The 144,179-nt window shown below is 39.6% G+C and overlaps 1 protein-coding gene and 1 pseudogene across 12 annotated transcripts; one reads left to right on the forward strand and one right to left on the reverse strand.

The window, feature by feature from the left end:
- Positions 1 to 12,478: 12,478 nt before the first annotated feature.
- PUM2 (pumilio RNA binding family member 2) lies at positions 12,479 to 115,512 on the reverse strand. Of its 12 annotated transcripts, XM_066237886.1 has the most exons (22): positions 115,380 to 115,493; positions 91,119 to 91,187; positions 90,101 to 90,223; positions 83,436 to 83,544; positions 78,642 to 78,829; positions 77,918 to 78,087; positions 73,496 to 73,766; positions 73,161 to 73,254; positions 66,694 to 66,819; positions 63,500 to 63,642; positions 61,562 to 61,688; positions 51,574 to 51,717; positions 51,168 to 51,461; positions 46,668 to 46,904; positions 28,475 to 28,742; positions 26,154 to 26,283; positions 24,273 to 24,407; positions 20,294 to 20,431; positions 17,884 to 18,009; positions 17,533 to 17,654; positions 16,601 to 16,793; positions 12,479 to 14,401 (listed from the first exon to the last, which is right to left on the reverse strand). In XM_066237886.1, the coding sequence occupies exons 5-22, from the start codon at positions 78,804 to 78,806 to the stop codon at positions 14,270 to 14,272; spliced, it is 3,015 nt and encodes a 1,004-aa protein (XP_066093983.1). In that variant the 5' UTR covers positions 78,807 to 78,829; positions 83,436 to 83,544; positions 90,101 to 90,223; positions 91,119 to 91,187; positions 115,380 to 115,493; the 3' UTR covers positions 12,479 to 14,269. The 12 variants fall into 12 exon arrangements, with proteins under 12 accessions (XP_066093983.1, XP_066093982.1, XP_066093980.1 ...); XM_066237885.1 differs by lacking the exon at positions 90,101 to 90,223 and having other exon boundaries at positions 24,279 to 24,407; positions 51,168 to 51,455; positions 115,380 to 115,512; XM_066237883.1 differs by lacking the exon at positions 90,101 to 90,223 and having other exon boundaries at positions 51,168 to 51,455; positions 115,380 to 115,512.
- LOC136308369 (charged multivesicular body protein 2b pseudogene) lies at positions 53,500 to 57,230 on the forward strand (annotated as a pseudogene).
- Positions 115,513 to 144,179: the final 28,667 nt, after the last annotated feature.

Raw genomic sequence — 144,179 nt, forward strand, 5'->3', positions numbered from 1 at the left:
GCTGCGGGAGGGGAAGAGAGAGACAGAGAGGAAAGCGCGGCGGAGGGGTGGAGAAGCAAATGGGCGCTTCTCCTGTGTGCCCTGGCCGGGAATCGAACCCGGGTCCTCCACACGCTAGGCCCACGCTCTACCGCTGAGCCAACCGGCCAGGGCTCCATAGGCTTCTTGAAAGTGCTTTAGAAGACAACTTAAGGGGGTCTTTTGTGTACTGGGCTCTCCTCCCATATTTAATGTCCAGGGCACTGATCTACAAAATTGAAACTGTCTGGGAGAATACAGGAATCAGCACACCAATAAAAAGGCAGGAAAGATAAGACAGATAGTAACTAGCACTCAGAATAAAGGATGTTTGACTATAGAGGTGTCAATCATCACAGAAGAGCAGAGGCAGGAGTCAGCAGAAGAGGACAATTTCTTCAGGAGAGAAGTCAGACAGAGTGCCCTAAAGCCAGAGGTCTTGGATCCAAGAAAAGAGATTTAGTGGGTCTGGGGAAAGAGGCCCATACCACGAAATGTGACAAGAAATTTCTCAGACAAACAAAAAAATCTACAGTACAGACAATTCACTATTGAAGAATTTTTAGTACTTCTATGAATTTTTGCTAGTTTTATAATTTGCGGTCTTCGGTGGACAGCTGCTAAACCATATGAAGTTTATGAATTTTCCTTCACTTTTGCCCTCTGGTTTGAAGCCAGAAATTTCCAATAGAAATTACACCAGAGTTTTTCCTGACAAACAAAAAGAACTTACAAAACAGACAATTTACTACTTACATTTACACTTGACTTTTAGGTACACAGTTCCACAGACAAAGGAAGGGGTTTCCCGTCAGGGGCCTCATAGGTGCTCGCCTGGCCATGTCCCTCACTGGAGCTTAGGCTCAGGCACCAGAGATCCCCACTCACACACCAATCACTTTTATTGTTTTAGACAGAAACAATAAAAGCAAAGAATGAGATCTCAACATGGACAGAGAGCACAAAGGTGTCCCTGGAAGTCCGAGGCAGGACTGATTAACTCAGTCCCCACTAATGTCTTCCTAGAGCACAAACAAATGTCCCTACTAATGTCTTTTCCTGAGAGCACAAATAAATGTGTCCCAGGAAAGCCTGAGGCAGGACTCAAACCAGGCATCGCCAAACTACAGCCTGCAGGCCGCATGCGGCCCCCTGAGGCCATTTATCCAGACCCCACCACACTTTCGGAAGGGGCACCTCTTTCATTGGTGGTCAGTGAGAGGAGCACAGTATGTGGCGGCCCTCTAATGGTCTGAGGGACAGTGAACTGGCCCCCTGTGTAAAAAGTGTGGGGACCCGACTCAAACTCTCCACTGACATCTCGGTCTTGGAGAGCCTATTGCATGAGTTAGATTGCGTCTGATCCTTGCTTAATAGTTCCAAATTGACTAGTCACAAACAGAAAAGCTAGAATTCAGTAAAGCAAAATATTTGCTTCACTTACCTCCAGAGCTCAGAATTTTACACTCCTTGATTTCTCTGCTGAAATGTCAAATTTAGGGACCGGGGATGTCTGCCAAGGAGTTGTCCAAACCCCATAGGAAAACAGGAGCCCTGGAACATCTCAGAGGGCGCCCCTCCTAGAGATCCAGTGGGGTCAGGCAACCCTCTGGAGAGGCTGGCTGGTCTGAGTGTCTGTACCCGGTGATGCGGAACACCGGCATCCCAAACAAGCCCCCAAATGTTGTAAAGTAGCGTACCTTAATTCCGTGGGTTATGTAGAAACACCAAGGCAGGATACAGAAGAATTTTTAGGAGATTTATTAATAAGCCGGCCATTTATGACTTACATGGGGTATAGCTGACCCAAATTGTATGTGTGCAAAATAGCTCTGAAGCTAGTTATATAGACTTGATCACATAAAAGTTGGGGGAAAAGGAGGAGGAGCATGACATAATAATCAATCATTAACAAGCTTACAACAATCATTTATAGCAGGTGTCGGGAACTTATGGCTCACGGGCCAGATGTGTCTCTTTTGATGGCTGCATCTGGCTCACAGACAAATCTTTAATAAAAAAATAATGACGTTAAAAATATAAAACATTCTCGGCCTGACCTGTGGTGGCACAGTGGATAAAGCGTTGACCTGGAAATGCTGAGGTTGCTGGTTTGAAACCCTGGGCTTGCCTGGTCAAGGCACATATGGAGTTGATGCTTCCAGCTCCTCCCCCCTTCTCTCTCTCTGTCTCTCCTCTCTCTGTCTCTCCCTCTCCTCTCTAAAAAAAAAAAACTACTAAAAAAATATAACTATTATGTGGCATCCATACAACTTCTAAAATAAAAATGTAGTCTTCTTTATTAAAAAAAAAAAAAAAATATATATATATATATATATATATATATATATATATATATATATATATATAACATTCTCATCTGACCAGGCGGTGGCACAGTGGATAAAGCGTCGGACTGGGATGCGGAAGACCCAGGTTCAAGACCCAGCGGTCGCTAGCTTGAACGTGGGCTCATCTGGTTTGAGCAAAAGCTCACCAACTTGAGCCCAAGGTTGCTGGCTCAAGCAAGGAGTTACTCGGTCTGCTGATGCCCCACGGTCAAGGCACGTATGAGAAAGCAATCAATGAACAACTAAGGTGTTGCAACGCACAAAGAAAAACTAATGATTGATGCTTCTCATCTCTCCACTCCTGTCTATCTATCTGTCCCTGTCTATCCCTCTCTCTGACTTTCTCTCTCTGTCTCTAAAAAAAAAAAAAAATATATATATATATATATATATATATATATATATATATATATATATAAAACATTCTCATGTATTACAATCTATTCATTTCCTACTGCTCAGGTTCATGGTTGCTGGTGGCTGGAGCCAATCACAGCTGTCCTCCGGGACAACACCAAATTTTTATTGAATAATGCATAACGTACATGGGTCGTTGTGAGGTCAGGAAGTAAACTTTCCTCCTTTTAATCAAGTAGTCAGCTAGCTAATTGCAGAAACCCTTTTGACGAAGAAGATGGCTAAAAGAAAGAAAGATGAGAAGTATTGTACTTTTCAGCACGAATGGACAGAGGAATTCACCTTTGTGGAGAGAGCAGGTTCTGCAGTGTGTCTAATATGCAATGATAAAATTGCATCGATGAAACGGTCAACTATAAAGTGGTACTTCGACACACACCATACTACATTTGCATAGAAATATCCAGCGGGGGACAGCAGGAAGAAAGCATGTCAAGAGCTACTGTGCAGACTGCAAGCTAGTCAGCAACAACTCCGTGTTTGGACCCAACAAAGTGACTGGAATTCGGCTAGCTTTGCTGGTGCTTTAGCAATTGTGAGAAACGAAAAGGCATTCACAGATGGGGAGTATGCCAAAACATTCATGCTTGATGTTGCCAATGAACTTTTTTACGATTTTTCGGATAAAGAGAAGATAATCAAACAAATAAAAGACATGCCTCTGTGGGCAAGAACTGTTCACGATCGTACCATCATGATGGCAAATCAAATTGAGGCAACACAAGTGAAGGACATAAATGCAGCACCATTCTTTTCTCTTGCTTTGGATGAGTCAACAGACATAAGCCATTTATCCCAGTTCAGCGTGATTGCAAGGTATGCTGTCGGTGACACACTATGTGAGGAGGGTCTTGCTGTTTCGCTTATGAAAGAGACAACAAGAGGGGAGGATTTATTCAAGTCTTTCACTGAATTCACTAAAGAAAAAAATTAATGATGGATAAACTTATTTTGGTGTGTACTGATGGTGGTCCATGCATGGTGGGGAAAAACAGAGGATTCATAGCCTTCTTCATGAACATGAAAAGAGACCCATCCTAAGTTTTCACTGCATCCTACATCAAGAGGCGCTTTGTGCTCAGATGTATGGTGAGCAGCTTGGTGAGGTGATGTTGCTGGTCATTTGGGTGGTCAACTTTATTGTTGCCTGACCTTTAAATGATCACCAGTTTAAAACACTGCTGGATGAAGTTGGGAATAATTATCTTGGTCTGCTTCTGCACAGCAATGTGCGTTGGTGGTCAAAAGGGAAGGTCCTCAGCTGTTTTCGCGGCTTGTCTCAGCGAAATCCGGACTTTTCTTGAAATGAAAAACGTCGAGCATCCTGAGTTAGCTAACACTGTGTGGCTCCTGAAGTTCTACTATCTGATGGACATGACTGAACATCTGAACCAGCTCAATGTGAAAATGCAAGGCATTGGAAATACAGTCTTATCCCTTGAACAAGCAGTGTTTGCATTTGAAAACAAGCTGGAACTCTTTATCAAGGACATTGAAATAGGTCGTTTACTACACTTTGAAAAATTGGGAGAGTTTAAAGATGCATGCACAGCAAGTGACCCTGCTCAACACCTTGACTTCCAGCAGTTAGCAGGCTTCACATCTAATCTCCTGCAGTCATTCATAGCGCGCTTTGGAGAATTTCGTGAGTGCACTCATCTTTTTAAGTTTATGACCCATCCACACGAGTGTGCAGTGAACAGCGCCAACCTGAGTTACATCCCCGGTGTCTCGTCAGAGATTTTGAGCTACAAGCTGTTGACCTGAAGGCCTCAGACATGTGGGTGAATAAGTTCAAGTCACTGAATGAAGATTTGGAAAGACTTGCACAACAGCAAACGGAGTTGGCGAGCAAACACAAGTGGGGAGAAATGCAAAAACTTCAACCCATAGACCAGCTGATTGTCAAAACTTGGAACGTGCTTCCTGTTATCTACCACACACTGCAGCCTGTGAGTATTACTGACAATGTTTGGCTCTATGTATACATGTGAGCAGTCTTTCTCAAATCTAAAGAATGTTAAGACCAACCTATGATCATGTATAACAGATGAAAGTCTCAACCCCTGCATGAAGCTTAACCTCACCATGTATCAACCAGACTACAAAGCCATCAGCAAAACCACGCAGCACCAGAAGTCACATTAATGGTAAGAAGTACTTCATTCATCATTGGTTAGTAACGGCATAACAACGTTATTAAAAATAATTCAGAGACTTGTACTTTAAAATTGTTGGTCTTACATAAAATGCACACATTTACTTATATTTAGTGTTAAACACATTGTATGGCTCTCATGGAATTACATTTTAAAATATGTGGCGTTCATGGCTCTCTCAGCCAAAAAGGTTCCCAACCCCTGGTCTATAGGATCTATAAAAAACATTCTATATATTAAAACTTACAAGGTAACACAATAGTGATGTCGTTTTACATATCAAAGATATTAACAGATCTTTTAGTGTTGACCATCCATTGCTTTGTCTAGAGGTACGTGTTACTCTCAGGACTCCAGGAAGGGAGGAAGAGTTAAAATCAGTGTAGGATATGTAAATATTGTCTCTTTTTTTTTTTTTAATTTTGAAGAGTTTTATTAAAGGAGATTTATTAATATGCCAGCCACATATGGCTGACACGTGGCATCAGGCTCAATTTGTGCAGTCTATTGTCTCTTATTGAAAGGAAGAGGAGGCCTGGCCGGTTGGCTCAGTGGTAGAGTGTCGGCCGGGCGTGCAGGACTCTCAGGTTTGATTCCAGCTCAGGGCACACAGGAGAGGCGCCCATCTGCTTCTCCACCCCTCCCCCTCTCCTTCCTCTCTGTCTCTCTCTTCCCCTCCCACAGCCGAGGCTCCATTGGAGCAAAGTTGGCCTGGGCGCTGAGGATGGTTCTATGGCCTCTGCCTCAGGCACTAGAATGGCTCTGGTTACAACAAAGCAACGCCCCAGATGGGCAGAGCATCACCCCCTGGTGGGCATGCCGGGTGGATCCCGGTCGGGCGCATGTGGGAGTCTGTCTGACTGCCTCCCCGTTTCCAACTTCAGAAAAAAAAAAAAAAAGGGAAAGGAAGTTATTCAGATAACTTTTATTCTTTCAAAGAACTAGAGTTAAACTAGATCAGTGGTCCCCAACCCCTGGGCCACAGACCAGTACCGGTCCATGAGCCATTTGGTACCAGTCTGCAGAGAAAGAATAAATAACTTACATTATTTCTGTTTTATTTGTATTTAAGTCTGAACGATGTTTTATTTTTAAAAAATGACCAGATTCCCTCTGTTACATCCGTCTAAGACTCACTCTTGATGCTTGTCTCGGTCATGAGATACATTTATCCGTCCCCCCCTACAGACCGGTCTGTGAAAATATTTTGTGACTAAACCGGTCCGTGGCCCAAAAAAGGTTGGAGACCACTGAACTAGATGACCCAGTCATCCTTGTAAGCTAGGAAGTTCCCACATCCTTCTCCCTCCATTCTCTAAAGAAATGAGGGGACAAGAAGCCTGACTTTTCTTCTTTAAAATGGTGTTGCCAATACTAAGTTTTACAGTTCCTTGGTACCTTATCACAGAATCACAGGACCTAATAACCCTGGACCCACATCCCTTCATGAGAAGAGCAGCTGAGCCACTGGTCATAAAATTCGTGCATTTCCGGCTCAAACATCACCTCTTGGGCCCCAAGGGGGTCTTAGTTCAAAAGACTGAGACCTGACACAGCCCTTTAGTGTGTTGACTCTGTCATCAGACTAGATTTGAACTCTGGCCCTGCCTCCCTGGACAAGTCATAACCTCTCTAAGCCTCAGTTTCTTCATCTGTAAAATGGGTATAGTAATAGTACCTTCCTCACACAGCTGTTAAGAGGGTGAGATAATATAAGTTAAGTATTCAGTGTCTGCAGACACAATGAAGTCTGATCCAGGAAAGAAGAGGATGGATGCCCATTTTGAACTCCTGTCTACTAAGAGCCCTGAGCCAGGCCCTGTGTGAGGAGAGGGTTTCTTTCCTTCTCTCCCTTCCTTCCCCCTCTCTTTCCCCCTTGTTGGTCAAATAAGTTTGTAAAATATGATTTTTATGTTTGCTTGCTTATAGTTTACATTGGGGGCTGGGCAGCACCAGGTATATGTGGTCTGTGAAATTGCAAATCACTTTTCTGCTTGGGAAGGGACATTCTTTTGCTAATGTTTGCAGAGAGGAGGCAGAAAGAAGCCAAGTTTGCAGAGTGAGAGAGAGAATGCAGAATGCTGAGTGCCTTTGAGAGCTCCACTGAGACTGGTGGGGCTTTTGGTTCTAAGAGGAACCGGAGAAGATTCTCCTGGTTGTGGAACTGGAGAATGTGTCAGGGCTTTGAGAGCCACTGAAAGAGGGGGAAGACATCTTCTCTGCCTGTTTGCATTGGTCGTTGCAAGACTTTAATAAAGGAATGGCCTGCCATTTTTTGACTCCACTATTTCTTACCGTCTGTCCGAATTCAGTGAGAACCTGTGTGTGCATGGCCATGACGCCATGATGATGGTGGTTCCTGGCCATACTCCTCCTAATAAACTTTTTTTTTTTTTTTAAAGATTTTCATTTTAGAGAGAGAGAAAAAGTGGGGTGGAGTAGAGTGTCAACTCCCATATATGCCTTGACCAGGGAAGCCAGGGTTTCTAACCAGTGACCTCAGCGTTCCAGGCTGACGCTTTATCCACTGTGCCACTATGGGCCAGGTGGACTTTTTTTTTTTAAGAGAACCTTGAGTTTATAGAAAAATTGAGGAGGAAGTAGAGAGCTCCCAGGTACTCCCCCTTCTCCTGCCCCATTTCTTCTATTATTAATATCTTGCATGGATATGTTATATCTGTTACAATTGATGACCCAATATTGACAATTATTATTTTTAATTTTTATTTATTTATTTATTTTAGAGAGGAGAGAAAGAGAAAGGGGGGAAGAGCAGGATGCATCAACTCCCATATGTGCCTTGACCAGACAAGTGCAGGGTTTTGAACTGGTGACCTCAGCGTTCTAGGTCAATGCTTTACCCACTGCGCCACCACAGGTCAGGCCAACACATTATTATTAACTGAAGCCTAGCACTTATATTTGGGTTGACTCTTTGTGCTGCACATTCTATGGGCTGGGATAAGTGTATGTCATGTAACCACCTTTGTAGTATCACACAGAATAGTTTCACTGCTCTAAACAAGCGGTGGTAATGTATAGCTTATAACTATAGTTAATAATACTATACTGTATATTTGAAAGGTAAGAGTATGTATATTTTGCCTGACTGGTGATGGCACAGTGAATAGAATAAAATGTCGACCTGGGACACTGAGGTCCCAGGTTCGAAACCCTGAGGTTGCTGGTTTGAATGCAGGCTCGCCAGTTTGGGCGAAGGGTCACTGGTTTGAGTCCAAAGGTTGCTAGTTTGATGCCCAAGATTGCTGGCTTGAACAAGAGGTCACTGGCTCGGGGCTGGAGCCCCCAGTCAAGGCAAACATGAGAAAGCAATCAATGAACTAAAAGTGATGCAACTATGAGTTGATGCTTCTCATCTCTCCCCTTCCTCCCTCTCCCTCTTGCTAGAGGGAGTATATCTTAAAAGTTCTCATCACAAGAAAAAATTTTGTAATTCTCTGTGGTGATGGATAACTATAGACATATTGTAGCGACCGTTTTGCAAAAGAGGGGTAGGCAAAAGTAGGTTTATAGTTTGAGTGTGCAAGTTTATTCTTGCAGTATTTACTGTGAACCTTCTTTTGCTTACCTGTGTATCAAATCATTTTGTAGAGCTAGAATGTCAATTACATCTCCATGAAAAAATTCCTTTAAATTCCCCCTGTTCCACCTACATTACCATTTGTTCCAAAAGCTCTGTCTGGTCATGACCTGGGTTTTGGGTACAGAGTAGTTATGGTCCCGAACTGGAAGGAAACCTCCTAATCAACTGCATGGGCACCAAGGCTCTAAAATGTTTTTTTTCTGTGGTGAAAAATCACATGACTTTCTCAAGCAGCCCTTAATTTGTCTGGGAAGTCAGAGATGGCCACATCCAGGAGTTACTGGTCAGTGTTTTGTATCTTCAGACTGACGGTGGACTCCTGTGATTGTTGTGAAGCGTTGGGTGAGACCTTCTGGTTTCTGATCTCTAAAAACCCACTGCTTTGGGGAGGCTTCTGTTGCCTTAACTTTGTTGTCCAGACAGATGCTGAGAGGAGATAGTTCAAAGGCCAATAGGCAAATTTTTCTGAACACTTTCCCTGCGGTAAGCCAAATTGGCAATTAGAGGAATGTTAACGATGGCTTCCTTTAGTGAACCTCACATTGTGCATCCGTGGGATAAACCCACAGAGAATGTTTCCCCCCACACAATGGCTCAACTTCAGAGCAGACACCTCTCAGTGATCCAAGGTGGCTCTAACTTAATTCAGGCACTCAGCAAAAACACTGATTTGTTGGCAGGCCTCTCCTTTTACTGAAGCATAATCACAGAAAAAAAAAGGGTCTCAAGAACAAGTATTATTAAACATATTTATAAAAGTTGGGCAAAGTTGTGGGGGAAAAAAAAGGACTCTCGTACTCTTCAGTGAAAACGATGCAAGGGCCAGCCGGGTGTGAGGAAGGGCAGAAATCAACCGATGGTCCGCAACCAGTCGGGACTTTCACAAAATTTCAGCAGCTTGAGTCTCATCTGCTTTCCTAGTGTGTGCGCGTGCACGTAGCTCTTGACCACATTGCCTTTGATCTCCCTATCATCTCCAGCTGGCAGCTGCGCACCTCAAAGCAATTATATTAGTACCAAGAAAAAATACTACAATGTTGTCAGGTTAATCACATCTTCAATCGTTTTCTTACTCATTCAGGGATTTATCTGCAACTTGAATCAAAGAGCACATGTGCAGAAACGTAAATGAGCTCCAAACCAGCCAATTTATGAATATGTAGCAGATTTAAAACAAACTTTTTAGTTAACGCACTATAGCAGGAGTCACCGAGTACCCACTGCCCCTGCATGTCGCATATATTCTCATTTCATCCCCACAGTTTTAGGAGGTGGGTCTCATTTCCCTCACACCATGAAGAAACTAAGACTTAAAAGATAAAACTGCATAATGATGTAAAAGCTAAAAGGTTTGGAACCTGGCCAGTCCAATTCCATAGTCCAAACTATTGCATTACGCTCTGATGTCCAAGAACATTTGAACTAATGTTAACTAGGCAATTTCTACAACAACCAAGTCGATTAAGGGCAACTTCATTTGGTTTAAGAACTTGTTAAAAAAGTTAGAAAATAATATTCTATGGCTGGAACATAAATGTGAGAAATTGTCTATAGAATTTGTAGGCAATGAAGTTCAACACAAATTTTAAGCTTGTATGATCAATACTGTAATTAGATTCAGTGTCGACTATCCCTCAGGTCAATGTTCTGTGGGCAGTAAGAAATTCTTCCTACCTTACAGATAGGTAACTTCGAGGTCTAGAGGCTTACGTTTGCCCAAGACCACAAAGCCCACATTCCTCAGGTCCCAACGTTGGCCTGCGTGCCTCCCTTTCAAAGAGAGCTCTGGATGCCATAGAGCTCCACCCCATCTCTCCTGCCTTCACAGGTGAGTATTACTGAGTCTGGTCCTTTCCAGTTAGGTAGGGAAGGTGGACAGTGACTATTGCTCCCTAGAAGTTTGTCCTCTTCCCCTGAACCTTTCTGAGAAACCAGTCATGAGGGCAAACTGAATACCACCCAGGTCACTTCTCTTTAGTTTGGTAAGCAAGTGGGAGGATGTGGTATTTCCTTTTAACAATATTTTAAGCCCATCACTACAAAGTGGAGGTCAAACAATTCCAGAAGGGTCGATTTCAGTTCAGAATGGGACCAAACTAGTCCCAACCTGGTAGCTCAGTTGTTTAGAGCATTGTCCTGATATGCCAAGGTTGTGGGTTCGAGCCCCGGTCTGGGCACATACAAAAACCAACCAATGAAGCAGATTCTTTCCTCCTCCCTAAAATTAATAAAAATTAAAAAAGGATAAAATTATTAAAGATAAACAATGTATGATGAAAATTCCTTTTCCCATTTATGTAATTTCCATTTTGGATGTTATCACATGATCTGTGTGGCTTTTATTCTAAACAGCTATAAGAGGAACAAGAAAATGAAAATATATTAGTAGTTATAAATAAGGTTCTAGGCATCTTTATTTTCAACTTTTAAGATCACTGAGGATTTAAAAATAGTACTTTCCCATGGTAAAGCTGAAGACATTGAACTTAGAGGAGTTACCATATCCAAGTTCACAAGGTTTTGTAAGGAAGGAGGTAAACTTGACATCCACGCCTGAACCCAACTGTACTTTTCTTTGGACAACACTGTCTCCTGACGGGCATGTGGAAAGGAAACAAACACCTATGGGGAAAGAGAAGTGATCTGGCTTCATCCTCAAAATAACCTTGAAGAAATCATTTTCACAATAAGGAAATGGGACGAAAAGTTTCATCCCATGAAGTGTGTAATCACTCTATGTAATTAGGATTAATACCACCAGAGTAATCAGTGGCCCTAGACTAGTGTCCATGTGAGAGCATAAAATGTTTTCCTTAAGCCAGAGTAAACTTGAATGGGCAACCTGAATTATAATTGAGGTACAAAGGGGTATTTATCTAGAGAAAAACACAAGACCAGGTTTATTTCATACAATGTTATTCACACATTTTTCATTTTCTAATTTATACATAATATACAAAGAAGTGAAGATAACATTATTTCATATGAACCAATAAGAGCCAGGACGTAGACAAACTGGTCCAGAAACAATCCATGTCAGAAAAAGACATTCAAGAGCAAAGCCGAAGTGGTTCTGCCCAGTTGAGTTTCTTTATTCTGAACTGCCCTTTTCAGATTTATCAAAACTCCACGCCAACTTATCAAAAGGTGAAATCAGAGGTGGGCACCAAAACTGGCAGTCCACAGAATCCCTACAATACCACTTCTTTTTCTAGAATGGGCCGTGAAGCGTGGGGATGACTGGGTTGTCAGTATTAGGACACACGGGACCATCAGGATCCCAGGAGGAGGGTTCAGTTTCCCAGTGTGCTATCCTCTAGGACTTCCTAAGTTTGCAGAGGTAATTGCCTGTGCCATCAGAGGGTAAGGATAAAGGAAAACCAGGTAGTATTCTACTGTGCAAATCTAGGAAAGTCACTACCAATCTCCAACAAGGACAACTTTGAGTCTAAAACCATGAGCTGAGTGATGTGGGAACAAGAGTTCGCCACGGGCCGAGACAGTCCGAGGCCGGCAGAACAGAGCCGAGGAGGGGGGAGGGGAAGAAAGCAGCTTCGCACTGGGGTGGGCACTGCCACTGCGACCTGGACATGATGAGGAACCAACCAGTGTGACCATGAGAAGTGACAGTGATGATCGTGGGATTTAATGGCCTCACTGTGGAATGCTGGGTTAAAAAACTAGAGTAACTCAACATTAAATATAAAAAAGTATGCCTGGCACCCCAAACTCGATGCCATTATTTTTAGGTTCATGACGTGAACAGCTAAGTGATAAAACCTTTATGTTCAATATTGTGCTCAGAAGACTGCTAATAAAAAATCCCTTACATGTTCACTCTAAAGAGAGAGCACGACTCATTAGTTTTCAGCACTAAGCATAAGTGGGTCAACATAAATGCTTTATACAAAATACTGACTTCAACAAAATACAAAGCACTTTCTTTATCTTTCAGAAACTGAATATACAAAGCAAGGTATTTTCCAAAATATTTTCATAGGCAAAGGATTAAAAATGATTTTAATTATACACATATGATCACAATTTTGCCTTAAAAAGATTGTTGGGAAATGTACATAAGGCCGCTTGTAAATGTACATCATGTTACTGTTATGTCTTATGTCCAGAGAAAAAATGTTATCATACAGATTTGCTCTTACTTGGGAGTAGGCTATCCAAAAATACAGTACTCTTCTGTACAAAGAAAAAAGTCACAGCACATTTAATAAGATGGAAAAAGCATTGGCCTCCATGGTAACCAAGTATCTGTCCAATACTTTCTATTATGCACAATTACCCTGACTTCTTGAAAGTGATCCAAACCCTAGCATGTCCATATTAACAGTCAACTATGTTATAAAAGAAAATAATTCTCACAATAATAAAAAGAAAGCTGGTTCATACTTCTGAAACCATATAAAGATAAAAAATTTTTAAAAAATCACTCTTGATTTGGAGAAATAAATTTACATTATACAACACTATATGCCAGGTCAAAGAGGGCAGGGACAGAAATGTACACTAAAACGCAAATATGTTTCCCAAAGAGATCAAACAAATTCCATTTACAGCATGAAGGTTTACAAATGTACACCTGTACAACCAAGGAAAGCAGTACTACTAAATTAGCAAGGCTTTTATAACAGACATTGAAACAAGATTTGCTTTCAAAGTATAAACTTACCATCTATTACTACACACACAATGCATATATTTATAGGAAGCAAAAAAAGCTATCTGAATATGTAATCATGCTTAAATGTTGAGCTATCAAATTCTCTGTTCAGTGGCTCCCTTTTCACCTCTGATTCCTACTTTCTGAATCTACTATAAAAAAGCAAAATAAAGCTCAACACTTTCTCAAAATGTCCTTGTAATTCTATAAGCAAAACAATATACAAATTTCCACTCTTCCTCATTGCAAACCAAACCAAAAAGTTACGACGAGACTTAACTTTCCGTTTAGTGCACTGGATGGAAGTGTCACCATGATTTTGATTTTTTTTCTACCTCTTACAACAATTACATATGTAAGTATATACAATACTTCTGTACATTGCCAGAGACGTTTTAGGGCAGTTTTTGTATTAAAACCACATCCACCATAAATAATGTAAGTTCTTTTCATCTCAAATCATTTAATTCTTGTCTTACTCGCTGACTTTTCTTGCATGATAGTTTGTGAATTACCAAAATACAACTTAACTTTCTTTTTAAAATATTAATAATATTTATGTAGTTGATTGTTAATCTGTTATAAAAGGCTTCACACAAAGGACAAAAAAATGACTATATTTCTATATACATCTCTATAAACCCGTTGTGCTATGGGGTCCATAGACCTACCAGATTGCAAGCCAGTTTACTAAAAGAATACTGTACTTTTTCCTTTAAAAACTATTTTTGTGACTTTACAAGGTAAAAATTTACAAAATATGTGACAGCTTTTTTTTTTTTGGTACAGTTACATCATATACAGGCATTCTGTGCTTTGCCAGCAATCAAATCTGATAGGTCTCCACTCAGGGCGAAATACAATTTATAATTCAGCACTCCCACCCCCCAAATATACACAAAAACCTTAAAAAATTTACAAATGGATGAATAAAGTCAATAAATAGTTTGCTTTAAAAAAAATTTTGAAGATTCATAGTTGAGTTGTGTTTTGATAATTCACAAGAAACGCTCTCTTCACATGATTACATTATCTTCTCTTCCCTTTACAGCATTCCATTTGGTGGTCCTCCAATAGGCCCTAGATCTGGGCTATTTTTCAAATAATACTTTTCCAACTTGGCCAGTATATGCTTCCCATATGTGTATTTGCGCAAAGTAGTAATGTGAGGTCGAATCTGAAAAACAAATAATCTGCTTAGGAAATAGTTACTTTAGTTTCTGATTTCTTAAAAAAGGGCCCCCTGTTTACCCGAAACCTATATACTCATGGATTAATGTCATCCTGTTAAATTTAATTTCCTGAACAAAACAAAACAAAAAAAGCACCCCAAATATAAGTAATTTAGAAGAACTGGAATTTCCAAATTAAAATCCCAAGTTGTCTGCAAAAGCAGCTCTGTTCCATGCAATCTCTCCAAAGCCCTCCTCTGGACACTGTCCAGCAACCAAGCCAACCACTGCTCGTGAACTGCCACATGCAAGTGGGAGGGAGGGGCTCCGAGCACAGCAGGAAAGGGTCACTAGTGAGCGACCAGTCTATGAAGGCACAACTTCACAACTTGAGACAGCTGGACAAAAATTTAATACAAAATAAAGCAAAAAACAGAAATAAGCAATCAGATGTGTAGTCAATATCTCACTAATAGGTTTTAACATATAAATGAAAGAAATTCTATCATTACCTTCACATTCAGAGTGGCAAAGATTTTTATAACTAATAACTGGTAGTTATGAGATCATGTAAAGCAGGCACCCTTTTCATACACTGAACAGATTTGCAACCTTGTACCGTTTGAGAGCAACTTGGCAGGATCTGCTAAAATGTAAGTGTATGCATACTTTGCACCAGCACTTCCACAACTAAACATTTACCCTACAAAAACAATCATGCAAAGACATTCATATAAAGCACTGATGATTATAGTGAAAAAATCAGAAATATACATGACACTGGTTGAGTAAGTGTGTAGTTGTTAAAAATGAGACTGAAAGTCTTTTAGGTATATATTTTTAAGCAGAAATACTAAAATTATTTTTTTATGACAGAGAGAGAGACAGGAGGGACAGGCAGATAGGAAGGGAGAGATGAGAAGCATCAATTCTTTGTTGTGGCACCTTAGTTGTTCATCGACTGCTTCCTCATATGCGCCTTGACGGGGGGGGGGGGGGGGATGCTACAGCAGATCAAGTGACCCCTTGCTCAAGCCAGCGACCTTTGGGCTCAAGCCAGCCATCATGGGTGGCTATGATCCCACGCTCATGCCAGCAACCCCGTGCTCGAGTCAGGGACCTCAGGGCCTCAACCCTGGGTCCTCCGCATCCCAGTCTGATGCTTTATCAACAATGCCGCCGCCTGGCCAGGCAGAAATACTAAATTTTTAAAATTAATACATCAAGTTGAAGAATTTTAGAAATCAGAAGGCCAAAAATACATGATTTTATTTTAAAAAAAATTATTTATTCATTTTAGAGAGGGGAGAGAAAGAGAGGAGGAGAGAAAGAGAGAGAGAAAGGGGGGAGGAGCAGGAAGCATCAACTCCCATATGAGCAACTCTGGCAAGCCCAGGGTTTCGAACCAGCAACCTCAGTGTTCCAGGTCAATGCTTTATCCATTGAGCCACCAGAATAAAGTCAGGCAGGCACTTTTATGATTTTACAAGATCACTTTCTCTCTATATAAGGAGAGGTGCAAATACGTGATATACTTTGTCCCATTTCTTAAATGAATAAATTTGAAAAAGATTAAGAGTATTTAAATATTCTTTCCTCTGGTGTTCTTTTTAACAGTAGGTTTTCCTATAGAACTTAATGATATCTTAAAAAAAATCATTCTAGGAGAAAGATAGAAAAACAGCTTAACTGATTTAAAACAAGCCAATTGCCTGACCTGTGGTGGCTTGCGCAGTGGCTAACGTACTGACCTGGAACGCTGAGGTCGCCGGGACCCTGGACGTGCGTGGTGAGGGCCACAGACAAGAAACAGCTGCTATGGGTTATACTTCCCACTCCCCCTACCCCTCCCTCTAAGAAAATCAATAAATACAATATTAAAAAACAAAAACCAATCAAGTTAACATAAATTCTATCTTTGGAAAATTTATTATGTTAGTGAGAAAATCTAGTTAGATTTTAAAATCAATGTTTGACCCGTGTAATAGTCAAATCAAGTATACCTAAATAAGCAGGAAAGCAAAGGGCAATGCTAAAGGTAGACAGATGAACAGATGAAAAGTGTGATTTTACTGAGCAGATCACCTTAAGAATTTAATGCCCACAGCTGCTCAAGGCTACCGCTGATTTTAGTCTTTTCCCAGTCGTAACAGGAAGAAGTGAAGGCCTAGGCAAATCAGATGCATGGCTGTGAAATGTACTACCTTGTGCATGATGATCTTCCTCTGAGCGGGTTCAGCCATGTCGATCATCTTCTGAATCACGTAGTTGGCGTACTGGTCCTTCATCATGGTGTATAAGGCACTGTGAGGACCATCATTCTGGCAGCAAACTTCATCAATCAGCAGAGCTCTCTCGGCACGGGACGCATGAGTAACACACTTCTCTACTACATTGCTGAGAATTAAAGTACACACAAAAAATGGTATTGCTGCTTTTTTCTTTATAGCCAATTTCCTTGACTTTTGAAGGAAATTGCTCAATACATTGAAAGTCACAAGAATCAAGACAGGAATCTCTTACAATTACTTTAAAAATTAATACCATAGGAGAACCTGTATTGGACTTCTGCAAGTTTAATTTTGGCCTCTTAAAATTGTAACTAAATTATAATTATAATTACAATTTTTAAAAGGGGAACTAGGTCATTAACAAGGTCTAAGACTCACCAACATGCACTAAAAAAATTAAATCTGCATTTACTAACAGATCTTGGGGACAAATAATTTTCTAACTACAGATTTCAAAAACAGAATATGTGGGCAAACTAATTTGTCATACAGATTCTTTTTTAAAAAAACTTTTTTTTAAATTTATTCGTTTTAGAGAAGAGAGACAGAGAGAGAGAAGGGGGGAGGAGCAGGAAGCATCAACTCCCATATGTGCCTTGACCAGGCAAGCCCAGGGTTTTGAACCGGCAACCTCAGCATTCCAGGTCGACGATTCATCCACTGCGCCACCACAGGTCAGGCTTGTCATATAGATTCTTTAAGAACAAAATCAACATTCTGTACGTGCTTTGAGTCTACTAAAGAAAAAATTATAGTCCAACATTACATTCTATATGCATTTCTGTGCTAATAAAAGCCAAAGAGTTGAAAGAACAGACCTTTGGAATTAGAAAATATTGCAATACCTGGCAAATTTGTGTTGACTCAGGGCTAAGACCTTTCCTCTGATTTCAGAAACAATTTTGCTCTTGTCTTCAGGTCGACCATGTTCCAATACATGCTGAATGACATAATTGCCATATTGATCCTAAGTATAGATATTTAAAAGTTATTTTCCTTAAGAATAATGATTATTCTTTAAGATGTTAATAATTTTTCTACAAATTCAGTAGTATATAATCAGGAGACAACACTATGCTTTTGCCTGTGTGTCTCTACAGTGCGTTAAGGAAATTATTATTTACAAAAAATAGAAATAAAAAACTGGAACCACTTTCAAAACGATACAAACCCTTCCAGCCCTGAGGAGAGTGTACCTGTACCAGCTGCTCCGTGTGCTGATGGAGCTCCTCCAGGACTGGCAGGGTCTGCTCCGCCGTGCAGTGCTCCAGGATGCGCTGGATCACTCTGCAGCCGTAAGGGTGCGTTGAAAGGACAAACACCTTAAAACAATTGGAAGAATTGAATGTCCATTCTCTGACATTTTTTAAAAGATCTATAAAAAAGACAGGTTTTTAAAAAAACAACTATTTATTGATTTTTGGAGAGGAGAGGAGAGGAGAGGAGAGGAGAGGAGAGGAGAGGAGAGGAGAGGAGAGGAGAGGAGAGGAGAGAAGAGGAAAGGGGAGGAGGGGAGGAGGGGAGGAGGGGAGAGAAGGGGGAAGAGGGGAGAGGAGGGGAGAGTAAAGAAGGAGAGAAAAGGAAAGGAGGGGCGAGAAGGGGAGGGAGAGGAGAAGAAAGTGAAGGAGAGGGGAGGGGAGGGTGGGAGGGAGAGTTCTGTTGCACTGATGCAGGATGGAACCCACAACCTTGGCATGGTGGGACGACGCTCTAACCAATTGAGCTACCTAGCCAGGCATAGACAGGTTTTTGTTTTTGGAGTTTTTTTGGGTATTTTTCTGAAGTGAGAAGTGGAGAGGCAGACAGACTCCCTCATGCACCCTATCGGAATCCACCCAGCATGCTCACCAGGGAGCGATGCTCTGCCCATCTGGGCTGTTGCTTTGTTGCAACCAGAGCCATTCTAGCACCTGAGGCAGAGGCCATAGAGCAGGGGTCCCCAAACTACGGCTCACAGGCCACATGCGGCCCCCTGAGGCCATTTATCCGGCCCCCGCCGCACTTCCGGAAGGGGCACCTCTTTCATTGGTGGTCAGTGAGAGGAGCACATTGACCATCTCATTAGCCAAAATAAGGTCCATAGTTCCCATTGAAATACTGGTCAGTTTGTTGATTTAAATTTACTTGTTCTTTATTTTAAATATTGTATTTGTTCCTGTTTTTTTTTTTTACTTTAAAATAAGATATGTGCAGTGTGCATAGGGATTTGTTCATAGTTTTTTGTATAGTCCGGCCCTCCAACAGTCTTGAGGGACAGTGAACTGGCCCCCTTGTAAAAAGTTTGGGGACCCCTGCCATAGAGCCATCCTTAGCGCTCGGGCCAACTTTGCTCCAATGGAGCCTTGGCTGCAGGAGAGGAAGAGAGAGATAAAGAAGAGGGGGGAGGGTGGAGAAGCAGATTCTCCTGTGTGCCCTGGCCAGGAATCTAACCCGGGACTTCCACAAGCTGGGCCGATGCTCTACCACTGAACCAACCGGCCAGGGCCCGTAGACGGGTTTTTGATGACATGCAGAACTAATTTAAAATAGAAGAGCAGGGAATTCACATTTAATATGACCATACCATGGGGTGCTCAATTTAGGGGTTAACAAATATTTTGATTAAAAGGAACCTAAATAGAAGATGGAGGGCATGTAATAATAAGAAAAAACATAGTGTGGGGTGAGGATATTGCACAGCACAATTAGAAACTATTAATTACTATGTATGTTACTAATTAGTATTTATTATCTTTTATTATATAATTTTAAGTTTTCTTCCCTCCTTTCCCAAGAAATTTGGATAACGTTGAGTTTACAACTGTAATAGAGGTTTATCTTTACTTCTTTCTTTCTTTTTTATGACAGAGACAGAGAAAAAGTCAGAGAGAGGGACAGACAGACAGAAAGGGAGAGAGATGAGAAGAATCAATTCTTCATTGTGGCTGCTTAGTTGTTCTTTGATTGCTTTCCCATATGTGCCTTGACCGGTGGCTACAGCAGAGTGAGTGACCTCTTGCTCAAGCCAGTGACCTTGGGCTCAAGCCAGGGACCTTTGCGCTCAAGCTAGAGATCATGGGGTCGTGTCTATAATCCCATGCTCAAGCCAGCGACCTTGGGGTTTCGACCCTGGGTCCCCTGGGTCCCAGTCTGACATTCTATCCACAGCACCACTGCCTGGTCAGGTAAGGTTATCTTTACTTTTTATTTAAAATTATTTTTATTTTATTTATTCATTTCAGAGAAGAGAGAAAGAGAGAGAAAGAGAGAGAGACAGACAGACAGTGGGAAGGAGCAGGAAGCATCAACTCCCGTATGTGCCTTGACCAGGCAAGCCCAGGGTTTCAAACCAGCAACCTCAGCATTCCAGGTCAAGGCTTATCCACTGCGCCACTACGGTCAGGCACTTTACTTCTTAAAGTAACATAATTCAACTCAGTTCTACTTCTCAGCTTCAAAAAAAATGAAGCTATTGACTGATTCTATAAAAGAGGCAGAAGTTAGTATCATTCACTATTTTGTAAATTTGTATATAAGTACTAGGTATTATCGTGTGAATTACGAAAAATGTGTTAACACTAAACATCTAAAATGCCCTGCTAACTAGATAGAAGCCAAAACTCTTACTTGTCCTTTGAAAGCATCAATGATGAATTGTAGTGACTGTGGCTGAACACATTCAATACATTTTTGTACAACATGGTTCCCATTCTGATCTTTCACACACTTGAGTACATGACCATCTAGCTCCTTTACCATTTCACTCTGCAAAAAAAATGACATTTAAATAACTGCCACATCAAACAATGTAACAGGATAAAAAAATACTGAGATGAGAACACAAGATATACTCAAAATTTTGTTTGCAATTTTTTTACATATACAAGTTTAAAATCCTCTCCCAAAGCATGATTAGACAAAACCAATGAAGTTGAAAATTATTTAAACATTTTGTAAGATTGTAATGAGAATTATACTTGCTGAAATATCACCTAGTGATTAACTGGCCATATTTAAACTACTGTGTTCACTGTGTGCATCTTCCACTCATCTTTCTCAGCTGGTAACAGAACTCACTCAGAATTTTTTCTCTATTAGCACTACCTGAGCCCATAATTATTTTAAGTGACTGCATGAGTCTATCAAGTGCGTGGAAAATGGTAAGAAATTGAACTCTTGTAGAATATGTGATTTAAAATTTTTCTTATTGAATTTATTGGGGTGAGAACTGGTTAATAAAATTATATAAGTTTCAGGTGCATGACTCTACAATAGGGATATGTGATTTTCACATCTCAATTATGGAAAGAAATTACTGTTGGACATTTTTCTTCTTTTTAATGATCTTATAATAATTTATTTTAATATAGCTTTTTTTTAATTTTAAAAATGATTATCTTTATTTATGTATTTTTTTTTTTTTGTGGCAGAGACAGAGAGAGTCAGAGAGAGAAACAGGGACAGACAGGAAGGGAGAGAGATGAGAAGCATCAATTCTTCGTTGCGGTTCCTTAGTTGTCCATTGATTGATTTCTCATATGTGCCTTGACCCGGGGGGGGGGGGGGGTGTCCTACAGCAGACAGAGTGATCCCTTGCTCAAACCCAATGAGCCCACGCTTAAGCTGGCGACCTCGGGGTCTCGAACCCAGGTCCTCCACGTCCCAGTCTAATGCTCTATCCACTGTGCCACTGCCTATACTGGGCAACAGCTGCCGCCGCCACCGCACTGTGGGTGAATCCAAAATAGTTGCTGGTTGCCATTTTGGCATCTTCCCCCAGCTGGCTGGGCACATAGGTAAAAGAAACTACAGGGCCTATGGGGGTCATGGGCTCAGCTGCTGAACTCTGAACTCTCACCCGCTGCCTCCCTCCTCAATATAGCTTACTTAGTAAATTAATAACTTTTACAGGAACAGATTTTCAGGAGATTTTAGATTTGTGCTCATAAAATGAACAAAAAGGACCCTTTTCAATATATATTTCTCTAATTACTAATAAGGTTAAACCTATTTATTGTAAACTTTTCTTACTAACTGCATTTTTTTTTTAAGAAATGATTTTTATTGATTTTAGAGAGAGGAGAGAGAGAGAAGAGAGGAGAGAGAGAGGAAAAAAGAGAGAAAAAAAGAGAGAAGGGAGGAGTGGGAAGCATCAACTTGTAGTACCTGCTTCTCCTATGTGCCTGACCCGGCAAGCCCGAGGCTCTGACCAGTGACCTCAGCATTCCAGGTCAACACTTAATCCACTGCGCCACTGCAGGTTAGGCATAACTGCATTTTTTTAAGCTAAGGTTAACATTTCTTCTTATAGGTAGCCACACAATAATTTCTGTGCCTTATCAGTGCAATAGTAAATAGTATTGTGAAGAAACTAAATACACAGTAGTGTAAAGGTATTCATATTTAAAATCTCTCACATGAAGAACTCAACTATATTCATATATAATTGTAAAGAAATCCTGTTAAGTCGAGATACAAAAGACGTTTGCTTAGAAACTAAACTACAAAATAAAATGTACCTTAAGAACTCAAATAGATAATATTATTCATTAAATGGTTCAGCTTACTCCAATTGCTTTGTATTTTCTTTCTTTCTTAAAAAAAATTGTTTTTAAGCGAGAGGAGAGGAGATAGAGACAGATTCCCTGCATGTGCCCCAACGGGGATCCACCTGGCCACCCCCACCTGGGAGGATGCTCGAATCAACAGAGCTCTCCTCAGTGTCCAGGCCTGCGCTGGAACCAATCAAGCCACAGGCCGTGAAAGGTGAAGAGAGAGATGGGGGAGCAGGAGGGGAAGAGAAGTAGATGGTCACTTCTCATGTGTGTGCTGACTGGGGATCGAATATATTTTCAAATATTAAAAAAATTTAAAATATATTTAAAGTATCTATGGCAGTTTAAGACAGCAGAGAAGGTCTAAGCTTGTATATAATCAAATTTGTTGATTTTTCTCCATTGTAACATACCTTCAATTACTTTTTTTTTTGAGAGAGATAGGAAGAGAGAGAGATGAGAAGCATCAACTCACAGTTGCGGCACCTTAGTTGTTCATTGATTGATTCTCATGTGTCTTGACCGGGGGTGCTCCAGCCAAGCCAGTGACCCCTCACTCAAGTCAGCGACTTTGGGCTCAAGCCACTGACCATGAGGTCATGTCTATGATTCCAAATTCAAGCTGGTGACCCTGCGCTCAAGCCAGATGGGCCTGTGCTCAAGCTGGTGACCACAAGGTTCAAACCTGGGTCCTCAGTGTCCCAGGCCATACTCTGTCCACTGTGCCACCATCTGGTCAGGCTCAATTACTCTCTAAAACTCAGAATTTCCACCAGAGAAATGTTATTTTCTCACACATTGTCAATACTGTAACTCAGGGGTCAGGAACCTTTTTGGCTGAGAGAGCCATGAATGCCACATATTTTAAAATGTAATTCCATGAGAGCCATACAACGATCTGTGTATGTTACGCATTATCCAATAAAAATTTGGTGGTGTCCTGGAGGACAGCTGTGATTAGCTCCAGCCACCCGCAACCATGAACATGAGCGGTAGGAAATGAATGGATTGTAATACATGAGAATGTTTTATATTTTTAACATTATTATTTTTTTATTAAAGATTTGTCTGTGAGCCAGATGCAACCATCAAAAGAGCCACAGGTTCCCGACCCCTGCTGTAACTAATGCTTAAATATCCACATCCACCACATATTATTGTTTTGAATTCCAGAATTTATTTATGTGGGTTGAGAGTCAAAGCTCATTTTTTCAAGCTTACTAAGAATATGGCTCAATAAAATAATTACTTCATTACTCTTATTATGTTTCATTGTAGTACTTAAACCAGTCATATACAAAATGGTATCTGGTGTTATGAATTTCATTTTAACAGTCTGTTTAAACTCATAAGAGAATCATACTAATTAGCGGTTTCAGTTTATTTAAAAAATCTAGTAGATCATTTTATCCTCATCCCCTACTCTCCTTAATACCCCTATTTTAAATAATTTAAAAAATTATTTTGATCAGTGACAAGATAAATTCCCACAGGTATATAATTCAAATTGCATTAATCCTTTTAACTTAAAATAGACTTTTCTATCCCACAACATGGTATATTTCCCATTTAATTTGTATGTATTTTCTCTCTTTTAGAGAACTGTAAAGAACAGGTTATTTTCCTGTTGAGTGAGATTTTTAAAAACTTTATATATATAAATTTGTACTTGACTTAAAAATTTTTATTCTTATGATGAAATATAAATACAATCCAAATAAACATTAGAAATAGTAAAATGTATTCCCAGGATGATGGAAAATCGAGTAAGAAGTGACAGCAAGAACACCCTGCAGCACTCTGCCTGCCCACAGCAGGCACTCAGACACCTGCATCTAGAGATGACAAGGTGAAGAGACGAATAAAGGGCAGAGCTAAGGTCTGCTATGTAACTTTTAATTAATAATTTACTATTTGAGACAGATTTTAAACAATCTTTTAGCCTAACTATAGAAACATTTAATATTTTACTCCAAGACCATTATGAGATAAAAAGAATAAAGTAATTTAGAAACTGAATAAAGTAATACAGAAATTTTGTCTTAACTTACAATTACCTGCTGGTCAGATGAAATAGACTCTAATGCTTTCTGAATAACACGGCAGCCATACATCTGCAAAGCCAAGGGTAGAACATGACCACGAACACGAGTAGCCAGGGCTAATTTTTGATCCAAACTCCCAAACTGACAGAGAAGAAAATAAATAATATTACTAAAAAGTGAAAGTAATATTACTAAAAAGTTACTTTGTTAAACTTAACCTACTGTTTACAGACTATTGAATTGATTTTTAAAATAGCACACTGGAGCGGAGCTATTTAGGTAAAAGCTAATTAATTAAGATAGGCCCAGAGATGCTTGAAATGATAACTGTATTGCTTTCTTTGGGGTTAAGTCATATTATCAACAATTTCCTTGATACTAACATATATCTTCACTTTTCATTTCAAACAAACCCTCATCTTTAATATAAATGAATCTAAGCTATACATTCAGACTAGTTCATTCTCAATTATATTCTGACATAAACTACAACACAGATGTTTAATTATAAGCTAATAATCAGGTAACACAAAATAAATGACACCTAAAAATCCAAATAAAGATTGTATATACAATTCACTGCTTCACCTAAGACTTCCTCTCAATGCTTTATAGTTTCAAATATTGATCAGGATTATATTAACCTTCCCTTTTAAAGTAGGCCCACATAATTTTAAAAATATTTCTGTAATTCATAAGGTATATAAAAATCAAATTACTGTTGTACACCTGAAACTAATATTGTATGTCAATACTTTTATCAAAACTTTTTTTGTGATGAACTATATACTATAAAATGTCATTTTAACCATTTTTAAGTGTATCCTTGAGTGGCATTATTTATATTCACACTGTTGTACAACCACCAACCACAATCTGTTCTAAATCTTTGCACTGCCCCAAAGAGAAATGCTGTATGCATTAAGCAGTAACTCCCTACCCTGCCTCCTCACCTCCGGTAAACCCTAATCTACTTTATGTCCTCATGAATTTGCCTAGCTTAGATGTTTCATATAAAAGGAACCCTACAATGTCTTTTGTATCTGGCGTATTTCACTTAAGCTTCATTCATGTTGTTGCACATATCAGACCTCATTCCTTCTTATGGCTAATATTGTACACATATACCACATGTTGTTTATTCATTTATCTGTTGGACATACGGGTTATTTCTGCTTTCTGGCTATTCTGCATAATGCTGAAATAAACACTTAGTATCTGAGTTCCTCTTTTCAAATCTTTTGGGTACATACAGGGTGGGGTAAAAGTAGGTTTATAGTTGTTCATATGGAAAATAATAAAATAGTAAGGAATAATACAAGAATAAACTCTGTTTCACATACTTACCAGTATAAACCTACTTTGCCCCATCTTGTATATACCTCGAAGCAAAACTGCTGGGTTGTGTGGTAATTTTATGTTTAGGATTTTGAGGAACTGCCAAAATGTCTTCCATAGCAGCTGAACCATTTTATGTTCCCACAAGCAATGTACAAGGGATCCAACTTCTTCACATCACATGCTGGTTACTTCCATTTTTTTTATTACAATCATCCTAACAGGCTGTAATCTCATTATGGTTTGATTTGTGTTTCCCTAATAACTAAGGATGTTGAGCTTCTTTTCATATGCTTACTAGCCATTTATATATCTTCTATGGCAAAATGTCTATTCAAGTCCTTTGTCCACTTTTTAATTGGGTTGTCTTTTTTGAGTTTTAGTTGTTCTTTAAATATTGTAGATACAAAATCTTTATCTTATATGATTTGTAATATTTCCTGCCAAGCTCATATATTTTTATGTGAAAATGACTCTTACCCAACTTCTAGAGCTTTCCTAAGCATTAAGCATATACTTGGACAGATATACAAATGTATGGGTGCTTACCTCAAAAAACTTTTGTATAACATAGTTGCCAAAAACATCTGTCATTAACTGATATGCTGCCTGTAGAATTTCATTAAACACCATCTGGCGCTCAGATGGAGTAGCTCTCTCTAGCTTCTGCTGGATGAACCTGTGTGGAAGAAATTTTCAATGCCACGAGAGCACACTGGAAAGAAGCCCTGCGAAATCTGTATCTGACTTCAGTACTGCACACTCCAATCCACACAATAATCATTCCCAGAAATAGGACTAACACATTTTCTACTGTTGACAGCCAAAGTAACACAAAAGAATAAAAGAGACCTAGTGTTTCTTTCTAACACCTTAATTTAAAATAACTACCCGTTAGACTGGCAAAAAGTATGGATATAAAGATGCTTAATCCTTCTTTGTTCCAGCTGCATTATAATCAATGAAAAAGACAATTACAAACATTTTACCGGTTATTCATGTATTTTTCATAATATACATACAATATTACTAAATATCTTTTTAGAACATAATAAAAGAAACTTAGAAATAAAGTTCATTAAATGCAACTGAATTCCTTATAAGCTACCCTTTGTGAGTGATAGAGGTTCATTTGCTACTCTTAAGGAACTTTCAACTACAGAGAGACAAAATTTATATGCAACTATTTAATCAATAACTTTTTTTTTTGTATTTTTCTGAAGCTGGAAACGGGGAGACAGTCAGACAGACTCCTGCATGCGCCAGACCGGGATCCACCTGGCACGCCCACCAGGAGCGACGCTCTGCCTACCAGGGGGCGATGCTCTGCCCATCCGGGGCGTCGCTCTGCCGTGACCAGAGCCACTCTAGCGCCTGGGGCAGAGGCCAAGGAGCCATCCCCAGCACCCAGGCCATCTTTGCTCCAGTGGAGCCTTGACTGCGGGAGGGGAAGAGAGAGACAGAGAGGAAGGAGGGGGGGGTTGTGGAGAAGCAAATGGGCACTTCTCCTATGTGCCCTGGCCGGGAATCGAACCCGAGTACCCCCGCACGCCAGGCCGACGCTCTACCGCTGAGCCAACCGGCCAGGGCAATAACTTTTTTTTTTTTTCAGTTTTACCCTGGCTAGGTGACTCAGTGGATTGAGCACTGTCCCAGCACACCAAGACTGCAAGTTCAATCCCCAGTCAGAGCATATACAAGAAGCAGCCAATGCATATACAACTAAATGGAACAATGAGTTGATGCTTCTCTTTCTCCCTCCACTGCTCTCTCTCAAATCAATGGGAAAATTAAAAACTTTTTTTTCCCCAGGTTTAGTGCTTGCTTTGGCAGCACACAGACTAAAAATTTCAGGTTTACTTTAAAACTATAAAAAGAAAAACATCTCAAAATTCATAAATGTGTTAGAATTCTACTACTATTTTCCTTTCCGTGCTGTATCTTCAGACCACTAATTCACATCTACCTCAAGCACCAAGCTTTTTAATAAAAAAAGTTTCAATTTGATTGTCACACTGAATATAAATCTATAAAGGAACACGAAAGTATTTAACTGGTTTTAAACTTTTTTTTATACTTGGTCTTAGCCCAAAAGCTATGAAATGATTTTAACTTATTTTTTTTAGACAATGTATATATACATCAGGGATGCTTCAAGTCCACAAATGCAATTCAGAATATTTTAAGAAAAATTTAAAGACAGTAAATGTATTCAGAGTCAATGCAATAAAAAGAATCCAATAAAAAGGCACTGCTATATTATAAAAAAGACTCATTATAGAAAACTGGAAAATCTAAAAAAATAAATTTAAATCTGTATTTTATCATTTATCTTACTAGGAAAGATATAAAACATATTGGGTATTTATTCTTTAAAAGCTTCCAACTTTTATGCAGATCAAATGATTCTTTTTTGTATTTTTCTGAAGCTGGAAACGGGGAGAGACAGTCAGATAGACTCCCGCATGCGCCGGACCGGGATTCACCCGGCACGCCCACCAGGGGCGATGCTCTGCCCCTCCGGGGCATCGCTCTGCAGTGACCAGAGCCACTCTAGCGCCTGGGGCAGAGGTCAAGGAGCCATCCCCAGCGCCCGGGCCATCTTTGCTCCAATGGAGCCTTGGCTGCAGGAGGGGAAGAGAGAGACAGAGAGGAAGGGGGGGGGGTGGAGAAGCAAATGGGCGCTTTTCCTATGTGCCCTGGCCGGGAATCGAACCCGGGTCCCCCGCACGCCAGGCCGATGCTCTACCGCTGAGCCAACCGGCCAGGGCCCATCAAATGATTCTTATCAAGAAAAATTTTGGCTTTTACAAGGTAACAATTTCTAAAACAAAAATGCCATGGAAAGTATTAAAATCATAATCACTTACCTAGAACCATGCTGGTCTTGAGAAAACTCAACTATGTGTCCAATCAAGTCTCTAAGCTGAAGGTTTGGGAAGCGGTTGTTTCTGAAATCTTCCAGTAATCTACTGCGGCCGGAAGGCATAATATCAGACCTGTTGTACCGAAGCCGAGAGGGAGGAAAGAGCTGGCTGCTGGAGCTGAACAGACTGGAAGTGCCCGAGGCACTCCGGTACTTCGCTTCCGCTCCAGGCGCTGCGGAGACATAGCGACCACTACCATTGGTCAGTCCTCCTACAACAAAGCAGCTGTGGTCAGCAAACAGCTTTGACAGTCACTCCTCAAATAAAATTTCCACTAAAACTTCAGTTAGTAAAGCAATATTCACTCTACTACTTCCTATATGTTATAAAAGGAAATTAAAACTACAGAGGAGAAATCTCACTCATTTACTTAATGTGTGTGTCTAGGAGATCCAGGGATAAAAAGACTAGAAAACGAGAGAAAAATCTGTATTTGTTCTTAGCAATTTAGTTTACAGCATAATTATAACATCGGATAACATCATACACAATACCTGTCTTTATTCTTGGAAGCTGGGTTTAAAATGTAATTATAACTAGTATCTTACATACTAATATCAATACCTAACTACCAAAACCACCAACAAAACTCCTGGTTACATTAGTAAGCAAGTTACAAATAACTAGTCAACTCAGGTTCTAAGCCATGAAATAGAGTTTGACTAAAATTTACTCCTAGTGTTAATGGAATTCTGAAGGCTCTCTGTACTTTTTAGGACTATATTTAAAAATGCATCAAGTTGTATATACTTATACGTAAAAAAATTATCATTTCTTAGCTAACACACTGATTAGTTAATAAAGTTAAACACCTCCCACAATTTAAGACAATAAATTCAAATTACACACTACTTAAAAATATTTTATTTAAAAGTATCCATAAAATACTATTTTACAGATAAAAAATCATAGTAATTAGTAGCATTTATTATTCCTAGAGGTCTAATACTGATCATTTAAGACAATAAGTAAAAATCCTCTTTAATTTACATCCATTTCAAACAAGAATAAAGGGTAATCAATTGAAACAAAAGTAAATATAAGAAGAAAACTGTTATTATATATAACCATTTAAAAGTACTTGACAGTGTCCTTTTAAAAAAGAAAACTGCACACTGCAGATTTAATGGTTCGGGTAAACAGAACCCACCACCAGCTTTATGCTACTGCATATCACCTCTGTGCAGAACAGTGCTGCATGCACAAGCCAGGCCACAGGGCAAGGACGTCAAGGACACACTGTCGGTGCAAGTTATACAGAGGCGTCAAGGCCAAAAAGAGTTGAAGGGACAAGGAGCAGTAAAGGTTATGATCCTGGAATGAACTGGGTCAGAACGCTCCATTTTATTTTCAGTCTCCACTGCCCTAGTTTTATTCTTCATTGAATTGCCCATCATCTGCGTGTGTGTGTGTGTGTGTGTGTGTATAATTTATTTGAATCCTCAGCCCCCACTCCAATTTAAGTGCCATAAAATTCTGTTCACCTACATGTCAGAAACCTGGTGCCTAACACAGTATCTGACAGTTACCATAAGTATACAATAAATATTCATAAATATTTTATGTAGCATCAATTGCCTAAGAGCCAGTTCTATCTTTCCCTAGAAGTGTGTCATTTAGCAAGCCATTTTATACACCAAAATCTCAAGTTCTCATGCTCATTCCAGTTCTACACAACTATCTCAGTGCTCCTATGTGAAATCTCAAAAAAGTGAAAGAATTCAGTGTCTTAGTACTGCCTCAAGTTCCTCACTATTAACCTTTCTAGTTTGCTATTACTATTTCTATTTACTATATACAGTTGCATTAACTGTTCACAACAATAAATGATCACTAGCCCATTCAAGTCTTTAACAACTCTTTAACCTTTTTGCAGGATAGGGGTGCTATAGTTATCATTTCAACCTGTTTTTACAATGATATTTTTCCACTCAAAGGGCCACTTTGATGATGTCCCTTTACACATCCTGCTAGAGTATATCCTCTACAGTATTCAGGGCAAGTTTTTTTTTTTTTTAACATCAATTTGAGAGAGAGAAAAGGGGGGCAGGGGAGGAAGAAAGGGAAGAAGGTAGAGTGTCAAACATGGATTTGTTATTCTACTTATTTATGCATTCATTGATTGATTCTTGTATATGTGCCATGATAGGGGAATGGATCTGTAACCTTATGAGAATGACACTTTACCCCAACTGAACTACCCAACCAGGGCCAGCCTAGTTTCCATGTCATTATTCCAAACCTGTTTCTTACACAAATGTCCTAGTAGTACTCTAATAGTTCATGTTTCGCCTTCTTATGATTATCTCTGTACTGTTGCTTATAATTACTTCAAACATAAAGCCTAATTTTATCTCTGTATTTTTAATGCACTAAAGATTTTCAACACCAAATTCAAAACACATACTTACCACAGGAAATGGCCAATTTCATTTGGTACCTTCCAAGTTTTCCTAGCCATATCCAACAGAAATTTCTCACTTCTACATATTCTTATAATTACTGTATTTTTAAGTCCATAAGACGCACCCCCCCCCCCAAATGGAGGGGGAAATGCCCATGCATCTTATGGAGCGAAAAATACGGTACATTCTATCAGCTCTTAACAGCAAACTCCGAATACACAGTGACAACTTAAAACATATAATACTGTAAAACTGCCTTGAGTTTTAAGAAAAATCTCAAAATTTCACTTCTAGAAGACTATTAGCATTTTCATTTACTAAAAAAATTTCACTCAGGACAGGATATCTTCCTTCCTTACAAATTAAGAAGCAGTTAAAACTCAATTTATAATATACATTAAACATTTTAAATTTGGTCTTCTAAACACTGAAAGTATGTCATCCAAAATCTATTTGGGGATTGAGGGGCATTCTACAAAGTAACCAGTCTATAATCTTCAAATATGTTGAGGTCACTTGATAGTATTATGGAATATCATTGTTAATTTCCTTGGCCCCCTTTGATAAACGTGGTTCTATTTTTAAAAATGTCCTTATTTTCAAGAAACATATACTGATTTGTAAGAAACATTATGCAACTCCCTGTCGAAAATATAAGTAAAAACTGGGTGTGAGGGGTGAGGAAGATGCAGAGAGGGGAGAGAAAAATGGCAATACAAATGTGGGAAATAACATTTGGAGTATCTAGGTCAAGAGTCTGATGGAATTTTTTTCATATTAGTGTGATAACTTTCTCATAAGTCTGAAATTATTCCAAAATTTGTTAAAAACAAACATAAAAACTGGCCCCCTATATTCATACCACTGCTGCTGGTAGTTGAAATGCTGACATGTTCTTCATAGTGTGTGTTAAAGGGGTAAGAGCCCTTCAGTTCATCACTGACACCCCGTATCAGTCACCACATCTTAACCACTATCTGATTAAGTGTACGGGACATGAAAATCTGTACTATTATTTCACAGATGAAGTGACTATGATCCATAGTGATGTGACTTTCAGCTAGTCAGCCAGGACTCTTAGGCCAGAGCTTATCAGACAATAGTACACTGTCCCTTATATGCTATTTATGTAGTTACCTTTCAAGCTCATTTATAAAACTGAAGGAAAGTAAATACCCTACAATTATCCTAGTACAAATAATATTATTTTACCAGTTTTCATTTACTTCCCTTGGCAAGTTTTAGAATCCTTTTCTACTAAATATCAGGATTTAAAAGATTTAAAAATACTAGGAAAACAGGGGAGAAAAACAATGCAACAACTGAAACAAACACAAAATAAATTAACTTGACCAATCTTTTTACTTTTCATTATATTCCACCTCTCTAGGATATGAAATGATAACTTCTCAACCTGCCAGATCTGTGTATTCTTTGAAAAATATAGATTCCTCAATCTTATTTAAGACCTACTAAATTTATTATTGGTGAATATTAAAAAAATATATACCCAAGGGTTATTCTGATAGAGGAGTTGGGAGGTTAATGAATTAGAATCAAGATACTTTAAGGTTTCATGTTATAGCAAGTTGTCAACTACTAATTACAAATAAAAATTATAATCTGAGTAGATCTTGGATTCTGAAAAGAGTACAACAACATACAGGCTTAAGCAGAGCCTGTTTCAGAAGGCAAGGCTTTTCTGGAAAGGTCAAGAAATGGAAATATGCTAATGAAAGATGACCAGTTAGGTGGAGCAGGCAAAGAATCAATGGTATAAAATGAACTTGGCAGCTGAAAAAAGTTGAAAAAAGAAGACAGTCTATTTTAATTTATGGCATTAAGTTTAGTCACCTCTAACCCATAAACAGATCCATTTAGTACTTTTAGTTTAGTATTTCTTCTCTGATAAGTTTCCAAAAAGAAGTCTATAGAACTGAATTCAGCCTAGGCTAATCTGCGTTGTTAGTACATATATCTATATGTTGCTAGACTTCAATGGGGAATTTTTTTTTTCATAGCAGTGCTTCTCAACAGGCACACAAATCACTTTGGAATACTGAGTATACATTTCTAATATTAAAAACTGTAAGTTTTCACCCTTGCCAGGTGCTCGGTTGCTTAAGCATCCTTATGAAGCACAGAGGTTGCCAGTTCAATCCCCGTTTAGAGCACATACAGGAACAGATTGATGTTCCTGTCTCTCACTCTCTCCCGTTCTCTCTCTAAAAATCAATAAAATCAATCAATCAATAAAAACTGTAATTTTCAAAGGACAACACTGGTCAAACCTCTGTCCAGAGTCATGGCATCTCATTTTAAATAGGTTTTATGTGTTCAACATAATCAGTTTCTTAACATAGTTTACAAAGCCCATTTAAAAAATATTCAAAATTGATACTATGTGCTAGATTCTGAGGATCCATGGTTATGTACTATTTTGAGAAACAAAAAGCAACAATCTGATCTGTGAGCCTAACTCAACCTAAGTATCTGCACATTAATATGGTCCTGCTATCCTCCTTCAGACAAGAACTGTTTTTAAAAAAGGCAGTTACCACCAGACCAGGCGGTGGCGCAGTGGATAGAGCGTTGGACTGGGATGCAGAGGACCCAGGTTCAAGACCCCGAGGTCGCCAGCTTGAGCGTGGGCTCAACTGGTTTGAGCAAAGCTCACGAGCTAGGATCCAAGGTTGCTGGCTTGAGCAAGGGGTTACTTGGTCTGCTGTAGCCCACGGTCAAGGCACATATGAAAAAGCAATCAATGAACAACTAAGGTGTCACAGTGAAAACTGATGATTGATGCTTCTCATCTCTCTCCGTTCCTGTCTGTCTGTCCCTATCTATCTATCCCTCTGACTCTTGCTCTGTCTCTGTTAAAAAAAAAAAAAGGCAGTTACCATTTCTTGAGCATTTATTTTTTTTAGTGAGTGAGCAAGACTGACAAGAAGGCAGAGAGATAAGAAGCATCAACTCATAGCTGTGATACTTTAGTTGTTCATTGATTGCTTTCTCCTATGTGCCTTGACCATGGGGTTCCAGGTGAGCCAGTGACCCCTTGCTCACACCAGCGACCATGGGGTCATGTATATGATCCCACGCTCAAGCATGCTCAAGCTGGTCAGTCCGTGTACCGAGCATTCTTTACTGGGCACTGAGATAGTAAACTGCATAAAATGCTGTGCTGTGGTGAACTATGTCCCCCCGAAAGTCTGTCTTTTGTTTAAGCCACTCAGCTGTGGTCATGTGCCTCAATAGCCTCAGGAAACTAATACAGATTTTGGTGTTAAGAGTGGAATGCTATGTTAACAAATAACCTAAAGCCTGACCTGTGGTGGCGCAGTGGATAAAGCATCAACCTGGAAATGCTGAGGTCGCCGGTTCAAAAACCCTGGGTTTGCCTGGTCAAGGCACATATGGGAGTTGATACTTACAGCTCCTCCCCCCCTTCTCTCTCTCTGTTTCTCTCTCTCCCCTCTAAAAATGAATAAATAAAATTAAAAAAACAAAAACAAAAAACAAATAACCTAAAAATGCAGGAGTGCCTCTGGAATTGGGTAATGGGTGGAGATAAGCAGGATTCTGGGGTTCATAACAGAAAAAGTCTAGACTGTCTTGAAGACATGTATGGTAGAAGCATGGATATTGAAGAAAATTCTGGAGAGGGCTCAGATAGATAGAAGAAACATAATAAAGAAAGATTCTATTATCTTGGAGAATACACATATCATCATGAATAATGTTGGTAAAACCACAAATGCATACTAACGCTTCTCCAAGTGAGACCTCAGAAGGAAATGAGAACATGCTATTGGAAACTGGAGGAAAGGCCATCTTTGTTATAAAGTGCAACAACTCCGCTGAAATATGTTATGCTGGGTTGTAAGCAGAACTTGTATGGGATAAACTTGGACATTCAGCTGAGGTTTCTAAGCAAAGTGTTAAAGGTATGGCCAAGGTTTCTCCTATTTACTTATTGTAAAAATAAGAAAAAAGAATTTGAAGAATTGTTTAGCAAAAGGAAACCAGCACTTGAAGATCTGACAAAGTTTTAGCTTATCCAGAGACGAGGAAGCAGAAACAATGAAGATGGTCAGAAATCCCCCAGACATTAACGGAAAACCAACCATGGTTTTGAGAATCTTCTATCAGCAGAAACACTGTCAGCCGGCACTGAGAGGGACAGAGATGAGACAGTGAAGAATGACTCTGACAGCAGAGTCATGCACACAAGAGGCCACAAGTGATTATTCTCAAGCTCGAAACCAAACAGATTCTGCCCTGCTGTGTTTCAGACTGGTCTGGGACTGGTAATCCTTTATTGCTTCTATTTTCTTCCTTTTGGAATGGGAATGTCTATCCTATGTCTGCTCCATTACAGTATTTTGGGAGCAAAGAACTTATTTCCTAGGTTTCACAGGTCCATAGGTATAGAGGAATTTTGACCCAGGCCAAATCATACCCAGTCTCACCTGATTTAGAAAATGAAATCTGGAACTTCAAGTTGATGCTAGAATGTGCTAAGACTCTTGGGGGTGCTGGGATGGAGTGATGTATTTTGTATATGGGCCAAAATATAAATTTTGGGGGATCAAAGGTAAACAGTAATGGGTTGAATTGTGTCTCCACAAAAGATGTTTAAGTCTTAATTTTTGGTACCTGTGAGTTTTACTTTATTTGGAAACAGAGTCTTTGCAGATGTAATCGTTTAAAATGAAGTCATACTGAATTAGGTTGGTTTCTCATCCAAAGACTGGTATCCTTTTAAGAGTCGGAAAATCAAGATAGACAGACACAGGGAGAATGCCACATCCTAATGGAGGCAGAGAATGGAGTGATATATCTACAAGCCAAGGAATGCCAAGGACTGCCAGCCAGCACAAGAAGCTGCAAGAACTATGCTGTACCGTGTCACAGGAACACGGGCCTGGCCAATACCTTCATGTCTTCTGGCCTTCAGAATTGTGAGACAATAAATTTGTTTTAAACCAATTATAAACCAATACACAGGCTATCTATCTTCTTAACAACCCTGTGAGACAAAGATATTATCTCCCTTTTACTTATGATACAATTGGCTTACACAAGCTAAAATACCTTATTTAAGGATGCATAGCTAATAATTAGACTGAGGGTTTTTTCTTTTCTTTTTACTATTATGTCTGAATAATTCCCTTAGAGCGTTGTTATATTCTACTATGAAGAACATTTAAAGCCATGTAATTTTAAAAATCTAGGATATGCTTGAGGTTACATGGGAAGTAAACCACATAAAATATATACTTCTAATTATCATTAACTATATATGTGTCATATAGAAACAATTTAATTGAGGGAAAGAATGAGGCTTCATTCAATGAATTTAAAAACCAACGTGATTTTAGTTAAAATTATAATCTTCTGTATGACGTTAATAGGATAATATAAAAATCAAAACGCATAACCATGTTAAGTGTTCTATCTTGAATGTGACATTTTGCAATATATGACCAAACAACATTAAGTTGCAAACTACATTAAGATGAAAGAATCTGTGTTTCCATTTCTATTGCTTGTAATTTTTTCCTAAAAGCAATGAAATAATCTTACCTTTTAGCCTCTACGGCCTAAACTAAAAAAAAAAGAAAAAGAAAAAAGGACAAAAACAAACACTTTATGGACACAAACAGTGTGGTGACAGAGGGGTGGGGAGGCAAATGGATGAGGGTGTGGGAGAGATAAATGGTGATGGATGAAGACTTGATTTGGCAGTGCCTGTAACACATGCAGGGGTCCCCAAACTTTTTACACAGGGGGCCAGTTCACTGTCCCACAGACTGTTGGAGGGCCACCACATACAGTACTCCTCTCACTGACCACCAATGAAAGAGGTGCCCCTTCCAGAAGTGCAGCAGAGGGCCAGATAAATGGCCTCAGGGGGCCGCATGCGGCCCGTGGGCCGCAGTTTGGGGACGCCTGCAGTATGGTGTACAGAGATGTGTGATGTCTTGTAGGATTGGGCACCTGAAACCAGTGTGATTATGTTAACTAGTGTCCCCCTAATACTTAAGATATAAAAGGAAGAAGGCACCATCTGCACAGAAGACATTTACTACAATACTCTCCCCTCATTCATCAAAGAACATTTAAACAGACCAAGTTTTTAACATGTAAACTACTGTCTTCAGACTAATATTTCTATGACTAACTTTACCAATTTCCATTATTCCTTTAAGAAAGGCTACTTTATGTATGGTTAGAAAATTGTCTGAATCTTTTATCTTTGGTGAAAACTATCTCTATGGCTGTAGAATATGAAGACAACTTAAAAAAAACCCAAAAGAAAAAGCAGTGGGCTGAACTTGACTGGCTGCCTAATATGAACAAATGAGCAAAAGTATTTCCCTGTATGTATCAAATCACCCTCTCAGATTTTACCTGAATGCCTTTCTCTGGTTACTACTTTTGGTGACAGTGAGCAAATCAGGCTGTATCTGCACTGCCTTCTGAATATTCCTGTTGAGATTTCATGCCCAGCTGCCCTTTCTGATTGGAGGAAAGGAAAACTGTAGGTGCTGGAATTGTTCTCTTAAGTCAGGGGTCCGGAACCTTTTTGGCTGAAAGCCATGAACGCCACATATTTTAAAATGTAATTCCACAAGAGCCATACAATGACCCATGTACTTTATGCATTATCCAATAAAAATCTGGTGTTGTCCCGGAGGATAGCTATGATTGGCTCCAGCCACCGGCAACCATGAACATAGCTGTAGGAAATGAATGGATTGTAATACATGAGAATGTTTGTTTATATATATATATATATAATATATATATATATATTATATATATATATATATATATATTTTTTTTTTTTGCATTTTTCTGAAGCTGGAAACAGGGAGAGACAGTCAGACAGACTCCCGCATGCGCCCGACTGGGATCCACCCGGCACGCCCACCAGGGGGCGACGCTCTGCCCACCAGGGGGCGATGCTCTGCCCATCCTGGGCGTCGCCATGTTGCGACCAGAGCCACTCTAGCGCCTGGGGCAGAGGCCACAGAGCCATCCCCAGCGCCCGGGCCATCTTTGCTCCAATGGAGCCTTGGCTGCAGGAGGGGAAGAGAGAGACAGAGAGGAAGGCGCGGCGGAGGGGTGGAGAAGCAAATGGGCGCTTCTCCTATGTGCCCTGGCCGGGAATCGAACCCGGGTCCTCCGCATGCTAGGCCAATGCTCTACCGCTGAGCCAACCGGCCAGGGTGAGAATGTTTTATATTTTTAACATTATTGTTTTTTTATTAAAGATTTGTCTGCGAGCCAGATGCAGCCATCAAAAGAGCCACATCTGGCTTGCGAGCCATAGGTTCCCGACCCGTCTTAAGTCATGATTACTAAGGATTTATGCAATCATAAGTTTTGCTTCACAAATTATAAATACTGAGAATAATTTTGATCCTAGGCACATTATAAACACTCATTTTCTCTCTTGATGGGGTTGCTATGATGGTGGTAAGAGGGCTGAACTGGGAAGGTGATGTGAAAGAAGCATTTAACACAGAAGAACATATCCCCCTCCAAAAATATCCCCAAATGAAACATACACATGCAAAAATAAAAACTCCACAAACAACTGTCATAAAACTTCTCAAAGTACAGTACTCTAAAGGGTATGATCTCAATACATTGATCAAGAGCACACTGAGTGCAGGCAGTCAAATAGGGTTTTAATGTAGAAATCTATGCAGGGTATAAAATAATTTTTTAAACAAGAAAGTAGCAGACTCATCAATAAAATATAAGGGAAAAACCACTAAAATTAATTTACAAAAATGTTTGTTGAGATCTGAATACTCTTACAGCTGTGGAAGAAGTCTAGACTTTCACTGTTTTAATCCTTTTTTTTCAAACTCACTTTTCTCACCAACTCATAATAGGCTGAATTCTATTTTACCACAATTTTATTAAAAGTTCACAAAAATTCTACACTTAAAGACAGGAAAAGATATTTTATATATCTAGATAGGTATACATTCTTTGGATGAATGCCATTTCAGAATGAGCCACACAGAACTGGCCTCAAAATTTTGCTCCTTCTTAACTTCATGACTATAAGCACATTACTTAATTTCTTTGGGAATGAAATGTGTGTGTGTGTGTGTATTGTAAAAGAACAGTCAGAAGTTCATATCTCCCATTTGGATCTTCAATTGCTCCAGTCTAACTTACTGAAAATACTATCATTTCCAAATATATAAGAGTGGCGCCTTGGCCACCAATCGGGTAACTAAATGAGTAGGTCTATTTCTGGATTCTCCTACTCAACTGGTCTATTTATTTATCTTTGTGCCTGGACCACAATCTTAGTTACTGTAGCTTTATGTTAAGTTTTGATATGTAGCAAAGTTACTAAGTTCTCGATGTTCTTCAAGATTCTTACTAGTCAGTGTGTCATCTTGCCCTTGCTCCACTGGACTTATTCCCAAGTACCTTCTCACATTCTGCTGAAAATATTCTTAGCTTGCCACACACTTCTAAACTGTCCACCTCCTCTTATTAGATATTTTAAACAAGTGCTCCAGGTGATTCTGATGCTAAACCACTGAATCAGATCAAGTATTTTCTATTCCTAACTCTGTGATTATCTTGACTGAAATAACTGGTGAAAACACTGTTATTAGAACCACAAAATCATAGCTAACATTATTAAAGAACAGGAAGTAAAACATAAGGGTGAAAATTAATCAGTGACCCCGAATTAGGTATAAGATCAATGAATTTGTATACAGAAGCGAAACATAAAATACCTCCATACAAGAAATAATTTTAAAATTTCTTCACAACATGTTTCACACTCAATAATCAAATAAACAAACCAAAGGGTTGAGGCAGTGCTTAAATTTATACTACCATGAGAACCTGTAAATAATATCTTGTTGAGGGCTAGATATGCTGTTCTATAGTCAGTCCCTGTATCACCTGCTTGAGCAAACATTCTTATTTCATGGAGTAGATAATATATTTGCACTTTAAATGTCTAGACAAGAACTTTTCTAGAAATCTCAAGAGTAATTAAAATAAAAAAGGTATCGAGAAGTCTAGTAGAGAGAACTTAAAAAAAACATGACCTGCCATTGTGAGATAAACAGTTTCTGAGAGTCTGATTAGAATATTATTATTTACAAACTTTGTGAAGTTGTTCATTATAGAACAGCATAACAGAAAAAGCAAGACTCGTAACAGGAGTCAGCACTATGTTTTAGCCTCAATTCTGCCATTTAGTGTCTCTTGGGCTCATATGACCTATAATTTTCTCACCTATAATGGGCATATTACTCAGCGACTCTGTGTTAACAATCAGGATGAAATGAAATAATGAACATGAAGGTGCTTAAGAAAACTATCAAATGCTATTCAGTTAAAGGGAACTTACTACTTAAATGGTAACAGCACTTCCAACAAAAGCTTCAAAAATCAGTTTTCTGCTTCAAGGACCATCTATGAAACTTGAGAAAAACTGGGCACGGCCTTACAACAAATCTGACCTGTTTTTTTTTTTGTTGTTGTTGTTGTTTTATAGGGACAGAGAGAGAGAGTCAAAGAGAGGGATAGATAGGGACAGACAGGAACGAAGAGAGACAAGAAGCATCAATCATCAGTTTTTCATTGTGACACCTTAGTTCAGGGGTCAGGAACCTATGGCTTGCGAGCCAGATGTGGCTCTTTCAATGGCTGCATCTGGCTCGCAGACAAATCTTTAATAAAAAAATAATAACATTAAAAATATAAAACATTCTCATGTATTACAATCCATTCATTTCCTACTGCTCATGTTCATGGTTGCGGGTGGCTGGAGCCAGTCACAGTTGTCCTCTGGGACAACACCAAATTTTTATTGGATAATGTGTAACGTACACGGGTCATTGTATGGCTCTCATGGAATTACATTTTAAAATATGTGGCGTTCGTGGCTCTCTCAGCCAAAAGGGTTCCCGACCCCTGAAGTAACCCTTTGCTCAAGCCAGTGACTTTGGGTCCAAGCTGGTTTGCATTTTGCTCAAGCCAGATGAGCCTGTGCTCAAACTGGTGACCTCGGGGTCTCGAACCTGGGTCCTCCGCATCCCAGTCCGACGCTCTATCCACTGCGCCACCGCCTGGTCAGGCGACCTGTTTTTTTTTTTTCTTCCTGAAGCTGGAAACAGGGAGAGACAGTCAGACAGACTCCCGCATGCGCCCGACTGGGATCCACCCGGCACGCCCACCAGGGGGCAATGCTCTGCCCATCCTGGGCGTCGCCATGTTGCAACCAGAGCCACTCTAGCGCCTGAGGCAGAGGCCACAGAGCCATCCCCAGCGCCCGGGCCATCTTTTGCTCCAATGGAGCCTTGGCTGCGGGAGAGGAGGAGAGAGACAGAGAGGAAAGCTTGGCGGAGGGGTGGAGAAGCAAATGGGCGCTTCTCCTGTGTGCCCTGGCCGGGAATCGAACCCGGGTCCTCCGCATGCTAGGCCGACGCTCTACCGCTGAGCCAACCGGCCAGGGCAGGCGACCTGTTTTAATTCTTAAACATTTCATGCTAGAGAAGCGGCAGACTATATCTGGCAAAGATCAGCAATTTTATTTTTTTTAAGATCAGCAATTTTAATACATGTACTATTTAACAGGAAAAATGATCCTAAAAATTAGTATTATCCTGATGACATTTAATAAATATAAAATCTGCTGTTATTAGGAAAACAGGTTATACAATTTTCTAGTCCATAGCAAGCTAATGTACTGTTTGATTACTAAATCCATCATGTAAACAAATCTTCAGAACCGATAGTCACCTTTCAATAGCAAATTTCACTAAGTACAAAGTCTGAGTTCGACGTTTTAATGCCCTCTTCTGAAGAAACAAGTCAATTCAAAAATGAAAAGGTACAAGGGAAAAATCCATTAGTTTGTCATACCCTAAATTAAATAAAAATACAGAATAATGCTTTATACCCAGTATCAATCTAATTACTATGAGCATAACGATCAGAGTAAATAAGAAATCACTAACTTATTTTAAAGGTTTCCTGAAATAAGAAAAATAAAGGCAGGAACAATAAGGAAGGAACAAACTAGTTAGCTAGCCCCAGGCAGATTAAAATAATATTGCAAATATTTAATGTTCTATTACAAGAAGTTAAATATCTTTTGTTTTTCTTAAATATTTATTGATTTGAGAGAGAGAGAGAGAGAGAGAGAGAGAGGGGATGGGGGAGGAACAAGAAGCATCAATTCATAGTAGTTCTTCTTATATGTGCCTTGACCTGGCAAACCCAGGGTTTTGAATCTGTGACCTCAACATTCCACGTTAACGCTTTTATCTACTACAGATCAGGCAGGATTGAAATATCTTGAAATAAGATGCTGACTTTTTCTTTTTTTTTACAGAGACAGAGAGTGTCAGAGAGAAGGATAGACAGGGATAGACAGGAACGGAGAGATGAGAAGCATCAATCATTAGTTTTTAGTTGCGCATTGCAACACCTTAGTTGTTCATTGACTGCTTTCTCTTATGTGCCTTGACTGTGGGCCTTCAGCAGACGGAGTAACCCCTTGCTCGAGCCAGTGACCTTGGGTACAAGCTGGTGAGCTTTTGCTCAAACCAGTTGAGCCCGCGCTCAAGCTGGCGACCTCGGGGTCTCGAACTTGGGTCCTCGGCATCCCAGTCTGACGCTCTATCCACTGCACCACCTCCTAGTCAGGCTCAAGATGCTTTTATCAGAGAGAATGAGTAATACAACATGAGAATCTAATTCACTTACTATCCAACGCTGCCCAAAATTTGACATCACTCTTTGCATTTCAAGATAAAAATCATTAAGCTTAAAATTCTCTTTTCTTGGTCCCTTCACACTTACTTCTCTGAACCCCCAGTAATTTAACTGCTGCTTTTAAAGAATTAATGTCGGCCCTGACGGGTGGCTCAGCGGTAGAGCGTCAGCTCGGCGTACAGGAGTCCCGGGTTCGATTCCCGGCCAGGGCACACAGGAGAGGCGCCCATTTGCTTCTCCACCCCTCCCCCTCTCCTTCCTCTCTGTCTCTCTCTTCCCCTCCCACAGCGAGGCTCCACTGGAGCAAAGATGGCCCAGGCGCTGGGGATGGCTCTGTGGCCTCTGCCTCAGGCGCTAGAATGGCTCTGGACGCAACAGAGCAACGCCCCAGAGGGGCAAAGCATCGCCCCCTGGTGGGCATGCCAGGTGGATCCCGGTCGGTTGGGTGCATGCAGGAGAGTGTCTGACTGCCTCCCCGTTTCCAGCTTCAGAAAAATGGAAAAAAAAAAAATGAATGTCAACATTAGAGTCAATCTGAAGGAACTCCAAATGGCCAAAAATGGTAAATTTTTACGGCAATAAAAAGGTGTAAAATTGATGTCTGAGACTGCAATGAAATGATAAAATCATAAAATCCATCAATTTGCAGGTACAATGATGACTTAAAAAAAAAAGAAGTTGCTAGGAAATCAGCTCACTCTGAAAGTTAGAAAATAAAAAGAAATCAAGCATTAGCCTAACATATAGAAACTATATATTTTAAAGTAACCTCTCAATTGATGAGGAAAATTTATTTTTTACAGAAAAGTTTCAGCTAATAAATGCAGAAGAAATGAAAAAATCAAGAGCATTTTATAACTGCTGGAGAAATATTCAAGCAATGAGCAGACTGACAGCCTCACAACGGGGATGCCAGACATGGTGGTGCAGCAGCAAGTCCAGAACCTCCTCCTGTGCAAAATCACACACCAAGCAACAAACAACCAGGCTGAGCCTCTGGGTTAATTCCATTCTACAGAAAATATGAAGAGAAATTAATATAGGGACGTATTACACACTACCATGGGAAAGCAGTAAGCAAAGTCAAGAATATGGGAAAGTCAACAGGACAGTTTCTTCAACAAATACATGGAAGGCAAAAAAGAAGACGAAGGAGAAATGGTTCCCTATTAAAAGATATATCAAACAAATGCAATGTATGAACCTTATCTGGCCCCTGAATTTAAACAATACAACTGCAAAAAGACATTTAAGACATTAGAGTAATAAAAATTAATTTTAAAAGGTATGATAATGATATTGTGGTTATATTGCTTTTTTTAAAAAAAGGGGTTTCTCTTAGAAATTTTGTAAAAGAAAATGGAAAAATGAAACATTTTTTTTCCTGTTCCTAACTTCAATATATTAAAAATAGAAAATCCTAACAAAATATTTTAGTTTACAAAAACTGAACAATCAAAACCTATCAACTGAAATACTCCTTCTTTAATTAAAAGGTGAATTACTAGTCATTCTGCTAAAACTATTTATGTTACTCAAATAACAATTATTTTTAAGGTGAATTATCCTTTTTTGGAAAGCCAGAAGCACAAAATGTTGCCAATAGGCCTTTCTGTGAATTAAATAGCATGAACAAAGGAAGAGCTAGTAAAAAAAAAAAAAAAGAAACAAACAAACAAACAACCCCTCCCCCTCCAAATTAACATGTTTTATCCAGTACTTGAAGAGTGCAGCATCAAAGCCTATCATTAATGATAATGATTACATGTTTAAAATATCACAAGAAAATAACTTGGAACTAATCCCAACCAATTCTAATGAAACTGAGAACTTATATCTATCTCATGATATTATAATCTTAATGTGTGAGTTCAGTAAAATTATTTTTTAAATGAATATGCAAATTCATTTCCATATGTATCTAAATCATCAGCCTTGATAACTTGATTCATGAAGAAATCTACTTCAAGGACATACAATTAAAATATTTTTTAGATCAAGGATTAAAATATTTTTTAGAGCATATAAGTCTTACATTGTGAGTGAGTCACAGGAAAGCAAAGATTCAATTATTTCCATGAATACTATATCAAGAGCAAATTTATAAAACTTATTATCTTCAACCCAGCAGAGTCTATTTCTTGTTAACAACACAACCTGTCATATTACAACTAAAGCTTAAAAAGGAAAGAATATAAAAAAACATCTACAGATAATTCCAATCAGAGGTGCACTAAAATATCAGATTCTAAACTAAAGTTTAACTACGGGTATGAAGTATCAGGGTGATGGAGAATTGCTGGCCCAAGTTCTGATTATTTCTCATAACCGACTATAATTCCTTCCTTATGCATCTACATGGATTCTTTATAATCTAAAAAAAAAAATCTAGATTGCTCTTTAATCTTAGAGCCATCTAAAAAAGTCATCTATAATCAAATTCGAAGCAATCTGTGTAAAATAATTAATGCCATTTATACAAGCTTTAAAGCACAACATAGTAACAGTTGACAGAAATCTGACCTGAAACTTACCTATAAAAAAAATGACAGGACAGAACAAATATAACCATAACGAAGAAAACACAAAACTACTATGAAATGTTTATTCTTAGGTTTGTTATGTTCCATATTTGTGTGTCCATTTCAAAGTTTCAAAAGCATGTCTTATATAAAGGTGTGAAGTAGGTCTAAACAGAAGTCATAGAATTCAGGAACTGAGCAACTCCAGTGACTAAGATGATAAATGAAGAAACATGTTAGACTAAACACTGATACCTTTACACAAATAGTGCTGGCAAAACAGGCCATAGGAACCCCCTGGATAAATTAATTGTTTATGTATATATATATTCAATATCCCCCAAAGAGCAGAGGTCAAGAATTTGAGGTGTACGACCAGTTTTTAAAAAAGGAATCTGGCTCACTTTGCAAAGACAAAATTCTAAATGATAATTACTACAAAAGATACCTTTGTTTCATGGACAATGAGCTTTAAAAAAAGAGAGCTATAACCTTATGATGGGGGAAGGATCAAAAGTACCTGCTTACAATGAAAACATTACTTCTTAAATTGAAAGCTAATTTAAATCTTTCCAAGCACATAAGAGTCAGCAATAGAATCTCTCCCTTTTAGTTGAGGTAACTAGGATTACAAAAATACAAAATCTAATTTTAATGAAAATATTTTTTAAGAGGAGACAGAGATTTATACAAAGCCTCTCATTTCTAAAAACCCTTCAAAATATACTGTTAATTACATGGATAAATATTTCCCAGAAAGGGAAAAAGGTAACCAATTCAGTAATCTTAGGGTGGGGGCAGTTTTAATATCCAGAGATAAACAAAAGTTCTGAATACTCCAACTTCAAGGGTACAACAAGCCTAAACCATTTTTTATCTTAAACTAACAACATATTTAAAAGTAAGAGAAATATATGGATCAAACCCTTAAGATTCTTTAACTCACAAACATATTAAATTCATATACCCTGACATAACTCTTTGGTAAAATGGCCAGGCATTCAAAGGCCAAAGTAAAACCCACTGTACTAAATGAAATTATTTAAAGTTAAAAAATTATGTGACTAATGTTTTTCTTTTGGTGTGCAAATTTTTACTAGTGAAAATTTCTTTCACTATCATTCATAAATAGTTGACTTTTCAGATGATCTTTAACACACACAAATCAAAAGCACAGACAAGAAAAAACACCACTGTATTTCATAAAAGAAAACAAGATACAATAGGGGTCTTTACCTTACTGTACATTAGACCCTCATTTAAAATTTTCATGACAATAGAACTTTTTCAAAAGGCTAATAACTAAAAGCAAAAGCAATTTGGCATGTTTTACCCAACATTAAATATTTTACATATATTAAAAACATACACACAAACACACTTACATGTATACATACAAATAAAAAGGGTTTTGGGTTGTTTTTTTACCTAAATGCAAACTGGATGAGGATCCATGTGATGATAGTGATGGCGGTGGCGTAAGTGAATGTCCTGGAGTTTGGCTTGGCAGAGGCATGCCTATTGGACTTGGAGAGGAGGAAAATCCCAGACTATGGTAAAATGGTTGCCCTATGGGTGCTAGGCTGCTACTAGATCTTTTGTACAAGTCAGAGCTAGTAGATAGAGACTCTCTCCTTGTGGCACTACTACTTGCAGAACTGCCAACTGAAGAAGAAATAAAAAAAACCCTAATTACATACAGTGTTAACTGAATAAAACCTATCCCCAACTCTTGCTGGGAAATAACAGAAGTGATCACAATAATTATTTTTAAAAATATAATGGAGAAGATAATTACTGTGATAACTACATATACTAACTTATTAATCATAAAAGGGTATAAATGCACCCCAATAAAGTAACCAAATACTTAACATAGCAGTCATATGTTCATTATTTCACACATATTTACCATTGACACATATGATTTCTGTGCTTTAATACCCTGGTATGATTTATAAACCCTGGCATTGTAAGTTGTCTGCTTTATGATAAGCTAGAGAGTAAATTCCAATCGGTTAAATTTTGGTAGTGTCCTAACCAGTTCTTAAGACTTCAATTCAATGCCAAGAAAAGACTATATTGATAAAGAGATTATTATAATATATTTTCCTCACCATTTACTTAATTTGGTTTCTACCTGTGTTCAAACCATAATACTTTACGTCCATATTGGCCCAAATACTAGTCAACTGTGAAATATGCATGGCAGCTTATTCCTCGGTACTTTTCACACTACAAATTTTCCTTATCCTTCAACAACTAAATTACAAAATGTTTATGAAAAAACTAAACCTTCTTTTAGAAAACAGCTCTTGTAACTATTATCACACCAAAAACATGCTTTCACTTACCCCTTAGGATCTTCCAGTCCTAAGATTTTACCCCGTTAGCCCCTTGCTCAATTGAAAACTGATCAGCCTTTTTTTTCTTAGATAATATATAATTATTTAATATTACAATCCTTATTGTCCTACATACTCTGAATTCTCTTTTTAAAAACAAAAATTTCATTTATTGATTTTATGCGGTGGGGGGGATGATGAGAAGCAGTTGCTTCGCTCTAGCTGTTCACTGCTTGTTATATGTGCCTTCACCAGGCAAGCCCAGGGATTCAAACCGGCGACCTCAGCATTCCAGGTTGACGCTGTATCCTCTGCGCCACCACAGGCCAGGCTACATACTGAATTATTACTTAATTCCAAATTCAACTATTAACCTCCTAGTCCTTTTTCCCTTTTGTGCTCCACAAAAGTCATAAAAGAACAGGAGAATCAAATTACCATGTAGCTGTGCAACCAATGCTCAGAAAGCAACCCAAGACTTTAGCTGTTAATGTATATCTGGATAATTAAATCCTTTACCAAGTGTTTGAAGGGGCTGTCCAAAACTCCCAATTCTTGTCTCAGTACCCATATTTTCAAGTATGCATCTTTCTTACTTCTAAGACTGTTCTTTTTAAACCAAATGCCTTTTCGCCTATGGGAATTTCTTAAGCTGTCAAGTTTTTTAAGGACACATTCTATATTCGGACCAATGTGGTAATTTGTTTCAAGAGAATTTTCAAAGTTTCTATTTGGACTTGGTTTTCTAACCTCAAGTCAATTATAAGTAGGTCATATAGGTATAGATTAAAGAGAAAAATTAAGCAGAGCACCTGATGGGTAGACCAAGTTAAGCTTACAATACAGGTAAGAAACTTTAATTACATTGGCTCTTGCCAAATTCAAAATTCTGTAAAGGAAAAATACCAGGCTCCCGCTGCTATATTAGGCAAAATAGTGTAACAATATTCAATCTTTTATTAACTGTCAGTGCAGTTCCTGAAAGACTGACAATGTGTTTTACTGAAAAATTTGTATCTTAAGATAGCATTATAATAAAGAAATACTAGGTAACTATATGCATTTTAATAGCAAAAAAAAAAAAAAAGTAAACACTAATATAGTAAATAGCTCTTCTTGAATTGGTTTTGGCAAAAATTGTCAATGTATGCTACATTAATTATGTTAATTTAAAAGGACACTGTCAAAGTGATTTTTATAAGACACTGCTACATTTTAAAGTCCTATTTATTTCAGAAACAATTTAACTGACAAAGACAATAAATAGCTCTCTAGTATCAGAGAGCAGTAACACTATCACTCCCTGGCAAATAAATAAACCATAATTCTGACACATGCAATATATTTTCCTCCAAAAAGGAAAAGCCAAACCAAACATTTAAAAGTAATTCAAAATAGCTTAAGCAAAACAAACTGGCTCCTTAAGTTTTACTATATGCCTAAATTATCTGCAAAAGTATGACTATGAAATATGAAAGTTTATTTAAAATATCTAAAAAGCTAGACAGACAATAGTTGCTATTTATCAACTGTGTGTAGAATGTTAAACTATAAACTTTCTATTATAATAGCACTTTCTAAATAACGGTATCAAAAGGATGATTTAATCACTATATCATAATAATCTTAGCCAGCTGTTTTATAAATTAGGGCATTTAACACTCTTAAGCAGGAATAATTTCATCATATAAGTAAGAGAATGACTGTGTATATGTTACTGCGTGTGGAAATGTACACATAACCACAATACACTTTAGATTTCATATAGGCATGGAACTGCCATAATGAGAAACAGCCATAGGTTTGTTCTAAGTGTACATATTGTAGCACTTGAGTGAATTCTCACCAAAATGTCCAAGAGGAGAGAGAAGATGTAAGACTATTTACTGGATTTGGGGTGGTAATCGTTAATACCCTCTGAAGCAAGATAAAACAGAGGTACCCAGACTGATCAGAATTGAGTAGGCAATGCTTATAAAGGAGGCATGAAGAAGATAAGTTTTTGGGAAAAAGGCATCTGTAGGGAACATTTGTAGGAAACAAAATATTCATGCCAACCAATTCCTGAATGCAGGGGGAGAGCTGTTCAAAACTACAAGACAAATGGGAGTTTGGAAGACTTGGGTAAGGAGGCCTACAATACCAGATCATTAATGACATATTTTACTAGAAAAGGGTACACGAGGTTTATCAAAGCTCTTCTCTATTTTCCCTGGCTTATTTAGGATCTATACCCTACAGTTCAGAAGCTAGTTATTTCCACAAAGTTTTTTTTTTTAAAGTTATATGTTCTTTGATTTTCTTCAGCCTATTTAGTTATTTGGGGAAAATGCTTGTCAATTGTGTTAGAAGCAAAAAATGAGTCCTATGAGAGTGCTTGGCTGGAGATAAAATACTAAACTCCAAAAGCAATGAAAAAAACAATATCCAAAACAACAATTAAAAAAACCCCACCCAAACTACAAGTAGAAAATTAAATTAAAAGACTGAACAGTCTGCATGTTCACTAGATTTTCCCTTAGAAGTTCTTGTGTCCATTCTTTAGGTAATTTTGTTAGGCAACTATAATAATACCCCATTGTATTTCATTATAACAAAAAAAGCATTTTGCATCTAAAAGTTTATGGCTGTTCAAGACCATTCCTCTAGCTACAAATATTAAAAGTTTAGAAGACACTTCCTTGGAAAACTGGCAAGTATGACTGACACGTTAGTTTTGCCATTTTCCACACCAGAAAAGAATATAACTTAATGTTATACAGTCCTGACCCTCATGAAGAGAAGGCTGTCAACTGTACCAAATGAGGGGAAGCGATCCCCCCCATTGCTTCCTGAATACCCTGGGAACCTCAGAGAACGATTACTGTAAGGCGTCAACAGTGCACCTCTTCTCAATTCACTTAGTTCTTCCTCAGTTACAAAATCACTTTGTGTGGGTCAATAACTTATTTTGTGAAGCTACTTAACATTTGGATTTCTCAAGTATTATATATAAAACTAGAATGGGAAAAACATCCTTTTAAATGAATTAGTGGTAAAGGCTAAACTATTTAATCTAAAATAAATATAAGTGTACTGGTAGTTTCTTATGGGCTTGCTTCTGTTTAGAACATTTATGTTTTACTTTTATATATAATATAAAATAAAGTCTTAATCAGTAGCATGTAATAAAACTAAATCATCTGATAAGCACACAAAGACAGTTATCTTAAAACACCAGAAATTTAAGATGGCAAAAGTATTTCTTCCTCCAACATGATATAGAGTAAGGAAGAGCTAGTAATTAGCATAAAATACATTGTGTAAACCTTCCTAAGAAAAATTACAACAGCATGGTTCTTAAAGCCAGGGGAAGAGTATTATATTTGAGAAAAGAATGGGCTGTTTGAAATGAGTTAAACATTCATAGACATTTAAAAATTTATAGGAAGTAGGTTTCCTTCCACAAAAACCAATAAACCATCAGTATTATAACTCTGTCCTTTCTATACTACCAGCTATTTATTACTGCCTATTTTAATATCAGAAAAATACATATACCTCATATCCACTTAAAGCACACTCATCTTAAAAAGAAACTTACCTGATGAACCAAACCCACTGAGGGCTGAGCCTATAGCAGCGCCCAGAGAGCTGCTGCTTCCAAAGCCAAGAGATGTACTTCCAGGCTGGCCAGGTCCATGAGAAAACAAAGAGCTGCTCTGGGAGCTATTAGTCAAAGAAGTGCTCCCGTAAAATGAATTCGACTGGAGATTAGTGCTGGGCTGCTGCTGCTGCTGCTGCTGCGGTGGCTGCGTGCCAAGTGGCCGAAACAGCCCGTTTGTGCTGCCTGTGAGACTATTTGCAGTTCCTCCAGCTGCTGCTGCTGCTGCTGCTGTGAAATAAATTTCAGACCTTTCTTAAAACTACCAAGAAAAATGATTCTGTTTTTAAAACATCTCAGACACCACCAGAAAAACATTATCCCTGAAAACATCAATTCCACTTACCAGCCTGTGCTGCTGCTGAACTAATTAAAACAGGTGTTGGAGCCATTAATCGAACTGGAGCTCCAAGGCCAGTTCTTGCTCCAGGGCCAACCACCAAGGCACCAGTCTGATCATAATAGGCAGCTGGAGCTAATACTTGATAGCCTAGATAATATAAAAATAAATGTTACTAATGAAAAGACCCAGTGTAAAAAACACATTTATTTTCCCCTGCATTTGTGTTTTTATCAACCAGAAAACACAGCTATTATATATTAATAGCTATTAATATAAAACCCTTAGTTACCATATAACAAGCAAACACATTTGAGAAGGTATTACTAAATATATGAAATGTAACAAAGTATAGGTAAATTTTAACAAAGATGCCTCTGATTTATGGACCACAAAATTAAAAACATTCCTATATTTAGTCAGTTCTGAAAAGAGGATGAATAAAGACTATGGAAAAACATGATTATTAAACAATTTTAGTTAAATTCTATATTAAATGCCTCATAACCAACATTCCCTTAGATTTTCATAAGCATTCCTTTGAAAATTTAAATCATGATATAAACAGATACCTTAAAATCATAAGGTAATAAGGTAACAGTCTATCTGTAAAGGCTGTCCCGCTAAAATCTGAACAAAAATCATGTAGACATTAAGTTTTCATAGCCTTGAACACAAGGCAGGTGACAATTTGCATTATTCCGAATTAGAGGAGAATGAGGTTTACCTCCTAACAACCTTTCTCACAGTGGGGCTTCCTCATTGGAACCACAGAACAGAAAATGACTATTTTGCCAATTCCCCCAAGGATGATACATAGTAAGTATCACTGCAGATGCATAGGAGAGAATAGTCAACAGGGCTTAGTATTTTCCCAGAACTCAGAGAAAGGCTGCCTTATACAGTAATAAGAACTATAGATCAACAGTCTGACAACCTCAGATAAAGTTGAAACACTAAGACCACCAAGACCAGCATTTTCACATGCAAAGGTTGTTTTTAATTAAACACAATAATTCTGACTGTTTTATAATTAGTATTATGATAAATATAAAGTAGGAGAACCAATCAAATGAAGAGATAGATACACACAGCAAAATATAAGCAGAAATGCAAAGTTTCCAAGCCCCTTCCTCAATTAATGAATTCCTCATGGAGCAATAAATTTGAGATGATAAGATTTCCAACTAGAGATGCCAAATAGAATATACAACTCTAAAGTTTAGAAGAGAGGTCAACACTGGAATTATAAATCTGGGAGTTGTCAACATAAAGATAATATTTAAAGCTATAAGACAGAATGAAATCCCCAAGAAAATAAAAAGGGGATCTACAGACTGAGGGTGCTTCACATTAAGAGGTTGGAGAGGGGAGGAAGAAGGAAAGAGACCTAGAAGGAACAGCCAGTATGAAACAAATTAATGTGATCTTTTGAAGGCCAAATAAAAAAGAATTTCAACGAAGGCTGAGTGATCAACAATGTCAAATGCTGTTAAAAGCCATTAAGAATTGAGAACTGGGCCCTGGCCGGTTGGCTCAGTGGTGGAGCGTCGGCCTGGCGTGTGGAGGTCCCAGGTTCGATTCCCGGCCAGGGCACACAGGAGAGGCGCCCATCTGCTTCTCCACCCCTCCCCCTCTCCTTCCTCTCTGTCTCTCTCTTCCCCTCCCACAGCCGAGGCTCCATTGGAGCAAAAGATGGCCCGGGCGCTGGGGATGGCTCCTTGGCCTCTGCCCCAGGCGCTAGAGTGGCTCTGGTCGTGACAGAGCGATGCCCCGGATGGGCGGAGCATCGCCCCCTGGTGGGCGTGAAGGGTGGATCCCAGTCGGGTGCATGCGGAAGTCTGTCTGACTGCCTCCCCGTTTCCAACTTAAAAAAAAAAAAGAGAGAGAGAAAAAAAAAAGAATTGAGAACTGAGCAATGGAGTTAGCAACATGGAAGTCATTCTGGTATCGGACAAAGGCCAAACTGGCAAGTTTAGTGAAGAATAAAGTGAAAGAACACAAACAAGTACAGTCAATGTTTTTGAGGATCTTTACTGTAAAAAGGCCAGGGGGGGTAGGAAAAGGGGGGATTGAGAATAATTTTAAAAAATTATTATTTATTGATGTTAGAGAGACAGAGAGGAAGGGCGTAGAGAGAGAGAAGCATCCATTTGCTGTTCAGTTAGTTGGGCATTCATCAGTTGCTTCCTGTATGTGCCCTAACAGGGAACTGAACCTGCAATCTTGTCACTTAGGGATGACGGTCTAACCAACTGAGCTAATCGCCCAGGGCAAAAGTAATGTTTTTCTGAATTAGAGAATGTATTTTATTAGCAGAACACAATAACTTTTGTTTAAAACTTTGTTATTGTGAAATAAAACACAGTAAAAAAAAATAGTACAGTATTAATGACTATGACACAAAAAATTATAACCAGCCTGACCTGTGGTGGCGCAGTGGATAAAGCGTCGACCTGGAAATGCTGAGGTCGCTGGTTCGAAACCCTGGGCTTGCCTGGTCAAGGCACATATGGGAGTTGATGCTTCCAGCTCCTCTCCCTTCTCTCTCTCTGTCTCTCCTCTTTCTCTCTCTCCCTCCTTCTCTCTCTCTCTCTCTCTCCCTCTCCTTTCTAAAATGCATAAATAAAAAAAAAAATTTAAAAAAAATAAAATTAAAAAAAAAAAAAATTATAACCACCATCCAAGTCAAGAAATAGAGAAGACCTACCTCTCCTATGTCCCTGGCTCTACCACAACCTTCTCTTTCCCTTAGTTACACACTATTTTATTATCTACAACAAAAGCAATCAGTTAGTTTATTTAAAATTTTTTATGTATGATTCATTTAAGTGGTTGTCTATAAATTTTCCTAGTTTCCATTTCCATTATTGTATAGCACCTCATTGGATAAACACCAAAATGCATTTATTCATTCAACATTTACACTGTTCTTAATGTGTGGCTACTGTCAACAATGCTGCTATAAATATTTTTGTATGTGTATCCTGGAGTGTTTGTGTGCATTATTTCTCTAATCTAACATATACATCTATAATAGTTGACCCTGAGTCATAGAGTATGCATATAATTTCAACTACGGTCAATAAGGCTAAGCTACTTTCAAAGTGGTTTTGCAAATTTATACAGTTACCACCTTGGCATAGGGGGTCCTAGGGTTACAACACAGTTTGTTCCTAGGACAGTTAGGTAACCTGACTTTTGGTGTAAGTCAAAAAACAACCCAGTCTAGCCTGACCTGTGGTGGCGCAGTGGATAAAAGCGTCGACCTGGAATACTGAGGTCGCCGGTTCAAAACTCTGGGCTTGCCCAGTCAAGGCACATATGGGAGTTGAAGCTTCCTGCTCCCCCCCTCCCCCCCCCTCTCTCCCACCCCTAAAATGAATAAATAAAAATAATTTTAAAAAAAAGTTAAAAAAAAAAACACCAACAACCCAGTCTAACATAAATGCAACAGTTGTGCTTTTAACAGTTCAAAATGGCATAGGTAAGCCAACTCCCTCACTCATACGCTCGCTGTGTTACTGTGTATTTTTTGGCCACGTGCAACCAATCTAGTTAGCCCACGTAGTCCATAAATACGATGCTAACCGTGTAAGCAAAACACGTCTCAAATTTTTAAAAGTTTTTGTGGAAGTGTCGTAAACTTGAAACACTGTATGACGACTATCATAACCCGAGGATCCTGTATTAGAGTTCCCACTGCTTCATGATGTTAATAGTACTTGATGTACTTTATTACATCAAGTTGTTGTCAGACTTGTTAAATTTGGCCAATCTGGGCAACTAGGCTCCAGCAGGTTTTGCATATACTGCTCTCTGCAGGTCCTGCCTGGAGACCCTGCCCTTTTCTCTCATCCATTGGCTTCACCACCCCAAACCCTCCAAGGCCTGTCCTTTCCTAGTTGTGTGACCCGGACTGAGCTGGGCAGATCCCTGGGCATCTCTCTTCAAGAAGAAAACTATAAATGATATAATAAAGGAAGAGAATTGAGAGATTCCATGTACACAAAGGACTATACACAGAGATGCAGTACCTTTAAAGAAACAAGAAAAAAAGCTGAAATCAGAAATTAAGAAAATGGCCAAAGTTGGTGATAAAGAAGTTTGCAGAGTTTTAGCCAAACAGCTTGTACAATTACAGAAACAGAAAACAGGAACTGCTGCTCTCAGTTCAAAAGTCACTTCTCTGTCCACACCAACAGAAGTGATGAACTCCCAGACGAACATGGCTGGCAAAACGTCTACTACAGCACACAACACAGGTGGTTCAGACCCATCCACAGAAGATATTATAAACACTGCACAATTTCCAGAAGGAAAACATGAAATGGAAATGACTGAAGAAATGACCAATGACACACTTGATGACATCTTTGATGGCTCTGCTGATGAAGAAAGCCAAGGTACTGTGACTCAAGTTCCTGATGAAACTGGAATTGAAATCTCTGGCAATCTGGCCAAAGCTCCATCAGCCATCTGAAGCTTACCATCTGACCACTTCAAAGGCTGCACTCTCCGATGAAGAGACTGAACAACTCAAAGCTTTAGGAATAGATAGTAAAAAAAGCCATAATATTTTGTTTATTTATAATTATTTAGTAATACGTATAAACCAGGCATGTTGGCAAATTCTTTTACAAACACATTTATTTTGCAAAAAGAAAGACCATGAGTGAATAAGTGTTTCCTAATCCATGGCTGTTTTGAATCTCTTGCCAAAAAATGAAAACGATGCAAAATGGGAACAGTTTGGATTTTAGTTACAACTATTTAGGAGTGATGATGTATTGCAAATATTTTCTTCTATCCCTATCCTGACCTTCAATCACCCTTAATGAGGGCTTCTGAGGAAATGGGGTCAAATCTATTATTTCCTTTATAATTTTTTCTCTATATTATCTCTAACAGCTTTAGAATTCCACATTTCACATATAGGTCTAAAATCCAAAAGGAACTATTAAACACAGTTTAGGGCAAGGGTTCAACTTCATTTTATTTCCCAATCAACTAAAGTGAGTAGGAATCAGTGTGTGCTGAAGGACACTCAAGTTCTATGTGGATTTTTGACTGGGAAGGTGGTCGGCTCCTAACCTCTGCATTGTTCAGTCAACTAGTCGTGTTTCATCTTATAAAACAAGTCACTCTTCTCCTTCGTATTATTTTCTTTACTGTTAGGTGCCCATTTCTTTAGAGGCTTCTATTCTGTTGCATTGCTCTGTTTATGTCTCTATATAGAAATTTAACTCTAGCTTTAGAGTAAACCTACTTTCGATCCTTTGCATTTTCATTACATTTTAGCACAAGCTGTTAAAATACTATAGAAAGAAACTGTTAAAAGTTTTTATTTGGGAATGCATTGAAACTACAAGTTAATATGGGAAGAACTGACATGCTCAAAATACTGAGTTGTCCAACGGTATCTGTTTATTTAGGTGAACTAAGTTGTTTCCCATAGAAGTCAAGCACCTTTTTTTGTTAGATTTATTCTTAGTGTTTGCTACTGCTGTAAATAATTATTTTTAAAATCTTTAATGTTCAAACTTATGCTTTTTGTTAACAAAAGAGTTTGCAATTGATTTTTTGTATCCAAAAACATTAATTCTAGTTTCTAATATTTATCTGCAGATTCATTGGTAAAAAGCAAGGAGAAACGTGACTAAACCAAGAGTCAAGTATCACACAAGTGACAGTGGAGATGAGTTGCAGAGTGTTGGACATAGTCAATACGGTAAAATACCACAAAAACTGAGAAAAATAAGGATAGAGGAGAGGTCATACTTTGCAGTTGTAACTGAGTCAACAGTAAAGCTACTGTGAAGGAATCACGGAGGCAAGGCTTAAAAGAACTGTGGGGTAGAATGTAAATTTTGACAATGAACCCAAGAGGAACATAGAAAGCTTTCTGGATGAAGAGGCAGATTAATCAGCACAGTGGTTGTAGGAAAGAAGATGGCAGAGAGAAAAGACGAAGATATAAGACTGACAACAGATGGCACATCGATCAAGCAGAACGATTAGCAGGGGTCCCTAAACTGCGGCTCAAGGCCATTTATCCGGGCCCCACGGCACTTCTGGAAGGGGCACCTCTTTCATTGGTGGTCAGTGAAGCATCCTGTGCTCCTGGAGTACTGTATGTGGCAGCGTCGCTCACATACAGTACTACTTCCGGTGATGCGGGACGCACGCATCACGGCTCCAGAAGCGCGTCATATCACTTGTTACGGCTAGCAGTGACAAATATGGAACCGGAAATTGACCATCTCATTAGCCAAAAGCAGGCCCATAGTTCCCATTGAAATACTGGTCAGTTTGTTGATTTAAATTTACTTGTTTTTTATTTTAAATATTGTATTTGTTCCTGTTTTGTTTTTTTACTTTAAAATAAGATATGTGCAGTATGCATAGGGATTTGTTCATAGTTTTTTTTATAGTCCGGCCCTCCAATGGTCTGAGGGACAGTGAACTGACCTGACCCCCTGTGTAAAAAGTTTGGGGACCCCTGGATTAAAGTCTATAATCAATACAGTAGGAAGACCAGGGAGAAGGCATATGAAAGCTAAAGAAAGATAAAATGTAGAAAAGTTAAGGACTGTCTGAGACAAAAAAACCTTAATTTTCTCAAGTTAGCTCTTTTATCAGCACATTAAGCTTTATATCAATGTTACAATTTAAATACAGAAAGTGAGAATTACTGTATTCCCCATGTATAAGACGCATTATTTATTTATTTACTTATTTATTTATTTTTTTAATTTGGGGTCTAAGAACCAGGTGCGTCTTATACAGTGGTTGTGGCATTAAAAAAATGCCATAGATGGAACTGAGGATGAGGCAACACATAAAGACAGTGATTCGTCATCAGACATAGATAAGGACAAGCTTATGGATGGGAACTGTATTAATTTTATGAATAAAATTTGAGTTCAGTAACTTTATGTAATACATTTTTCCCCAAAATTTTGGGCCCCTAAATTAAGGTATGTCTTATACATGGGGCATCTTATACATGGGGGAAATACAGTAGTTCATCATAGTCCTGGGCAGAATGAAGTAAAGAAGGCATCAGGTCAAGTTTTAGAGTGAGGAAATCACATTAACAGCCATCAAGTCACTCGAGCATACAAAGACTAGTTCTAGCAAGGCCCCTTTTATGAGAATAGATTTTACATTTATACTTATAAAGGGACTAAATGTTGTGGCTCAGAAGGTTAGGTAAAATAATGGTTTTTTTCCCCTAACATTATACCTGTTTTTAATTTTATCATCACTCTAAAAATATAGTCAACTGTTTTCAGACAAATATTGCATCAAAGGTGGTTTTCTTTTAGGATTATCAACAGAGTTCACTGTTGAACAAAATAAAAAAGCAATAAAAGGTTCTCTCATAGAATGGGAAGAATATAAGAATTTTGAGGAGACCGAAGTTAATTAAGAACAAAATATTTTGATGTTTTTGATAAATAAAAAAATGAGCTGAATATGAGGAAATGGAGCAAAAGCATTTATAAGAAATGCATAATAAATCCAACAACAAGAGCCTAAAAGATTAGCAATAGTTACAGGCAGCAGCAAATAGGCCAGAAGCACTCTCTTCAATTAAGGTCCTATTTAGAATCTATTAAGGCAGGACTGTTGTACTCCATGGCTCTTCCCCCTTTTCTACCAGTAGCACAATCCCAAAAGAAACCCAGGAGTTTTAGCAATGGCTCGCACTAACTCCTAGCTCATTTCTTTTTAGCTCCATCTCCATGTCCCTCAATGTGCCTACAACTTAAGTTTCATAGTCCACTTCTCAAAGGGCTGTTTTGTCAGGGTCTCTAACCATAATGGTTTCAGGACAGTAGCTCCTCTGAAGCTGGGGTAAAAAAGAGAAAATGAGAATGCCCCCATTCGATTATCATTTGTACTTCAGGGACAGCAGTATTAACATCTTTTCTTTATCCACAGGCCTAGAAAAGATGGTAAAGGCAAACCTTAGTATTTCAGAGAGAACGGGAGTGGGGGCCAGGTAGAGGGGGGGTAAAGAGGGGTGAAATGGGAACAGAAAGAGACTTTGCTTAAGGCAAGAGTACATGATGCAGTGAGCAGATGATGTTTTACTGAGCTGTACACTTGAAACTCCTAAGGTTTTGTGAACCAATGTCATCCCAATAAACTCAATTAAAAAAATAAAAGAGCCTGACCAGGCGGTGGTGCAGTGGATAGAGTGTCAGACTGGGGTGCAGATGACCCAGGTTCAAGACCCTGAGGTCGTCACCTTGAGTGCGGGCTCATCTGGTTTGAGCAAAGCTCACCAGCTTGGACCCAAGGTCACTGGCTCAAGCAAGGGGTTACTCGGTCTGCTGAAGGCCCCCGGTCAGGGCACATATGAGAAAGCAATCAATGAACAACTAAGGTGTCGCAATGAAAAACTGATGATTGATGCTTCTCATCTCTCTCTGTTCCTGTCTGTCTGTCCCTATCTATCCCTCTATCCCTCTCTCTGACTCTCTGTCTCAAAAAAAAAACCAAAACAAAAAAACCCAGGGAAAATAAAAACGCATGTTAACCATATTTAAAAAAAAAAAGATTTCAGAGAGAACAGAATGAATGCAATTGGTACAAAAATCCTCACAACACAAGTATTCAGCAGCACTTAACACATAAAGGAAACCCTCAATCAAAGGCAGGATGTTTTCCAACACAATAAACATATTTCATAAATGATTTGAATAGAAAATTTAACTACATTACAATTCAATGGTAACTGATTATCTGTATAGTTGGAGTAACTACTCATATACTAAAAATAAAGAAAAATAGAACACTTAAAAGATGAGTCTTCAGAAAGAGAGTGAATGAAGGAGTAAAACAGAAAATGATGCATTATCTACAGATGTTCAAATGTAGCCTCTACATTTCACTTTAAAAACATAACCAGTGCTGCTTTTACTGACTTAAGAAAAATAATTTCCTCTATTATTAAAGTAGTAATTTGGTATTTAGTTTTACAAAAATATGCTTAACAAAACTGTATCTTTTGGCCCCTTCTAAAAGTTGTACTGTGGCAATGAGCAGAAATTTAAAAGTTTCTTCTATATTAGCTTTTCATAAGTATATTGGACACTGTTGCTATTAGATTATAAGCATAATAGTTTAAAATATTATGAATGGGCTAAATAAGAATGAAAAAGGTTCAAAGTAAAAACTACTACATTCAAGCTTTTCAATATTAATTAACTAAGTAACTATTCTTGCCTGACCAGGCAGTGGCACAGTGGATAGAGCGTCAGACTGGGATGCAGAGAACCCAGGTTTGAAAACCCAAGGTTGCCAGCCTGAGAATGGGCTCGTAGACATGACCCCATGGTCGCTGGCTTGAAGCCTGAGGTTGCTAGGTTGCTGTATTGAGCAAGGGGTCACTCCCTCTATTGTAGCCCCCCCCCCCCCGCACATATGAGAAAGCAATCAATGAACTAAGGTGCTGCAATGAAGAATTGATGCTTATCTCTCTTCTTTCCTGTCTGTCCCTCTCTATCTCAAAAAAAAAAATTCTTATAAGGCACAAATGGTACAGGTTTTTATCTCATATGTCAACTCTATAATCAACTACCATATTTTTCACTCCATAAGACACATCTAAGGTTTTAAGGAGGAAAATAAGAAAAAAAAATTTCTGAACCAAATGGTATGTTAAAATATTTAATAAAATACCGTATTTTTGTTTCTTGAAGGGCTGCTTTGAGAATTCTGCATTGAGCTGAAAAGATGCTAGTTTACTCCATAAAGAAAGAAAAATGGCTGTGTTGAGAATTTTAATACATATTTTCCATCTCTGTCATTAAGTCTCATAAACAATATTAATTTCAACTTTCAACTATTAATTTTAAATAATTTAATGCTAGACAAGATTTTAAAAAAATTTCTCTTGATTTTTTTCACTCTTCAGTGTGACAGTCTACATTTAATATTTTAAATCTATTCAAATTTCTACAATTAACCAACTATATACCTGGCATGCCAGTAGCAAGACCCTGACCAAAAGCCAAAGCTGGATTTGCTGCAAGTGATTCTGCTTGTTGCCCTTGCTGGCCCTGATTGGGAGTAAGAGGGCGCTGACCTGTTCCAGCACGGAGAACCTACAAAGGACAAATGATTTCCTTAAAAATGAAATTATAAAATAAGAGATAAATAAATTTATCTTGGACAAGTCTGTATATACCACAAATAGCCTTTGATTATTCTTTGAACACATTTACATGCAATGAAATGTTGATTCACAACAAAAAAATACAAAATACTTAATATCAAACACATAATCACGGACTTGCCAACTAGAGCAATCTATTAAGCATCATGGAGGCTCTAGGTCTTTTGAAAAAGTTATTTCTAGTATTTATGCTCTTTAAGTTACCAAAAGAAGATAGATTTTTATGGGGGGGGGGATATGGCAAAATCTTAGATGAAAACAAAAAATTTAATTTTAGTTTTACTAATCTTTAATGCTGAAAACAAACAGTCTGTTATGAGTTTGTAGTAGAGTGAAAATTTCAAATTGAACCAACTTTTCAGAATTCAGAAGCTTTAATAAAAGTGAGTAAAACCTTCTTTTTTGGGGAAAACCTTGGGGTGAATAAAAGAATACAAGATTATATCAAAACAAGGTGAAAACTCTTAAGGTTGGTCAAGTATGCAACATGTAGTTCTTTTAGTAATTATATAAAAGCATAATACACATTAATTTCACAAAAATAAATATTTAAGTAATTCAGGATATGGGGAATTTACTGTAAGACCATCCTATAAGTAAGTATCACACGTAGGTGTATTATTCAGGTAGTGTGATATTTTTATGATTGCCTAAAGATAAAAAAAAATTAGGTTAAAAAATACTTTATTAACTGATGTATCTATAAGGACTGAATCAGAAAATAGCTTCAAATAAACATGAATGTAGTATTAAACTATATTAAAGGCAATATAGAATAAAATTTAACTTACAAATAAGTAACACTATACTTGTCATTAAGTTGCTTCTTCGGTATAAGAAATATGTTGAATTTGATATATAGAAATATTATACTTATCAATAGTTTCTACATTTACCAAAAACAGTACTAGAAAGGTAGTGAAATAAAAAAAAAATCTTTGAGATAAAATGTTTTGTTTGGCCTGACAAACGGTGGCAGAGTGGATAGAGCGTCGACCTGGGACCCTGAGGTTGTCCACTTGAGCACAGGCTCATCCAACCTCAGCATGGGATCATCGACATAAACCCACGGTTGTTGGTTTGAGCAAGAGGTCACTGGTTTGTCTGGAGCCCCTCGGCCAAGCCACATATGAGAAGCAAATGATGAACAACTAAAGTGCTGCAACTACAAGTTGATGCTTCTCATGTCTGCTCTTTCCTGTTTCTGTCTCCTGCCTAAAAAAAAATTTGTTTGAAGAATAAATCTAACCTTTAGTGAAAATATTTCATATTTTTGTGCTTAAAAATATAAAGTACCCAGAAATCTTCTGGTCAAAACTGTATTAATATTGAAAATAGTAATTGATTATAAGTAACCAAATGAAAACTGGAAAAAACTAAAGCGACACTTATTGCTAGAGATTTCAACAGAAATGTGGAAATGGAATACATTTAAATCTTTAAATTTATATAATATGAATTAGATAAAAACAATCACATAATCAAAACTTGTGTTACCAACTATACAGGAGCAGGCAAAAGCAGGTCTGTATGGAAGACATGCAGATTATGATTATTACAACAGCTCTTTTAACTCAAAAGAATGACAATGGCATAGTAAACCGACTGTTGCCTCCCCCACATATGCTATAGATTACATATTGAAGAAAATAAAAAGAAGAGACACAGATCATGAACACAAGGAGCTCACAGAATCTCAAAGAGACTTCCAGTATTAACTGAATGAAGGCAGGCCTCTACCTGTTGCTGTCCAGGCTGAGCTTGAGATGCAGCTTGCTGATTTGCTGTGTTGTTTGCAGCAGCTGCAGCTTGTTGCTGAAATAAATTGGCTGGATACACCCCCCACGGAACACCGTAATACTGAGGTGGAACCACTGCTGGACCTAAACCCCACATTCCATGCAAAAAAAAAAAAAAAAAAGTCACTACATTTTATAGATAAATGAGGTCAGTTATTACCAGATCATAAAAATGGACAGTGCATAAAACTTAAGAGATGTCCTCATAATCCTCTATCCACTTGTATCTGCTATACCCTTTTAATTTTTCCTATTCTATAGGCAGAAAGTCTCATTAAGGCATTGATTATTAAAAAAGATAATAACTATTCAGGAATGACAAAAGGAGAGATGTGAAACTAAACTTAAGAGGACCAATGACAAGATACTTAACTATCAAACATTTACTGAATGCCAGTTTATGGGTTTGATACTGGCAAACACAAGATAACATATTAGAAAACACTGAATGCCACAGAACCTTGAGATTCTCTTTACTCAACTCATCACTCCACTTAAAAAATACCTTCTATTGAAAAGAATTACAAAAATAAAACTAAACACTCTCATCTTTTGATTTGTAACCTATAACGAAGTTAGGGAACATTTTAGTACCAAGCTTGCCACAACTATATTTGAATTGCAAACCTTGAGTTTTAAAATACTTTTCATATTTAAAATAGACTTAGTCACAATTCTCACAAGGCAATGGAAAAAATCACAGAAACAAATGAAACATCAGTGTTTATGTGGTTAGGAAAATGGGACTAGTGAGTCAAGACAAGAAGAACTATTTAATATAAGCACAAAGAAATAAGAAAGCAACCAGGAAAAATAGAATCATTCTTCCCCTATTTTACTTAATTCAAGACAATGCCTGATTCCTGGAGAGTAAACAGCATCATGTACAATAAGTCACTCATTAAATGAATAAACAAAATGTGATGATTCCTGACTGATTAACAAACATGTCCTAAAATTCCACCAATATAGAAAGTAAGTATATCTAATTTGTAGATTTTTAAAAGTCAAATTCTTAGTTTTATTTTGTTTTAGAAGAAAATAAAGCCCAGTTTAACCTACTGAATCACAAAAATGAAAAGCTTTAAAAAAGTTTAAAGGTAAAATATATTTCTAAATATAGTTTAAGCACAATCTACAATGAGGACTGTTTGAACAGTGAAAAAGATTTATAAAGGAAGGGTAGAACAGGAGTCAGACATCTACCAAGAACCTCTTTGTCCAAAACAGTAGCCAAAAACCATTTAATAGCTATTAATAATTTGTGGTTATTTAATAATTAAAAGGTAGATAGCCTGAATTGAGATGTGTTGTAAATATATAATAGACACAGGATTCTGAAGATTTGGTGTGAAAAAAGGTATAAAATATCTATTAATAATTTTAAACTACATATTGATTATATAATGAAATGATAACACTTTAGGTATGTTGTGCTAAATCAGACATATCACAAATAAATTTCATCTTTTTTTTAGTTTTGTAATGTGGCTACAAAAAAAATGTTCATTACATTATCTGGCTCAGACTACAGTTGCACTAGATAGCACTGGTCTTACAAAGCCAAAGTCCAGAATGCCTGGCATGCACATCTCAACACTAATGACCTCTTAAAAGTTGCTTCTATCAGTTCCATAGGTTAATGATTTCCTGTGTGATTTATCAGCACTTTACAAACTAACATCTAGTGAAAGGCCACCAAACAAGTTCACATGCTTATGAGATTACATGCAGATATGTACCAAAAACTACTGAATGTGACAGATTAGTTTCAGTCTGCAAACTAAGATATTAAACAATATAAAATTAACATTTCACTTCTTAAACTTCTGAGTATTAAAAAGAAAGTTCCTAAACTCCTAGGCAAACACTATTAGTTATGATAAAAAAACTATGAGAAGCGAACTTCAATTGTCTAATTGATCAGTTAAAATTCACTTCAGTGAACCCATCTCTGAAAATCTTAAAAAACAACAAAACCAGTGACAGGTTAGAATTATGAAAGTCAGCCCATCAACAGACTCACTCTAGTGAACTCCTATCTGTGGCTAACATCAGCCAGTTCCTGGTCTGGTAACCAACATAACCCATGCCTAAGATGAACTCATTTCTGTCTTTGTAACCATCTCAATCAACATCCTCCCTCAAAACCCTGTAATAAATCAGCAAGTTGCTTTCCTCAGTAAGACTGTGCCTAACCAGCACAACTCTCACTTAAATAAGCAATAAAACAGCTTCCTTTAAAAAAAAAATTCCTTTCAGCTCAACTGCAATACAATTGCCATGTAACACTGTATATATAGTTCTGGTGCTCACTTCAGTTGTTGAGTGACGGTTTCAGGGTTTGACAACTTTAATAAGTTCTAACTTCACCCCATCCCTTGACCCTCAGCTTGCTTACACATTTTAACATTGCTAAATGAACTTTACTTTTACATACTCATATTCCCAAGATTACAGAAGCACTTTACCTTACACTCTTCTTGACCTGGGTATTTACACTTATCCAGTTTATTTTTTTTATTTGTTTTTTTATTTTAACCTAGTTTATTTTTTTTTTGAAGTAATCTTATTTTGCATTGTCTCTGTGGGTAATGGGATTGGTAACAATGAGGATTTATTTGACAATGTAAGATTTCTAAAACTAAAAAACTAAAACGTAAACCAATTTTGTGCAGGCGTCAAATTTTATTGGGTTTGTGTTTTTCTAGTAGCATTACAGTTGAAAAATAAACTAACTCTGGAAATTTCAGCTCATTCTTTATATTTTAGTTGTTTCTAGGAACTTCCAATAGCCCAAGTGGATTAAAATAAAGCTTACGCCCTTGGCTGGGCAGCCCAGTGAATAGAGTACTGTCCCAGTGTGCTGAGGTCGCTGGTTTGACCTCCAGTCAGGGCACATGCGAGAAACAACCAATGACTGCACAACTAAAAGAAACAACTAAGGAAAGCATCAAGTTGATGCTTTCTCTCTTGCTTCTCTTTCTCTCTCTCTCTCTCTCTCTCTCTCTCTATCCTTCCCTACCTCCCTCCCTCTCAGATTATGGAAAAAAAATTTAAATAAAGGGAAAAAAAAGCTTACACCGAGATTAAAACTAAATCCATAATAAGCAACAGGGATGAACAATAAATTACCTGCTAATGTTGCTGCTGCAGCCAGCCCTGCTGCAGTGTACGGGTCGGTCCCTGGAGGAGCAGCACTGATAATATACGGATTTGGCACAAATGCAGCTGGAGCAAGGCCTGCTGAGAATACACTCGCTGTATTTAAAAAGGGGGAAAATAATGAATGGAAATGTAAAGTATTATTTTCTTCATTTAGGTAAAAAATTTCTGCTCTAAACTTGGGGTGAGGGAGGACAGTGTGTATAATGGTTTAAATTCTTACTAAGTGATCTTGGGCATATAACAACCTGCCTATAAGGTTCTTCATTTATGAAACAGGTACACCTTATAGGATACTGAATGTGTACCAAATATAAAATGACTATCAGCACACAATAAATGTTTAGAGCTAGCAATTACTACTGTTCAATAGCAGTTTTTCATTCAATCTTTATTTAGCCATGCTATGAACTAGGGATTCAATAGCGACAGATACATATGATCTATCTGAACACTACCTAGTGAGAAAAACAAGAAATTGGCAATTGAAACATGGTATCAGTGCTATGGGCATAAGGAAGGGCATCTAACAAGCTTTGAAAGGGGCAGTAGTGTATAAATAAAACTGGGGCTATAGTGTATAAAATAAAACTGGAGCTATTGCCCTGGCCAGTTGGCTCAGTGGTAGAGTGTCGGTCTGGCATGCAGGAGCCCCGGTTTCGATTCCCAGCCAGGGCACACAGGAGAAGCGCCCATCTGCTTCTCCACCCCTCCCCCTCTCCTTCCTCTCTGTCTCTCTCTTCCCCTCCTGCAGCCAAGGCTCCATTGGAGCAAAGTTGGCCCGGGCGCTGAGGATGGCTCCATGGCCTCTGCCTCAGGCACTAGAACGGCTCTGGTTGCAACAGAGCGATGCCCCAGATGGGCAGAGCATCGCCCCCTGGTGGGCATGCTGGGTGGATCCCGGTCGGGCACATGCAGGAGTCTGTCTGACTGCCTCCCTGTTTCCAACTTCAGGAAAATACAAAAAAAAACAAAAAACAAACAAAAAAACTGGAGCTATTATAAGAACAAGGATCCATAAGGAAGTTCCTGGACTTGACTCTGAAAGCAGTAGGAGAACAATAACATTTTAAGCAGAAGAATAAATTTAAGCCAGTTCTGAGTCTAATACATGCCAGTAAGAATTCAGTAAAGGCTAAGATTTTAAAAATATTCATATACAGTACTTATTAGAGAGAATTGCTGATATTGGCGAATCACCGTGTAGATCTTTTACCATAAACTACAAAAATATTGCTTTGAAAATGTGCTGTTAGGGTTGCCTCTTCTGGAAATTAACTCAGAGAGGTAGAGGTAAAATAAATAAATAAATAAATAAAGAACATGTTTGAAGTCAAAAGAATGCAAAATGGTTCAAGTTTAAAAGATACTTAAGAGGGAGGAAATGGATATAAAAACATGAACATAAAGTAATTTTTAAAAAAGCATTCAAAAGAAGCATTTACCTTAAAGTCAAGATTCAGAAACTTAATTCTAACTGTATTATAGTGACTATCAAATATTTTGACAGTGACCAATAACATGACATATATTTCACACTGACATAGTCTCCTATCCAAATACACATATATACACCACAAAAATCTCAAAGATATTTATCCTCACACACTCTATTTTGTTTAACTTTTCTCTCTATTAATGTCTGAAATCTAATTAATTTTATAAACTACTGGCCACAACCTACACTACTCATTTCATGCTCAGGCACAACATGGTCATTTCAAAAACCTGTTTTTAACAAAGGAAATAAGAACTAAACAGAGGGTTCACTAAGATCATTGTATTATTCAATATATCATTTGCTCAGGGTTAAATTCTTAAACTATGTCCGAGGTCAAGGGTTTCAAGATGTTTCTCCAGTTCCTTTCTCATGAATTATCTTTATCACAAGAACAGCAAATGACGTATTGGTACTCATGGTTTATTCATAACACTACAATAATCTAAAAGCCAGGACATAATTTTTTTTTATAAACTATGTTTTTATGATTAAAAAAGTGCGTACAAAACAAGATTGTTTTAAAAACCTCAATAGTATTTAAGTGCATAAAGTGAAAAGCCCTCATATAACCTTTACTGACAGCTGGTTTATATACTTTAAATTATTTTTCAATTTTAGAAATGATTTTTCAATACAGCTCTCTCCATACTTACATTATAAAGCAGATATGAAGTAAGGTTTCAAATATTTGAAAAACAAGGAATTAGTTTGACCTAATGGATATATTTTGAAACTTCTGCCAAAAAAATGGAGAAACACGTATTTTAAGCTCACAGATTCACTTAGAAATATTTATAACATATCAGACACCAAATAATATTCCTGTGTGTATAATCACATACAGACAAGTGTGTGTTTGCAGAGATATATACATATGTTTGCATCTAAGTTTATATATGCAAGTATGTAGAAACATACACATCCTTCTAAAATTTTAAATGCATATATACACACACTCATACATTTTGTATTCTAGGCTACCACAGTATTTTAATAAACTTTTTTCACTTGGTAACTAACCACAGCTCCCTTTCTATGTCAACAGATACCTACCTCGTTCATTCTTTTTAATGGCTGCATAATCTGTATTCTACTGTATACAAAGAATATGATTTAACCAATCTAGTATGAATACAAGTATTTATTTGGATGGTTCACAATCTTTTGCTATAAATCATGCTGCTGCTATTCTTTAAATACATAGGTCTCTGCATTATCATAAGGTCCTTATAAAAATTCACTTCAATGGGCAAATATATATAAATTCTTAATTCACATTTCCAGATAATCTTCCAGAAAAGTTGTACCAATTTATGTTCCTGTCAAAAGTATGAGAATGCTACTTATACTCCACCAAAATAAAAATTATCAAACTTTCTAAACAGCTGTCAGTCAAGGGAGGTAAAATCAAGTCTTTTTTTATTCATAGACATAAGAATAATTAAATTATTAAAAAATAGCATTCATGTTCCTGGCTGGTGGCTCAGGGTAGAGCATGGGCCTGCCATATGGATGTCCCAGGTTTGATTCCTGGTCAGGGCACACAAGAGAAATGACCATCTGCTTCTCTCTCCCTCCTCCTCCCGTAACCAATGGCTGGGTTGGTCTGAGGGCTGGGCTCAGGCGCTATGGATAGCTCGGGGGGTCCAAGAATGTCAGCCTCAGGTGCTAAAAATAGCTAAACTGATTTGAACATTGGCCCAAGAGGAGGGCTGCCAAATGGATCCCGACTGGGGCACATGTGGGAGTCTGTCTCACTATCTCCCCTCTTCTCACTTAAAAAAAAAAAAGAAAAAGAAAAAAAAAGTGTTCATAAAGTTAATATATACTAATTCAGAGCTTTAATAGGTACCAATTTAAAGATACAATGAAAATAGGTCATTTAAAATGATAGTAAAAATAAAATACCTAAGAATTTATCAAGAAATTTGCAAACAGGCCCTGGCTGGTTGGCTCAGTGGTAGAGCGTTGGCCTGGCGTGCGGGAGTCCCGGGTTCGATTCCCGGCCAGGGCACACAGAAGCGCCCATCTGCTTCTCCACTCCTCCCCCTCTCCTTCCTCTCTGTCTCTCTCTTCCCCTCCCGCAGCCAGGGCTCCATTGGAGCAAAGTTGGCCCAGGCGCTGAGGATGGCTCTATGGCCTCTGCCTCAGGTGCTAGAATGACTCTGGTTGCAACAGAGCAACGTCCCAGATGGGCAGAGCATCGCCCCCTGGTGGGCGTGCTGGGTGGATCCCGGTCGGGTGCATGCAGGAGTCTGTCTGACTGCCTCCCCGTTTCCAACTTCAGAAAAATACCAAAAAAAAAAAAAAAAATGCAAACATATGAGAAAAATTTTTAAAAGTGCTCATAAATAATGCAAAAGCAGACTTAAACAAAAGTAAATGTGCACATGTCCTGGATAAGAATATTTTTAATGTCATAAAGATGTTGACTTTCCCTAAGTTAATTTAAAATTTTAACCTAATCTTTTGGAAGTAAAATAAATGGATTCTAAAGTTCATAAGCAAGAACCGAACATTTAAAACTCCAAAGAGGAAGAGCGATAATGGCTGCACTAGCCTGGCATATATTAGAACATACCATAAAACTTCAAGAAATAAAAAATGTTATGTTAGCCCATGAACAGGCAGGAATGAGAACATTTCTAAGAATGACAGGGAAGTACTAACTAAGTTCAGGGTAAAGAAAGCTGGGAGAAAATAAAAAACCAGGCCCTGCATGCATGCTGCTATTAGAAGTCATCTAGAGCCTGACCAGGAGGTGGCACAGTGGATAAGAGCCTCAGACTGGGATGCTGAGGAACCAGGTTTGAGACCCCGAGGTCACCAGCTTGAGCGCGGGCTCATCTGGTTTGAGTAAAAAGCTCACCAGCTTGGACCCAAGGTCGCTGGCTGGAGCAAGGGGCTACTCGATCTGCTGAAGGCCCGTGGTCAAGATATATATGAGAAAGCAATCAATGAACAACTAAGGTGTCGCAACGAAAAACTGATGATTGATGTTTCTCATCTCTCTTCATTCCTGTCTGTCCCTATCTATCCCTCTCTGTCCCTGGAAAAAAATAAATAAATAAATACAGAAAAAAATATATATAAAAAAAGAAGTCATCTAGAAAAGTGTGGTTATCTTTGATTAAAACCAAAAATAAATATTTGGAACCTATGAAGCCTCTTGGAGAACAAGACAAAGTCAAGGGCAGAGAAGCAATTTAGCATATCACTCACTCCGGATATTCTGATGATCAAAGTATTCATAGCTTAAAATTAAGGTTAGCCAAAACCAGAGAGACATAAAAATAGTTACAGTAATCTACATACATCATAGAATGATATAAAACTATATATGGACATTTATCAATGTCATATTCCCGGTTTTCATACTGTACTGTAATTATGTGAGGTATATAGCTGGGGAAACTTTGTACTCTCTTTGTGACTTAAAAACCTCAACACAAGCCCTGGCCGGTTGGCTCAGTGGTAGAGCATTGGCCTGGTGTGCAGGAGTCTCAGGTTCGATTCCTGGCTAGGGCACAGAGGAGAAGCGCCCATCTGCTTCTCCAACCCTCCCCCCCCTCCTTCCTCTCTGTCTCTCTCTTTCCCTCCCGCAGCCAAGGCTTCATTGGAGCAAAGTTGGCCCGGACGCTGAAGATGGCTCTGTGGCCTCTGCCTCAGGTGCTAGAATGGCTCTGGTTGCAACAGAGCAACGCAACAGAGCAACGCCCCAGATGGGCATAGCATCACCCCCTAGTGGGTGTGCCGGGTCGATCCCAGTCGGGCACATGCGGGAGTCTGTCTGACTGCCTCCCCGTTTCCAACTTCAGAAAAATACAATAAATAAATAAATAAATAAATAAATAAATAAATAAACCTCAACACAGCCTGACTAGGCGGTGGCACAGTGGCTAAAGCGTTGGACTGGGATGAGGAGGACTCAGGTTCGAGACCCAGAGGTCGCCAGCTTAAGCGGGGGTTTATCTGGTTCGAGCAAGACTTACCAGCTTGAACCCAAGGTCGCTGGCTCGAACAAGGGGTTACTCGGTCTTCTGTAGCCCCCGGTCAAGGCACATATGAGAAATCAATCAATGAACAACTAAGGAACCACAATGAAGAATTAATGTTTCTCATCACTCTCCATTCCTGTCTGTCTGCCTGTCCCTATCTGTCCCTCTCTCTGACTCTGTCTCTGCCACAAAAAAAAACAAACAAAAAAAACAACCCTCAACAGACAACACAAACTTGAACTCTAGCAGTAAGAAATGTGTCACTATAATAATTCACATTAAAGACTAAAGGTAAAAGACTTTAATGAAGAAAAAAATATGTTTAAAAAATCTCTTGGCATTTCTATTTTTAAACCATTTTAAAAATAAACATTCTGACTCAATAATGGACACAAATATAGTAATTACATTTGAATTCCCAAGTGTTTAACTCTCTCAACTTCTTATTGTGAAAAAAACAACTGTAAGTGGTTAAGCGCTTTCACTGAGTTATAGATTTTTATTTAGCCAAGGATACAAATAATAATCAGGAATAGTTTCTATCTTTACTACTGCCATGTAATCTATTCATCTTTGATCTCAATGAGATGTCTCAAAAATGATGAATATAACATCATTCAGTAAAAGAAAATGAAATATCTAAATAATTTTTTAAAATTTAGTGATTTTAGAGAGAAGAAGAAGAGAGAGGCAGGAAGATAGGTAGGAAGGAAGGAAAGGACGGGCAAAGGGAATGACAGAAACATGGATCTGTTGTTCCACTTATTTATGCACCCATTGGTTGATTCTTGTACGTGCTCAGACCGTGGACTGAATCCACAACTTGGGTGTACTGAACACTCAACCAACTGAGCAACCTGGCCAGGCCGTAACATCAAACTACTTTAAAACAGGATTTTCTAACAGTCCAATCAAAATGGTAAATTCAAAGGACTCACCTATATGCGGCTGCTGAGCGGCGGCTAGTGCATACTGCTGCTGTTGGGCCGCGGTTAACTGCTGAACTGTCAGTGCACTAGTCCTCTGAAAGAGCTAGTAGGGAAAAGATTTCATACAAAGATTAGTGTCAGAGATTACACTTCTATTTAGAGAACTGGAAACAGAATATTTTAAACACTTATTTGAACCACTTTCTCATCTACAGGGACATTTTATTCAATAAAACATGAAGTGTTCAAGGACAGCCCCATCACTCCTGTCAGTGCCTCACAGCACTTCAGGCCACACCAGTACATGGTTCAGAAGAGGTTTTTAAAGGAGGGGCATGCTTTACCTGCTGCTGGGAATTGTAGTCAAAAAGGCCTACAGTGGCTCCTGAAGAGTCCATTGGTACCTGATTACCAGGATAGTCAAACTGTAAGGAATCCAGACCAACTTGTTCCATGGCATCCAGATTCTGAGTTTCAGGATTTGAAAATTCCTCAACAAGTGGTTTATTAGCTGTAGGATTAGGAAGAGGCCCCAATCCTTCTGAGGGATTAGTATTGGGGCCCAGGCGCTCAACTACTTCAGTTGGAGAGGCTTGACGACTTCCAGGAGTACGACTATATAGAGAAAACAAAGGCATATGAGTAAAAATAATGTCATAAGCTGAAACATGAAAGTAGGAAAACCATAAAAAACAGAAAGTTGTAAAATAGAGAGGGCAAGTTAGGCACCGCTGGTCACTAACCATTTCACTTTATAACATTTCTTTCGATTTAATCTAAATTCCTTTTAAGAACTGACATGATTTTGTTTTTAAAAAATCATCAGTATTCTCCGCACCTGAATAGCATAACTTCATTTTACAGATAAGAAAATTGTCCAGCCTGACCAGGCGGTGGCTCAATGAATAGAGCGTCGGATTGGGATGCGGAGAACCCAGGTTCGAGACCCCGAGTTCACCAGCTTGAGTGTGGCCTCATTTGATTTGAGCAAAGCTCACCAGCTTGGACCCAAGGCTTGAGCAAAGGGTTACTCAGTCTGCTGAAGGCCTACCGTCAAGGCACATATGAGAAAGCAATCGATGAACGACTAAGGCGTCACAACGAAAAACTGATGATTGATGCTTTTCATCTCTCTCCATTCTTTTTTTTTTAAGAGTCAGAGTCAGAGAGAGGGATAGACAGGGACAGACAGGAATGAAGAGAGATGAGAAGCATCAATCATTAGTTTTTCGTTGCAACACCTTAGTTGTTCATTGATTGCTTTCTCATAATGTGCCTTGACGGTGGGCCTTCAGCAGACCGAGTAACCCTTTGCTCAAGCCAGCAACCTTGGGTCCAAGCTGGTGAGCTTTTTGCTCAAGCCAGATGAACCCACGTTCAAGCTGGCGACCTCAAAGTCTCGAACCTGGGTCCTTCTGAATCCCAGTCCGATGCTCTATCCACTGCGCCACTGCCTGGTCAGGCCTCTCTCCGTTCTTGTCTTCTTGTCCCTATCTATCCCTCCTCTGACTCTCTCCATCTCTGTAAAAAAAAAAAAAAAAAAAAAAAAAAAAAGAAAAAGAAAAGAAAAGAAAAAGAAAAAGAAAATTGTCCAATACCACAACTTAGGCTTATATTACCTAAAACTTCTCTCTCAAATTTAGACAAAATTAATAGTTGGTATGAATAGCAGACTGTAAGTGACAAATATAGAAAAGCTCAAAACCAAAACCTCCTCACCACACTCCTGTCCTGCCCACCATAATAACTTGCTTAATAATATTTCAGAAAACTGTCCACAAAAGACCATTATGGCCTTCATGACTTAAGGGTATAAAACACAGAATACAAAAAGGCATCTGAATTAAGACAAAAGTCTAATTTCCTGACTCTGGGTATGATTTTAAGGAAATAATTTCATCTTTCAGGCCTCTGTTTCCTTACTGAAGAGACTCAAGAGATGACCTTGGGGGTTCCAAATTACAGAAACAACAACAAAATCCCAAAAACTATTTGTGAAAACTCTCTGTGACAGCTCTCTAAGTTAGTATCATCTTTATAACACCAGGTAGTTCCAGTTTAATTAAATTATCAGAAAGAAAAATGTGTAACATTTATAAAAATTGTTTTTCTACTGACTTGCCTCCTTAACTTTACCAAGAAATTAATTAATATTGGACTAAGTTTTAAGTAATGACTCTTCTTAACATCCCTCAGGGTCTAGACTTTGTTTTTACTTTATTTCTGAACAAAATCAATCCTCATTTATAGTCTGTTTTCTCCACAGAAATTTTATTTAAATCCCTTCCCTCACAAGAAGTTTGTTTTGAGAAATCTTGAGTTCATAGTATATTAATATATAAGTGCATTATTAAATGGCCGTAACTACAGAGTGTCCATAAACTCATGGTGCACTTTTGATTGATAATAGGAAAGCAACAAAAGATGATAGAAATGTAAAATCTGCACCAAATAAAAGGAAAACTCTCCCAGTTTCATACCTATTCAGTGCAGTTCGATGTGGGCTCACGCACAGATTTTTTTAGGGCTCCTTAGGTAGCTATCCCTTATAGCCTCTACAGACTCGTCACTGACTGATGGCCTACCAGAACGGGGTTTCTCCACTAAACTGCTGGTTTCCTTCAACTGCTTATCCCACTGAGTAATGTTATTTCTATGTGGTGGCGCTTTGTTATGAACGCGCCGATATTCACGTTGCACTTTGGTCATAGATTCGAATTTAGCGAGCCACTGAACTTTCCTCTGTACCATCTACATCTCCACTGGCATGGCCGTGGGCTGCTCTGCTGTATACACGGTGTTACGTCATCATATGCACTTGCGCACATGCTGCCACATCATCCTACAGAAACTGGGAGGGTTTTCCTTTTATTTGGTGTACATTTCACAGTTCTCTCGTCTTTTGTTACTTTCCTGTGACCGGTCAAAAGTGCACCATGATTTTACGGACACACTGTATTTACCTGCTTTCAATGCCAGTTGTTAACACCAATGTGACTCTGCCCCCAACTTCAGGTACTTTGTATCACATTGGAATAAATTTGGTGATACATACAGAACATTTTACAAGCAATTAATGAATAGTAAGAATCATTTCCAGGATATAAGAATTATTCCTCAGATATTTAGGTCAACTTGAATTTTAAAATCAACCATTATCTATACAATATTAGAAGAAATTTCACTCCTTCCCCTTTAACCATAACTAAATTTTTGTGTGAATATTCCAAAGGCTTATCATTCAGAATATATGGGGGGAGGGGAGAGAACACTGAAAGGATGTTCTTTGAAGTTATCCAATTAAAAAAAGAGTGAGCGAGCCTGCAATACAGTTCTTTCATAAATTTCAGTTCTACTCCTACAATGTATATATTGATGATTTAGCAGTTAATGTACATATTAATGATATGCAGCATAGTGACCATATGACCATAGCTATTAGCCTGAAATGGTTTTACACTGCTAAGTATAACACTGTCAAAAATAAACAGTTTAAATAATACTTAAATTTAACAGAATAAAATTAAAATGCTAATAAATAAAGAATTTTATTAATATGGAAAAGTATAGCCTTTCATAGAACTCTACTATAACAAAAAGCACAGGATACAAGAGAAAACTAGTCATTGTACTATCAGTGGTGCTCTTTTCTTGCTATAGTTAATGGTGTATTAACACTTCAATTATAAATGTATACTCTGAAGGGTTTATAATCAACTCAGTTTTAAATGCATGCCCTTGACTAAAACTTAGAATAGGTAACAGGAGAAGAGCAAAATCAGGATAAGGTTCTAAAACAAATTAACTAGCATTAAATTTCTTGTTAAAAGAGGTTTACTAGTTTTTGGATGCTTTTTTGCACTTAGAACAAATAAAAATGGTACTTTTTAAGAGCCATTGTTACTCTGATTTTGATAATTAAAGGCAATGGATGTACAAGTATACCATCCACACATATTTACACTCAGTTAACTGAGATCCCATGGTTCACAAAATCTCAAGAAATGGCTCATTTTCAGGTATAGGCCTCAAAGCATCTGACTATTGAAGTATAAAGTGTAGGAAATCAGTATGAAGCAAAACTCCCCAATACTTAGACAAAGGTGTGCCCCCGAATCTAAGACCAAAGGCTAGCAGAAAATACTTACTGAAGTGCTATCAAGAGACAACTAAAGCTACAACTTACAGAATTCTAAGCTTAAAGCTAACTTTTCAAAGTCTCTAACATGCTCCCCACTTCCCAATTTCAGGAATGTTAAGTATTAACACAAACTCCTATATAGGCCACAGATCCTAAGCGCTAATTATGATTCTTCACTTCCAAGATTCAGACTTAAACGGGACACAGGAGATTCAATACAGGGATAAAAAGAGGAAATGCCACAGAAGTGTGCTCAAGAGCAACTCCAAAGGTCTGCCAGAAAAAAATCACAGATTAAACTTAAAATTCACTCCATTTTAGTAGGGAGGAAAAAGTTAAAATTTAGACTACCACATGAGCAGAAAGGTAACACAGCTTCTAAGGTTACTCTTTCAGTGATATACACTATTGGAGAGGCTGTTTTGAAGATTTTTTAAAAAATGGCTCATAATCACTGACTAATATTTCTTATAAAAATTATATTTTCCTCCAGATTAACACCAGGTACAAAGGGAAATAAAATAAACCAAAATTTGAAAAATGTCTACATCAGTCACATCTGCTAGCTAGTAGTAATAATCCCTAAAGAGATATGCTTTTGTTCTTGAGAAAGTTAAAATCTTACTTAAAATCTTTGCAATCGGCATCCATTCCATTTGGCAAACCTCTGCCATTTATTTTAGAATCATCATCATCTCCTTGTTTAAGATCTCTGTTTTGGTCCTCCTCAAATGGAGAAGCCTTGCCTTTTTGATCTCCTTTCTCAGGTCCATCTGTTTCAGCATCTCTAGTGCCCTGAGGAAAAAGAATCTGTTTGATTCTGAATATTTAATAGAACACACAAAAAAAGGGCACCAAAGGTGACCTAAAACTACTCTATGGTACATGTAAACAATAAAAGCATTGAAACTTATTTTAATTTTGTAGTTAATTAATTTATCAAAGGCCAAAAAATTGAGCACAAACCAATGATTTATAACAGAAGGGCTAAGGCAACCTTAACTATAGCGGTGCTGAAAAGCAGTAACACCACAAACAGGATTAAAATTCCACTTACTGTAGAGAGGGTTTTGTCTAGTGATTGAGCACTAACACAAATAAGCAATTTTAATCTTGCAAATTACGTATTACAATTAATATGGTTTGATTTTTTGTAACATGATTAAGAGTATAAATCCTCCCAGGGTTCTACTATTTATGTAGTTCAAGAGGTGGCCAAGAGAAAAAGACAAGAGCTTGTAATAGCTACACCATTCCCTTTAGCTCTAGAAGGGTCTATAAAAATAACTTAAAGATAACCAAATAACCATTGAGCAATTAGTAATTATTTCTTTATTCAAAATACTCACAAAAGTTCCCTTCCTAAATCGAGAATCCAATTTATCAGCAGGAGAAGAACTCAGCACATATTCTACCATGCTCACTCCAAGGCCTCCACTTTCTGATCGCGGAGACAGTATTGCATTTACTTCACTGTTTCCATGAAAACCCTGTCCAGATCTTCTCTGTACCATAATAGGCTGGGACACTGAATGGTCTGTTTGGAAGAAAGAACACAATTACATATTTGTACTTTTAGACTAACCAAATGTACTTGTAAAAATTAATATATTAAAGTGTGAAAAATCAGTATATATATGTATATACATGTTACTATAATCTTTTAAAAAGCTCTTCATTCTGTGGTGACTCACTAGCCTGGGCACATCTTGATAATCTAGATCAGGGGTCTCAAACTCAACTCAGCATGTGGGCCGCAGAGCAAGATCACAGCCGTTCCCCGGGCCGCACTAGGTCTACAAAAGGGAACTGTTATGCAACACTTTTCTCACTGCAGTTGAAAACAAAAAAAAATCAGTACAACAAGCACAATCATACATGCAGTTTACTCAGTGTCACAAAACGACCAGAAACTGTAGTTCGCATCACAACTGCTGTTAACTAAGCTAATATCTAGCTAGGATGCTAGAGAAATGAAAAATACAAGTAGGCCCCTAGGCTTACTTAATTTTATCCAAAATATTTTGAACTTCATGGATTAGTCTGCGGGCCGCACAAAATTGCGAGTTTGAGACCCCTGATCTAGATTAAAAAAGCCATTTGGTAAAAAACAGGTAAAAGCCTATGAGAAGTATTTTTTTTAAATAGCAACCAAAACAGGTCAATGGACAAACATTAATCTGAAGGCTCAGTTGCCTACAAACATCTTATTAAAAGAATTAAGGTTTTCAAATTGCCCTGGCCGGATAGCTCAGCTGGTTAGAGCATCATCCTGCTATGCAGAGGTTGCAGGTATGATCCCTGGTCAGAGCACATACAGAAACAGATGGATGTTTATCTCTCCCTGCCCCACACACCTGCTGCCTCTAAAATCAATCAATAAATTTTTTTTCTTTAAAAAAGAAAAGTTCTTCAAACAGATGGGTGCTAGATGGGAGGGGGGCTGCAGAAATGGGTGAAAGTTGTAGAAATTAAGATGTACAAATGGCCAGTTACATTAATAGTACCAGGGATGTAAAGCGCAGCACAGGGAATATAGTCAATAATAATGTAATAAGTACGTATGGTGTTAGATGGATAGTAGGCTTAGTGGAATGGTAACTGCAAATTATATAAATTCTGATCACTATGTTCTATACCCAAAACTAATATAATATTGTATGTCAATTGTAATGAAAAAAAAAGTTCTTGTGGTGATTCACAATTTAGAACAAAAACCTTTAGTGATAAATTCTAGAATAAAGTAAGTTCTAAATTGGCAGAGGCACTGCTCATGCTCAGTTATGTCCTGGATGGATATAGAGCACATGGCTGAACTACCTGAAACACAAACACTTAAGTTCAGAAAAACCAGTGATAGATAACACAGAATTTTCTATTCCTGTTGTAAAAACTAAGTACCACCTAAACAATATATTTTTTTCTAAACAATATTTTTAAAAATCCCTTCTAGTTAAAAATTTTTCCCTTTATTTTTATTTAACAAAAAAGTATTCATCCGGTACAGATACCTTTTCTATATATTTCTGTGACAAAAGGCAGTATTTAAGATCTGAGAGCAAATGGAATATACAAATATAATAAAACATTTGAGGCAACCTTCATACAGATTTGCCAAAAAATATTTTTAAAGGAACCCATAAGCTGCCAGCTACCTCTGGCTTTTTTGTGAACATGTTCAATCCTCAATATTAGGTCTATACCTTAAAGGGCTGAACTATCATAAAGGTACTCAGTTATCATTTCATTAACTGTAATAGTTTTTAAATGATTGCTACTTTTGTGTAATATTAAAACATTTCTATTTCAGTACCTTTTACATGAGATTAGTCATTATATTTTCTTTTCTTTTTAAAACTTTTTTTTTATGTGAGAGGCAGAGACAGCCTCCCACATGCGCCCTGACCAGGATCCACCCAGCAAGCCCACTTGGGGGCGATGATTTGCCCATCTGGGGCCCTTGCTCTGCTGCTCAGAAACGAAGCCATTTTCGCATCTGAGGTGGAGGCCATGGAACCATCCTCAGCACCAGGGGCCAACTCGCTCAAACTGCTTGAGCCATGGCTGTGGGAGGAGAAGAGAGAAAAAGATAGAGAGAAGAGAAAGAGAGAAGGGGGGGGGGGGGTGGAGAAGCAGGTGGGTCTCTTCTCCTTTGTGCCCTGACCCGGAATTGAACCTGGGGCTTCACATGCCAGCTACCGCTGAGCCAATCAGCCTGGGCCAGTCATTGTATTTTCAATCATTCACCCATTCATTCACCCAATTCAAATACTATCTCTTACAAGCAAGAACAAACAGGACAGATTCTGCCCTCAAGAGATTACAGGTTTAATATAAGGCAATCATAACAGAGTAAAAGTGCTTCAATAAAAACAATACATTATAAGAACAGAACAGAGAGGTCAATCCTTTCCAGTCTTAAAGAGTGAATTATAAAGAGAAGGGCAAGAGTTCAAGTGGGCAAAAAATTATGTGAAGTTGGGTTCAGAAAGAGCACTTCAGTTAAGAGAAACCAGCATGTTCAAACACCTGGAAGTGCCAGAACAAAGTGAAATTAACCATCACAGGTAGTTCAGTTCAGCTAGAAGGGAATAAGTATATTTATTCCCTTGCAGTCATAGGGAGACTTTCTGGCCCTGGCCGGTTGGCTCAGTGGTAGAGCGTCGGCCTGGCGTGCGGGAGTCCTGGGTTCGATTCCCGGCCAGGGTACACAGGAGAAGCGCCCATCTGCTTCTCCACCCCTCCCCCTCTCCTTCCTCTCTGTCTCTCTCTTCCCCTCCTGCAGCCAAGGCTCCATTGGAGTAAAGTTGGCCTGGGCACTGAGGATGGTTCTGTGGCCTCTGCCTCAGGCGCTGGAATGGCTCTGGATGCAACAACAGAGCAAGGCCCCAGATGGGCAGAGCATCGCCCCCTGGTGGGCGTGCTGGGTGGATCCCGGTCGGGCGCATGTGGGAGTCTGTCTGACTGCCTCCCCGTTTCCAACTTCAGAAAAATACAAAAAAAAAAAAAATCTGGTTCTGGCCTTGGCCCTGGCATGGTAGCTCAGTTGGTTTGAGTGTGGTCCCAACATGGCAAGGTTGCAGGTTCATTCCCCAAACAAGGCACATATAAGAAGCAGCCAATGAATGAATGAATGAGTGCAACAAGCTGATATTTCTCTTTCTCTTTCCCTCTCTAAAAATTATTTTTTTAAAAAACTGGGGTTCTGGTTAATAAAGTAATTAACCATTCAATACCCAAAACAAAAATCAAAGCATGTCAATCAACCAAGTTTTAAAGAACATCTGATTTTTAGCAAAGTAAGTGACTTTTGTGGAAAAAATTGTATCCCGGTCAAACTAACTGAATAATTTAAATTAAGAGCCCAATCTACATAGTATACATTACTTAAAATACACACACACACAAAATAAAAACATAAAATTAAAACTACTTGAAGACAAGGGTCATATCTCATTTATTTGTTTGAAAATAATAGTGGGCAGGAGGGACCAGGTTGACCAGCACTGCAAAAGTGGGCGGTTTTTATAAAAAGGTTCACCATCACGGGTCTAGCTACTACACCATACACCTAAAACTAAAAAACAAACAAACAAAAACCCAGAAAGAACATTAATCATTAAAATATTCTAGTATTTCCTAACTTTTGGGTAATTATTTTAATCAAAATTTAAAACGATATAGAACATTAAAATTGTTTAATATATAATGATTTGGAGAACAAAGAACTACCTGGCAATTTACACTCAAAATATAAGGTTAATTTTATCACCCACAAATTTGTTTTTATGTTACTCTGGTCATTTTTTATAGCTATAGCAAGTGACATTAAACTCAGTTATAAAAAGAGAAAAATTATTGGTAATACACATTCTAATAGCTCCATGTGTAGAGCTCTCAAATTTTACTAATCAGAAACACTTAATATGATCAGTACTATTTTAAGACTATAACTATGCTCTTTACCTTACCATCAAGCACTGTTATTCCTGACTTAACAGGATGATAACTTAGTAAGTTATATAATGTTTAATCACTGGCTAGTATACCTGACACTAATATTGTATGTCAACTGAATTGAAAAATAAAAAGTGATTAAAGATAAAAAATACTGTCATCCTTGTGAGTTACACTCCATACATACCAGTCCCTCTTGGACTTAAGCCTCTTTCCACTACTTAGGGATATCAAAAACATTCAAATTTTATACCCTTTCTGGGAATTCTACCATACTAAGGGAGTTTACTTCCTTTCTGGGTGTGGCTAATGTCTAATAAAGCTAGAATGAGGTGCAATTATATAGATAAATCAGTCACTGTCCTCTAATACAATTTAAAACTGAAAACTTCTATGCCTAATGTGTTCTTTATTTTAATGGAAATTCAGAATTTTATAATCAAAAGTTTTTCACTTCAAAGAAAAACTTAATAAAATCTTATTGTGACAAGCACTTCTAATCAATAAGTGAACTGTTAGATAAGGGTCAATCTATAACCAAAAATGTGCATTATAACGATTAATGGTATCTTCAACAGAGACATCACATATTTTCTCCAACTATTTTAACTATTGTCTAATAGTAGGCATGGTTTTTTAAAAATTCAAATAAATTTATAATTCTTACACATACACCAAAAACTTACGAGAAGTTCCCCATGCAGTCTCTCTCCATTCATCATCCCCAAGAAATATGCCTTTTTGTCCATCTTTTGTTGAATCATCAGGTTCCCAAAACTTTTTGGTAGGCAAAAGCTATATGGAAGGAGAAAAATAGTATTTAAAAATTTTATTCTAATCATAAAAAATTAATATGTAGAGGAAAGCAAACTTACCACCAATATGTATAAGTTAGTTTCAATGCTAAAAATTCATAACCTATTACCTAATTTGTCTATATAAAAATAACTTCCTACTTATGTTTGAGTACTGATTCTAACAATTCTAGACCTAAATATTACATAAAGTCAACATATAATTCTTCCTGATTTTCAACCATTTTCAAAATACATATTGGTTGAATGTCATATGATTATGATTATAAACTTTTCAAAAGAATTACTAATTTCTTACTCAATACAGATAATACAATAAAAATATCTATACAATAAAATTTTTTTCACTTACTTCCAAATACTGTCTTTGGGTCATCTCCTATCCTATAACTGCCTTGATAGAAAATATATTTTCATCCTTACTTCACTTAATCAATAGAAGTGTGAATACTAGTAGCCCATCAATTCCAAATCAAGAAGCTACAGCCAGTGGATGAAAAACATAGAAACAATGCCCTGTGCTCTAGCTTTCCTGTATTACAATATATACAGCACATAAAGGTTGTGTTGATACAATCATTCACTGATTACTCAAAATGTACACTTGGCCAATTCCTAGCGACACTTTAATATTCATCCAGGTCTGTCTTCTTTACTTTCCCTGACAATCAGGAGGTAGATTGGGGATATGCTTATCTGAAAAGAACTGATTGGTTTTCTGAGATGGGCATTTGGCATTCTAAATAAGCTTTTGTAAGACTCCCATCCCTCTGAGCCCAATCTTTCAGTGCTCATAATTAAAACTGTATATACTTCTATTACTACATACTAAATTACCAATTTCACTCCATAAGGGCATGGAGACTTTTTCTTCAGAGTTCAGAAACATATAAATGAACTATAATAAAATAAACAGTAAAGCCTGAATTGGGTCTGAGAGATAAGACTGTGTGTTGGGGGTTTCAAGTGTCAGTGGAAGGTGAGGAAGACAAAGTAAATCATAAACAAAGGCACAGCTTGAGAAAATGCAGTGTGTGAGACAGAGGAACAAGTGCAGGGAGGTCAAAGGTGAGACTGGTAAAGCCACGCAGGCCAGATTCTGAGGACCCTTACAGACATGCTACAGAAACTGCTAGTACACTGATGCCAAAGAGAGGCTGGCAAGAGTGACACTGTGTTTTAGAAAACTACTGAAGTTCTAAGTTGTAAGAATAATGGATATTCTGGACTAGAGGCAACAGATCAGTTTAGGAGAATTATAACAACAAGGCAAAGATGGTAAGAACTGAAAAGGTACTGTCAGAAAGAGCTGAGAAAATAAAATGGATCTGAGAAACATTTAGGAGTGTCAATAAAATATAAATGCAATGGGAGAGGGTTGATAAGAAAAATAAAACTTTAAAATCTGGGTAAAAAGGTAAATGGCTGAGCAAAACAGAAACACACACATGAAGTTGCTTTGAAGAGAATGGGAAAAGTCAATTTGGGCATGAAACTACAGATCTTTTTTTATTTTTAATTATAAAGGAAATTAACTTCTGCAATTTTTAAAAAGGTAAGTGTCTGCACGTTCAGATGTTCCTGGGTTGCAAATAATGTGTATTTAAAGTTCAGATATTTAAAATGAATGAATGAATGAATGAATGAATAGATGGATAAATGGTTGGATGAATAAAATAAAATCCAGGTATTTTAAACAATAATCTGTCCTAACAAGAATCTTAATTAAGTACAATCTCTGTTCTTTTGATTTCTAAAAAATCTCACTATAAAAGTTTTATGTAAAAAAAAAAAAAAAGTTTTATGTAAACATGAAAAAAAAAAAAGCTGGTAATACAACACTAAAACATTCTACTTAATATATTTAAATAATTGAACATTTGTTTACAGTAAAACTCAAAGTAAGCCTTTAAAAATACTGTATAAATAAGCCATTTCAGGAAGAAAATGACAAATAGAGAATAAATGCTTTTATTTCATACTTCATGAAGAAAAATGTTTCAATATTAAAATAAGAAAATAAGAAATTGAAAATAAAGTTGTAACAACTTAAAGAAGCATTAATTGCTGACATAGAAATAGCTAAAACCAATCTTCTAAGGTATTAGAAATAATATCATTTCTATAAGAAGACTATTTCAAAAGTCTGGAAATAGGGTTCAGTGTAGTACTTTACCCAGAGATCACTGCTGTAAAATGCAAACTACACAACTAGGGGGGAAAATCTACACCCAACACTAACCCAGTGTGCCTACTTTTTGCCAAGCACTGTGCTATGAGTAGCTCTTCATTTTGCAAACATTTCTAAGTTATCACACACAGGAAAACAATTTAGTAGTTAATAAAATTAATACTTCTAGCAAAGGCCTTTACCAACATTCTAGAAACAGCTTTCTGTGACACTGATTTCAAATACTTTTAGAGAAACTACTAGCTGGTGACAAAGAATAAGTTAAAAGAACTAAATGCAGAGAAAGGCAACAATTCAGGATAAACCAGTTAAATAAAATATTAAGTGGTACACTGGTTGGCACTGCAGTAGAAACAAATTTGCCCCTGGAGACTCTTTTACTGTAGATATGGTAAAAGTAGATCCGGGGAAGCACATTACAGAATCCAGGGCTAAGAGATCTTTAAGATCTGTGAAACGCATTATCCCATACCACTTCCATTTAATTCCCCAATTCACAAAAGCTCTAAAGGAAGGTCAGGCAAGTCAGCATTTCCTGTAAACCTGATCCTCTGTCCTTCCAACTCAGGAATGACTGGGTGGACATACAAATTCATAACCTCATGATCCACCATTTTATAAATTCTTTTCTTCAAGAAGCATTTATAGCTTGTTCTCTCTAACTCCAAAGAAATCAGTCAACACTCAAGCATATGGTCTCAAAGTAAACAAATATACTCCTGCTAATGTCTATACTATGGGGTATACTTCAACTTCAGATTTTTCTACTACAAACTATTATGTAAAATCACCAAACCAACAAAAATAACATGAGCCTAAGAATTCAAAGTACTTACAGGCTGCATGTCTACATTGTGGTGTTTCAAATGAAGGTGTTCATATAACATCCAATCAGGGACAGTTTTGAAAAATGAGGTGTTATTAATAATTATGCCATGAAAACAGATATGTATCTGGACTGTCTGGGCAACTGGAACGTAAGGTGACTATAATGGGAATTCATAAAAGATAGCACAGTCCCTGGCCAGGTAGCTCAGTTGGTTAAGAGTGCCATCTATGCCTGACCGGGTGGTGGCGCAGTGGATAGAGCGTCGGACTAGGATGTGGAAGGACCCAGGTTCAAGACCCCGGGGTCGCCGGCTTGAGCGCGGGCTCATCTGGCTTGAGCAAAGAGCTCACCAGCTTGGACCCAAGGTCGCTGGCTCCAGCAGGGGGTTACTTGGTCTGCTGAAGGCCCACGGTCAGGGGCACATGTGAGAAAGCAATCAATGAACAACTAAGAAGTCGCAACGCGCAACGAGAAACTGATGATTGATGCTTCTCATCTCTCTCCATTCCTGTCTGTCTGTCCCTGTCTATCTCTGTCTCTGTAGAAAAAAAAAAAAAAAAAAGAGTGCCATCTAGATATGCCAAGGTTGCAGGTTTGATCTCCAGTCAGGGCACATAAGCTACTATCAAAGAGTTTCTATGAGGCTAGAATGAAGTAACAGAACTGCTTAGAACAGCATCTAGCATACAGTAGACACATAATCCTTTAATACAGGGTGAGGCAAAACTAGGTTTATAGTTGCAAGTACTGAAAACAAAGTTTATTTTTGTTATTATTAATTACTGCATTACTTCCAATATGAACAACTGTAAACTTTGTTTTGTCCCACCCTGTATATAGTTAGTAAATGGCAGCACTAAGATTTGTACCCATCTGTTTAATTCTAAGGCCTATTGTCTTTACATTTAACTACCACAGAAGATGTTCCTTTCCAATCATAGTATATATAATTCATCAATGTTTCTGAAAATTTCTAGTAATAGGCCACCGCTAGGTATGAATGAATAAAACAGTATAAGACATTATCATGATATTCAGCCCACATATGGGTATTCGTTACAGTAGATAAAGTTTAAGATAGAATCTAGGGCCTGACCAGGTGGTGGCACAGTGGATGGAGCGTCGAAATGGAATGTGGAGGGCTCAGGTTCGAGACCCCGAGGTCGCCAGTTTGAGCACGGGTTCATCTGGTTTGAGGAAGGCTCACCAGCTTGGACCCAAGGTCACTGGCTTGAGCAAGGGGTTACTCAGTTTGCTGAAGGCCCACGGTCAAGGTACATATAAGAAAGCAATCAATGAACAACTAAGGTGTTGCAACGAAAAACTGATGATTGATGCTTCTCATCTCTCTTTGTTCCTATCTGTCTCTATTTGGCCTTCTCTCTGACTCTCTCTGTCTCTGTTAAAAAAAAAAAAAAGAATCTAGGGATTTATGCAGATATAACTTTGTTCAGGTATTTAAACACTATTTGAAACAGCCAGTTTCTATTCTACTTATCCCTAAAATCTCATATCAGAGTTACAACATTTGAGAGAGATTTGTTATTCATACAAAATAATACTCTAATTACTACCATCAAAGAAGTCAATTTTGGCCCTGGCTGGTTGGCTTAGTGGTGAAGCATTGGCCCAGTGTATGGAAGTCCTGAGTTCGATTCCTGGTCAGGAGAAGCACCCATCTGCTTCTCCACCCCTCCCCCTCTCCTTCCTTTCTGTCTCTCTCTTCCCCTCCTGCAGCCAAGACTCTACTGGAGCAAAGTTGGCCCGGATGCTGAGGATGGCTCCATGGCCTCTGCCTCAGGCGCTAGAGTGACTCCAGCAGCAAAGGAGCAAAGTGCCAGATGGGCAAAGCATTGTCCTCTGGTGGGCATGCCAGGTGAATCCCGATTGGTGGGTGCATGCGGGAGTCTGTCTGCCTGCCTCCCTACTTCTAACTTCAGAAAAATACAAAAAGAAAAAAAGAAAAAAAAGAAAAAAAGAAGTCAATCTTATTACTCAGGGTCATAGAGCTCTAGTGATAGATGAAACAGAAATCTTACTCTTCCACCCAGTATGTTTTTCGCTTCAGCATGCTACCTAGGATCTTAGGTACATACATTTAAATATGTTTACTTTAAATATTATTTTATCAGAAAAGAAAGGACAGAGCATTAACAAATTAACTCAGTAATTTAAATTTTGGTTTCCCTAAAGAATTTCATGTAGGGGACTCTTTCCCCCTATTTAAAAAGTAAACAGAAACTTTGTTTTATATACCTATGTAAGCATTTACATGTATAAGATACGTAAAATAATACGTCTGTGCTCCTGCAGTAGAGTTGGAAAACTCTATTATGGATTAGGTTTGCTCTTTTTAAGCCACATGACATAAAGCAAATAGACAGGTCTTTTGATGAAGCTGTGTTGTGAAAAGAATGAGTTTATAAATGGATGAACAAATGAATACAAATCTGTTTCTATTTCTAGATAAATAACCAGGAGGGGCTGCCCTGCTGATGATGGGCATGATCTATAAAAACAGTACATGTGACAACAGGCCTATATGTAATGCAGTGCTTTGTACATTAGAAATTTACAACAACTTAAGAGACATAATAAGGACAACTTTATTTTTTAAAGAAAAGGTCAAGAATAGGCCAATCCATTAAAAAAGGAAGTCGCGTTAAAAAAATATAAAAGCAACTTTAGAAAACTCAAGAACCAGAAACTCAAGGCTGCTTTAATTTATTAGATGAATGAATTCTGGGATAAAACAAACAAACAAAAAAAACACCTCACCTGTCAGGAAAGGAGGAGAAGACTGGTGAGAGAGAGACAGGCAAAGAAGGAAATCTCAGAAGGTTCCCTGCTGCCTGTGAGATGAGGAAAGATAGAAAGGCTTGTGGGAGAGAGAACCCAGAGACAGAAACCCGAGTCGGTTTCTTAGCTATCTCGTAAAAGTAACAGAATTAGTTGGTAAACTGTTAAGAAAAATACTTAATTAGTGAGTAACAGCTTATTTAAAAATACATTTTTACGAGATGAAGGTCACAGAAGCACTGACCTGCTACTATCCACCAAAACTCGGGCAGTCTAAACCTAGCTACATTTCCATTCAGAAAAGCCTAGATTTAAGCTTAGGTTATTTAACATACTATTCAGCCTGGCTTCTCTCTTTTCCAAAAATCTCAAATTTCTCTCGACTTTACTCGCACTTAAAAAAATCATTAAGTTCAAGTTTGTCACTGAGTAGGCTGAAATATTATTTAAATTCTGCTTTTGAGATGTTATTCTGCTTTCTAAAGACCAAAGAAAACAAGCAGCAGGGAAAAAACAAAAGCCCTTTTCAACTGCTTCCTTTTGTTCAGCCACAGGGTGAACAATGTCTAAGCAGCCTCCCCTGCATTGTAGTGAACCTACAGTTCTACCTAAAAAATTATTCCCTCTCAAATTTTTCTTAGGGCCCAGAATTTTAAGTTATGCACTAAACTAACAAGTTTATTTTGGCAATACTTATGCTTAAGCACCTTAACTCACCCTTAATCAGTCCTTTGAAAATGACAAACTCTTTGGAAAACGCTGCTCTGGAGAGGGGAGGGTTAGCTAGCTGCAGGGTGCCCTCTTGTGGTCCAGAAGAGTGACTGGACTCTCTTTCTGCATCTGAAGAGCACAGCATTGGATGGAGTGAGTTTCATGAAGGTCTCTAATCTACCAAAGTAAAATAATCTCCAGGAGCAAGCAATTAATTACACATCTTAGGTCAGTTCATCAGCATCTTCTTTTATCAAAGTCCACATTTTGTTAGTACTACAGAACATGACATAACAAAGATGTGACAAGAGTTTCCATCATCAAATAAAAATTTCTAAATATTCATTAGGTATATGGAAAATAGAATTTTTGATGCCTTACATTATATAAATAGGACACCCCAATGAGTCAGAGATTAATAGGACTGATAAAAAGCATTAAAAAATTTAGAGTACCCACTGTGTGCTGGTCATTCAAAGCTATTAATCTACTAAGGAGACTAATATATAAACAGTAAACTGTAATCAGAAATATAATAAAGTATATATAAAGACCTATAAGAAGTCAGATGAGAAGTATAATTCCACTGCAGAGAGCAATGGGACAATAGATAAGCATCTTTTTCAGTAGAGTCTTGTAGAGGATTAGAAATTTTTAAAGCAAACAGCAAATGAGAGATTTTTGGAAGAGAGAATAGTGAACTTAAATTAAGTATGGCTAAAGCAAACAGCATACATATATAAAACAGAAGGACAGGAATCCAGAAGGCTCTTTTCTGAGCAAAGTCATTATGATTCATTACCAAAATATAATACATTATTTAACAAAGTCAATCAAATCAACTAGACACAAATCTCACTAAAAAAAGCTGAAAATCACTACATGTATACGTAATCTGAAAATTTTAAAACCTGCAACATTAACCACCCACCATTTTCAAGATTTCCAGTTAAAAAGTCTCAATGGCTCAAATAATCAAATAGTCAAAGTGAGGGTTACAGTCTTAGTGTTCATAAATATTTACCTCTCCCATTCCCCGAGATTCTAATGCAAGAGCTTGAAAATCATGATTCATTTCATCCACAGATCAAACCTGTTAAATAACAAAAACAAAAATTAGCAGAAAGAAAAATTTAATAGACTGCATCAACTATTTTTGTATTATATTAAAGCTACTACTGATGTTAGCATGAGCTGAGCCAGACAATAGACTTCTCTATGAAGACAAGTTCTGCTATTATAAATAGAGCACAAGAGAGCCGTCTCCATTAAAATTTGTGGGAAAGCCTGGTGAGCGGTTCTTGGGTTACTCTGTGCGCCAAAAGAAACCCTACTAATGTTTTGAGCAAAAAAATAGATGGAAAACAAAGAACTGAGGAAGTGAGCTCAAGAACTAAAAAGTTAAAAAGTTACCTTGTTTTTTGTTTTTAAATCTTTTATTTATTTATTTATTTTTTATTCATTTTAGAGAGGAGAGAGAGAGATAGGGAGGGAGGGAGGGAGGGAGGGAATGAGGGAGGGAGGGAGGGGGAGAGAGAGAGAGAGAGAGAGAGAGAGAGAGGAGAGACAGAGAGAGAGAAGGGGGGAGGAGCTGGAAGCATCAGCTCCCATATGTGCCTTGACCAGGCAAGCCCAGGGTTTCGAACCGGCGACCTCAGCATTTCCAGGTCGACGCTTTATCCACTGCGCCACCACAGGTCAGGCCAAAAGTTATCTTTTTTTTTATGTTGGAGTTACTATTATAAAATTATTTTGCATTACATCTTTCAGTTAAGATTTTTCAAAATTTCTCAGCATTTCATTATTTGTAGATCTTATACCCATCATAAAACTTCGGCGTGCTCTACCTTGCCCCTCCTCCTCTTCTTCCCCCCTAGGCGTGCATCTCCTAAACTCGAAGGGTCCCCACGAGACTTGCAACCAGGGGAGCAATGGGCAGTGGCAGCTAGTACTGGGCTAACCCCCTGAACCTGTCTCCATGGCCCCTTTTAGTTGACTTCTCAGCGAGCCACAAGAAGCCCCACCTCAGCTCTCTTGTAGCTCCTTCTATCCGAGGCCCTTCCTTGTTTCACATTACCCAGCTTTAATAAACATACTCTCAAAAAATTTTTTTTCACTAAAATAGTTTAAGTGATGATCCAGTTCTAACTCAAAGCAACATATAAATTAATCCGTTGTGACTAATTATATTAAGTCAGGTTTCCTTAAGAATACATCCCTTTCCCTTCTCCTCAAACTAAAACTAGAGCATATATTTCTATTTTTCCATTTCTAATTAAGTTTAAATTGCTTTTTATCTTTCAATGTGTTCTTGACTCAGAGATCCTTTGCCTCCTACTTTAAATACTGCTGGAGAAACCACTTAAGCCTGAAACAAATTCACAGCCTTCAAAGTTTGGGGCCTTACAACATAATCCTATCATTTTCCCCAGTCAGCTATCTCTTTAAAATCCCATACCATTTTGATATTAAAAGCACTCCTGGGCCCTGGCCAGTTGGCTCAGCGGTAGAGCATCGGCCTAGCGTGCGGAGGACCCGGGTTCGATTCCCGGCCAGGGCACACAGGAGAAGTGCCCATTTGCTTCTCCACCCCTCCGCCGCGCTTTCCTCTCTGTCTCTCTCTTCCCCTCCCGCAGCCAAGGCTCCATTGGAGCAAAAATGGCCCGGGCGCTGGGGATGGCTCTGTGGCCTCTGCCTCAGGCGCTGGAGTGGCTCTGGTCGCAACATGGCGACGCCCAGGATGGGCAGAGCATCGCCCCCTGGTGAGCAGAGCGTAGCCCCATGGTGGGCGTGCCAGGTGGATCCCGGTCGGGCGCATGCGGGAGTCTGTCTGACTGTCTCTCCCTGTTTCCAGCTTCAGAAAAAAAAAAAAAAAAGCACTCCTTCCTTCCTGTAATACTCTTGCTACTTTGTTCCTTAAGATAGATGTAATTCTTTTTTATGTGTCTAGCTGCTTGTCAGGATTCATTACTTGTAAATAAATGCTAGCATTCCCTTAGTATTCTATCGAAGGTACTATCTTCTCTACCCTTTGTCCTGAGCAATCTCATCCACTCCAATTGCTTTGAGAAATGTATGGATACATATATATGCTTAGGACCCTCACCCTCATTATTAGCATTATAAACCAAAACTCTCTCCTCTGCAAAATTTCCCATTATCTTCTTCCACCCATCCCTGGACACACCTCAGGAAATTCCAACTTTATTCTTCCTTCTTCCTCAGTTCTAACTTAATTCTTTCCTTTCTCACACCAATATCTAATCACTGAGGTCAATCTTCTATTTTACTTAAATCTATCCATTATCCAGTTGTCTGGTTGTTCAGACCACCATCACCTCTAACCTAAAATACTGCAATCCTCTCCTGTCTTCCTATCCTACAATCTAATCCCAAAATGTAGTCATTTTTCTGAGTGTACTGACTGTGTGACCCCTATGCTTTAATCCTGGACTTAAAAATAATTAATAAATAGTAATACAAGAATAAACTGTTTCGTGTACTCACAACTGTAAACGTACTTTTGTTCTACCTGTATGCAGAAAAATGAACCTCAACACATACCTCACACTTTAACATAAAAATTAATTCACAATGGATCACATACCTTCCTAAATGTAACATTTGACATTACAAAACTTCTAGAAAAACAGAGAAAAGCTGTATGACCTTGTGTTTGGTAACAAGTTTTTAGATCAAGGTCAACAGCAGAGTCCATTAAAAAAACAACTGATATCTAAAAAATTTACTTCAATAAAAACATGTTCTACCAAAAAAAAATCACAGACTAGGAAAAAAACTTACAAATCACAAATCCAATAATATAGAACTTGTATCCAGAATACATTAAAAACTTTTTAAAAAAATAAGAGAACAACCCAATTAAAAATGGGTAAAAGAACCCTGGCCATTGGTGCAGTGTGTCGTACTGGAGCGCTGGGGTCACCGATGCTGGGATCGCCAGCTCATTCCGAGAACGCCACCTCCACTTCAAGGGTCCCTGTTTGAGCCCCAGTAAGGCCCTATATGAGAAGCAATCAATGGGGGTACAACTAATAGAACGAACTGATGCCTCTCTTTCCCCAATTAACCCCTCACCCTTCTTCTGTCTCTCTCAAAAAAAAAAAAAAAAAAAGACGAAAGATCTGAAGAGATACTACATCAAAGGTATGTGGCAGCAAATAAACTATTCTTTTCTAATTTACTAGAAAAGCTGGTTCATTAACAGTTACCACAAAATGAACATTTCATTCATCCTTCCATTAATTCAGGAAGCCTCTATTGAAGCATCTTCAATGTGCAAGATTTTGTAAAGAAAAAAATAAGTTAAAACATTACCCCTGTTCTCAAGGAGTTTAAATGAGTCTGAAATGTTTCCTGGTGATTGGAAGAATAGCTCCTATCAGACCAAACCCTCCTACAGGCAACAATAAACTTTGGACAAAATAAACAAAAGTAAAAATAAAAAAGATTTCAGTGGATGCACTTCACAGCAGATGAAGAAAAAAAGGTCGGTGAATTTGAGGATAGATCAATCAATCTGAAGAAAGAAAAAAAGAAAGAACGAGGTGGAAAAATTATTTGAAGCAACAATAGCCTCAAATTCCCCCAAATTTCTTGAAAGTAAAATTTACAGATTCAAGATATTTGGTGAACTCCAGGCAAGATAAATAGGGGAAAACAAGCAAACAAACAAACACCCCTAATCCATATTCATCATAATAAAAATGCTGAAAACCAAAGAGAAAAAGAAAATCCTAAAAGCAGCCAGAGGGAAAAAACCCCAACTTTATATAAAAGGGGAAAAAAGATATAAATGACCACTGACTTTGCACTAGAAACAATAGGGACCAAAATAGAAAGGACCAGGCTTTAAAATGCTAAAAGAAGAAAAAATACCAAACTAAAATTTCATCTGGTGGAAATATCCTTCAAGAATAAATGCTAAAACATCGCTTCTCGGCCTTTTGGCTAAGAGCAAGTGAAGAATAAATGCTAAAACAAAGACATTTTTAAATAAAAAAGATATTCATTACAACAGATTTCCACCTCAAGAAATGCTTTAAAAAAAATACTTCAGGCTAAAGGGAAATTCTACCAGATGAAAATTCACATCATCAGGAAGGAATGAAGAGCACCAAAAATGGATGTGCAGTAAGTACAAAGAACTATTTGTTTCCTCTTAATTTCTTCAAAATACATATATGCCCATTTAAAGCAAAGAGTTCAACACTGTACTATGAACTTTATAACATTAGTAGATGAACTAATTTATACACATATTCAAAATCCACTATAATAATCTCTAGCCATACCATCATGACACTGGGTTTTAAAGCAACACACAATTTAAGATTAAAATAGTCTTTTATCACACCAACACATACAGATATATATGCATATAGATTTTAGATATTTATACATAATCTCCCTATTATTATTTTTTATTAATTTTAACGGGGTGACATCAATAAATCAGGGTACATATGTTCAAAGAAAACATGTCCAGGTTATCCTGTCATTCAGTTATGTTGCATACCCATCACCCAAAGTCAGATTGTCCTCCGTCACCTTCTATCTAGTTTTCTTTGTGCCCCTCCCCCTTCCCCTCTCTCTCAATTTCCTTCCCCCCATAACCACTACACTCTTGTCCACGTCTCTTAGTCTTGTTTTTATGTCCCAGCCCAGTTATTAATATAAGTAAAGAAATCTTGGTCCAAATGTGTCCTATCATTTCACATTCATACACTCTTAAGTTCCCCATCTTAATAACACACTAATGTCAGTACAGTCTGCTTTACCATCTCTGATTTCTAACTGTTCCTTTAAAATTCCCTGAATGTGGAGAAAGTCCATTCATTATCTTACAAATACATCATGGGATTTCATATTGCTCTTGACCTTATGCCCTTTACATTCATTTTTTGTAGGTTTACATTAGATTTCACGTTCTCTTAAACCTTATATTTATACCTTATATTTTCCAGATCTCTCATTCAATTACAGCCTCAATTTCTTCAAGGGTATTCAGTTTTCCAAATCTAATGACAACTAAGATGAAAGCTTCCAGATACTGTTAGCATGTTATCAGGAATCACTTAATGTTTATATAACTTTCTATTTTCTTTTTCTTTTCTAAAATTGATTGATTTTAGAGACAGAGAGAGGAAGGGAGAGAAGCATTCATTTGTTGTTCCACTTAGCTGTGCATTCACTAGTTGCTTCCCATTTGTGCCCTGACCAGGATTGAACCCACAACCTTGCTGTTTTGGTACGACACTCTAAAAGACTGACCCAATTTCTTAAAGAATGCTACAAATTTAAATTCTAACAGCTTGAAAATACAGCCACATAGTTCTGACTTCATAATTCAATTTATAAACATGTATTAAATGATAGTAACCCCTGACATCTGGGCTCAATGTACAAAGATCTTATCACTTAGAAAAAACAACACAAAGAAACTTCCATGTAACATTTATCTGTAGCATGACAACAGATTGTCCTTATTTAAGGTAATTTCTCTATTACAGGGGATCCTTGGGTATGACACAGTTCCACTCTTAAAACAGTGACATAACACGAATTTTGGTGTAAACTGAAACACACCCTCGCCTGTCACTTACCTAACCTAACACAGTTGTTAAATCATAATCTAGAACATAAAAACACAACTAAGCCACAGAAAAAGTAAAAGGACATAAATATAGGAGGCATATGATAGGGGCCAAAAGTCACCAAACAAAGCAACACAAAGTGAACACTTGTGCTTTTAATAGTCCAGAATGGCGTAGGTAAGTGTACTAGGGGACACCAACTCCCTCACTCATATGCTGAGATAGTGTGTATTCTTCTGCCACACACATCCAAACTAGTTTGCCTATGTAGCCCATAAGTAATATGCTAACAGCATAAGCTGAAACCTGTTTCAGTTTTTTTTGTATTTTTCCAAAGTGAGAAGGGAAGACAGACAGACCCCTGCATGCACCCAACCCGGATCAACCTGGCATGCCCATCAGGGGTGATGCTCTGCCCATCTGGGGCATTGCTCCATTGCAATCAATCTGAGCCATCCTCAGCGCCCAGGCCAACTTTGCTCCAATGGAGCTTTAGCTGCGGGAGGGGAAGAGATAGATAAAGGAGAGGGGGAAGGGTGGAGAAGCAGATGGGCACTTCTCTGTGTGCCCTGGCCAGGAATCGAACCCAGGACTTTCACACACCAGGCCAATGCTCTACCACTGAGCCAACTGGCCAGGGCCCCCTTTCAGTTTTTTAAAGTAATGGGAGTATCATAAACTCGAAATGTCATAAATCGAGATTGTTGTAACATGAAGACTCCCTGTATTTAGCATGAGAATGGCTCAAAAATGAATTTGTTTTTCTAAAGAAAGCATAATGACATGATAGGGGGTACAGAGGGTGTTATATTGAGTGGGACACTTGAAACCATATCAACACAACTTAAAAAAAGCATAACAAAGACAATGTAGTAAGGTAGAAACAGTATGTGATTTAGATTCATAATATAAAGGTTCACAGTTTGACTTTTATAAGTTGTCTAACCCCTAAGTCTTAATTTACTTATCTGTTGTAAAGATAATGTATTCAAAAGTGCTTTGTGAGTTATTTTTTAAAATGTTTCTTTTGCTTTTTCTGGTCAGCTATTAATAAAAAGTACTCAGCAAAATACTACTTATCATTAACAAATCATTAGACTACTCTAGAAAGAACTGATTCTTTCTGAGGCTCTTCGGGTGCTCAATGTTTGTCTTTGTCGAGTCTGCTTTTGTTAATATTTCAGCCTCCTGTCTTGCTGTCAGATTAACTATCACTTGACTTGAAAGTAATAAATAGTACCACTTCTAGCAGTTCTAATTAAGTTACTTTTAATTTCCAGTACACTGTAGCCTTAGCTATCCAAGTATGGTAGACCTATAAGAATAAACAGGCTCTAAGAAGGAAGCTACCTCTAAAACCACAAAAACACAAAAGTTACAATCCTTTCATACAAAAGCAATTGGCATCATATATATAAATGCATGTATCTCTTGAACCAGTCTTCCCAACTTTAGGAATCAATCCTAAGAAAAAAATATAAATATAAAAAAGTTTATAAGCCCTAGCCGAGTAGCTCAGTTGGTTAGAACATTGTCCTGATACATCAAGGTTGCCAGTTAGATCCCTGGTCAGGCACATACAAGAATCAACCAATGAGTGCATAAATTAAGTGCACAACGAATCAATATTTCTGTCCCTTTCTCTCAAATCAATTTAAAAATCTTTATGTACGGATGTTTGTAGTAGTATTACTCGCAACCCTGAAATTATAAACTGCATTAACTGTCTACCAGGTAATAATAGGACTACTATAAAATTGGAGCATCATGTAGCTATTAAAAATATTTAAATTTATAATTAAGAAAAAAGCTTGTAATGTTAAGAAATACTGAAAGGAAATAAAATCCATACATACAATGTTTTGAGCTTATGATACTCACTCCCATAAAAACTTTAAAAAATGGAAACGTGTTTCGGCTTACACTGTTAGTGTCATACATACTACGTGGGTAAACTAGCTTGGTTGCAAGCAGCAGAAGAATATGCAGTAACTTGGCGAGTGAGGGAGGGAGTTGGTGTCTTACCTATTGCACTTACCTATGCCATTCTGAACTGTTAAAGCACGTGTTCCCTTTGTGTTGCTTTGGCGACTTTTTGGCCCTTATCATGGCTCCTATATTTATGTCCTTTTCCTTTTTCTGTGGCTTAGTTGTGTTATGTTCTAGATTATGATTTTATAACTGTGTTAGGATAGGTAAATGACTTAGGCTAGGGTGTGTTTCAATTTATACTAAAATTCTGGTTATGTCACTGTCGCAGGAATGGAACTGTAGCGTAACCCAAGGACCCCCTGTAGATTTCAGAAATTTTCTCAAGAGGAAAGCATTAAAACTTTACTGAAGCTCTTTTTTGCTTAATACATGTCTTCACCTGTGGTCCAAATAGATGAAGTCATAAGATAAAGAACCTCTGGTTAAATGTGAGAGATCTCTTACCACCATGGATCAATTCTTTTTGTTTGCCCAGTGCAGGGCTCAAAAAACTTTTTTTGTAAAGAGCTAGACATTAAACATCTCAGGCTTTGTAGATCTCTGTTGCAGCTTCTCAACTGCATTTTTAGCATAAAACAGCCATAAACAATATGAAATAAATAAGCATGGATGTGTCCTAATAAAATGTTATCAGTGAAATTTGAATTTCATATATTTTTCAGGTGTCACAAAATTATTCTTTCCATTTCCCCCCCAAACTTTTAAAACCATAAAAATCAATCTTAGACAGTGGACCACATCTGGCCTGTTGGTCACAGTTTGCTGACATCTACAGTTTACTTACTCTCTTGACTGCTTCACAAGGAAAAGTAGACAATCCACTCTCATATGTGAAGAAGCCAAAGGTTAAGCATCAGGGCTTTGCTTTTCATTTTTTCAATTATACTAACCTATACACATTTTTAAAAATAATGAATGAGGGCCATGGCCAGGTAGCTCAGATGATTAGAGTGTTATTAGATAGGCCAAGGTTGTGGGTTTGATCCTCTATCAGGGCACATTAAAAAATCAACCAATGAGCCTAACCGGGTGGTGGCACAATGGATAGAGAGTCGGACTGGGATGCAAGGACCCAGGTTCGAGACCCCGAGGTCGCCAGCTTGAGCGCTGGCTCATCTGGTTTGAGCAAAGCTCACCAGCTTGGACCCAAGGTCACTGGCTCAAGCAAGGGGTTACTCGGTCTGCTGCAGCCCTCATGGTCAGGGCACATATGAGGAGGCAATCAATGAACAACTAAGGTGTCACAATGAAAAACTGATGATTGATGCTTCTCATCTCTCTCCATTCCTGTCTGTCTGTCCCTATCTGACTCTCTCTGTAAAAATAAATAAATAAAAAATCAACCAATGAATAAATAAATGGAACAAATTCAATGTTTCTCTCTCAAATCAATAAATAATAATAATAATAATAATAATAATAATGAATGAGGACTTCAGATTCACATTTAACCAAAGACGACTTTATTATTTTAGATGACCAAGTAGGTTATGTTACAAAGACTTTCAAACCAACAACAACAAAAAAAACCTCCACAAGATTCAAAATCAGCTTAACTGATGGTGGCATAGTGGACTGTCGGCCTGGGGCGCTGAGGGCTTTAGTTCAAAAACCTCAAGGTCACTAGCTAGAGCATGGGCTTGCCAGCCTGAACTCAGGGTTGCTGGTTTGAGCACAGGATCATCAACATGATCCCAAGGTCATTGACTAGAGCTCAAAAGTGTAGCTGGCTAGAAACCCAAAAGTTACTGGCTCAGCTTGACAACCCCCCCTCCCACCATAAGGCACATATGAAAAGCAATCAATCAACAAGTAAAGCAACTACGAGTTAATGTTTCTCATCATTCTCCTCTCCCCCACCCCGCCAACCTCTCCCCAAAAAAACAAAAACAAAACTCAATCAGCCTCAGTTTAAAGCAGCTATTTTCTTTTTTTTAATTTTCTTTTTTTTAATTTTTTTTTTTTTTTAGTTTATTCATTTTTAGAGAGAAGAGAGAGACAGGGGGGAGGAGCTGGGAGCATCAACTCCCATATGTGCCTTGACCAGGCAAGCCCAGGGTTTCGAACCGGCAACCTCAGCATTTCCAGGTCGACGCTTTATCCACTGCGCCACCACAGGTCCAAAGCAGCTATTTTCAATCGGTGTGCCACAAGAATTTTTAAAACATGCAATACCTGACTAGTCTGGAACACTAACCTCTTTTCTCTTAAGATAGTCAAATAAAAAAATTAACAACAGCCGACACAACAATGGCCATCTGGTATGAATAAATCAAAATTATACCTTTTTTTTTGGTGTGCTGTGTGATTTTATTAATTAGTTTATGTGTGCCATGAGATGAGAAAGGTTGAAAATCACTGGTTTAGGGTGTCACCATGCATTTATTTCAAACATGAGGAAGAGAATGGAGAACAAAGTAGGAAAAAAATAGAAAGAAAATACACTGTTTCAACTCTCCTGCAATAACCTCCATATTCACATAATAAAGTTGAAGGGGCATGGTGGCACACATGCCACCATGTGGGACTCCAAAATTTTCGCAAAATGCCAATCTGCTATGTCCTATGCAGCTACAAATGTTGGTATCAATCTTGATGGAGGCAGGGTGTGTGTGCACAGTGGGAACAGAATGTGGACATAAATTTAACAACTTTAGATCCCAGGGAAGATTCTTCTAAGAAGCAACAGAGTATCTAGTAATCAGTTACATAATATTGAACTATGTTTACTTAGAGATAATACATCCAGGAGTTACAGTATACAGTACTACTTGGGGTATAAATAAAACATTATTTCATTTAATAAACAATTAGAATTTGCTAAAAAGATGATACATAATAGATACTTTTCTATTACCAAGAACCTGTGTTATCTCGAGGTAAATTTGAATTAAAGTCACTTTTCTAGGTTATAATTCTGCTTCCTAGCAAAAAAAGTGTTTTATTAAATTCTAAAATACATTACAGGCATGTATCATCTTACTGCGCTTTCCTTTATTGCACTTTACAGATATTGTTTTTTACAAATTTGAAGGCAAGACCCTTTATCAACAAAGAGGTTACCTCTTATTCAATTCTGATAATTGCTTTATTGTGGTGGTCTGTAACGGAACCCAAAATAACTCCAAAGTATGCCTGAAGCTAATTTTTCTGTAAGCAGCATTATTACTAATTGTGTGAGAAAAAATAGACAAAGTACAACAAATAACTGTGAATTTTCATATGCAGTAAATGTACATAGCCAAAAGGTTTACATAGTTTCTGTGAAGAACCAATATGCATTAATAAGTACATTTATATCATTAAGAGTACTAATATATACATATATATTTTTAAGTAAGAGGAGGGGAAATAGAGACACAGACTCCTGCATGTGCCCTGACCGAGATACACTGGGCCAGCCCCGTGTTTGGAGCCAATGCTCAGACCAAGAGCCACTGGCTGCGAGAGAGGAAGAGACAGAAGAGAAGAGAAGCAGATGGTCACTTCTTCTCATGTGTGCCCTGACTGGGTATTGAACCCGGACATCCACACGGCAGGCAAACACTCCACCCACTGAGCAAACTGGCCAGGACCAAGAGTACTAATTTTTCTCAGACAACATCTGATCCAATTCCTCATCGTATGCTTATTATTATAAAAAATGAGTTGGGGGGTGATTAATTTAGAGCTACATTAAATGGTGTTAAAGCACTGTCTACCACTGTATGACACTAATTACATTTTGATATTATAATTACCATATTTTTTGCTCCATAAGAAGCATCTGACCATAAGAAACACTTAGGGTTTTAAGGGAAAAAAAAAACTAAACCAAATGGTGTTAAAATATTTAATAAAATATACCACAATGTTTCAACATTGTAAACTCAACAGCAGTTTAACAACCATTAGCACTGTTATTAACAAATGAGAAGAGACTTTAATGTTCAAATACTCTTCTAATTGTCTGGGAACCCACAGCAGCTCAAAAAATAAAATAAAAATGAACATTTGCTCCATAAGACACACAGGCATTTTCCCCTTCACTTTTGGGGAAAAAAAAGTCTTTTTAAAATTGTTTCTATTTATTTATTTATTTGAGAGGAGAGAGAGAGAGGGAGAAAGAAAGAGAAGGGAGGAGCAGGAAGCATCAACTCCCTTATGTGCCTTGACCAGGCAAGCCCAGGGTTTTGAACTGGCGACCTCAGCATTCCAGGTCAACACTTGATCCACTGCGCCACCACAGGTCAGGCAAAAAAATGTGTCTTATGGAGCGAAAAATACATTTTATTTTAAGGACATAGTAGAAGTTAAACTCTGGGGTAAGAGAGGGTAGAAAGTGTGTCAAGCCATCTAAATGCTCAATATTGAATGAAAAAAAATCCTTTTTTTCTTTTTTTTGAGAGAGAGATAGGAGAGAGATGAGACACATCAGCTCCTAGATGCGTCACCTTAGTTGTTCATTGATTGCTTTCTCATAGGTGCCTTGATGGGGGTGAGGGTCCTCCAGCCGAGCCAGTGACCCCTTGTTCAAGTCGGTGACCTTGTGGTTTCGAACCTGGTCCTCAGTGTCCCAGATCAACACTCAATCCACTGCGCCACTACCTGGTCAGGTGCAAGCAATCTTCTTAATTACCATGGCCTTTAGCTGGTATCTCTCAATGTATTAATAACATCATCTATGACATGGCCATTACTTCTCTAAATCAGAGTTAGGATAGAAAAAACATGGAACACAATTTTGGAACCTGTTCTGGTTACACCAGAGTTTTATGAAATGTTAAGTTATAAGGAACATGATCAAACAGAAGTATACAAGAATATTATAATGGGGAGGAAAATGATAGTTATCAACTATGAACTCATTAAAAAGCTGGAGATGGACGTATTTATGCATATATGGGAAAAAATTCCAGGATACTTAAGTAAAACAGCAAGGTGAAAAACAATCTATGTGAATCACCCACTTTGGTAAAAACAGAATACAACCATACATATTTATGCATAAATGGAAACCTATAAAGAATGACACTTATAGTCACATCTGGCAGAACACATATGATTTTTATTTTACATTTTATAGTTCTATACTTCTTGAATATTTCCCACTCATTACTTATATTTTTGAAAATATTTAAAATACATGTGACAAATGAATGGATAAAGGAGTTGCAGGTATATACACACACACAATGAAATATTATTCAGTAAAAAAAAGAATGAAATTCGTTGTACAACTAAAACTAATATAATATTGTATATCAATTGTAATTAAGAAAAAATAAAATCTTGCCATTTGTAACAACTTGGATAGACCTAGAGGGTATTATGCTAAGTGAAATCAGAGAAAGACAAATATTATATGAACTCATTTATATATGTGAACTCTACACAAAGCCAAAATAAATGAAAACAAAACAGAAACAAGACTCAAAAATACAGAGAACTGATGGTTGCCAAAGGAAAGGCAGTAGAGGATAGAAATAATAAAATGTATGCGTTTAAAAGTCACTCAACACATTTATACAGTCCTTATTATAGCCAAGTGAGCTCGGAAATCAATGGCCTTATATATGGTAGAATGCAAATATTTAGTAAATACACCTATACAGGCAGTCCCTGTGTTACGTACAAGATAGGTTCTATATGTCTGTTTTCAAGGTGAATATGTATGTAAGTTGGAACAGGTACATTTACCTATTAAATGCAACTTAGATGTTTGTCTAACAGTGTTTTTACCTTTCTGTGCATATCAATACTTAACCATTTTCAAATACAAGCTCAAGCAATTTTGGATGATGCAGAAAGTGATGGTCCTGTTGGAGAGGATGGGACTGGTGTTAGAGAGTCAGGGTTTGATTCTGCTGCTGGGGTCAGTTTCTTGAAGTCGGCATTGAGGGAGGTGTGTAGACAGCTTTTCTTTTTCTCATCATCAATGGCCCTGTAGCATCTCAGTCCTTCAGTAACTGTACGGTAAACTCTGGTGAACCTCTCTGTGTAGGATCTTGCTCCTCTAACTTTGCCATTCCTGCTTCAATAAGATGAAAAGCATCAGCTAACTCTTTTGAGAAAACTTTTTCGGTTCTGGAGTTTCTCAGTCCCAGTTTTCTTCCCTAAACTCTATCATCTGCTGCTTTAGTTCTGTAAGGTCTTCATTGGTTGTTAGTTCTTTCCCATGGGGGTCGAGTAACTCTGATATCATTTTCACTGATGTCCCACTGCATTACCAATAGCCCTTACGGCGCTCCGTTCATAAGTACAAGTTGTACCTAAGTTGGATGTTTGTAACTCAGGAACTTACTGAGAATATTTCTCTTTTAAGCGATGCCTAGGTATTATGACATAACCTAAACCTTAAAAGAGAAAGATTCTGAATAGTCTTACTGGTAAACTTCTAAGGGCTTTTATGTACATCCAAAACCTACTATCGTATATATCTCTAGCCACATCTTCATAACACTTTGGGTTTTAAAAATATTAAATCCAGCCTGACCTGTGGTGGCGCAATGGATAAAGTGTCGACCTGGAAATGCTGAGGTCGCCAGTTCAAAACCCTGGGCTTGCCTGGTCAAGGCACAAGTGAGAGTTGATGCTTCCAGCTCCTCCCCCCCTTCTCTCTCTCTGTCTCTCCCTCTCCTCTCTAAAATGAATAAATAAAAAAATAAAAAAGAAAAGAAGAAAAAAATATTAAATCCAGCCCTAGCTGGTTAGTTCAGTCAGAGCAACATCCTGAAATGCCAAGGTTGCAGGTTCTATCCCAGGTCAGGGCACATTATGGGAAGCAACCAACAAATGCACAAGTAAGTGTAACAACAAATGAATGCTTCTCTCTCTCTAAAACAGGTGTCCCCAAACTTTTTACACAGGGGGCCAGTTCACTGTCCCTCAGACTGTTGGAGGGCCGCAGTGCTCCTCTCATTGACCACCAGTGAAAGAGGTGCCCCTTCCGGAAGTGCAGCGGGGGCTGGATAAATGGCCTCAGGGGGCCGCAGTTTGGGGATGCCTGCAAATTGTTTACGAAAACCTTAAAAAAAAAAGCAAAATTCGCCTGACCAGCCGGTGGAGCAGTGGATAGAGCGTCGGACTGGGATGCAGAGGACCCGGGTTTGAGACCCCGAGGTGGCCAGCTTGAGCGCGGGCTCATCTGGTTTGAGCAAAAGCCCACCAGCTTGAACCCAAGGTCAATGGCTCCAGCAAGGGGTTACTCGGTCTGCTGAAGGCCCACGGTCAAGGCACATATGAGAAAGCAATCAACTAAAGTGTTGCAACGTGTAATAAAAAACTAATGATTGATGCTTCTCATCTCTCTTCGTTCCTGCCTGTCTGTCCCTCTCTATCCCTCACTCTCTGTCTCTTAAAAAATAAATAAAATTTAAAAAAAGCAAAATTCAATTTGTAGATATAAATATTCCCTCATCACCTGATTTAAAGGAATTGATTATACTTAGTTTTCTAACCATTTTATCTAGGTTAGTTCTGCCTTACCCTTTGATATAATCCTCAGTGTAAAATAAATCAATGGAGTCAACCAAATTATAAATTTAAATTCTTCAATGTATTTGACAGTATGTGGTGATAAAACATGATTATTTTTGCTTTCCACGTATTTTGTAGAATTGTTCTTTGCTCAAGTGTTCTCAACAACAGGTTAAGAAAGATGTAAACTGGGTTAAAAATTTTGCCATTCATGCCCTGGCCAGATTCTTTGGTTTGTTAGAACATGGTCCCTAAGTGCAGAGGTTGCCTATTCAATCCTGGTCAGAGCGCATAAGGAACAGATTAATGTTTCTCTCTCTCTCCCCCCTTCCTCTTTCACTAAAAACCAATAAATAATTTTTTTTTTTTAATTGCCACTCAGGCCTGACCAGGCGGAGGCAGTGGATAGAGCGTCAGACTGGGATGCCGAGGATCCAGGTTCGAGACCCCGAGGTCGCCAGTTTGAGTGCGGGCTCATCTGGTTTGAGCCAAAGCTCACCAGCTTGAAGCCAAGGTCGCTGGCTCAAGCAAGGGGTTACTCGGTCTGCTGAAGGCCTGCGGTCAAGGCACATATGAGAAAGCAATCAATGAACAACTAAGGTGTCGCAATGCGCAACGAGAAACTAATGATTGATGCTTCTCATCTCTCCATTCCTGTCTGTCTGTCGCTGTCTATCCCTCTCTCTGAAAAAATATAAATAAATAATTGCCATTCAGCCTGACCAGGTGGTGGCGCAGTGGATAGAGTCAGACTGGGATGCAGAGGACCCAAGTTCAAGACCCTGAGGTCGCCAGCTTGAGCACGGGTTCATCTGGCTTGAGCAAAGCTCACCAGCTTGGACCCAAGGTCGCTGGCTCGACCAAAGGATTACTTGGTCTGCTGAAGGCCCTCGGTCAAGGCACATATGAGATTGATGCTTCTCATCTCTCTCAGTTCCTGTCTATCTGTCCCTATCTATCCCTCTCTCTGACTCTCTGTCTCTGTAAAAAAAAAAAAAAAAAAATATTTCCATTCATTACTCCTACCACTCAATACTATCACTGGTCTGAACTCAGAAAATCCCAATGGAAGCTCCAGTTCTGTGCTGTTTGAATCCTAACAGCAATGTGGGGGAAAAAAAGGGTTAATTACTAAAGGAAGTAAAACCTAGTCTGTTGCTCTGAAGTAACCATGTGGGGTAAAACACAGGTTAAGGTTTAGAATGGATCAGAAGTATGTATGCCTTTCTTAGTACATATAGTAAGGACCTGCTGAGTCCTAGAAAACGAATGTGCTACCATTCTGGAGGCTCTCTACCCCTCAAGTATACGAGCACCCCAATTTTAAAACTGGTCACTGTTTCTCAAACCTTCACTAAAAACACTCAGATCCCACCTATCCAAACTTATTGGAATTTGTCTGGCAGTGAAATAGAATGGTTTTCCAATTAAAAACTTTTGTGTCATTCATTAGAGTAACAGAAACCAGAATCAAAAACATAAACTATAGTTCCCTGTTTGTCTCTAGCTGAGTGAACTTAGACCAATTGAACTCTCTAGTCCTGTTTCTCTATTTGCAACTAGGAATAACAATGCTTCCCTCATAGGGTTACTGTGAAGACAAAATTAATATATGAAATGGAAACATAAGTGTTTTCCAGAGTATTAATTACCCAGCATAATATATATTTATTTGTTTAAAAATCAATATAAAATCCCTTGACCCAGTCATTTCTCTTCTGGGAACTTACCTTACATAAACAACAGCACCAAAATAAAAACAAAACAAAACCGCAAAAGAAAAAACCCCACAGCACCAACATGACAGGATGCACTATATGATTATTTTTACTGCAGGATTGCTAATAGTGGTTAAAAAATAAGAATTGAATGTAAGTTCAACGATAGAAAAATGGTTTACCAAAATAAAGAGCAATGCACTAAATATTGCAAGTTATTAAAATTATATGTACTAGTATAGTAAAACATCCATAATATTAAATAAAAATACCAAGTTGCCTAAGATATATCATTATGATCCCATTTTCGTTTTTTAAAAAAGAGTATGAAAAAAATAAACACCCAACTTTGGTAAGAGAGAGGGCTTTCTCTTTGTTATAAGGCTTGCTGACGTTAGCAAAACAAAAAAATAGTTTTTTAAAGGTACTAGATGAATTAAGTGCATTACCAGTTAGAGTTTTTATCACAGAATAGAATACAAGTGACCTTGTGTTATCTTCATTTCATATACATACTAAGATGAATGAATGCCCAACTGAAGACTCTAATTTTTAATTATTACACATTATCAATTAACATCAATATAGCATCAAAAAGAAATAACTTAAGAAGTGTTAATTAGGTTGTAAGAGAACTAAAGGAAGTCTTTTTTTTCTAAAGGAAGTCATTTGAATGCATGGTCTGAGACAACCTGGGGGAAAAATTAAGAGCCATTAAGCAGTACATGTTAAAGCACTTTTAAAAGAATTTTTTTTCCTTTTTAATTTTCCAAAGTATGATCCTTAATCACCAACCCAGTGTTCTTAGAAATGAAAGATGCCTTGTCCAATATATTTCAGGTATGCTGATCCCCAGCACCCACTTTTTCTTCAGCAAGCTGAGCACATGGTTATTCTAGAATGCACTCCATGTTATTAGCATAGTAAAAACTGAGCAATCCTACACTTATTCTGCTTACCTTTAACCCAGTACCATAACTTTCTTCTGTAAATATGTTAACACAAAGGTTATTTTGAGAAGCAGTATTTTGAGTCATTTTCAAGGAAATTAAGAAAAATGTATGCATGAGTTATATAACATTTCAACTTTAACTTTTGTTTAGGAAAAGCCATAACTTATGACAGTTAAGCTTTAAAATGTTAGTTTATTAACACTATTATGAATAGTCTAAGAAAGAAAAATATGACCTGTATAAATCTTTGAATTAAGCAAGAGGAATCTTCCAGGTCATAAGTATGAACTGTGATTTTTAAAATTCCTCAGATATTCAACAATAAGCCTTAAACAGGTAACCATGTTTCCCAATAACTTTAAGTGAGATGACAAACTGATTTCCTAAAGATATTAAAGTTTAAAAAAACTCCAAATTGTTTAGAAAACAAAAATAAATAAAAATAAAAACACCTAGCCTGACCAGGTGGTGGCACAGTGAATGGAGCGTCGGACTGGGATGCAGAGGACCTAGGTTCGAGACCCTCGAGACCCGGAGGTCACCAGCTTGAGCGCGGGTTCATCTGGTTTGAGCAAAAGCTCACCAGCTTGGAGCCAAGGTCGCTGGCTCCAGCAAGGGGTTACTTGGTCTGCTGAAGGTCCGCGGTCCAGGCACTTATGAGAAAGCAATCAATGAACAAATAAGGTGTCGCAATGAAAAACTGATGATTGATGCTTCTCATCTCTCTCCAATCCTGTCTGTCTGTGCCTGTCTATCCCTCTCTCTGACTTTCTCTTTGTCCCTGTAAAAAAATAAAAAATTTAAAAAAATTTAAAAACACCTAAACTGCAGTCTGAAAACAAATTAAATGTTAGTTTCAAGGAGCATTAAGTTACATACCCCAAAAAGAATCAGTGATAGAAATATTGAGTATAATTAAAATGAAATTTATTTTATATTCACTTACATAAAAAATTTGAAGGCACACCAAGTATTTCATAGGAGATACACACTCAAACAAAAACTAATCTTTGGAAAATAAGGAAGCAAAGATTAAACAACAAAAGGAAATTTTAAGTTTAACTTCTGAAGATACAAAAATAAAAGGCAATATAATAAATTGCAATTCTTATTATCCATAGAAAAGAATCATGCCAATTCCTTGGAGGCCACTTTATTTCTAGTACAAAACTTTGAAATTTCTTTATTTTTTAAATTTTTTATTGATTGATTTTGAGAGAGAGAGATAGGCATCAATTTTGTTGTTCCATTTATTTATACATTCCTTGGTTGTTTCTCGTATGTGTTCTGACCTGGGAGCGAACCTGCAACCTTGGTGTCTGGGGATGAAGCTCTAACCAACTGACCTACTCCTCCAGGGCAAAACCCAGCTACATCTTATTTAATCAGTTAAGACTATCTCCCACTGATCACTAAGAAGTCTTTCAGAAACTGCCTAAAATCAAGAGATCACCACTTTTGAGAGCTAGAACTTGCTACTCTAACAGAAGATGTCCATTACAACAGAAATGAAAGACCTACCTTCAAAATAGGTTCTCTACATTCTTTCTGATGCTTTTTCAGGACTAAAAGAAAATAGGTTCAAATGCCCTCATCCCTTTTTTAACGTACTCTGGCAGTCACTTGCAGGTTTTATTCTCCTAGGCAGGTGTTGAATAAATAGTTTTGCAGTGTTGTTTTATAGTCATATTCACCAAATCCCTTCCAGGAAGAAGGTTTTTGGAGACTTGTGAAATTCACATACACATTTTATCCTAGACAGGTGATAATAACTGCCCTTTTGTCCTTCCCTGTCCCATTTGCAAAGTATTCTGACACTCCAACTACCACCTCTCCCTTCTCCTTTCACTCTTCGTCCCCTTTCTTTCTACTTGGCAGCTGCGGTGAAATCCTGGGATATGAACGGAAGGTGTACACACTTGGATGTTTTCCAGTAGTCTACTCTAAAATCCTTTGTCTCTCCACAAGAGAATAGTAAGAATAATTTAAGTGAAAACCTGTGATATGTGAACTGAAAATGGATGGGATTGCAGTGGCTAAATTTGCACAAGTGCAATATACTAAAAAAATGGAATAAAGAAACTATCCATTTGTCAACATGCTTCAATAACCAATTCTTTTCAATTCCTTAAAAGACTTTAGAAAAATATAAAAAGGAGCCAGGCAAAGATCAAATATATTGCTCACCAAAATCAGGGGATATCTCAAAATGATTATGAAGCAATAAAAAAAGCATTTGATTTTTTTAATTAAACAAGAACACAGAAAAGCAAATGACAAGTCAAAGAAAATTGTTCAATTATGCAAATGAGATGCAAAACCAACTTTTATTTCATTGGTGAAAATGCACTAGACCAGGGGTCTCAAACTCGGGCCCGCAGGCTGCATGTGGCCCACCCACCAATTTTGTGCAGCCCGCAGACTAATCCACAAAAGGCTTGAAAGTACTGGAGTATCTGCATGTTCTCTGATCCCCTAATTTTCATTACATTTTCAAACCTTTCATTATTTCCCTGGCCAGATAGCTTGGTTGATTAGCATCTTCCTGAAGCACAAAGGTTGCTGGTTCAATCCACTGTCAGGGCACACACAGGAACAGATCAATATTCCTGTCTCTCTCTCCCACTCCCTCCCTCTTTATCTCTCACTAAAATCAATTAAAATAATAAGTTTTTAAAAAGTCACCAAAAGACAAAATTTTCCACAATTAAGAATTAAAACAAATGATGGAGTGGTGAACAAACAAACAAAAAAATTAAAATGAGCCCTCGCTGGGTAGCTCAGTTGGTTAAGCATCAACCCAATATGTCAAGACTGCAGGTTTGATCCCTGATCAGGGCACATATAAGAATCAACCAATAAATGCATGAATAAGTGGAACAAATCAAGTTTCTCTTGTTTTCTCTAAAAATCAATACAAAAAATTTTAATAAAAGAATTAAAACGACTCTAGAAGGTGACATGTTTAATTGTGCAAATCTTCCAATTTTTCATTTTGAGTTATTAAAAGAAAAAGTCACTAAGGAAAAAATATAGTACTAACCTTATGTCTCTAAACATACTGCTACCTGGAACTGAGAAGAAAAAGCATTTATCATGTACCAGCCTACGTAATAATGATATAAAGTGTTTCACTGGCAAAGCTTTAAATTATTTCTCTGTAAATTCATTTTTCACTAAAAAAGCAATACATTTTAAATGAAAATTTTCTTCTATCTATATTGCTAAACAAAAATCACTACTAAATATTAGCATTGAAGAGGTAAGTTTTGAGGAAACCCTTTTACAACCACATCAGAATTCAGGACACAGGATTTAGACTGATGGCAATCCAAATAGTTCCTGTATTACTGATAGCTACACAGGAAAGCATAATTTAGACCTAGGCCATCTAAGCATCCTAACACCACACCCCATAATTATCCTAACCCAGCCACAGGTAGCAATGGACAACCATAGTCCTCCAGAAAGGGGCAGTCACTTCCTGGTGGCTTGACTTCAGGAAGAAGCAGAACAAAATACTCTCTGCAGGGGGCAGACTTCCAAAGAGAAAGAGAAGGAGAGGTGGGTCAGTAGGAGCAAGTAAGTCTATTTTTATGCCATTTTAAAAACAGCAAGAAACCTAATATGTCACAAACCAATTCACCCAGTTATAAATAAAATTTTTATCTCAATCACATGTCAAGTAAAATGGCCTCAAACTGTGAATGAAAGTCAAAGCTATGAGATACAAACGTTCAGATACCTAAAATATCGGTAAATCTTAAGAAAATGAAAAAAGGCAGAATACTTTCCTAACTTAGAAACACAGCAAGTGTTCAAGGTCATTGAATAAGGAAGCATGTAGAAATTGAGTTCAGGAGACAGAAACCAACCACCACTTAAAATTACGAAGATCTGGCCTGACCTGTGGTGGCGCAATGGGATAAAGCTGTCGACCTGGAACACTGAGGTCACCAGTTCGAAACTTTGGGCTTGCCTGGTCAAGGCACATATGAAAGTTGATGCTTCCTGCTCCTCCCCCTTCTCTATCTCTCCCCTCTCTCTAAAAATCAATAAATAAAATATTTAAAAAAATATATTTTTTTAATTACAAAGATCCTGTCAGTACCTATAAAAAGGTAACAGTCTGGTCACTGAAAATGAAGCCAGTGTGATCACTGAGAAGACTGGCTTTGGATCTGTACCTGGCCAAATCTCTGATCACAATTATAATTACTCCTGCCAGCTACGATAAGTTCCTACACAGGAAAACAAATTATCTCTTACCATCAGAATGAGTACAAAGGTTTAAGAGAAACAAAATCCTAATATCTGTGTTAATACTGCATTATTTGGTTTATATACTTTTAACTAAGAAAAATTGGCCTATTAGCCCTGGCAGGTTAGCTCAGTGGTAGAGCATCGGCCTGGCGTGCAGTCCCCGGTTCGATTCCTGGCCAGGGCACACAGGAGAAGCACCCATCTGCTTCTCCACCCCTCCCCCTCTCCTTCCTCTCTGTCTCTCTCTTCCCCTCTCGCAGCCAAGGCTCCATTGGAGCAAAAGATGGCCTGGGCACTGGGGATGGCTCCATGGCCTCTGCCTCAGGTGCTAGAATGGCTCTGGTCACAACAGAGCAACGCCCGGGATGGGCAGAGCATCGCTCCCTGGTGGGCGTGCTGGGTGGATCCCGGTCGGGCGCATGCGGGAGTCTGTCTGACTACCTCCCCGTTTCCAGCTTCAGAAAAATACAAAAAAAAAAAAAAAAAAAAAGAAAAGAAAAATTGGCCTATTAAAGTGACAACCTTATAAGTCCGATTTAAATATGGCAGTCATTCAGACTTTTTTTTTAAGTAGAAATTGTACTAAGCACTGGAACATCTAAGAGCACTTTGACTCAGACAAATTGAGTTTAAAAACCTATATTAAAATTAAACAATTTATATTGTTTGAAGACATTTAGGTTTGTTAATAGCAAACCTAACAAAGATGAAATAGCTAGACTTGTGCAAGAAAACTGAACTTAAAAAAATCTAAACTTAAAAGCTTAAAAACTAGGATTTTAACAGATTAATTTCTTAAATTAGAGTAAACCTTTTCTGAAACAAAAACCACCCACAAGGACACCAAAAGATTCTAAATAACTTAATTTTACCAAAAACTGGACTTTTAAAGACATTCTTGCAATATGAAAATGCCAATAACTATTTATGATGACTGTGAAGATGAAACAAATAATTAAACAAATATATTAAATGATAAACAGAGGCTTAGGCCATTAAGAATATTAATCTTTATTTTAACAAGATTCCTAGCCAGAATTCCTTAAATCATCCTTAATTACTCCAGGGTCATGTGGTGTAGTCATCTATTAAACATGAAATCTCAGCAGTGAACAAGCTTTTTGAGCAGTAAACAAGTTTTTAAAATCCTTAGGCAATCCTTTTATTAAACTTCTGATATACGATACCTTTACAGGTATTATATTTCAAGCGTTTAAACGCATTTTTCTAATAAAGCTTTCCTTGTCACCAGTCTGCTTAAGTTAAAAATCTCACCCCAGGCCGGGTAGCTCAGTTGGTTAGAACCTCGTCCTGTTACACCAAGGCTGTGGGTTTGATCCCTGGTTAGGGCACATACAAGAATCAACCAATGAATGCATGAGTTAAATGTATAAATAACTGGAACAAATCGATGTTTCTTTTCTCTCTCGCAAATCAATTTTTAAAAACCTCACAAAGTACCAACTCCGGATTTTAGTTGCCATGATTCTTATTATACCCATTTATGTCCACCAGACTGCCCCTCCCCAAAAAGCGCTCAAGGTTGTGTTAGAATGAAAAGTGGGTTTTCCTTAGCTATGTTCTTCTCGGATGGAGCACTAACTTTTTACAAGCGCGATTGGGCATAAAACCTTAAACAATTTGTTCTCCCTAAATCTGGCCAATTCGAATGGAAAACTTGCTAAAATGTTTCATACTTCTCGTCTTTGATTTTAATTGACATATTTTTGAGATTCAAAATCTGTTCCAACAACAAAAACACAACTCCTTACTAATGGCACCTAACAAGTAGGACCCAAATCGCTGTTTCTCGCATACGCACAGCTGCCTACCGCCAGCTTCTCCTGGACACACTCGGGCCCCGAGAATTCCCACGCTTGTTTCCATAAACCTACTCCTTCCTCTTCGCCCACTTCTATCACACACGCTTCTCCGGATCCACCCGGCGTCGCCCCCCTTTCCGAACCCAGCGGTTGGGGGGGCGCACCGCTGGGTCTCTAACCCCCAGCGCGCCGGAACCCCGAGCCGGGTAGGCCCCTCGGCGTGGGGGAGGAAAGGCAGCGGGGAGGCCGCGAGCCCCCCACGCCCAGCGCACACCCCTTTCCGGCATCCCTCCCCCAGCATTGTGCGCGCGGGCCCCAGGCCGCGGCCGCCCCGGGCATCCCGCAGGCCCCGTCCGCCCTCCCGCCGGCGGGCTGCTCCCGCAGAGACCGCCACACAAAGCCCGGGAGCAGCCCTAGCGGCGCCAAAACACTGGGACAGGGACCAAGCGCGACGGACTTACGGGGCTGCTGCGGCCGCGCTGCCTCAGCCGGGGACACCGACCGCTGGGCACACGGCGGCGTCGCTCTCAGACGTCCTCCCCTCCTCCGCCCTCGGTGGCGGCAATATCTTCTTTCTCCACCTACCTCCCTCCCCCCCCACCCCACCTCCTCCTTCTCCTCCCCCTCCTCCTCCGAACCGCCGAAGTACCGAGGGTGAGACACAGAGACTCACAACAACATGGCTGCCGCCGCCACCTCCCCTCCCCTCCCCTACCCCCGCCCACCGGGCGCGCGCAATGCACTCCGGGACAGATGGGAGGAGGGAGCACTCACCGAGGCGCGGCTCTGCTCACTGGCTTCCGACGCTTCTCCCGCGCTCCCCGCGCCGGCCGGCGGGAGCTCTGCGCGTGCGCACGCTCTTTCCGCTCTCACGTTTCGGCCGTCCCTCCGGCGTGCGCTCCCCGCCCACACCTTGCAGCCTGGTCGCTGCTTTTCGGCTCAGTGGCCGCGCCTGACTAAGCTACGCGCGGGGCTTGGGAGGCGCGGGCGTGGTGTTTCCGAACGCTGCGTTCGGCTGTCTTCCCGCGTGGGGCATCTACTTCCGAAATCGCTTACCCGCCGCTTCCTCCTTCTCGCCCAACTGTGATGTATGTACTTAGTGCTCGCACACTTCCGCGGTGCTGGTACCCCCAGGAGCGGGACAGTCATCCAGACTTTTAGATCTCACCCTTACCTCTTTTTCCCGCGGCAAGACTATGGAGAAGCATTTTGGGTGGAAAAGTGGACTCCTCAAGTGAACTGTCCCTCTCCTTGTCCCTCTTGGGCAAGTGGAGCCAGCTCAGCAAACTGCTGGCCCGCAATGCTCGGCCGGGATAAACACAAACTCAGCCGGGGATTGTCACTCGTAGCTCATGTTCATCACCTGCAGCCCGTCCTGGCCAAGCGCACAGTTGGAGACGCTCGTTCCCTGGCTTTGGTAGTGATGATTCCGGGCTTGAGACCCAACTCGCGTGTCCTCTCCCTGCCACACAGCTGTAATGGGGTAGTTCGCTGGCAGGCTATCCGATCTGTTTTCGGTGGTCTGCACGACTGCTGGCTCTCCTGACATTCTGTACTTCGGAAACGTCGAGTATCCTGGTATTACTTGGCTAGTCTTCCTAGGGCGAGGAAGGGCCCACACGAACTGGTTATGTTTTGTCCATGCTGAGTTTCCCAGTGCCTGGGTCATCGTACTGTGTTTAATAGTCATGCGTTGAAAAGGAAAAGGAATGATCATTTGTTGAATGCATGGGGAAATACCAGTAAGTATGGGAGATACTGGGATGTACATAATTTTGCCTGCTTTCTTCTTCCCGCTCCATTGGACGGAAAATAGCAGAGGAGTTTATATATAGTTGTTTGCTCCCTGTGAAAATATATGGAGCCATTAGAGACCCTCCCTCAGAATTTGAAAGTGGGACTAGGATACCCCAAGCTCCCTCTGGGAAGTCTCTTGAACCTGGGATCTTTGGGCCGACTTGTCCCACCAGGTGGATGGGGAACCCCTAGAGAGGAGTGGAGTTGAGAGAGGAAAGGATAGTCTGGATAATGTTTCTCTTCCCCGTTCTTCCTATAACTTGCTGGCTGACTCTACCCTTCAATTCCGTAACACACTCCTGGGTCCTTATTTTCTTTTTTGTTTTGTTTAATCTAGATGAATTGAGTTTCTGTTACAACCAAGAGTACTAACTAAAAGCTGTGTTATTAGTTATTTAGCACTTCCATACATTGTCTCATTTAATGCTTCCAATATTCCCATGAGCAGGGCAGCTTCATGGGTATGTATGTGACCTGTGCAGTCAGTCTCACAAGGCCTCAACCTTCAAGCTTTAGAAGAGTTCTGCAATTGACTCAATGCTTTGTTGTTGCTGTCTAGGAAGTCTTAATCGTTTTTGGAAAAGAGGCCCCTCATTTTCATTTTACACTGAGCTCTACGAAGCATATAGCTCATTCTATTTATGAAATACTATCACTATTTGAGAAAAGGCTTTTTTACTCCCATACTTCTCTGCACCTTTTAAAACCAAAATACGCGTTGTAAATATCCAAATGAGGGACATGGTATGCAACATTTCCCAAACAAATTTGACTTTAGAAGCCCTTTCTCATGGAAGACGTCTTAGAGGTGTTGTGCTCTGAAGAACACAGGTTAAAGCCCAACCCTTTAGTGATCTGACTCTACCTATCTCTAGCTCCTGATTCTCTTTGCACAGTGAGCAGATTCTTGCCCTGAGCCTTCCCATATGCTTTGCAATCTGGCCTTGCTTGTTAAACCCTGTCTGATTATAATTGGATTCTCTTATAGGTTTATCTACAAAGTAACAATACACTCCTCAGCTACTATAAATATTAGATAGTTAAGGTGGACATTGTAATTGATGCTTAACAGCTATCCAAATCACCTGGGAGCCCAACAGACATGGAGAATCTTGGCCCCACTTCAGACCTACTGATTCAGAATCTGCATTTTATCAAGATTCCTGGGCAATTCTTCTGCAAGATAAAGTTTAAGAAGCATTGGTAAACCGATCACAGTAATTCCACTTGGCTTGATAGGAACTGACTCTATAATGAGTCTGTCATCCCTTTTGAGCCAGTAAGATGCAAAGACATGCCCACTAAGAGCATCTAGGGCAGGGGTCGGGAACCTTTTTGGATGAGAGCCATGAACGCCACATATCTTAAAATGTAATTCCGTGAGAGCCATACAACGACCTGTGTACTTTACACATTATCCAATAAAAATTTGGTGTCCCAGAGGACAGCTGTGATTGGCTCCAGCCACCCACAACCATGAACATGAGCGGTAGGAAATGAATGGATTGTAATACATGAGAATGTTTTATATTTTTAACATTATTATTTTTTTTTATTAAAGATGTGGCCATCAAAAGAGCCACATCTGGCTCGTGAGCCATAGGTTCCCGACCCCTGATCTAGGGTAAAAAGCCAATCTCTCTCCTTTTGGATATAAACAAGAAAGCATGTTGCCTTTCCCCAGTTCCTGCTGACAGGACTCTTATGACCACAAGGAGCCCAGACTGTGGCCAAAAATACTAGTAGTCTACCCAGAATATTCATCCTCCCTTCTTTAGCAATACCGTAGGTCTGTGGGCTGGAGGAGATATAGGATGGAATGTGTCCTGACTCTTCGGCATCACGCATTGCATCTTAGGAATGTGTCTACATGGCCTGTTAAGACAAGTGGTTCTCAACCAGAATTGCATATCAGAATCACCTGTGGAACACTTAAAATAATATATCAACTCCCAGGCCCCACCACAGAGATTTTGATTTCATGGGTATAAGCTAAAGCTTGGATATTGATATTTTTAGAAAGCTCCTCAGTGGTTTTTAATATGTAGCCATTAAAAACCACCAGTTTAGGCCCTGGCCGGTTGGCTCAGTGGTAGAGCGTCGGCCTGGCGTGCAGGAGTCCCAGGTTCAATTCCTGGCCAGGGCACACAGGAGAAGCGCCCATATGCTTCTCCACCCTTCCCCCTCTCCTTCCTCTCTGTCTCTCTCTTCCACTTCTGCAACCAAGGCTCCATTGGAGCAAAGTTGGCCCAGGTGCTGAGGATGGCTCTATGGCCTCTGCCTCATGCGCTAGAATGGCTCTGGTTGCAACAGAGCAACACCCCGGATGGGCAGAGCATCGCCTCCTGGTGGGCATGCCGGGTGGATCCCAGTCGGGCACATGCGGGAGTCTGTCTGACTGTCTCCCCGTTTCCAACTTCAGAAAAATACAAAAAAAAAAACCCCAAAACAAAAAATAATAATAATAAAAACCACCAGTTTAGATAGATTGCATCGTAAAGTGTAATGCCATTTCAATATTACCTATGCAAATACCCCCTTTCCACTGGAACTACCATGAGGCCTTTTTTTTTTTTTTTTTTTTTTTTTAAGGTAAGAGGAGGGAAGATAATAAGGCAGACTCCCGTATGCGCCCCTACAAGGATCCACTTAGCAACCTCGTCTAGGGCCGATGCTGGAGTACTGCATTATTTTTAGTGCCTGAGGCTGACACGCTCAGACCAACCAAGCTACCCTCAGTGCCTGGGGCCATGCTCAAACCAAGTGAGGCACTAGCTAAGGGAGGAGAAGAAGGAGAGAAGGGGTAGAGGGAAGTGGGGGAGAAGCAGATGGTCACTTCTGTGTGCCTTGATCAGGAATCGAACCCACACCATCCATACACTGGGCTCTACCCATTCAGCCACCAGCCAGGGCCCAAGAGACTTATAAGCTCTTTTTATAATTATTTTATAACAAGAAATACAGAAAAATTCAAATCATTCCAATTTTAAAATCACTGAGATACTAATAGCCACATTTGGTGAACACCATTATTACCTGCATAGACATAGGTAGAGGATGGATAGAGAACTGCATAGAGCAATGCTAACGGGAATAGGCTCAATCTGTTTGATATTTTTAAAATACAGTGTTGAATTTAACAAAAGAAATAACTGAAGCAACTGCTCATATGCATGTTTCTTCATTGCAAGAGAGACTGAGCCCAATTTCTGAGGGAATTGTAAGTTTATGGAGGCTTGGTTTGTATCAATTTCCCATTGTTAAAATCATTAAGAATTTTCTCTTAGATATTCTTAGCCTGGTGACTGCACAACACAGAATCATCACTTGCTACCCCAAGTGAAATGTCCAGTTTCAAACAGCATTTCTCCAAAGCTTTTCAATCTCAAAGTCCTTTCCACAATTTCCTTCTGTCATTTGGGTGATATTTTAAGGAGCAGCACAGCTTGTGCAGCTTTGAATTCCACTGCCTTGCTCTAGAGCAGGGGTCTCAAACTCAACTCAGCATGTGGGCCGCAGAGCAAGATCACAGCCGTTTGGCGGGCCGCACTAGGTCTACAAAAGGCAACTGTTATGCAACACTTTTCTCACTGCAGTTGAAAACAAAAAAAAAAATCAGTACAACAAGCCCAATCGTACATGCAGTTTACTCAGTGTCACAAAACGACCAGAAACTGTAGTTCGCATCACAACTGCTGTTAACTAAGCTAATATCTAGCTAGGATGCTAGAGAAATGAAAAATACAAGTAGGCCCCTAGGCTTACTTAATTTTATCCAAAATATTTTGAACTTCGTGGATTAGTCTGCGGGCCGCACGAAATTGTTCGGCGGGCCGCGAGTTTGAGACCCCTGCTCTAGAGCCTTTGCAAAATAAAGACCCTACTGTTAGTTAAACCTTGACTACTATTCTCCTGTGTCAAGCAGTGAAACAGTGGTGATCTGGACTGTGGTATGTTTTGGGTTCCGGGAACAGTTATTCTAGCTTAGATAAGCTATGGTGGCTATGGGTTTGTTTGCTTATATTCTCTGAATGCTTGCTGTCATCATCTTCAATGTTTCATTGACCCCTGAAGGAGAAACTAACAATATTAGAGGAAGAGCCAGCGGCAGTTCCCTGAATATGAACATACTTAGGGTGGGGTTCTTCCAGCTTGTTATGGTTTCTCAGGGGAAAAATCTTGGCTATTCCTCTAAGTTGGGTATGGTAGAGAGTAGGGCTTTTCTTGGCTTAAAATAAGAGAGTTTAGGTCCTAGAGACAGGGAGATCTGTGACTGTCCAATCTCTAAGACAAGGGCAACTCTGGACCAGGAGAGTACACTATGTCAGACATGCCACTCTTTAGTAATTCCCAGAGTATGTCTTGCATACCATTGAGGTGACTCCGAGGCTGTGAGAAGGTGAGTCACGGAGTCAAATTATGCTCATAAATTCAAAAATAAATCACCATTGGTTTATGGTGTCAAGGAAAATCTACTGGTATCTTGTACTTTATAGACTGCCAGGAATAGAGATTTTGAAAGTACATTATGTTTTCTCATTTTGTCATTAAACTCGAGTTGCATTCCCACAGGAAAAAATATATACAAAATATTATAGAAAATGTGCCAGTAACCTGACCAGGCGGTGGCGCAGTGGATAGAGCATCAGTCTGGGTTGCCGAGGACCCAGGTTCGAGACCCCAAGGTCACCAGTTTGAGCGCAGGCTCATCTGGTTTGAGCAAAGCTCACCAGCTTGGACCCAAGGTCGCTGGCTCAAGCAAGGGGTTACTCGGTCTGCTGAAGGCCCGTGGTCAAGGCACATATGAGAAAGCAATCAATGAACAACTAAGGGGTCGCAACGGAAAACTGATGATTTATGCTTCTCATCTCTCTCTGTTCCTGTCTGTCTGTCCCTATCTATCCCTCTCTCTGACTCTGTCTCTGTTAAAAAGAAAGGAAGGAAGGAAGGGAGGGAGGGAGGGAGGGAGGGAGGGAGGAAGGAAGGAAGGAAGGGAAGGAAGGGAAGGAAGGAAGGAAATGTACCAGTAGTGTAGCAGGCTCATTGTGATTTTGGGATTTATAATGTGGACAAAAAAAAGAGGTGCAGTAATAAAGCTAACCAAAAGTGACCTCACAGAGTGATCTGATCATAAATTCCCAACTGGGCAGGTCATGGTGGGTAGTCATGTATCAGGCATCTAACTTCTTTAGTAAAAGGTTTAAGCAAGACCTGTCCATTGTTCTTGTGCACCTAGGTTAGCACACCTTTGAAATAACCCCACCTCCGTGTAACCTTTCTTATGGTCCATCCTTAATTTGAAAGGTATAAAAGAACTACAAAATTGTCATTCTCCAGAGCATTTAAGATCTTGCTTCTGGACTGTAATAAATTCAATTATGAAAAAAAAATCTTGCTTCCTGGCATTGTCATCATTTTGGCTCAAATAAAGTCTTTTAAAAATTCTCTACGGGTTTGGATGTTTCTTATGTCAACAATAATAAGAAATATATATATATCTGGTCTTCATTGCCATTCCTGGCAAAGCATTCCCCAAACCCTTGCAATTTCCTTTGTGAAAGAGAGATAAAGGTGTTTTTGTTCATAACAAATCTTTTTTTTAAATACACTTGAGTTTATATTAATATGGTGACTTTTGGAAAGCCCCTAAGGATAGGGGCAGGTTGTCTGAGGAACCAACCAGCTAATTAGAGAATTGGAACTTTCCACCCCATCCCCCATTTCTGGGGAGGGGTTGGAGGTTGAATTAATCACTAATTGTCAACAATTCAATCAACCATGCCTACATAATGAAGCCTCTATAAAAACCCTAAACAGCACAGTACAGAGAGCTTCTGGGTTGGTGAACATGTAGAGATGGTCAGAGGGTAGATTATTTTCCTGAGCCTCTCTAGCAAATTATCAAATACATTTACAGCCACAGGTGAGAAGCACAGGTGACAATCTGGACTTGTGTTGGCCTCTGAAGTGTGTGTGTGTGTGTGTGTGTGTGTGTGTGTGTGTGTGTGTTGGTGGGGAACAAGTCCTGTGGGACCAGCGCTTAAACTGTGGGCTCTGTGATAACCCCAGGGAGATAATGTCAGGATTGACTTGAATTGAGTTGTAGAACGCCCCGTTGATGTCCACAGAGACCTGGAGAATTGCTTCATGTGGGTGGTCACTGTATTTGGTGACCAGAAGTGAAATATAGAGAGTAGATAAGGGAGAAAGAGTGTTTTCCCCTTTAGTTGGTGTAGAAGAGGAAATGGAGAGTTTTTCCTATTCACACACTGCCAATGTGAGGTCCCCTGTGTGCTGTTATGTGTCGGACAGCTTTATGACGTCTGTCCCACCACCAAAGCTCCCAGAGTGGGTTGATCGCAGAGAGGAAGCAGCATGGTATGGAAAACAGAACTGCCCCATCATATGGCCTCACACATACTAGAAGGAAGCAAATCTTCCTTTGAAATACAGACACAAGCAAAATCCATGAATCCTTGACCAGGGATAGTAACTGATAGTTTGAAGCAAGAAGTAAAGATGTCAGAGCAAACTACACTGTATGGGACAATCTCAGCATGGTTCCCACAAAGCAGGACATGAAAGACTCCTTGGAATGAGGAAACCTGAGAGTAAGAGACTGTTCTCTTGGCCGCACTAATTCATGGATTTTCACCAGCGTCTGAGTGAGGAGAAACTGAAGGCTGAGATCAGAACCTTCTGCACCATATTTATACGTAGTATATTGTCCAGGAGAATTTAGAGTAAATTGCGGTTCTCATTCTCAACTAATCCTTTTGATGTTTACACAAAGTCCTAAATAAAACCTCAAGGTTTTGCCATAGATGATATTGGACCCGATTGAATATTACTGGATGATTTAAATCAAAGATCTAGTACATACATTGGTCAAAGTGAAGTGAGTAAACTGCCATTCCCGGCTGCTACTTCACCAACACTCTGTCTGGATGTGCCTTGTACCTTAGGGCACATACGGACCCCAATGCACACCTGTAGTGTCATCCTCTCCATATGGCACGGGCTCACCTGCATGTGCACCCACGTGCCCACTGTCGGGGCCATGTCCTCATTGTGCCCCTCCTGGGCTCACGTGCACATCAGCACACACCTTTGCAAGGTCACCCTCTTCAGTTGACTATAGCTATGTCCAGCTCCTTGGCATGTCCCTTTCTCAATTCCTGATTTTCATGTACTCTTCAGAGAAATACAAGATCCTGGCCTTGTGAGCATTTTTTTTTCATGGTAGCTTCATTCCTCCTGTTTGCTCAGATTGACATTTTGAGTCATCCCTGGTGTCATCTGGGACTTTTCGCTTTCTCTATTGCTGCATGTGCCACCCACTGGAAAATCCTGTTGGCTCTGCCTTGCTTTGTAAATCCCACTCATTTCCTACTATTTCCATCACAGCCGCTCTCAGCTCTGTGAAGCCTGGTCTCCCTGCCCCCAGCCTTGCCCAGACCTAGTCTGTTCTGCACCCAGCAGCCTGTTATAACTCAAGTCAGATCATGTCTGTCCTCCAATCAGGTCCATGCCTTCTCATGCCACAGGAAACAAATCTAGATTCTTTGTCATGAATTTTGTAAGCTGGCTCCCTGCTGCCTACCAGATCTATCCCTCTACCCTCACTCAAGCTGCTCTGGACACTCAAACTACTCTGGACACTTGGTTGTCCGTCAAATACACCAGACACTCTTGCTTCAGGGTCTTTGTGCTGTTATTCCCTCTGCCAGAACCATTTTCCTGCAGATTCACACATAGCTCGCTTCCTCCAGGTCTCTGCTCAAATTTCACTTTATTGGGAAGACCTTCTCTGAAGACCCCTCCTCGGATAAGGAGCTCACAATGCCCTCCCTACTGCCCTGTATCCCCTTACTCTGATTGATTTTTCTTCTTGGCACTTAGCGCCTCCCAGAGTATTATTCGTGTATTTATAGTCTGTCTTCCCACCCTAGAAGGCACGCTCTGTGAAGACAGGGACTTTGTTGTGTCCACTGCTGTACCCTAGCTCCTGGAACAGAGCCTGACATGGCGAGAGCAGGGAGAAATATGTATGGAATGAGTGAATAAACTCCTCACAGGCAGGTGGCTGCTCATACTTGCCCAAGCATTTCTGGGGAAAAAATTTACTAAGGATTTCCTCTAGACCCTCTGCGGAGACACGGTCAAGGAGCACGCTATCAGGCCCTGCTTCTGTCCTCACCAGGGTGAGCAGCTGCCCCCGGGGAAGGAAGGCTGAGCTGTGGGAGAAATGTTTATGTTTTTAGAAGTGCAGGCTCGTGCAATGGAGTCATCCAAACCAGTCAGACAAGAGTGAGGGCAGGATTCTGCCCAGACTAGTAAAAATGAGAGGATCCCGGGGCCTCCAAAGCCTTGCTTCTGCCCAAGCAGAGTGAGACTAGCACAATGGACCCTGGCAGGCCCACAGAGTCCTCGCTATAGGACAGGGAATGAGACCGTGAGGGCAATGGGGCATCGTCCCCATGCAAAAAGGATACACAAGTTGCACCCTGGTTTGCCATGAAACCAGCAGCTACAGGTAAGCAGGCCTTTTGCAGTCATCCATTCATTCAGCAACATTTACTGAGTAGGTGCCATGCGTGATTTCAGGCCTTAGAGGACTGATCCAGGGGCTGAGAGTCCTGGGATAGGGACCACAGGGCCCCAGGGAGGGGCCAAGGTTGGCTCAGGAGAGTGCCCCGACCCCCTCCAGTTCAGGTACCCCGTTTTCCTCCAGGTGGGAGGGGCGAAGGCAGCTGAAGATGCCAGGCTGCCTCTGCACCTGCAGCACGGATCAACACTGCCTGTGTCGCCGAGGCTGCTGGTGGCTCCAGGAGGCACTGGGTGGCTTCTGGAGGTCCCCATCACTGTTCCTCACCAGGAGGACCCCTCCTAATGGCTGCTAACTCCCCCAGGGAGGAAGGGCTGTCTCTACCACCTGCTGCCCTGTGCTCTGTACCCAGAGCGCCACCTGCTGACGGATCACTCCCTGTGCTACCCTCAGGCTCTGGCTCTGTGGCTTGCTGGGGGCAAGGAAGATGGCTGTGCCTAGTGGGGAAGCAGAAAATGGAAGAAGACATTTTTTCAGGGCAAAGTACTTGGGTGAGGAAATCTCCAGGACAGAGAGGAGGGGGCCAGATTACAAACCAGTGATGCTGGGAGTTTAGAATGGAGCTCAGCCCCTGTCAGGAGCACTGAGCCCAGGGCCTGTCTGACATTGGCAGAGGTCCCCTGGGTGTGGAGGCCTCGGGGCAATGGGAGAGCCACAGAATCTTGTGGGGGAGGGGGGCTGACAAGCCTGAGGTCTTCCAGGCTAGCTCTGCCCATTCACCCTGAGGCACAAGGGTCACAGGCTCAGCTCAGGCTTCCCACAGGGCTCTGGGGCTATCAGGACTTCTCTATCTTCTCTCTGGCAGCTAGAAGGGGTGAAGTCACCTGCAAACACTGGGGTGTATAACTGGACGGGGGGCGGGGGGAGGTTAAGGCTAAGAACACCTAGAGGCTGATGTGATCTGGTCTCCATAATTTGGTGCTCTCTGTTCCCTGCCTGGTCCGCACAAATCATCCTGAGTTCTGGCATTGCTTTGGGTCACCTCTGGGGGTGTTTCCGGTGCTGCTGTTCTCTGACTCGGGAGGAGTGATGTACCTCCTGGGCATGTAGACTTTCCAGTTTCTTCATAAAAACACTTCGAGCCTTTGTCATTGTCAGGGCATATTTGTACATGGGACTTCTTTTTTTTTTTTTTTTTTTTTTTTACAGAGACAGAGAGATAGTCAGAGAGAGGGATAGATAGGGACAGACAGACAGGAACGGAGAGAGATGAGAAGCATCAATCATTAGTTTTTGTTTGCGACCCCTTAGTTGTTCATTGATTGCTTTCTCATATGTGCCTTGACCGCAGGCCTTCAGCAGACCAAGTAACCCCTTGCTCAAGGGTCTCAAACCTAGGTCCTCCGCATCCCAGTCTGATGCTCTATCCACTGCGCCACCGCCTGGTCAGGCTACATGGGACTTCTGAGAGAACCCAGACACACTGCAGGGCTGGCCAGAGTTCAGCGTTTGCAGAGTCTGGGCAGCAGACATGTACCTGAACAGCAGTTCTCCAAGCAGGGGTTGCTGGTTTGTGACAAGGAAGCGTAAATCACAGACAGCATGAGCATTCCTGGGGGCCTTAAAATGCCTAAAGGGAGGAGCTGTCAACTAGGCTTCCCCCACGGAAAGAGGGAGGTAGGAGGTAGAGGAGCATCTCATTATTACAAAAAATCAGGTTAGGCCTGACCTTTGGTGGCTCAGTGGATAAAGTGTCAACCTGGAATGCTGAGGTTGCCGGTTTGAAACCCTGGGCTTGCCGGGTCAAGGCACATATGGAAGTTGATGCTTCCTGCTCCTCTCCTCCTCTCTCTCTCTCTCTCTCTCTCTCTCTCCCCTAAAATGAATAAATAAAATCTTTTTAAAAATTAAATTTAAAAAATCAGGTTAAATTGCTTATTTGCTTGAATTTTTAGAAGTTTTTTTTTTTTAATATTTCCATTGATTTGAGGGAGAGAGAGAGAGAAGCATCAACTTGTTCCACTTAGTTCCATTTAGTTGTGCACTCATTGTTTCCTTCCTGAACATGCCCTGACCAGGATCGAACCCATGGCCTTGGCGCACAGGGACAATGCTTTATCCACTGAGCCACCGGGCTGGGGCTGAGATCCCTTTAATAAGGATACTAATTCCATTCATGAAGACTTCACTTTCATAACCTAATCACTTCTGAAAGGCCCTGTAGTCTACATCCATCACATTGGGGGTTAGTATTTCAACATAAGGATTTGTGGGTAGGGGCCACAGACATTCAGTCCAAACACTCTTCTACTCACATGCCCTCCTTACTGCTCAGGACTACTCACTACTACTGTATTTTGGGAACGATGGCAGGACTACTCACTACTACTGTATTTTGGGAACCCTGTCCCTCATTCCCTTCATGCATGCCCATTTGCTTGGGGCCACCAAGTGACTTTTGGACTGAATGGATTAGAAGAGAAAGGGGGGGCGGAAGAGGAAGAGAAAGAGGAAGAGAGGTTGTGTATTTTGAATATCTGATTAAGTCTTGGCAGGGACCATTTTGTGCAGTTTTATTTAGGAACATTTTCTCGTACTATCTGTTCAGTTCCCTCGTCTGCTTTCCTGCAACTTTCGTGCTTATGGCATCTCCACTGTCTGTCTTCTCCGTGTCCCAGTGTCTTCAGGAGATAATTTTAAAGCTGTGGTCTGTCTCATTTTCTACACTTGTTCCATTTCTGCTCTCCAGCTCTTTTGAACTCCGGTTTGTTCTACTATGACTCGCACCAAAATGTGAGGGGTTTCCACACCAAGCAATCCTCCAATTTTCGGTGGGCACCAACTGGTTGTCCTGCAATTTAACCCTATTTTACTAACTGCTTGGTGTTAGTAAAGACCCCACAGGTTAAGAGCTCAGTCCCACAAGGCTGTCTCCACTTCAGATGCCATTCACAAGTCCCGGTTGTCACCTGTACTTCTGACCAACCAGCTATTAATTGGGGGTTCTCATGGCCTCCTCATCATGTTTAATAATTTGCTAGAACAGCTCACAAAATGCAGGGAAACACTTCTGTTTGCTGGTTTATAATAAAGGTTGTAGGAAAGGATACAGATGAACAGCCAGATGAAGATGTGCACAGTACAAGGTCCAGAAGGGTTCCCAGTGCAGGAATTTCTGTCCCCATGGAATTGGGCCACCCTGCACCAACCCAGAAGCTCTGTGAAGCTCATATTTAGGGAATTTTATGGAGGCTTCATCACATAGGCTTAACGGATTGTTAACTCCATCTCTGTGCCCTATTCTCTCCCTGGAGGGTAAGGGCTGGGGATAAATGTTCTCAGATTCTAATCACGTTAGTCCTTCCTGGGAGGGCCTCCAGCCAAGAGCCCACCAAGAGTCACTGCATTAGAGCAAACAAGACTCTTATCACCCAAGAAGTTCCGAGGGGGTTAGTTCTGCCTAAGTCTCTTATCATCTCATCACTCCGGAAATTCCAAGGATTTTAGGCGTTCTGTGTCAGGAATGGGTCAAAGACCAGACATTAGAACAAAAGGTGCTCCTAACACCTTTATCAGAGAATGAGGAAGGTTTTAGGAACCGTGTGTCAGGAGCTGGGGTCAAAGATCAAATAGTAGCAGACACTGGGGCAGAGACCAATACATATATATATATGTATTGGTCTTATATATATATATATTTCGTCTTATTTCACATATGCCGTTTGTTTCTGCTCTTCCGTTGTTTTTTTGCAGTTGATAATTCCTTTTTTTCTCTCAATTCTTTATGTTAGCTTTTTTATGTTAATAAAATTGCTGTGTGGTTTCTGTCACCTGGTTGGACTCTGACAGATACGTATGGCTTCTGGGTTTTGTGATATAAAAACAAAGCCTTCTACATTTTCTTGTAGTCCTTTTAGGATTATTGCTTTGAATTTTACATTGAAATCCTTGATTCATTTGTTAATCATCTTGGTAAAAGATGATTTGTTAATCATCTTGAAATATGGATATATCTTAATATTTTTTTCCCAGAGGGCTACCTAGATGTCTCAATACCAATTATGGAAGAATCCATCTTCCCTCCATTGATTTGAAATGTCACCTTTATCATTATATTTCCATCTACATTTGTATGTTTCTGGATTTTTAATTTTGTTCTATTGTCTAGTCATGTGTCAGTATTACATTTTTAATTATTTTAGCTTTATAATATATTTTCATATCCCATAAGGCTAATCTTCCATCATATTCTTTTCTTTTTAGTTTAAATATATTGGGATGACCCTGGTTACCATAATTATATAGGTCTCAGGTGCCCAACTCCATAACACATCTCTGCACGCTGTATTGTGTGTTCACTCCTCCAGCTCACCATTTATTCCTCTGTACCCTCCTCTACCTTCCCCACTCTGGCTTATTATAATTTCTAATTTTAGAATTTCTCTGGCCATTCTTATTTGTTTGATTACTTTCCATAAGAACTTTAGAATCAGCATGTCTAACTAATTAATTACAATTAATTAAAAATTAATCTCCTAACCTAGATCATGCTTTGAGTTTCCATTTGTTGTGGTTCTTTTCTTCAGTCTCCATCAGGAAAGTTTAAAAATGCTTAAAATGAATCTTGTTTCATTAAAGTTTAATTTGCATTCCTATAACTATTGTTAAGGTGGAGAATCTTTTTAAGTTTTAATTGACCATTCATTCTCCCTCTCCCCTTATTTTTTTTTTTAATTTTATTTATTTTTTTACAGAGACAGAGAGTGAGTCAGAGAGAGGGATAGACAGGGACAGACAGACAGGAATGGAGAGAGATGAGAAGCATCAATCATTAGTTCTTCATTGCGCGTTGACACCTTAGTTGTTCATTGATTGCTTTCCCATATGTGCCATGACCACAGGCTTTCAGCAGACCGAGCAACCCCTTGCTGGAGCCAGCAACCTTGGGTTCAAGCTAGTGGACTTTTGCTCAAACCAGATGAGCCCATGCTCAAGCTGGCCACCTTGGGGTCTCGAACCCGGGTCCTCTGCATCCCAGTTCGATGATCTATCCCCTGTACCACCACCTGGTCAGGCCCTCTCCCCTTATTTTGTGAATAGCCTGTTTATAACTTACTGCCGAACTTTCACTTGGGCTAATTTTTTCTTATTTATTTATGAATGTTGATTTATATATCTTACATAATCTGGATACTAATTTGTTGTCAGTTATATGAATTGGAAATATCTTCTCTCAGTCTGGGCTTGCTCTTCATTGGTACCATTTGATTTTTTTTTTTAATGTGTTTTTTTAAAATTATTTATTTATTCATTTTAGAGAGGAGGGGGAGGGGGAGAGAGAGAGAGAGAGAGAGAGAGGGAGAGAGAGAGAGAAGGGGGAGGAGCAGGAAGCATCAACTCCCATATGTGCCTTGACCAGGCAAGCCAAGGTTTTGAACCAGCAACCTCAGTGTTTCCAGGTTGACGCTTTATCTACTGAACCACCACAGCTCAGGAGGCACCATTTGATTTTAAAAGTTTAATTTTAGCCCTGGCCGGTTGGCTCAGCGGTAGAGCGTCAGCCTGGCGTGCGGGGGACCCCGGTTCGATTCCTGGCCAGGGCACATAGGAGAAGCGCCCATTTGCTTCTCCACCCCCCCCCCTCCTTCCTCTCTGTCTCTCTCTTCCCTTCCCGCAGCCGAGGCTCCATTGGAGCAAAGATGGCCCGGGTGCTGGGGATGGCTCCTTGGCCTCTGCCCCAGGCGCTAGAGTGGCTCTGGTCGCGGCAGAGCGTCGCCTCGGAGGGGCAGAGCATCGCCCCCTGGTGGGCAGAGCATTGCCCCTGGTGGGCGTGCTGGGTGGATCCCGGTCGGGCGCATGCGGGAGTCTGTCTGACTGTCTCTCCTCGTTTCCAGCTTCAGAAAAATACAAAAAAAAAAAAAAAAGTTTAATTTTAAAATGTAATAATATTTATTAATCTTTTCTTCTATAATTAATACTGTTTGGGTCCTGTTTAAAAAAATAATTCTTTCCTAACCTAAAGTCAGAAAGCTATTTTTTTATGTTATTTTCCTTAACATTTTAAAATTTAATTTTTCATATTCAGGGCTTTAATCCATGTAGAATTGACATCTGATATGGGTAAGAAGCTGGATTGAATTTTATTTTACTTTTAAATATGGTTAAGCTATTTACCAGCACCAATTGTTGGCAATGCACTGCTGATATATATGTTACATTTCCACGGATGCATATGTCCATCTCTGGGCGCTCAGGTCTGTTCCTTTGTGTTCTTTCTTTCTTCATACCAACAGCACACTCTTTTTTTTTTTCTTTTTACAGGAACAGATTGAGACTCAGAGAGAGGGATAGATAGGGACAGATAGACAGGAATGGAGAGAGATGAGAAGCATCAATCATCAGTTTTTTGTTGCGACACCTTAGTTCAGGGGTCGGGAACCTATGGCTTGTGAGCCAGATATGGCTCTTTTTTTAAAAAAATTAATTATTTATTTATTTTTGTGAGGGGGTGGGTTGGGGGGAACAGATAGGGACAGATAGGAAGGGAGAGAGATGTAAAGCATCAACTCATAGTTGCAGTATTTCAGTTGTTTGTTGATTGGTTTCTTATATGTGCATTGATCAGGGAGTTCCCCTTGCCAGTGTCCCCTTGCTCAAGCCAGAGACCCCGGGCTTCAAGCGAGCAACCTTTGGGCTCAAGTCAGGGACCATGAGGTCATGTCAATGATCCCACATTCAAGCTGGCAACCCAGACATGGCTCTTTTGATGGCTGCATCTGGCTCGCAGACAAATCTTTAATAAAAATAATAATAACATTAAAAATATAAAACATTCTCATGTATTACAATCCATTCATTTCCTACCACTCATGTTCATGGTTACGAGTGGCTGGAGCCAATCACAGCTGTCCTCTGGGACAACACCAAATTTTTATTGGATAATGTGTAATGTACATGGGTCATTGTATGGCTCTCACGGAATTACATTTTACAACATGTGGTGTTCATGGCTCCCTCGGCCAAAAAGGTTCCCGACCCCTGCCTTAGTTGTTCATTGATGCTCTCTCATATGTGCCTTGACCGCGGGCCTTCAGCAGACTGAGTAACCCCTTGCTTGTGCCAGCGACCTTGGGTCCAAGCTGGTGAGCTTTGCTCAAACCAGATGAGTCTGCACTCAAGCAGGTGACCTTGGGGTCTTGAACCTGGGTCCTCCGCATCCCAGTCCAATTCTCTATCCACTGCATCACCACCTGGTCCGGTAGCACACTCTTAATTACTATACATCTTGCTATTCAGGCCAAGACTCCTAACCTTGTTCCTCTCACCCCCCCCCCAACTTTTTTAGACTGAAATTGCATTGAATTACAGATAAATTGGGGGAAAATAGACATCTTTACATTTTTGAGTCTTTGTATACAATAACATAGTATATTTCTCCATTTATGTATGTTCTAAAATATTATCAATAAAGTTGCACATACCTTGCAAAAAAAAATAAAGTTGCATACAGTTCTCTGTAAAGGTCATGAAAATATCTATTTTCTTTTCTTTCTTTCTTTTTTTTTTTTTTAGAGAGAGAAACAGGAAGGGAGAGAGATGAGAAGCATCAACTTGCAGTTGCGGCACTTTTTTTAGTTGTTCATTGATTGCTTCTCATACGTGCCTTGACAGGCAGCCAAGTCAGTGACCCCTTGCTCAAGCCAGTGACCATGGGATCATGTCGATGATCCCACACTCAAGCTGGTAAGCCCGTGCTCAAGCCGGCAACCTTGGGGTTTCAAACCTGGAACCTTAGTGCCCCAGGCTGACACTCTATCCACTGTGCCACCACCAGTCAGGCTTTTTTTTTGCACATTTAATCTGGTCTTGGCGTCTGCTCTTTGGAGGACCCACAATAACATACATGTGTAGGAGGTGCGCTTGTGTTATGACAAAAGTCATGTAGAGACAAGAGAAGCTCCAGATATATCTGGGGATTTGAGGGCAGAAAAACCTGTGCTTATACCCAAGGCGAAGACCCTTGGAAAGCATGTCAGGTCCTAGAATTCTCCTGTTGTGCAAGGCAGCACAATGTAGGATAATAACGTAGAAATATTGGCATGGTATCTTTAGACAAAGTGCCCCAAGACACCCTCTCTGGTTTCCCGTGGCCCCAGAGTGGTGTTCAGAGTATCAAACCGTTCCCCACGCTCCTTATGCCTGTACCAGCAGCGGGCTAGTTGTTAGGCGGTACAGACTCCAAGAATGGCTGTGGAGGACCTGGACAAAGCGAATCCCCATTGTCAATAAGAACTTTAGCAACCAAAGTGCTTCATTTGAAATTAATGCGTCACCCCCATAAATTGAATTAAAAAAGAAATGAATATAATGTATCTTATAATTCCTGGTTAGCAGGACATGATATAAAATTGTATTGGGGACTAAATGTATCTGGCGGTATTCTTAGTAGTAAGCAAGAAAAACTGACTGATTTATGCAGAAAAAGAAATTTATTAATATATGGTAAATAATAAAATAATGGTAGTTAATATTAATTAATCATCACTTTGTCAAGCATTGTTTGAAATTCTTTGCATATATGAAACTCAGGTAATCCTTTTCACAACCTTCATAACAATGATAATAGTACCTCTGCGATTGATATTTTGATTAACCCTATGTGTTGGAGGGGAAAATGGCACAGAGAAATAGAGAAACTTGCCCAAGGTCACACAGCTAATAAGCCAGGGTTTAAACCCAGGCAGTTGAACTTCAGAGCTTTGTACAATAAATGCCTACCACACTCCACAGAGCTGGTGATAAGGGTGTGGGGTATGTTGGAGGGAGGAAGGACTAAACATGAGGTCTGGAGAATATGAAGGCGGAAACAACATTCCAGATCATAACATACAAACTAGACCCTGGTTCCACTTGAGAGCTCTCTCTCTCTCTCTTTCCAGGGCACGCCTTCCCTCCCTATTTCATTTCTCAAGGCATGCATCTCTCTCTCTCTCCCCTTAGCTCCAAGGGCCCTTCTTTTGCCTCTGTAATTTGTTTCCTGAGCCCATTTCTTCTACACTCGCTTCTTCTCCTGTGACTTTCTCTTTTTAATTTTTTTTTTTTTACAGAGACAGAGAGAGAGAGAGAGTCAGAGAAAGGGTTAGACAGGAACAGACAGACAAGAATGGAGAGAGATGAGAAGCATCAATCATCAGTTTTTCGTTGCGACACCTCAGTTGTTCATTGATTGCTTTCTCATATGTGCCTTGACCATGGGCCTTCAGCAGACCGAGTAACCCCTTGCTCAAGCCAGCGACCTTGGGCTCAAGCTGGTGAGCTTTTGTACAAAACAGATGAGCTTTTAATTCAAACCAGATGAGCCCACGCTCAAGCTGGCAACCTCGGGGTCTTGAACCTGGGTCCTCCGCATCCCAGTCCGACATTCAATCCACTGCGCCACCACCTTGTCAGGCCTGTAACTTTCTAAATAAACTCTTTCTTATAGTTTGAGTCTTGGCTCGGAATCCTTTCTTAGCCAGAACTCAAGTACCGAGGTTGGCGAACCCAGGTATAACACCTGGTGCTGTCTCACCACCAACAGGTGAAGGCAGTGGGAGAAACCCTGAGGCTTGTGTTCTCACCCCACTGATGCTGGCACTAGCCACGACCCCTAGAACTTCCATCGCTGCCACACTCATTAACCAAGTGGGTTTTCTGCTTCTCTACATCACCATTTTCTGATTCAGAATATAAATGCATCTGATTGGCAGAACCAAGACCATGTGCCCCCACACCCAAGCTGGAAGGGAGTCTGAGAAATGTATTTTAGCTTCTTCAGTGAAATACATGTTCTGCTTCATCAGGTGAGGGTCTCATAGCCAGAAAGGCATTCAAATGCTGGGCAGCCAAAAACAATGGCAACGTCAGTATGCTAGATATTTGGCTTTGTTTTTTCTCTTTCCTGAAAGGGACTTTGTGTTGTCCTGTTGTATTCTCCAGCGTTGTTTACCAGGTGTTTTGGAGATGATTAAATTTCTCACTTAATGTGCAGGTTGCTGTATGATGAAGAACAACATCTTAAATGTTCAGAGAAGAATGAAGATCATAAAGAAATCCTAGACTCAGCAGAATGTAGTGACGGACTATAACCCTTGGTGGTTTCCCTTTGGGGAATATGTTAGGTGTATCAAGTAGCTTTTGCTGTATAACAGAGTACCTTAACATGCATGGTTTACCATGGTACTCATTCATTAGTCCATGTTTCTCTGGGTCAGCAATTTGGGCTGGGTGAGTTCCACTGGTTTGGGCTGGGCTCACTCAAGCTTCTGTGGCCTCCTTCAGTTTCAGAGGCTTTCAGTCAATGATTTCCACCCCACCCCCCTTACATTTCTAGCTGTTGGCAGGGATGAACAGGGCAATTAGTTATATGTCTCTCTCCCCCTCCAGCTCATTCACCTAGCTCATTCACATGGTTGATGTCAGGGTTCCAAGTAGAGAGAAAGAGGGCAAACTTCACTGCGCAAGCACTTTTTAAGTCTTTGCTTGCTTCAAGTTTGCTATTGCCACACGATGTGACATGAGACCAAACCCTGGCATAGTTTGAAAGGGGAAAATGGTATAGGAGCTTCAGAGCTGACTGTTACATTTCCAGGAGTTATGCAAGTCACTTGTTAAACTGCTCATGGCTTGAAATTGGCCATGGTGGGATATGTACACACAGAAATTGGCAAACGCCACAAACCAGGGCTTTTTTCCCCCTCTTTTTTTTCCCCCCAGAGAATCAGTTTACCACTATGTCACTAGAACTATGTGAGGACGTGGGTACACAGAGAGAAATTATTGCAGCTGTTTTTAAACTATCATAGTGAATGTGGTCTTATACAGTGTGTCTGTAAAGTCATGGTGCACTTTTGACCGGTCACAGGAAAGCAACAAAAGACGATAGAAATGTGAAATCTGCACCAAATAAAAGGAAAATTCTCCCAGCTTCATACCTATTCAGTGCAGTTCGATGTGGGCTCACACACAGATTTTTTAGGGCTCCTTAGGTAGCTATCCCGTATAGGTTCTACAGATTCGTCACTGACTGATGGCCTACCAGAACGGGTTTCTCCACCAAACTGCCGGTTTCCTTCAACTGCTTATCCCACCGAGTAATGTTATTCCTATGTGGTAGCACTTCGTTATAAACATGCCGATATTCACATTGCACTTTGGTCACAGATTCGAATTTAGCGAGCCACAGAACACACTGAACTTTCCTCTGTACCGTCCACATCTCGACTGGCATGGCTGTGGGCTGCTCCACTGTATACATGGCGTTACGTCATCATCTGCGCATGCGCACATGCTGCCATATCATCCTACAGAAACTGGGAGGGTTTTCCTTTTATTTGGTGCACATTTCACATTTCTATCGTCTTTTGTTGCTTTCCTGTGACCGGTCAAAAGTGCACCATGACTTTACGGACACACTGTATATATATACATATATTTGAGAGCAACAGTTTTCAAGCATAATCATTATTGGAATGGTATGTATGTATATAAAGATAGGTTGTGGATGTGCAGGGCAGTCAAGGATTCACATTGTAGTGGTCATTGTTTTTTTTTGTTCATTGTTTTTTTAAAGCATACTTTGGTCTTTTCCAGTAACAGACCCGGCCTGAACCAAGCCAAGCCACTCTCAATGACAGTGATTTATCCAAAGGACAAACCCATGAACCAAGCTAATTCAGTCAGAATTTTTCTCCAGCATTTTTTTTCCAAACTGAAGTTGGGGGAGAAAAGTCCCTCTTACAAATTGTGATATGAGCCTACAGCTGCTAGCAGTCATAATTACACTTAGGTCCGGGACAGCTAACATGCAGAAATTTGCATGATGAGAAGCAGGGACAGAGAGACTGAGAGGAACAGAGTGGGAGGAGACAGAGAAGGGAAGACAAATCCATTTCATCCTTTCTTCTGCTTGGTTGTGTCTAATACTATACATATTAGTAATATTTCTAGTCTAAAGTAGATTGAATTAACAGTTTGTCACTTACACCCAAATAGTCCTGGTGAATGCGCAGACACACATATCCGGTTGCAGAGGTGGAGAAACTAGGGCGAGCAAGGGATCAGCATTGCTGTGCAAAGAAAGGATCTGGGTCAAGGCATTGAGTTCATCCCTGGGAAGTAAATTAAACAAAGGAAGACATTGGTGATATCATAGGCAGAGCTGCTCTGAGATGTGTAATCCCGCCCCCTGTGTCGGTGTAAGGTATGGTTCAAGATACATAATGAAAATGACTTGGGACAACCAAAGCCGAAACAGGATATGGGGATTTAGGTGATTAAAAGTTGTTGGGAGGGCAGGAGGCTGAGCTTCCAGGCATGGCTCCCCTGCCTGGGAAACCATGGTCTCAGCACCCAGCCTGAGGATGTACCACCTCCACTGCAATTCACATGAAAAAACTGTGCTCCGTCTCTTTGCCACCACAAAGCTAGCGCCCTCCACTGAGATTTCTGTTTCTGCAGCCACAGGAAAATCAAACACCCCTGGACCACGTGTGCGAGTAGGAACGCCAGCAACCACAGCGGCACGTACTCACTTCCCAGTCTCTCTCCTTAGTGACAGCAGCAGTTAACATTTTCTCCTATGTGCTCCCAGAAAGTTTACAAACATATGCAAACATACAAGCTTGTGTGCATGTGTAGGTATGTGTATAAAACAAATGGGGTCACACGGAATATTAGTTTGTTTGCTCATTGATTTAAAGGAGCTCTATTTGGATGACTTTCCTTTTTTCTTTTCTTCTCTCTCTCTGGTGACTTTTCTAAGTGACAATGGAAGACTATGCCTGAGTTTCTGTCTTCTTTTTTTTAATGACTGGGTTTCTTAAGCAGATCACTTCAATCCCTAATTTTAACATAGAATCAGAGCTCTTGGGGAAAAAAATCTAAAATATTTAGGAACAACATTAAGAATTAAATAAATAGTTCTGGCCAGCTCGCTCATGTGGTTAGAGCACCATCCCCATACACCACGGTTGTAGGTTAGAGCATCATCCCCATACACCACGGTTGTAGGTCGGATCCCCGGTCAGGGCACATACAAGAACCAACCAATGAATGCCTAAGTAAGTGGAGGAACAAATCAATGTTTCTGTCTCTCTCTTGCCCCCTTCCTCTCTCTCTAAAGTTAGTAAATACATTAAAACATTTTAAAAAATGAAATAAATAAAGAGGCACATAACTCTTTGAAAATCACTTTAAAATAAAGCGTAGATTTGAAAGAAAAGTTTGGATAATTTTTGAAGGTGAAAAACAAATATTCATTAATTTTTAAAAGGGCAGAATTTTATAGTTGTGTCTCAATTTTATCTCAAAATATACAGAGCAAAGAACAAATACATCATCCTTTCAAAAACACAGCAGAAAGGGCAAAATAAAAACAAACTTAAACACCTACCAGATGCTAGAAACTAAAAAAATTTCAAAAACTAAAAAATATAAAAAGGAGGAAAACATTCTGAATTTAAGAGTAAGTAGCGCCTGACCTGAGGTGGTGCAATGGATAAGGCATGGACCTGGAACACTGAGGTCACTGGTTCGAAACCCTGGGCTTGTCTGGTCAAGGCACCTATGGGAGTTGATGCTTCCTGCTCCTCCCCCTTCTCTCACTCCCTCTCTCTCTCTCCTCTCTCTAAAATGAATAAATTGAAGAAATCTAAAAAAAAAAAAAAAGAAAAAAAAAAAAAGAAAAGAAAAGAGTAAATAGTATTTATGGGTTTGATTTCACATAAGGGACAATCAGATAAATTTATCACCTAGTCAGTGTCGCTGAGTCACTCTTAGAGATAAGTCTAGATGAGGGAGAAGAACAAAGAGCCACGTGGCAGAGAAGAGCACCTGGCCTCACTCACACTTCTCACTGGGCACAGGCGGGTCCCACAGGCCCTGGGTGTTGTGTGGGGCACAGAGGGGGCTGGGAAACCCTGAATTACTGCCTTTGTGTGGCGACCCTGCTGCAGGGGCCCGTCTCTGTCTGAGAGTCACTGATCCTGGCGCCACTCACGACTGTTAATCATCTCAGCCCAGGGAATGGCCTCCTGAGTGTGAGCCTCAAACAGGGAGATTCCACCCTGTTTCTATGGGCAACCGGTTCCTTCTAAAGTCACCACCACCATGCTCCATCACTGGGGACGTCCTCCTGGCTGGCCTGTCCTGCTAGTATGATAGGACCTGACTCGGTGGTCCAGGGAGAATGTGTGGGGTCACGTGAGGGCCATTCGGCTCAGATAATGGGGGTCCGCAAGTGAAGCATTCAGCAGCTTCGGAGAGGGGAGCGGTGCTCTGGATGGTGAGTCCGGCTCCTGTGCTGACGGAACTGAGGATGAGTGGCTACCAGGGGACCCGGGTAGTAGTCGCAGGTGGACTACAGGAGGAGCGTGGATGGATCTGAGACCACAGCAAGGGAGGACCAGCCTGCTTCCTGGTGGTGGGTGCGGAGGGCATGTCAGCCATGATCCAGAGTATGAGCTGGATTATCAGGGGTTGTAAATGGAATTCTATGGAAAGAGGTCTCTGAGAAAAAGATTCACATCCCAAAGGCTGATTAGGCAGTTCTCTTGGGGTCCCTATGGCAGGGCAGGGAAGGGAGCAGGACTGGGAATACGAAGAGGTTGAGCTACAATTCAGCCTCATTGGAAAGCTCAGCTGACCCTACAGGGGTGGCCCTGCAGAGCTGTGCCAGATTGGGCAACGGGCTCGGCCTTTATGTCCACCCCCCCGCCCGGTTGGCCTCTGGATGGGAACCTCCCTGGGGAGGGAGTGACCTTAGTCGAGGTGGCTCTCTTTACCTGAGGGAATAAATCCCAGAGGGACCCTGACAGCTGGGGCTTCCTGCCAGCAGCCAGGGGACAAACTCCTCATTCCTGAGGGCACCTTGGGGGCCTGTCACGGTGTCCGCCACAGTAAGGAGATGTGGTCGAGCTCATAGGAGGAGTGGGTTCAGGGAAGGTGATGAATTCTGTTTTGGACATGCTGACTTTGAGGTGTCTAAGGGATAGGCAGGAGGGGTTGTCCAGTGGACAGTGGGTATAGAGGTCTGAAGGTCTGGAGGAAGGTCAAGGACAGAAGTACAGATTTAGCAAAAACACCAAAGTGAAGTGGAAGTCAGGGGAGGGGATGGGGCAGCTGGAGTCAGAGATGAAAGCTGAGCTGATTCACGGGGCAGCTGGGTCACAGAGGGTCCTCAGGTAACAGGGCATGTGGGTAAGATCAGCACAATCCAGTGGGTTCAGGAATTCCAACTCAGCTGGCAGTCGAATGGGCACCCTGTTCACACACAACCTGACAGAGCTCTCAGTGTCTGATATGCAAAGCAAGTGGAGATACGGACTGCAAGGTGAGAAGCAGCACCTCCCAGGGGACAGGGATGCTCATGGGAAAGGCCTCTCTCCTTCAGCTCCCTCCATCTTCCCCATCATCCCTTCTCCATGTCCCTCTACCAGGCTTTTGCTTTGAGGCCTGTCTCCCTCTCCCAACTCTTTGTCCATCTATCCAGTTCTCTCACCTTCCCTCCCTCTGTGGCCACTAGAGGGCAGTAGCTCACAGTGCACGTTCTACTGGTGGTGGTGGTGGAGGTGTGGGGCGCAAGCACCAAGGCCCTTAGGGCTCTGCACCCAAGACTCAGTCCTGTACTTCTATGGCTCTTGTGTGCTGGGAGATGCCATGCTCTGTGGAGAGGGCAAGGCATGCTTCTTCTCTGCTCTACTTTGCTGAGGCACAGAGACACAGTGGCCAACTGTACCCAACTCGAATGGATGGGGATGTCGAGGCCCAGAGAAGGGCCAGGACCACGATCTCTGAATGTACACTCCCTTCCCCATGCTTGCTCCCGAGTCTGTGGGTCCACAGAACTGTAAGTAATTGGGGCAGGATCTTGTTCCCACTACTTGTGTCTCAGGGTGTTCTTGAATGGATTTTTCCTGGAAATAACAGCTTTCAATATTGTCAAGAGTGTCAAAGGTCCAGTGCTGGTCCCTAGGCTATTCCATTCCACCTCACGTGAAAACCCCACCTGGAAGCCCTCCTAGGCCTGTTTCCCTCAGCATGTGAGTCCCCAGTGATTCCCGAAAGGTTCCTTGTGACCAACCACAAGTCAGAAGGGCTGCATCTGAACAATGTGCCTAAAGGCACAATCTGGCCAAGAAAGACGAAGTTTTTCCAAGTGAGAGGACAAAATGAAATAACCTGGTCAGGGAGGGGGCATGTTGGGCTTAAATCCTAATAAGAGCTCTGTTTAAATCCCAGTTCTGGTTGGGGACCAGGGTGCTTGCCTGGAGTTAGGCTGTGGCTGAAAGCCCTGCCTTCTCTCCCCAGCACTCCCCGCACATACACACGGAGGCCAGCTTCGGAGCAGTGACCAATGAAGGGGCAACCCCGGCTCCTTTGGGCTCAGAGAGCAGCCCTGGTCAGGGGGAAGTTTGAGAAGCCAGACCTAACAGTACAGGGGTTTTAGCAGCAAGTCACTGCCCCATCCTGTGTCCTGCCGTCCTCTAGATACTGGGATTCCTCCCCTGAGCTCAGCCACATTGTTCTATAGAACTAGTCCATTTCATTTGCTTTTGCTGAGCTCGCTCTGCGGCTCCTGTTGTTTCTGAAAGGAAGGAGAAACCCAACAAGAGGTGAGGCTTGGATAGTGCTAAGAAACCCCATCAAAGAGTGGTCCTGGCTGCATCCTGGGAAGGCCAGGAAGAACTTCAGGGGGCTGGCACCTCTGGCCTGTGACTGCAGACACGGGCCAGTTCCAGCCCAGCTTCTCTCCTGTTCCCATCGTCTCGTTTCAGTGACAGCCGTGACAACCCCGAGGGAGAGTCAGGCCCAGAAGTTTTGAAGACATTTGGTTTCACCGAATTCACCTCTGCTTTCATTGTTATTTTACTTTTTTGCTTTCATTTTCTGTTTTTCCTCTTTCTTTAAATTTACCAAGATGGAAGACATGTTGTTATTCTAGTAGTTGAACTGTCCTTCATCTGACCCACGACCATTTTCTCTGGCCTGTTGAGATCCCACTGGTTTTTGGGGATGAAGGTAGTGCTTAGAGCAGTGTCTTTGGTAACTTCTACTTAGCCATCCTCTGGTTCTCGTTTCAAGGCCGGTGAACTCACGTGAAAGCTTCTCCCATACAGAAGTCAGGCTCTCATCCAGTCCACGGCATCCCCTCCCAGCTCCCCCAGGAAAGAAGGGGGATAGGATGTAAGATGGATTTCAACCAGACTGGCGGTAGGCAGCTCACTTCTTTGGCCCCTGGGATATAGGAAGAATAACAGAGAGACAGGAGAAGCAAGAGGTCTGACAGATATGTCTGCATTTCCTTTTCCTGCCCCACATCTGGTGAAAGCGTTGTCTAGAATAAGTAGATTAAGGAGAAAACCAGTAGATAAGGAGAAAGCAGAGGGCTTTCTACCTTATTCCCTGTGTCGAACTCTGGGAAGAGGCTGATGTGTAGGGTGACCTTGACAAATGGGGACAGACCCTGCAAATGTCCACGTGGGATAGTTACTTAGATGCAGGACCTGAGCTAGTGCACTCCAGGTCCGCATGTAGAATAGAAAAGACCTAGATGTTCTTGCATGCTTCATAGCACGTACATGGTAGTTGCGTGGAAAATTAATGGGCCACTGGGATTCCTCAGAAAATTAATTCCACTGGGGGGAGGCAATGTGGTGTCACTGTACAGGCTGGCAGATGGCCAGCCTAAACTTCAGGTCAAATTGGAAATATGGCAGAGATTCAGCAGGTTCCACACCATGGTTAATGAAGGTGGGCATGAATCACTAAGATTAGAACCACGAGGACCAGCCTGAGCCAGAGTGGGCTGAAAATGTACCAGCTATGGACCACAGTGGCAGATGTCCACATGAAACTGTTGGAATCCATGGGAGTCCGAAAGACCAGAGTAACAGGCTTTATTGAAAGGAAGAAAGGAACCCTGCTGGGCACTTCTCCCAGGGAGAAGAGCACCAGTACAAGCTAGGGGAACAAATTATATGGGGTCAAGAAGAATTTCAAGCATGTGGGTGTTGAATCAAAAGTCCTGGTATGTCTGGAGCCCCTCCTTGGGGTGGCTTGTCAGCTTTATGGAATTCCTCTGTCTCAGGGGCGATAGTCCAGTAAGGGTGAGGTCTGACAGATAAGTGGATCACCAAGAGGGCAGTTTGGAATACACATATCTATCATTTCTCAACTCTGTGGTTACATATAAAAGAAAGGCAGTTATTAATTTTATAATATATGATGAGGGATGATGAGGAGAAAGAGGAGGAAAAATTGGAAAATTATTGCTTCTTCTGGAGAGAACTCAAGAAGGGAACCTTGCCAAGCCAAGTCCCTCATCCAGTTAAGGAGGTCGTCAGTTTCCGTGCTGTGAAGTCTGAACCAGGAGACGTCCTCGGAAAATCTGAGTGAGAAAGTAAAAAAATTTTGCAAGGTAATAATTGTGCATTGCTTGCTGTGAGTGCCGAGTGGACAGAGTGATATGGTGATACATGGTCTCCTGGATGAGCCTCATGAGACGTGCTGGTCTGGTTCCTCTCGAATGGGAGGACATGTGGGAATTTTTAGAGATAGGGAACCTGTTGGTGTAAGTTTTAGAAGGACTGAATATGTGTCGTTTAAAAGGAAGGGGGTTTGGAGAACATTCAGGAGGGAACTTCTCGGGCTGAGGGGCAGCTTCTTCCTACCTATTTGATATTTCCCTCATGAAGTTCTCCTTGGGGTATTGGGGAATAGGAGTGTAGAAGCATTTGATTTTAGGTAATCCTAGAGATTTCTCTCATTCAGGCCTGTAGGAACTTGATAAAGAAGAAGGCAAGTATTTAGAGATCAGGAATGCAGAGATAAGGAGAGTTGTATAGCGGGGGGGGGGGGGGGTGAAAGTTCTTCCATG

This window comes from Saccopteryx bilineata, chromosome 6 (genome assembly GCF_036850765.1).
Source record: "Saccopteryx bilineata isolate mSacBil1 chromosome 6, mSacBil1_pri_phased_curated, whole genome shotgun sequence".
Classification (NCBI taxonomy): Eukaryota; Metazoa; Chordata; class Mammalia; order Chiroptera; family Emballonuridae; genus Saccopteryx; species Saccopteryx bilineata.

Bases quoted from the DNA above. Each gene is read 5' to 3' on its own strand.
- PUM2 (XM_066237880.1), bottom strand. From the start codon at position 91,169: ATGAATCATGATTTTCAAGCTCTTGCATTAGAATCTCGGGGAATGGGA. The intron at 66,820-73,160 runs GTGAGTCCTTTG...TTTTAAATACAG, and splicing joins CGCTCAGCAGCCGCATATAG to CGAGTGTATTCTCAGCAGGC. The intron at 46,905-51,167 runs GTAAGTTTCTTT...TTTCTTCTTCAG, and splicing joins CAGTGGGTTTGGTTCATCAG to TTGGCAGTTCTGCAAGTAGT.